Raw genomic sequence first — 121,896 nt, 5'->3', positions numbered from 1 at the left:
CTTTTCTCTTTCATGGTTGAAAGGGGTCCATGCAGTTTCTAGGCTAAAATGCACCCAGGGTGAGGGTGTAAAAATTGAGCCCCCCCACACACACACCGTGGAGCCAGGTATACATGCCCGCAGTATAGGTTAGCCAGGTCTGGTTGCACGCAGTATAGTGGCCAGCTATAGGTCCCCCCAGTATAGGTAGCCAAGCATAGGTGCCCCAGTATAATTTCCTCCAGTATAGGTAGCCAGTATAGTTGCCCCCAGTATAGGTTAGATAGGCAGGTGCCCCCAGTATAGATTAGATAGGTAGGTGCCCCCAGTGCAGGTTAGCTAGGCAGGTGCCCCCAGTATAGGTTGGAAAGGTAGGTGCCCCAGGTATAGACTAGATCGGTAGGAGCCCCAGGTACAGGTTAGATAGGTAGGTGCCACCAGTATATGTTAGATAGGTAGGTGCTTCCAGTATAAGTTGGATAGGTAGGTGCCCCCAGTATAGGTTAGATAGGTAGCTGCCCCCAATATATGTTAGATAGGTAGGTACCCCCAGTATAGGCTAGATACGTAGGTGCCCCCAGTACAGTTGTAAACCCCCCCCCCCCCCCCCCAAGAGGGATTCTATAATACTAAAGTATTAATATGTGTGTGGCTCCTTTAAGACTAAGTTTCAAGCTGCTAGAACCAAAACGGCGCATACGAAGCGAAAGAAAGGTCGCTTAATCAGTTGCTAGGCAACCGCAGTATGCAAAGTAGGGGAATTTGCTGGAACTTTCCAGAGCCTTGCACGGCATGTCAGAGAGACACAGCGCAGGTGCAGGGGGCAGGGTCTAGAAGGGTGTAACCGGAGGGAACTGGTGAGAGCCAGAGGAGAGTGGGAGAGAGCGTGGAGGAGAGAGGACTTGAAGCAGGAGCGAGCGGTGCGGAGCAGGGTGTGAGCCCAGACCAGCGCAGAGAAAGGCTGTAGCAGTCGCCCAGAAGCTAGGGGGACCCGGCGGCCATCCAGCCAATCAGCGGGGAGCAGGAAAGTGGGAGCTTTCTTCTCATTGGCAATGGTAAAAATAGAGCCAGGCTGACTGAGATAAGATTTATTACAGCAGAAATATGTCTGAATAGATTGGAGTGCTTGCACTGCAGGGTAAGGTTGCAGGCTGACTATTAAACACAGAGCAGTGGGTAAAAGGAGTTTAATTTTACGGCTGACAATACCTGACAATACCTCTTTAAGAGTAGTTAGATGTTTTCACAGTATGCAGTGAAGTGCAGGTAATGCAGGATCTGCACACTCAAGTGTGGATATATGGCTAAGAGACAGGGCCGTTTCTACGGGCGTGCAAATAGTGCAATCGCCCAGGGTGCCGGATTGAGCAGCAGGAGGGGGTGCAGTGGCGGGGGGATCGGGCATATCTTAGTTACAACTCACCTCACTCACCCGATCCCCTCAGCCTCTTTCTTCTTCCTGTCCCCGGCGTCCATCAGTGTCATCACAGCAGGGGGCTCTTACCAACGCGACAGACCCTGGAGACAGGAAGAAGATAGAGTGAGATGAGTTGTAACTAAGCTATGCCGCTGGAGGCACCTACCTATACTCGGGGCACCTACCAATCTAACCTATACTGGGGGCACCTACCTATCTAACCTATACCGGAGGCACCTACCTATGTAACCTATACTGGGGGCATCTACCTATCTAACCTATACTGCCGACACCTACCTATATAAGCTATACTGTGGGCACCTACCTATCTAAACTATACTGGGGGAACCTACCTATCTAACCTATACTGGGGGAACCTACCTATCTAACCTATACTGGGGGCACATACCTATCTAAACTATACTGGGGGCACCTACCTATCTAACCTATACCGGAGGCACCTACCTATCTAACCTATACTGGGGGCATCTACCAATCTAACCTATACTGGTGGCACCTACCTATCTAACCTATACTGGGGGCACCTACCTATCTAACCTATACTGGTGGCAACTATACAGGCTACCCTATACTGGAGGCAACTATGTCTGGCTACCTATACTACGGGCACCTATACCTAGCTCCAGGGGGGATGGGGATTTTTATGCCCTCGCCCTGGGTGCAATTTAGCCTAAAAACTGCCCTGCTAAGACAAATTATCCTAAAGGCAAAATAGCAACTTGCCATTGAGGTATATGAAGCCTTGCCTGCTTATATCTACAACCCATGCCATCCAGTGTGCTCCTCACAAAGATAATCGCAATCTACAGCTTTGGATGTCTGTCATACAAGAAGAAGTACGAAGTAATTAGGTACTTCAAATGTGGTCTCATTAGGTAATCATTAAGTTTCTTCCTCGATATAAGCAATCCTGCCATTGCACGCAAAGGACTAGTATAACATGGTGTTTGGTTTGTCTGGCTACAAAACTGGTACATAGAGATTAAAGGGACACTGAGTAATGCCAAAAAATAGAAATCCAGACTTACCTTGGGCTTCCTCCAGCATCCTCCCCCTCCCCCCGGCCCGCGAGGTCATCCTCTTGTTCCCTGGTTCCGCTGGTGGTTCCAGTAATCCGATGACGAAAGACACATGTGGCCCGGTGCCTCATCACGCCGGTCACCTTAAGTTCCCTAAGGACTGAACTTACTGCGCATGCGCAGGACACTTACGGCGACCAGCGTGATGGTGCGGCCAGGAGGTGCAGGCTCAGCCGAAGCTACCAGAGCTGCCAGCAGGATCACAAAAGGGACCAAGAGGATGCTGAGGGACTTTGTAGGCTACAGGGGAGGTGGGGCCGGCGGGCTGGAGGAAGCCCCAGGTAAGTACAGATTTCCGTTCAGGGTCCCTTAAAAGGCCCTGTAGTGATCAGTGCGATTTAGTATGCTTGAGGTTATGTGAGGACAACTAGATGGGTCCAAAGCACAAGAAAAGCAAATAGACGTATTTAAGCAGTATTTAACCTTTCACACGTGAGGTCATCTGGTTAATATTTAGAGGCTCTCAGATTTCATAATACTCCAGAAATACATTCTATATAAGTGGCCACTTTGGGCTTTGGCGTTCTGTGATTCTGGAACCTCGGGACTCTAGTGAGTAAAAACTCTGCTCCGTCTCTCTCTCTCTATCCTTTTCTCTCCGTTTCATTTTTCAACAGACTCTGATGTCTCGGGGGGCATCAGCAATGAGATTTCAAATTTACACAATCTGATCCCCTGCAAAGCCAAGTCACATCTCACTCTCTACTTCTTCACTTTTTATCCATTTGCTTAAAAGACAACTGAAGTGAGAGGCAGGGGCGTTGCTAGCCCCAAAGATCAGTGACATGTGCTCCGGATCTATCCTGGTATGTGCCGGATGTCCCCCAGGCAGAGTCAGGCAGCAGGCGGCAGTACCCATCTCTGGCCACTCGGTCTCCAGATTCTGCAGACATCTCTTCTGGGCTTCTCCCCAAAGGGCCCGTTTCCACTTGTTGCCGCACGCGTCAGTGAGACGCGCGGCGGCACTTCCGGGTGTGCGGGACCGCAGGCGAATCCCAGAAGCCGTACCATGCACGGCTATGGGATTTGCAGCCTCCCGCACTAAATCTGTGGCCAGTGCCGGCCGAATCGCTAGGGTAAGCGATTCGGCCGGCGGCGGCATAGTTTCCTGTGGCAGAGTTTCCCCGTGAGATTTGCCTGCGGGGAAACTCTGCGGATTCGGAGCGGTTTCTTAGTGCCCTTAGTGTCTGAGAAGGAATTAGATATTAGAGCTCCTAGGGCCATATGCAATTCACTTTTTCATCTGAGTTTTCTCTTAAGAGATAATTTTTAGTTTTCAATTTAAAACAACTTTCCAGCATTTTTCAACTAAAAAAGTATCAAAAAGTAGGTAAAAAAGGTACTATCAAAATTATGTTGAGCATTTTCTTGCTTTCTGGTAGCTTAAAAGGCATTTTATTGACAAGTTTAAAAATATGACCAAGGAGAAAACCCTGGAGAAAAATGTAATTGCATATGGGCCCTAGTATCTGATTCTCGTATACCAGGGGGAGAATCGCCATCTACAGAGGATGCTTTACTGTACCTACTGTATGCCACGGTAACGCAGTGTTAAGGTGTGTTAGCACCTTTTTTTGCTTTTGCATTGTAATGCTGCGTTGTGACTTGAACGTCGCATTACAACCCACTGTGAATGCAGCCTAAAGAAAAATACTACTCTATGCTGTCTCTCGGTCTGCTTTATCTTTTTCTACTTCTAATCATGATATCTCTCTTTGGGGTTGATTCACTAAACCATGCTAATGCATAACGCTATAGCGCTAAATGCTTTACGTGTGTTACAGTGCGCGTAAAAACTTTCCGCACGCTAAAATGTTACAGCGAGCGTGAAAAATACACATCACGCATTATAACTCCATAGTGTGCGTCAGGGATACACAGCGCGCTTTATGAATGTACAGTGCACGCTTTGACGATCATGTGCGTTATAATTACTGGTGTAATAAAAGATGCACACATCTTTCACAACGCCCTTTATCATCTTACTACCAAACTTTATCTAGATAACGCACGCTTTGCCGTAATCACCGTTAACTTGCGCGTTGCATTAGGCGTTACGCGTGTAAAGAAATAACACGCGTGTTAACAAATAATTTCTTAACACGCGTTATGCATTAGCACGGTTTAGTGAATCAACCCCATTGTTTATCTCATGAATTATTTATCTGTCTAAGTCCCCAGTCACACTTAGAAACGCAAAATGCCGGCGATTTTTGCTGGCGTTTTGCAGGAGTGATTTTTCTGTGATTTCACGTGGAGAAATCACTGAACACTGCGGCGATTTTTCCGCGATCGCGTTTAGCGCTTCTATAGCACTGAACCGCGATCGCCGGGAAATTGCCTGAAAATGGTGCAGGCGACGCATTTGCGTACGCGTTTTTGGGCGATTTGCAGCGATTAGCGCAAATCGCCCATGTAAGAACGGGCCCATAGGGTTTCAATACACTAGCGCTTTTAAAAAGCGCTAGCGTTGGAGCGTTTTGCCAAAATGGCGGGAAAACGCTCTAGTGTGAATGGGCCCTTGATAAGACTGATAAGACGTCAATCCAACTGTTGGATTGACTTTTTATCAGTCTTATCAGCTTTTTGAACAATAGCAAAAGACTTTTCTTTAGTTGTTTCAACTTGTTTCACAACAAAACTTTCTTGACAATTGTGCTGCATAAAAGCCCTCTGTTGAGGCGTACGAGTGGATTCGCCTCCGGGAGACTTGGGTGCAGGATACAGCCAGTATGGCTGATCCTGCTGCTGCACAAGTTCCCGGCGACGTTAAATACTATTCCCCCTCCAGGTCCACGTGGATAGTGGGCAATGAAAGAATTCAGCCTCCAGCTATTGCTGGCGGCCGAATTACAGTGTTTTATAAGTAACTTTAGCTCCGTCTTCTGACGGCACTGAAGTTACTCCCTGTGCACCGCTGTAGCCGTAATTCCTATTACAGTCTATGGTGGCGCCGTCTGCTCCCAAGTCTCCTGCGCCGGATTGCCAGTGTTCGCTGTTCAGTGTGTGTATGGGGCTTTAACCCACAATATACCTCTCTCATCTGTTTTTTTTTCTCCTTTTCTGGCTTAACTCATGCCTTATCTCTACTGATTTGTTTTATTTCATGAATTAATTACCTCTTCTTAAAACAAAACAAAAAAAAACCTTACGATATAATGAATTGTATGTGTAGTATGGATGATGAATAGATCATAAGTAGCAGTAGTAATATTAGTAGCAAAGAAGCTGTTTTGCCTAGATAACAACTGAAGTTTTTAAACTCTTCCTGTATTAGAAAACAATATGAGACTCTTTTCTTTGCTCCTAATGTTCTATTCATTATACACATACAACTCATTATCTCATGCATGCTACATAAACAATGTATCGATGGTCAGTACGTTTGGTGGATTGGCACAGCTGAGCACTGGCCGAGGACAGGAATTTTTTTCCCCCTTGAACCACTACAGTTGAAAAATAAGAAAGCTGAAATAATCCATGAGATAAGTTTTGAGAATTGTGCCCTGAAAGCGAAGCTCCACTTCTGAATGGAAATTATTAATCCTTTCAGCTCAACTCCTATTTCTAGGATTAATGCCAAGCATAACTATATAACTTCCCAGCACACTATCACCCATCAACTGGAGCATGGCTTTTTGGCGCTGCTAGATCTGGGCGCAGCCATAGACTATAATAGGAATCACAACTGAGCAGTGCTCAGTGAGTAACGTCGGCGCCGTCAGAAGACGGAGCCGAGGTTGCTTAAAAAACGCAATAATTTGGCCTCCAGCAATCGCTGGGAGCCGAATTATATTATTCCCCCTCTATCCATGGCGACCTGGAGGGGGAATAGTATTTAATACGGCACGGACTTGTGCAGAAGCAGGATCAGCCATATACCGGCTGTATCCTGAGCCTAAGTCTACCGGCGGCGATTTCAAATGTATGCCCCTCAACCCCACCAACTTTCAACACCTTCCTCTGCATAAAAAATAAGTACAGCTATGCTTTTATTCCTTTTTGATCTTGATACTTGATCTTGATACTTGAAGGTAACTCTCAATTCTATCTACCTTTTTTTGTTTAGGAAGATGAGGGCTGTCCTGTATCTGGGTTTCATCGTAGCTGTGCTGGTCTCCTTGGTCATCGCAGACCACCATGGTGACCATGGGAAGAAAGGTGAGCACAAAGATGATCACAGCAAGAAAGGGGATCACCACCATCCCCAACACCATTCCACTGAAACATTGGCATGCCACAAAATAGCTCCAGGAAACACTAAGCTCGCTTTTAACCTCTTCAGACAGATGACAACAGACCATCCATCAGAGAACATTGTCATCTCCCCGTTAAGTATATCAACGGCATTGGCTCTACTCTCGCTCGGTGCCAAGGCCAACACGCATGACCAGATCATACACGGCATGAGTTTCAACTTGTCTGAGACTTCTGAAAAGGAAATCCACGATGGCTTCCACCACCTCCTGGATATGCTAAATGATGCTGACAGTGAACTGCACCTCGACAGTGGGAACGCCCTCTTCATAAGCCAAAACTGGAAGATCCTTGACCAGTTCCTTGATGATGCCAAGAACCAGTACAGATCAGAAGCTTTCTCTGTAGACTTCCACCAAAATGAAGAGGCCAAGAAACAAATTAATAGCTATGTGGAGAAGAAGACCAACAGCAAAATCCCTGAAGCAGTGAGCAGTGTGGACAAGGATGCAGCTATGCTTTTATTGAATTTCATTTATTTCAGAGGTAGGTAACTAAGCTACTTTGGTGAATAAGAGGCAAGCTAGCCTAGTTGGTCTTACAGGTTTGCGGAATGAAAAATGAGATCCTGATGAGGGGGAAACCTCTGGAATGCCCAGAAGCTTCTCCCATCTTTTTCACCAAGTCGTTTCAGAGCAGGGTCCCCTGAAGTGTGGCCACACTGCACCTGCATAGTATGATGAACTCATTCAGGCTCCAGCGGAAATAGCTGAGCCTGATTGGGCCTGTGCTACTGCGCAAGTGTAGATGGCTCGCGCATGCGCAGTAACATGGACTCGATCAGTAGTGATGAGCACAAATTTTTCACAATCGTAATTTTGCATCGTAATTTGCACTTATGGAGCAAAATTTTTATGCAAATTTTCGAGAAAATTAATAATTAATTTTGCATGTAAATGTAATTCATTTAAAATTCTGTGTAATTACGCAAAAATGTGCATAATTTTGTGCCGACTTTGGCGGTTAATACCAAAGCCTCCATACATGCTAGCATCACCAAGATTGCAGCATACAGTAAAAAAATGGCGCCGGGAAAAAATGGCACACGGAGCCGCCGCTAAAGTGTTCAAAATGCTATTTTGCGTTTTAATGTTAAAACGTTAAATAGAGTTTTAATGTTAAAACGCTATTTAATGTTTTAACATTAAAACGCAAAATAGCGTTTTGAACACTGTAGCGGCGGCTCCGTGTGCCATTTGTTATTTGTACATAAATGAAAAATAAAATAAGAAATGTTAATAAATATAAATAATGTGTGTGTGTATATATATATATATATATATATATATATATATATATATACGGTATATATATATAAATATATATATAAAATGTGTGCACGCATGTGTGTGTGTGTATATATATATATATGTGGATATACTAGCTGATGACCCGGCGTTGCCCGGGTATGTATTTGGCTGCTGTTGGCTCTGCATACTTTTTCTAACCCTAACACACAAACACTCAATGTCCAAATTTTGGAATGTTGGGGTCTTTGGCATCAATAAATTGTATATTCCCATAGAAATTAAACAATTCTGATTGGCTGTTTGTGGCTCCGCCCCTCTCCAGTATTTGAACCACAGTCGCCCAATGACCAACTGTAACAGGTCTGAGGCATCTGCTATTAACAGTGTAAAAATGGCAGCAATTTAAATATTCCCCTTGAAAATCAACAGGTGAATGTTGATTGGCTATTAAAGGCTCCACCCACTTCCCTGAATACTAATCTCAGTCACCCAGTGACCATCTGGGCAAAGTTTGAGAACCCTGACAGTGTAGGAATGGCTGCAGTTTATATTTTTCCCATGAATTTGTTTTTGGCTCCACCCACTTTTGTAACCTGGACACACTGTCACTCAATGACCAAGTTTGTGAGCTTTGGGGCCCTTGGCATCAAAAATTTGTATTTTCCCATTGAGATGAAACAAATCTGATTGGCTGTTTGTGGCTCTGTCCCCTTTTCTGAATTTGAACCCCAGTAACCCAGTGACCAACTGTACCAGGTTTGAGGAATTTTGCCATTAACAGTGCAAAAATGGCAGCAATTTTATTATTCCCCTTGAAAATCAACAGGTGAACTCAGATTGGCTTTTTTAGGCTCCACCCACTGTTCTGAATATTAATCCCAGTCACCCAGTAACCAACTGTACAAAGTTTGAGAACCCTGACATTAACAGTGAAGAAGAGCTGCAGTTTACATTTTCCCATGGAAACTGTTTTGACTCCACCCATTTTTCGTAATCTTGATACACAGTCACTCAATGACCAAGTTTGTGAGCTTTCGGGTTCCTGGCATCAAAATTGTGTGCAGTTTATCCAGCAAAGAAATCTGATTGGCTGTTTATGGCTCCACCCTTTTAGTGAATTTGAACTCCAGTCACTTAATGACCGACTTTAGCAGTTGTTTTGAGGCCTTTGCCATTAGCAGTGTAAGAATGGCAGCAGTTTCAATATTCCCCTTGATAATCAATGGGTGAATTTTGATTGGCTGTCGTAGGTTCCACCCACTTTTTTGAATATTAATCCCAGTCACCCAGTGAACAACTGTGTCAAGTTTGAGAACCCTGCCATTAACCACCTGAGCGGTCTGGACGAGCTCAGCTCGTCCAACACCGCCGGAGGCTGCCGCTCAGGCCCTGCTGGGCCGATTTTAATGAAATAAAAAGCAGCACACGCAGCCGGCACTTTGCCAGCCACGTGTGCTACCTGATCGCCGCTGCAGCGCGGCGATCCGCCGTGTGCAGCGGCGAAAGAGGGTCCCCCCAGCCGCCCGAGCCCAGCGTAGCCGGAACAAACAGTTCCGGCCAGCGCTAAGGGCTGGATCGGAGGCGGCTGATGTCAGGACGTCGGCTGACGTCCATGACGTCACTCCGCTCGTCGCCATGGCGACGAGGTAAGCGAAACACGGAAGGCTGCTCATTGCGGCCTTCCGTGTTACTTCTGGCCGCCGGAGGCGATCAGAAGAACGCATCCGGAGCGCCCTCTAGTGGGCTTTCATGCAGCCAACTTTCAGTTGGCTGCATGGAATAGTTTTTTTTTTATTTAAAAAAAACCCTCCCGCAGCCGCCCTGGCGATCTTATCAGAACGCCAGGGTGGTTAACAGTGTAAGAATGGCTGCAGTTTACATTTTCCTATGTAAAAGTTAGGTTTTGCTTCACTCACTATTTTTAACCTTTACATACAGTCACTCAATGACCAAGTTTATGAGCTCTGGGGTCCTTGGCATCAATAAGTTGCATTTCCCATTGAAATGAAACAAATCTGATTGGCTGTTTGTTGCCCGCCTGCCCCCTTTTCAAAATTTAAACCCTAGTCTCCCAGTGACTGAGTATATCAGATTTTAGGCCTCTGCCTTTAACAGCGTAAGAATGGTAGCAATGTAAAAATTCCAAATGAAAATCAATAAGTGGATTTTGATTGGCTGTTGTAAGCACCACCCACTTTCCTAAATATTAATTCCAGTCCCCAGTGACCAAGTGTGTCAAGTTTGAGAACCCTGCCATCAACAGTGTAAGAATGGCTGCAGTTTACATTTTCCCATGTAAAAAATGTATTTGTTGGCCCCGCCCACTTTTTCAAACCTTTAGGGCCCGTTTCCACTCTCGCGGAAACGGCCGCGAATCCGCAGAGTTTCCCCGCAGGCAAATCGCGCGGGGAAACTCTGCCATAGGGGACAACGGCGCCGCCGGCCGAATCGCTTGCAGTAGCGATTCGGCCGGAAACCCCCACAGAATTCGCGGCGGAGGCTGCGATTCCCATAGCCGTGCATGGCACGGCTGATGGGAATCGCCTGCGATCCCGCCCACCCGCTCAGTTCCGGCGTGCGTCTACGAGACGCACGCCGCACTAGTGGAAACGAGCCCTAACACACACAATCCCTGTATAACCAAGTTTATGAGCTTTGTGGTCCTTGGCATCAACAATTAAAATTTTCCCACTGAAATGAAACAAATATTATTGGCTGTTTGTGGATCCGCACCCTTTTCAGAATGTGAACCCCAGTCACCCAAAGACCGACTGTACCAAGTGTGAGGCCTCTGCCATTAAGAGTGTTAGAATAGCAGCAATGTAAATATTCCCCTTGAAAATCAATAAGGGAATTTTTATTGGCTATTGTAGACTCCACCCGCTTTACTGAATATTAATCCCAGTCACCCAGTGGCCAACTATGTCAAGTTTGAGAACTCTGCCATTAACAGTGTAAGAATGGCTGCAGTTTATATTTTCCCATGTAAAAAATGTAGTTGTTGGCTCCGCCCATTTTTTCTAACCTTGACATACAGTCTCTCAATGACCAAGTTTATGAGCTGTGGGGTCCTTGGTATCAATAATTTGTATATTCCCATTGAAATTAAACAAATCTGAGTGTTTGTGGCCCCGCCCCTTTTTGAGAATTTGAACGCCAGGCACCCAATGAGTGACTGTACCAGATTTGAGACCTCTGCCATTAACAGTGTAAGAATGGCAAATATTCCCCTTACAAATCAATAGGGGAATTTTGATTGGCTGTTGTAAGCTCCACTGACTTTCATGAATATTAATCCCTGTCACTCAGTGACCAACTGTCTGAAGTTTGAGAACCCTGTCATTAACAGTGTAAAAATGGGCGCAGTTTATATTTTCCCATTTTCCTACTTTTTCTGACCTTGACATGCAGTCTCTCAATGAAGTCTCTCAATGACCAAGTTTATGAGCTTTGGGGTCCTTGGTATCAATAATTTTTATATTTGCATAGAAATTAAACAAATCTGATTGGCTGTTTGTAGCTCCGCCCCTTTCCAGAATTTGAACCCTTGTCACCCAATGACCAACTGTAGCAGGTTTGAGGCTTCTGCCATTAAGAGTATAGGAATGGCAGCAATGTAAATATTCCCCTTGAAAATCAATAGGTGAATTTTGATTGGCTGTTGTAGGCTCCACCCACTTTCCTAAATATTAATCCCAGTCACCCAGTGACCAACTGTGCAATGTTTGAGAACCCTGCGATTAATAGTCTAAGAATGGCAGCAGTTAACATTTTCCCATTGAAAGTATGTGGCTGAAATTTGATTGGCTCTTTTATGCTCCGCCCACTTTCCCTGGATTTGTAACTTCGGTCACCAACTGTGCCAAGTGTGGGGACTCTGGCTTGATTAATGTCAGAATGGCAGCCTTTTACATTTTTCCCATTGACTTGAATGGGTGAAATCTGATTTGCTGTTTGTAGCTCCGCCCAGGTGTGCAGGGGGGACGCGAGACCCCCAGAACATATCATCCCAGGTAGTAAGGGATCTGTATACCAAGTTTCGTTCAAGTCGGTCAAGGCATTTTTGAGTGATCCGACACACGCACACACACATACGATTTTATATATATATCTATATATATAATAGACTAAGTGCCTCAACCTTCAAACAAGAAGAAGAAGTACTTTGCATGAGAAAATTTATGCGTGAGCAAACACCAAGGCCTCTTTTCCACGGACTGTTGAGCTGTGTGCTCAGCAAGCAGTTATCAGTCAGCAGTGAGCAGATACCAGGCAGCAGCAAGCAGTTACCAGGCAGCAGCAAGCAGTTACCAGGCAGCAGCAAGCAGTTACCAGGCAGCAGCAAGCAGTTACCAGGCAGCAGCGAGCAGTTATCAGGCAGCAGTGAGCAGTTACCAGGCAGCAGTGAGCAGTTGTGAGAGTTTGAGAGCCATTTCACTGCCTATTCACAGTCCATGGAAAAGAGGCCTTACCCTAGCAAGTCTGACATTGCAAATCTGGCCTAATTGGATATTCATGAGGCAATGCTCATGCAAATGAATGCACAAACCAATACCACAAAGCAGTCACCCTGCTACATGCTACATTAGCACTATCCGGCTTAGTGCACACCAGAGCGGTTCGGCAGCGTTTTGCGATCCACTTGCGGCTGCGGATACGCTTGGGTAATGTATTTCAATGGGCTGGTGCACACCAGAGCGGGAGGCGTTTTGCTGAAACGCATACTCCCGGGGTGAGGCATTTTTTTGGATTTCGGATGCGTTTCTGCCTCAATGTTAAGTATAGGAAAAACGCAAACCGCTCTGAAAAACGGCAGTTCAGAGCGGTTTTGCAGGCGTTTTTGTTACAGAAGCTGTTCAGTAACAGCTTTACTGTAACAATATATGAAATCTACTACACCAAAAATGCTTTACAAAACCGCAAAATGCTAGGTGAAATGCTACAGAAAAATAAGAAAAAGCGTTTCAAAATCTGCTAGCATTTTGCGGATCTGCTAGCAGTTTTTGGTGTGCTCCAGGCCTCCAGGAGCGCCACGGGGAGGATTCCCAATGCCCCCTTTTTATACAACTGGGGGGACCGCAGGGTCCCAGGCTCTCTCACTGCCTGGAAACCACAGCGGCACCCCGGAGGGGGAGGCTGGGTGGCGTGGACGACCCCCCCCAAGTTTGGCCAGCGCCGGGGAGAGCCGTCTGCACCCACCTCCCAATATTAAAAACAGGCACTTACCTTAACGTCCATTGCGTTCTGCTACATGCGCATTAATTTGGGGGCACCACATGAGAAAGGAGAGAAGCATGGGTCACCCCGAGCTTTAGAGCTCAGGGCTGGCTCACATACAGCACTCCAGAGGGGGGGGGGGGGAGGACAGGCGCACTCACTCCAGGGTTCACACCACCGGAGCAAGCCATCCACCACCTGCCTCCAAAGGATACAAACTGCACAAAATGCTTTCCATGAGAAAATTAATGCGCATGTAGCAGAACCCAATGGACGTTAAGGTAAGTGGCTGTTTTTAATATTAGGAGGTGGGTGCGGACGGCTCTCCCCAGCGCTGGCCACGCTTCGGGGGGGGGGGGGGGGGGGCAGCTGCGCCACCCAGCCTCCCACTCCGGGGTGCCGCTGTGGTTCCCAGGCAGCGAGAGAGCACTTTGCAGTATTGGTTTTTTGACCCTGCATAGTTTGGCATGCGAAAGCAAATGCATATTTGCATGAGCATTGCCTCATGAATAGCCAATTAGGCCGGATTTGCAAAGCCAGACTTGCTAGGGTTAAACTTGGTGTTTGAGCACGCATACATTTTCTCATGGAAAGCCTACTTCTTCTTGCTTCAAGGTTGAGGCACGTACTCTATTAGATAGATAGATGCGGCGTATGCTACGACGCGGGTTGGCTAGTATATATATATATATATATATATATATATATATATATATATATATATGTTAATACATGTATCTATACATGTATTAATATGTATATAAATGCCTTTTTTTTTTTGCTTATTGTTTGAAATAAAAAAAAAAACCGACATGGGGTCCCCTCTCGAGCTTCTTTAACCCCTTGTCCCCTATGCAGGCTGGGATAGCCAGAATGAGGAGCCCCGGCCGAGTGGGACTTCGCACCCTGAGCTATACCAGCTCGCATGGTCCATGGTATGGGGTGGCTCCGGGGGGAGGGGCGGCCAAGCCTCCCCCTCCCCCCAGGAGCCCTTGTCCAATCCACGGACAAGCAGCTCTTCCCCGCCTCCCTTGCCCCTGGTGTAGGCGGGGTGACGACTCCCTGGGGGTTTCATGGTGGCATCTGGGAGTCCCCTTTTAGAAGGGGACCCCTCAGATGCCTGCCCCCTCGCAGGAGAAATGAGTCTTACCCATTTCCACAAAGGGTTAAATAACATAAAAACACAACGACGAAAAAAAGTATTTTATTATTTCTAATTAACCAGAAATACTTACCTGTACCTTTAAAAAAATGTTCCCACGCCAATATCCTCAGAAATATACCACAACACTATCCTCTAATGTTGTGACCTTGATGGAAGATCTCCGCTGACTCGCGCCCCCGCCGCCACACACCGCCGCTCCCCTTCGCTGCTCTAGCTAAACTGAGTATAGCTAGAGGTAAAAAGTGTCTTTGAATTTGGCTCCAAGGAGCCCCATTGGTCTAATAACAGACAAATGGGGTTCCTTCTGATCCCCATTGGTCTGTTATTAGACCAATGGGGAGCCTTGGAGCCAAAATTTAAAGATGCTTTGTAGCTCTAGCTATACAGAGTATAGCTAGAGCCGCTCCGTCGTCCCTCCTGCGCGGCTTTCCACACTTCTCCCCGCATACTGAATCTATAGCGCTCACCTATGCTGTCACCCTGGAGCACCCATAGCATATATTGATTTCAGAGGCAGAGGAGAGGAGGAGAGGGGACTAAATTTACACACAGGCAAGCTGATAGCATCTCCAGCCCTCAGCCTGTGACAATGTGACAAACATGGCTGCCCTCATTGTATCACAGAAATAATCATAAACTTTTGAAGCTGTTTGCAGCTAGATATGCTGTGTAAACTATCTAAACTTTAGATAAGATATATAGACAAGTTACTTGTTATAGTTAGTTTTTCATCTCGGATCCGCTTTAAAACAGAAAGTATTTGTGATGATTCAGGTTGGAGTGAGCACCGAGATCTCTGATGAATATATGCAAATCAACCATTGTTGTCCTTGGAAGCTAAAAACACCACTGGAATGCAATGATGTGTCAGCGGGCTATTTGTACAGAGCCATAATAATCCAACATGCAACGCCAATCCGAAACAGTCTGTATACATGTTGGATTATTATGGCTCTGTACAAATAACAAGCTGACATCACAGCATTCCAGCGGATCTGGAGGTGTGTTTAGCTTCCCGGGACAACAATGTTTGATTTGCATATTTCAGCAGTGATGTATCATGGGAGCTCACTCCAACCTGAATTATCGCAAAGTTTGTTTTAAGATAGCAAACTTTTTGTTTTTCTGAGTTTTTAAAACTATTTTTCTTTTCATTTTTAAAATCGATTTTCTGAAAAGCTACAAAGTCTTTTAGATTTTTTTTTTTTTTTTTTTTACTTGCACCTACTATTGTCCTTAAACTGGAACAGTTGTGAAAATCTTAAAATTTAAAACACATACAAATAAGAAGTACATTTCTCCCGGAGTAAAATGAGCCACAAATTACTTTTCTCCTATGTTGCTGTCACTTACAGTAGGTAGAAGAAATCTGACAGAAGTGACAGGTTTTGGGCTAGTCCATCTCTTCATGGGGGATTCTTAGAATGGCCCTTATTCTTTATAAAGACATTTCCTGAAAATGATTAATACAAAGATGCTGGGCAGCCTCCCTGCTCACCATACACTTTTTTGTCAGTTGGACGGAGCAACTGCCATTCACTAAGTTCTTTTTAAAATAAAGAAAACCCTGAGAACACCCCTATGAAAAGAAGGGCTAGTCCAAAATCTGTCGGTAATGTCAGATTTCTACTACTTACTGTAAGTGACAGCAACATAGGAGAAAAGTAATTTGTGGCTCATTTTACTCTGGGAAAATGTACTTCCTATTTGTATGTGTTTTAAATTTTAAGATTTTCGTGACAGTTCCTCTTTAAAGGGAACCAGAGATGAATGTTTCACACAAAATAAACATATCAGTCGATAGCTTGTAAAGAATAAATGCTCTACCTGATAATTTCGCCGCTCTGGTGTGCCTTTTTTAGTGTTTTTTATCCATTATTACTCCAGGAAAAAACAAATATGGCCGCCGGCTCTTATCCCTTCTGCTTTCGGGTTATGAGTTGTTCTGGATGTGCTGTCTAGGCTATATGAGACTATGCTGATATCTAGGCTATATGAGAAAGGCTGCTGCAGCCTTTCATCTGTGTGCTTTCATTTTGGTATGATGTGCAGCTGCCTGTAGGAAGTGTCACTCATAGGAATTAAACTGCAGTCATCATTATCTATGCTGAGTGCACACAGAACACACAGATCATATTGCAGCCACACTTGTCTGTTTCAGAGCTTCTCTCTCAGCAGCAGCAGCCCCTCCTATGTCATCACAGCTCTCAGTATGCAAAGCAGGAAATCTGAGCCAGGAGGTGGCAGGCTTGGGCTTGAAAAGACTCCACAGAAGAGTGACTCAGCTATAATGATTCCAGGTCAAACCTAGACTAAACCAGTCGGGGATTCTTATCACAGCTGCTAATAGACTAATTAAGCAGATAAGAATAAAACTAAAAGTAGGGTAGGTGTTTACTGTCATGTTCCCACTGATAAAGGTAATAAAATACATGGGGGTGCTTCCTCTCTGGTTCTTTTTAACTTATGTAGCATTGGTGTCAATTGCTATTCACTGCTAAAGTTGGGCCGAAATTACGGGAAAATGTACGCAAAATTACAAATGATTATACAAAATCAATTGAATTCACAAATCCTAATTACGTATAGGCGTCACTGTGAAAATGTAGGCCAAATTTCACATAGTCATAATTAGCTGATTTCAATCATCACTACCGATCAGGCTCAGGTTTTTCCAGTGCTGAAGCCCGAGTGGGTCTGTGCTGCGCATAAGTGAGAGCTGTTGACAAGCCCTTAAACAGAACCAGAGATGAAGCACCCTCATGTATTTTACCATATATATCAATGGGAACATGACAGTAAACACCTACTCTGCTCTTTGTTTCATTCTTCTCTGCTAAATCTGCCTGTTATCAGCTCTGATAAGAATCCCCGACTGAGCACTCAGTCTAGCTTTGCCCCGGAATGATTATAGCTGAGTCACTCTTCTGTGATATAGTAAACTGAACAGAGGCGCCAAAAGGATAAAAACAGTATTTAAAATATTTAAAATTGCTTAGGAGGCAGTGGTGGACTTACCTCCTTCAAGCAGACACAAAAAACTGTGTAGTTCGACAACAATAAATTTATTAGTACACTCCAGGGTTTTATACAACGCGTTTCGCAGGTTTATACCCGCTTCATCAGGTAGTGGAGATAGGAGTACACAGCACAATGTCAGAGTCACACAAGGCGCCAGGTGTGATTCTGACATTGTGCTGTGTACTCCTATCTCCACTACCTGATGAAGTGGGTATAGACCTGCGAAACGCGTTGTATAAAACCCTGGAGTGTACTAATAAATTTATTGTTGTCGAACTACACAGTTTTTTGTGTCTGCTTGAAGGAGGTAAGTCCACCACTGCCTCCTAAGCAATTTTAAATACTGTTTTTACCTTTTTGGCGCCTCTGTTCAGTTTACTATATAGCATATATCCACCCTTGGTGGAGGGGGATACCCCTTTCCTTTCACGTCTACAGAGAGCGACTTTCTAATCCTGAGTGGGGACAGGTCAATCTCCTCACCTGCTTATACAGTGGTTGCCTGGAGGTAACCCTGGTTTGTGAGTATATAACTTACTCCTTTTCATTATAGCAATTGCCTTAACTTACTACACTATATTGGGCTCTTGGTTCTCCCTTTTTTTACACTCTTCTGTGATGTCTTTTCAAGCCCAAGTCTGCCCCCTTGTGGCTCTGCTTTCCTGTATTCTCATAGCAGGAATGCAGAGCCAGGAGGGTGCTGGCTTGGGTTTGAAAAGACATCACTGAAGACTTACTCAGCTATAATCATTTAGGGCAAAGGTAGACTGAATGCTCACTCGGAGATTCTTATCAGAGCTGATAACAGGCAGATTTAGCAGAGAAGACTGAAACAAAGAGCAGAGTAGATGTTTACTGTCATATGCCCATTAATATATATGGTAAAATACATGAGGGTGCTTCGTTTCTGGTTCTCTTTAATGCTGCGACACGGGTCGATTCTGGCGCTCGATTCTGCGCCTAATCGTTTTGCCCGCTCAATTCTCTTATCTTCTTTCAATTAACGTCAATGGTGAATCGAGCGGCTAAGCGATCGAACCGTGATCGGACATGTCGGAAATGATCTATCTAACTGACTTAATGGCTCAGAATCGAGCCATGTATTTCATCCCAGCATAAGTGTTTTAACTACCTGTGGACCGAGCGAGTGCGAATCTACGGCGGGCAGGGGGCGCTGCGGTTCTGACTGGATGTAAACTCTACGTCCCATTGACCGCGCACCCCTGCCCGTCTCCACCGCTCGGTCCGCTCTGCCCCCGCCGCTCGTTGCTGCCCTGCCGCCTCTATGACGGCAGAGCACTGTGAGCCGGGCAGGAGCCGTTTTCATTGGCTTACATGGAGTGACAGGGTCAGGAGCCAATAAAAGCGGCTCCTGACCGGCGCACAGCGCCCTGCCGTCATAGCGACGGCAGAGAGAGCAGCCTGCGGCGGGGACAGAGCGGCGTGTTCGTCGGGAGCAGCAGATTATTGCAGCGATTCGTCGGGAATCGGCAGTTTACGGGACCAGCACCCTCTGGTCCTTACGGGAGCGGAGGGTGCTGGTCCCGAAGTGGTTAAAATTGCCTCTGCAAAATACCCAGAAGCTCTAAAACTGAGACTGTTTTTTGTTGCCAATATCCTCTTTCTGTCTTGCCTTCACTGTATTTCTAATACCCTGTCCAGCACCCAGCTACCCATTCACTCACTCCCATGGTCATTCATTTCAGGAAAGTGGCAATCTCCATTTGAAGAGAAGTTTACTGTAGAAAAAGATTTTCACGTCGATGACCAGAAAACAGTGAAAGTGCCGTTCATGTCGAAAACAAGTTTCTACCAGGTGGCCTTCTTGGAAGATGCCACGATGGTTTCCATTCCCTACAAAGGAAACGGCTCTGCCTTGTTCATCTTACCCAAGGAAGGGAAAATGAAAGAAGTGGAAGCAGACTTATTGGGTGCAGTATACAAGTTTAAACAGCAGGCCGAAAAAGAGTAAGATAACATTTTATAATATATATTGAATGATCACCTCCATGGCTCTGTGTACTTCTCTTAGGGCTCGCTCACACTAGAGGTGTTTTTAGGAATTCTTAAGCGCAGACGATTTGTACAAATCTCCCTAAAAGCACTTACGCTATGCTTTCCAATGAGATAGTTCTAATTGGGGCGTTCCGCTTGCTTGCCGCTGACAAAAGTGCTGCATGTACCATTTTCAGGGCAATTTGCCCGGAATGGAAGGTATAGGGAAATCACAAAGCACTTGAAAAAGCGCTTTGTATAGCGATTCCCCCATTGTATTTATTCATCTCTGGGTCAAAGAGTTCACTTCTTGACTTGCGCCGGGGAGGGAATTAAAAAACCGCTCTGGAAAAGTGCTTAGAAAAGCGCCCTTAACAAAAACGCATCGCCCACTCAAGCGCCGGGAATCACAAAAAAATGCGTCAAAAAACACTAAACGTGAGCGCTAATGCGTTCAGAACGCAATGTGAACAAGGCCTCAATGAGGCTGGAATAATCCTATAGAAGTTGTGTTACTTCCTGAATCCAGTGCTTCTGTTTATCCCTTTCCCGATAACTGTCACACAACACTTCCAGGCCTGGAACCCGCTACAAATCGCTAGCATTTTTAAGTAGCATTTTGCAAGCGATTTTGGGAGCGATTTTAAAAAGTGCAAGCTTTTTGGCAGCGATTGTGTAGCGATTTGTGATTAGCGATTTTAATTTTGATTGCTCCTTTCAAAGTATTATCATTTTTTTTACAGTTTGCAGTCATTTAAAATCGCACACAAATAGCTATGTGTAGCGATTCATGAGCGATTTGCCAGAGATTCAATACATTACATTAAAGTGAGCCTTAAGTCAACAAAAAAAGCATCATAGAGGGCTGCTATAGCAGCATAGAGGGCGATATTGTGGCTGGGAACACGAAGAATCACTCGCGTTCCCAGCCTGTCGGCTCCTGATGGCGAAACCGCAAGTGGCTGCTAGTGTTGGGCGAACACCTGGATGTTCGGGTTCGCGAACGTTCGCCGAACATGGCCGCAATGTTCAGGTGTTCGCGCCGAACTCCGAACATAATGGAAGTCAATGGGGACCCTAACTTTCGTGCTTTGTAAAGCTTCCTTACATGCTACATACCCCAAATGTGCAGGGTATGTGCACCTTGGGAGTGGGTACAAGAGGAAAAAAAATATTTGAAAAAGAGCTTATAGTTTTTGAGAAAATTAATTGTAAAGTTTCAAAGGAAAAACTGTCTTTTAAATGCGGAAAATGTCATTTTTCTTTGCACAGGTAGCATGCATTTTGCCGCCATGCAGTCATAAATGTAATAAAGATAAGAGGTTCCATAAACAGGGACCGGCAACGCTAACCCAGCAGCAGCACACGTGATGGAACAGGAGGAGGCGCAGGAGGAGAAGGCCACGCTTTCAGACACAACAACCCAGGCCTTGTATGAGGACAAGAAGCGTGCGGATAGCATGCTTTTTGCCGCCATGCAGTCATAAATGTAATAAAGATAAGAGGTTCCATAAACAGGGACCGGCAACGCTAACCCAGCAGCAGCACACGTGATGGAACAGGAGGAGGCGCAGGAGGAGAAGGCCACGCTTTCAGACACAACAACCGAGGCCTTGCATGAGGACAAGAAGCGTGCGGATAGCATGCATTTTGCCGCCATGCAGTCATAAATGTAATAAAGATAAGAGGTTCCATAAACAGGGACCGGCAACGCTAACCCAGCAGCAGCACACGTGATGGAACAGGAGGAGGGCGGCGCAGGAGGATTTGTGAGGGTTGATTTCCTGGACAACATGGGCGGTATTGAGTGGGTTTTCTTCGGTGCTCCACTGTGGCCTGTACGTGAACCGTCAGGGGAAACACCTCTTCCCTTGCCCCTCCCTCTTTCACAGGATTTCTTCTTCATTTCACTTATCCTTAAAGTACACGCTGACTGGCAGCAGTACAGTGGCAGTACAGAAATGCTATACAGTGGCGGGTGAGCGGTGTACTACTATTCCCAGCAGAGACACAGAGCACAATGCTATACAGTGGTGGGTGAGCGGTGTACTACTATTCCCAGCAGCGACACAGAGCACAATGCTATACAGTGGTGGGTGAGCGGTGTACTACTGTTCCCAGCAGAGACACAGAGTGGCAGTAAACACAATGCTATATAGTGTGGCTGAGCGGTGTACTACTGTTCCCAGCAGCGACACAGAGTACAATGCTATACAGTGGTGGGTGAGCGGTGTACTACTGTTCCCAGCAGAGAAACAGAGTGGCAGTAAACACAATGCTATATAGTGTGGCTGAGCGGTGTACTACTGTTCCCAGCAGCGACACAGAGCACAATGCTATACAGTGGTGGGTGAGCGGTGTACTACGTTCCCAGCAGAGACACAGAGTGGCAGTAAACACAATGCTATATAGTGTGGGTGAGCGGTGTACTACTATTCCCAGCAGCGACACAGAGCACAATGCTATACAGGGTGAGCGGTGTACTACTGTTCCCAGCAGACACACAGAGTGGCAGTAATCACAATGCTATATAGTGTGGGTGAGCGGTGTACTACTATTCCCAGCAGCGACACAGAGCACAATGCTATACAGGGTGAGCGGTGTACTACTGTTCCCAGCAGACACACAGAGTGGCAGTAAACACAATGCTATGTAGTGTGGGTGAGCGGTGTACTACTATTCCCAGCAGCGACACAATGACTGGGGGGACCCTGGCTAGCCTGGCTGGAGAGAGAACTACCCTGCCTGCCTACCCAAAGCTAAACCCACAGACAAATGGCGGAGAAATGACGTGGATCGGGTATTTATTTACCCGAACCACGTGACCCGTTCAGCCAATCAGAGCGCATTCGGGTCCAAACCACGTGACCCGTTCGTCCAATCACAGCGCTAGCCGAACGTTCGGGTATCGTTCGGCCATGCGCTCTTAGTTCGGCCATATGGCCGAACAGTTTGGCCGAACACCATCAGGTGTTCGGCCGAACTCGTACAACACCCGAACAGGGTGATGCTCTGCAGAACCCGAACAGTGGCGAACACTGTTCGCCCAACACTAGTGGCTGCCGGCGGGGACAGGAGGATCGGAGGGACACGGCGAGGGCACCGGACAGCTATTGGAAGCCCCATGTGAGTAAAACTCATTTTTTTTTGGTTGACTTTACAAGACAAGACAAGACAAATAACATTTATATTGCGCTTTTCTCCTTGCGGACTCAAAGCGCCAGAGCAGAGCAGCAGCCACTAGGGCGCGCTCTATTGGCAGTAGCAGTGTAAGGGAGACTTGCCAAAGGTCTCCTACTGAATTAGTGCTGGCTTACTGAACAGACAGAGCCGAGATTCGAACCCTGGTCTCCTGTGTCAGAGGCAGAGCCCTTAACCTTTACACCATCAGCCAACTGCTTTAGGATCACTTTAAAGCACAAATGCTGCCAAAATGCTGCATGTCCCCCTGCAATTGCAATTTTGCTAATCGCAAACGCTACTGTGGAATTTGTTACATTGGCAGAGCATTTAAGAAAATCGCTAGCGATTTAAAGCGCTCCCTAAACGCTCAAAAAAAGCGCTCTAGTGGGTTCTAGGCCTCACCGTGGTCTATATTTATTTTATCTAATAGCTAGGGATGGTTAATTAGAGGCAAATTCTGAGTTCTTGCAAGCTGTATGGTGATTTTATGCAATTATATGCAATTGAAAATGCACCAATTGAATGCTGCAGGGGCTGTAACTGGTCATTTTCCCCTTATTTGCACTTTGAATGTAATTTTTTTTAAGTTGAAGTCTGCAGATGGTAAGCATGTCGTGAAATTCTGATCACTTGATCTAAAGCAGCAGTGTTGAAGGGGCCAGTAGAAGACTGTGGGTGAGGCTTCTGTTACTGCTGTGATTGCATCATTATTACACAGTTTAGCTTGCAAAGGGGGCAGGCAAAGACTTTACACATCACCATCCAGATGGCTTCTTTACAACATAAAGATACACAGCCTCAGTAAAAGCCTTTTTTTTTTGTCTGGGGGGTGGGGGAGGAGGGGGCAGCTGCCTCTTGCAATCCAAGGCTTCATTCAAGTAGTGAACAGAGCTGCGGATCTTCACCTTGGGGTAACGCCTGGTACACACAATGCAATTTCCCATTAGATTGACGGTCAAATCGATTATTTTCATTGATTTCTGAGCAATTTTGTATAGAAGTGATCAGGAAATTAATCAGAAAAACTATTGGAAATCAGATTGGACCTGTTGGAGATAATCGATTTGACCGTCAATCTGACGGGAAACTGCATCCTGTGTACCAGGCGTAATATGATAAAATCACTGATCACTACTATAAGGCTACATTCACAGTGGCACGTTGCGGCATAACAAACGTTTTGTAGCGCGAATTGCTGCATTGCAATTATTATTATTATTTATTGTATTTATAAAGCGCCAACATATTACGCAGTGCTGGACAATAAATATATACAATGATACAAGGATGACATACATAGGGTTATACACATAGAACAAAGTTATACATACAAATTGCACAAAATACATGATCATGCAATATGGGCTGGTTAGGTAGGCCCAGTAATACAAGTACAGGCTGTCATAGGACATGAGCACATGATCCTGTAGATTACACTAGGGAGTGGAGAACCCTGCCAGAGGCTTACAATCTAAAGGGAGGGGTGGAAACACTAGGTGGGGCTGTTAAATATTCCTTAGAGAGTTACTGTGTGGTAGGAGGTGGGTAGGCCATCATAAAGAGGTGGGTTTTGAGGGCTTGCTTGAATGTGTTGAAAGAGGGAGCAAGTCTGATGGGTGGTGGAAGGGCATTCCAGAGGGTGGGGGCAGCTCTTGAGAAATCCTGCAGGCGGGCATGGGAGTGTGAAATGCGTGGGGTGGTGAGGCAAAGGTCGTTGGAGGAACGGAGGGGGCGACCTGGTGTATACCTGTGAACAAGCTTCGAGATGTAGGTAGGGCAGGTTTTGTGCACAGATTTATACGCCAGGCATAGAATCTTGAAAGTTATCCTGAAACAAATAGGGAGCCAGTGCAGGGATTCTCAAAGGGGAGATGTGGATGCAGAGCGGTGCGAAGAATGGATGAGTCTTGCAGCCGCGTTCATCACTGATTAAAGGGGGGCAGTGCGTTTCAGGGGGAGGCCAGAAAGGAGGCCGTTACAGTAATCAAGGCGGGAGATGATGAGGACATGGATGAGCAGTTTGGTCGTGTCCGGGGTTAAGAAGGGGCGGATCTTGGAGATATTACGGAGGTGGAAATTGCAGGCTCTGGTGATGTTTTGGATGTGTGGGATGAAGGAGAGGTTAGAGTGGAAGAGTAACAGTTTGGCCTTGTAATCTAGGAAGTCAGAATTGAGATGTGATTTCCTCCATTTCCGTTCGGCTGCTCGAGTTTCTTTCCTGAGGTTACGTGTGTGGGTGTTGTGCCAAGGTTGGGGGTTGGGGGGCTTGATAGGGCGGAAGATTGAGGGGGCAGCTTGATCTAAAGCAGATGAGAGGGCAAGGTTATATTGTGCAGCCGCTTCATTGGGGCATGTTATGGTGGGTAGGTGGGAGGAGAGGGAGAGAAGGGGACTTGCTAGGACATTTGGGCTGAGATTACGTAGGTCTCTCTGCCATCGACCAGGCTGAGGGGTGGGGAGAGAAGTTGTTGGTGGGGAGATGGTGAAGGTGAGGAGGTGATGGTCAGAGATAGGGAAAGGTGCGATGTCCAGGTTGCTGAGGGAGGTGGACTTTGAGAATATGAGGTCAAGAGTATGACCAGCGCGGTGGGTGGCGGAATTTGTGTGCTGAGAGAGACCAAGGGATTTGGTGAGGGAGAGTAGCTGCTTGGCAGCAGTGGAGATAGGCTCATCGATAGGTAAGTTGAAATCCCCGAGTATGATGGTTGGGAGGCCAGATGACAGGATGTGGGGGAGCCAGGAGGCCAGGTTGTCCAGGAAGAGTGAAGAGTGAAGTTGGAGCAGATGGGGGGGTGATATAGGACCGCAATGATTGCAATGTATCACCTACGTTTACAGTGTGGCCAGTGCATTGCAGTATCAGAATGTACTGCATGCAGTGTGCTACCGTTAAAGAGTTGCAGTGAAGCATAGTTTTCATTGGCTGTAGTGCTTTACTGCATGTAATGCCAAACACTGATAACACTTGCCCGTTGTGTTGCGTTCCTGCTGTTACAAGGCATGCAATGTAATCCAAGCCCAAGAAAACATAATTGCAATCATAGAGGGACATTCCTTATTTTTAATGGGGGAAAAGGGAAAAATGGTGAGCTAGCAAAATGCCAAATAAATAGTCATTCATTAGTCTGGCAGCGTGTACTGTAACGGAAAGGGGAAGAGGTATTACTTCATACATATAAATGGAATATCTTATCTTACTGATATTATACTGTATATGTGAATGTTTGGATGTTTGTTACTCGATCACGCAACAATGGCTGAACGGATTTGAATGAAATTTGGCACACACATAGTACGTTACCTGGAATAAAGTATAGGATACTTTTTATTCCCATAACCAAAAAGTTGGAGGAGACAAATACAAATGTCACTGGAAAAATGTAAACAGCAGCCATTCTTACACTGTTATTGGCAGGGTTCTCAAACTTTGCACAGTTGGTCCCTGGGTGACTGGGACATATATATTCAAAAAGTGGGTGGAGCCTACAAAAGCCAATCAAAAATCACCAATTGATTTTCCAGGGGGATATTTAATTGCTTCTATGCTTGCACTGTTAGTGGCACAAGCCTCAAACCTGGTGCAGTTGGTCATTGGTTGACTGGGGTTCAAATTCAGAAAAGGGGGTGGAGCCACAACCAATCAGATTTTGTTTCATTTCAATGCAAATTATTGATGCCAAAGACCGCAAAGCTCACAAACTAGGTCATTGAGTAATTGAATAGTTGTGTGTTAGGGTTAGGAAAAGTGGGCGGAGCCAACACCCGCTAGATACAAACCCGGGCAATGCCGGGCCGTCAGCTAGTATTTTATATGTGAAAGTTTGGATGTTTGGAAGTTTGGATGTTTGTTACTCGATCACGCAACAATGGCTGAACGGATTTGAATGAAATTTAGCACACACATAATACCATACCTGGAATAACATATGGCCTCAATTCACTAAGCAGTTTAGACTAGTCTACTAATGGTTTTTAGTCTACTGATGTTTTGGTGTAAATCATTTTTATCAAGAGGACATTCACTAATAACTAACAAATGTTTTAGACCTGTTTTTAGACCTGGTCTAAACCATTTGGTAATTAGGTGGGTAAAGCAGGGGAAATGATCAAAAGATGCAATTCACAAACTAGTAGCTATGACTGACATCCTCCTCTGATGAGCTCTTCTCTGGATACAATTAAACTCCTGCATAATTAATTCAAAAGGCTCCATCCTCATGTCTAAAATACCTCACAGAATTACTTTACCAACAGAAATCAGCTGGTCTAATCTCTGTCAGAAACAGTGGGCGTGGTTACTACTTGTTTGCCTTTGTGAATTGCATCTTTTGGTCATTTCCCCTGCTTTACCGACCTAATTACAGAGTGTTTTAGACCAGGTCTAAAACATTACACCAAACCATCAGTAGACTAGTCTAAACTGCTTATTGAATTGAGGCCATTAGGATAATTTGTATCCCCATAACCAAAAAGTTGGAGGAGACAAATACAAATTTCAATGGGAAAATATAAACTGCAGCCATTCTTACAGTGTTAATGGCAGGGTTCTCAAACTTTGCACAGTTGGTCACTGGGTGACTGAGATTAATATGATGGGAAGTGGGTGGAGCCTACAAAAGTCAATCAAAATTGACCTATTGATTTTCAAGGGGAATATTTCATTGCCATTCTTGCTCTGTTAATGGTACAAGCCTCAAACCTGGTACAGTTGGTCATTGGGTGACTGAGGTTCAAATTAAGAAAAGGCGGTGGAGCCACAGCCAATCAGATTTTGTTTCATTTCAGTGCAAATTATTGATGCCAAAGACCGCAAAGCTCACAAACTAGGTCATTGAGTAATTGGGTAATTGTGTGTTAGGGTTAGGAAAAGTGGGCACAGCCAACACCAGCCAAATACATACCCGGGCAATGTTGGGCCATCAGCTAGTAACCAATATATGGTCGGGCAAATCACCAGAAGGATGACAAAAAAGTGACTAAGTGCAAAAAGTTGATTGCAACACTAATATTGTACAATTTCAGTTCATAGTGGGTTTTTATATATATTGTACGGCCAGAACCCGAAGTTTGGCCACTTCGGGTTCTGGCCGGTCAATGTGCGAAGTGGCCGCTGCGCTGCGGCCAATGTGCGAAATGAGCCGAATCCAGGCGGCTCCGATCATTTTTCCCGGTGCTGGCTCTGCCCCCTGCCTCCCTGCTATCGGCTTCTGACAGCCGGGGGACACATGCGTCCCCCCCAGAGTCGTTCGTGGCTGCAGTAAGGCAGGAAAGCAGGAATTCGTTCGTCCCTGCAAAGTGGGTGCTGACAGAAGCAATGTCTGCAGCGCTCCCCGCTCTGCTTTCCTGCAGCCACGAACGACTCGGGGGAGGTGTGTGAAAATCGATGTGCAGTGTGTGGTAGGAATTGATTCCTTCCTGAATCGATTCCTTGCAGAAAGGAGTGAATCGTTTTGTCACATTGGTTGGCAATCTGTACGGCCAGCATTACTGTTAAAGTGTTCTACCAGTTATTTTTTACTAACACCACTTATCATCCAACAGCCTTCTGCGCCTTCAGTTGCCGAAGTTTTCTGCCTCTGGGTCTGTTGACCTGAAGGAAGCATTATCTAAACTTGGAATAACTGACATGTTTTCTGACGCTGCTGATTTGTCCGGCATCACTGGGGCTCCTAATCTCAAAATTTCAAAGGTGAGGATATTTCATGTATAGTGTTTTCTTTTGTACTTAGTATTTGACAGGAATTTTAAAGAGAACCCGAGGTGGGTTTGAAGAATATTATCTGCATACAGAGGCTGGATCTGCCTATACAGCCCAGCCTCTGTTGCTATCCCAAACCCCCCTAAGGTCCCCCTGCACTCTGCAATCCCTCATAAATCACAGCCACGCTGCTGACAAACAGCTTGTCAGAGCTGGCTGTGTTTATCTCTATAGTGTCAGTCTGCTGCTCTCCCCGCCTCCTGCAGAACTCCAGTCCCCGCCTGCATCCCTTCCCTCCCTGCTGATTGGAGGACGGGGGCAGGGGGCAGGGACCGGAGCTATGCAGGAGGCGGGGGAGCAGCTGAGACTGGCACTACAGATGTAAACACAGCCTCACAGCATGGCTGTGATTTATGAGGGATTGCAGAGTGCAGGGGGACCTTATTGGGGTTTGGGATAGCAACAGAGGCTGGGCTGTACAGGCAGATCCAGCCTCTGTATGCAGATAACATTCTTTAAACACACCTCGGGTTCTCTTTAAAGGGGAAACTCTTTTATTGAAAATAAAAAATAAAAATTGCTTTGACAAGTGATGAGTGAAAGTGTCGATATTCTTTTTGCATTAATTTTCACCCCCAAAAAATGTAAAATTCGACTTGCAAGCAAAATTGACATCGAAAATCATTTTGTAATACGTCTGTGAGCTTTCGCTTCTTTGCAATAAAAAGAAGCACGTTTTGTGCTTTTGGCAAATGATTCTTCACGTTTGACCCGCAAATTTTCACATCGGAAAGAAAAACTTGTTTCCTTTGACCATATCTTGAACATAAAATGTATTTTCGTGAATACTTTCTCGAAATCGAAAAATGGGATTTTCAATGTGAATATTACTTTGGCAAAAATTTGCAAGCAATTTTGGCTATGACCATAGACCGTTGCTACACAAGCTAAAAGCTAGGTACACACATGCAATTTTGATTGGCCAATCACTGACCAATTTTACCACCTCCTACTAGTACGAGGGTCGACAGATATTGAAAATTAAGAACAGATTGTGTAGGTAATCCCTCATACTACATGGAGGTGGTAAAATTGGTCACTGATTGGCCAATCAAACTTAAAGGGGTGTACCAGGCTTAAAGGGAACCTTAAGGCCCCTTTCACAGTAGGACGTTGTGGTTTGATGCGACGTTAAAGTCGCAACGCAAATTACAACGCAATGTCCCAAAAAGTCGCACCGCTCCTCAATGCCCCATTATCGTCACATACAGTAGGCATACAGGCAATGAAAAGTATGCTTCCAGGTCATTACTGAGCATGTGCAAACAGTCCAACACAGCTAATAACGTGTATAACGCACAGCATGCAGCACTTTCTAATAACGCTACACGTTACACACGAACGCAACGTGTGCACTGTGAATGTCGCACAGACTTAGTATTGCTGTGCGTTAGTCTGTGTTGAAACATTTTTTAACATGCCACTTTAACATTGCACCGTGAAAGAGGCCTTACTCTAAACAGAAAAAAATTAGTTTCACTTACCCGGGGCATCGACCAGCACCCTGCAGCCACCCCGTGCCCTCACAGTCACTCACGGTTCCTCAGGTCCCCCGCCAGCTAGTTTCTTTTTGGCGACTTGGGGTCGGTGGGCCGCCACACGTACCTTTGCAAGCATTCCCGCTGGTGCAGGAAGCTATCGCGGACATGCACCTGCAACGCGTTAAAATGTATGTGTTGATGTCTGCGATAGCTTCCTGCACCAGCGGGAATGCATGGAAAGGTACGCATCGGCAAAAACGAAAAACTAGCTGGCGGCGGGGGACCAGAGGAGCCATGAGTGACTGTGCGGGCACAGGATGGCTGGTAAGTGAAACTTATAGAATGAATGCTCCCTTTAGGCCTCTTTCACAGTGCGACGTTAAAGTCGCAAGTTAGAAAATGTTATAGCGCAGACTAACGCACAGCAATACAAAGTCTGGGCGACATTCACAGTGCACACGTTGCGTTGTGTGTAACGTGTAGCAATATTTAGAAAGTGCTGCATGCTGTGCGTTTAGCAATACATTTGCTGCGTTATGTGTGTTGCACATGCTCAGTAATGTTTTTTTTCTGTTTTTTTTTAAATGTAGCACATGCGCCGTTTTCGTTCCATCACTGTGCGACGAAAACGGTGCACCAAACGCAGGGCTAAAGAATGTACTATAACGTCCAAGTTGTAGTCTTTCAATGCGTTGTATTAGAGGCATGTTATGCGACCTTAATGTCGCATCAAATGCAACGTCCCACTGTGAAAGAGGCCTAAAGGCAGGAAGCCATGAATTTTCTTGCGTGTGCATTTCTGCAAATTCTCTTTGCATTTTTTGTTTGTTTGCTTGTTTTTTATGCTATTACCTTTTTAATACGATTTCACGTGCTTGCATTTATTTTTTAATAATCTCCCTTCTTCAGTGGAGAAAAGTACAGTAACATATTTATTTTGTGAAAAATGCCTGCAAAACGCATGCACTTCCCTCCCCCCAGAGGAATGCATTGTATGCAAATCACATGCAACAACAACAAATCCTTTTCTAAAGCGCTTTTCTCCCTTAGGACCCAAATCACAGAAACTCGTCTCAGATCAGTACATAGTGATGTATACAGGGGAAAAAGTTATGTGATCATAAATGGCAAACGAAACAGGCCTCTTTTCAGTTTTGATGCGATTCACCTACTGTCCATAGGCCTCAATTCACTAAGCATTGCCACATTCGGTTATGCAGAGAACAGCTGATATTACCAATCACCAAATGCCAATTCACTGAACCTATTATCGTTCTCAAAAGTAAAATGATCGATTAGTGAGGTAAATGACCGACTTGTGCGGTAAATACTTCAAGACATTGCAACTCACAAAGATTAAAGCATTTGGTAGATCAAGTAAAATAATAATAATCTGAACATTTGTGTAGCGCTTTTCTCCTGTCCAACTCAAAGTGCTCAAGAGCTGCAGCCACTGGGACGCGCTCAAGAGGCCACCCTGCAGTGTTAGGGAGTCTTGCCTTGAACTCCTTACTGAATAGGTACTGGCCCTAGCCAGGATTCAAACCCTGGTCCCCGATCTCAAAGGCAGTTCCCTTAAAGGGAACCAGAGCTAATGGAAACAAAAGCTATTATACATACCTGGGGCTTCCTCCAGCCCCATACGCTCCGATCGCTCCCACGCCGCCATCCAGCGCTGCCCGCATCTAGGAGAACCGGCTCCCGTCGCTGACGTCATCGGAGCCGCGCTACGCAGGAGAAGTGCACCCTCTACGTATCTCTCCATACACTGCTGCAGAGATACGCAAAGAGAGCACCTCTGCTACGCTAGACTGGCTCCGACTGGAGGCAGAGCGGGGTCCCAGTTCTCCTAGATGCGGGCAGCGCTGGACGGCGGCGTGGAAGCGATCGGTGCGTATGGGGCTGTAGGAAGCCCCAGGTACTTATAATAGCTTTTGTTAGCTCTGGTTCTCTTTATCCAGTACACTATCCAGCCACTAAGTAAAAGTTTTGGTTCATTATTTATCTCCAGCTCTGACCAGCCAATAACTTACAATCTCCATGTGGTAAATGGTTACAGATGTAGCAGACACCCAATAGGTACAGATGGCCCGAACAGTTCGATGGCAAACAGTTCCCGGTGAACTTCAGCTGTTCGTGTTCGCGGCAAACAGCGAACATATGGTGTGTTCGACCCGCCCTCTAGACATCATCATGGAGCCAAACTTTGACCCCCTTATTTCACAGTCAGCAGGCGTATGGCAGATAATCAGCTAACACCCCCTCCTGGATTCTCTACCCCCCTAATAAAAAAGAAGTTGCGGTGGCCATATTGGATTCAGTCTCTGCTGGCTGCTGACCAGGGCCAGATTTGTATTGTTTACTTTCCTAGGCCATTGTCATCAGCCACCCCCCTTAATTATAGGTAGCGAGATGACCCACTCCCCTCTTCCCTCTAGTATAGGTAGCCTGATGACACCCCCAGTATAGGTAGGCAGATGACTCCTCCCATTTCCTTCCAGTATAGGTAGCCAGATGACCCCTCCCCCTTCCCTCTAGTATATGTAGCCAGATGACCCCTCCCCCTTACCCTCCAGTATAGGTAGCCAGATGACAGAAGCGCTTATCGTGACCTTGAGACTGTACTGCATGTACTTCTATTTGTTATTGCCTGAGGAAACAGGAATATACCTGCGAAACGCGTTGCATGGTTGTCTGGAGTATATAAATAAACCTGTTGTTGTTAAAAAGCTGACAGTATCTTGTCTACTTCAAGGAGGCGAGTCCACCACCACCTCCTGAGGAATTTTACACTTTTTAGTACCTTTTATCCTGCTGGCGCCTCTGTTCACTCTTATATTACCAATATCCACCTCTGGTGGAGGGGTCAATCCCCATCTCTATTTTCCTGATCTACAGAGAGCGACTTTTAATCCTGAGTGAGGACAGGCCTAATCTCCTCACCGGCCTGTACAGTGGTTACCTAGGAGGTTACCCACTTTTGTGAGTATTTACACTATACACTTTTCAATTCCAACCTATTGTTTTGCTTACTACACTATATTGGGCTCTCGGTGTCCCCACTTTTGTTTACAGAGAAAAAGGTGGCTGCTGCACAGGCCGCTGGCAGCAGAGTACCGTGGTCAGGCGCTCGCCGGATCTCTCTGCATTGCAGTATTTGCAAGCTTGCAAATGCTGCACCAGTTTAGCCTGCTGCTCTGGTGCCCTTGCTCCTGTGGTGCCCTAGGCCATGGCCTAAATTCGGCCCTGCTGCTGACTGTTAGTGAGAGCAGGGTCATACTTGCTGCAGATACTGTAGGTAAGGAAAGCATTAGCTAGCATACCTCCCAACATTGTAAGTGTCGAAAGCGGGACACTTAGGCCACGCCCCTGGCCACGCCCCCAACCCCCTAGCCACGCCCACTAATTTATTTATATATATTTTTAATTTATTGTTTATTAAAAAAATGTAATTAATTACTCCCGAAAGGGAGGGTGCCAGTGGAAGGGGGAGGAGGGTGGTGAGGGTGGCCGAGGGGGGGGAAAAGAAAACCCGATCGAGGCACCAGCCCGGGGATGCGTATGCGGCATGGATGCCGCATGGACGCTATTAAGCTTCTCCCTCCCTCCCTCCTAATGTGCCCCCAGTGTCCCCTTATGTGATTAATTAGGGGGGTTGTCAGTGGAGGGGGGGAGAATGCCCGTCACTGTGGGTGGGGAGGAGGGTGCCACTTTTAGGTGTGGGGGGGGGGGGGGGCGCCTGGGCAGAGAATGGAGGCGGAAAAACTGATCGAGGCTCTAGCCACGGTACTGAGGGATGCAGGAGCCCGGCTTCATTACTTCCTCCCTCCCTCCCTCTGTGAATGCCCCCAAATGTATGTCCGTGTGCCCCCCTCTCCTCCCCTCCCTATAGGCAGAGTGAGCGCAGCGGAGCGGGCAGTCGGGTCCTCTTACCGCTGGCTGATGCACGCGTACTGTCTCTGGCATCCGACCTCCATGTGCTTCCTGTTTACTATGACGTCACAGGAAGCACATGGAGGTCGGATGCCAGAGACAGTACGCGTGCATCAGCCAGCGGTAAGAGGACCCGACTGCCCGCTCCGCTGCGCTCACTCTGCCTATAGGGAGGGGAGGAGAGGGGGGCACACGGACATACATTAGGGGGCATTCAGAGAGAGAGAGGGAGGGAGGAAGTATTGAAGCCGGGCTCCCGCATCCCTCAGTACCGCGGCTAGAGCCTCGATCAGTTTTTCCGCCTCTATTCTCTGCCAGCCGTCGGGATTCGAGAGGGGGGGCCCGGGATAGCGGAAATCGGGAGAATCCCGACGAAAACGGGACGGTTGGGGGGTATGAGCTAGGCCTGTGTTCTTGTTCCTCATTTGCTGTGAAAGCACCCCAAATAGCCCTTTTTGAGGGCTAGCACATCGGTCTCCTGTGTCTTTTTTTTTGTGTGTGTGACATTCCACAGCCCACTGACACCCAGAGCTGTGCACACTACTGCTGTTGCCTCATTAAGTTGCAGGCACAGAACCACTCCAGTGCATTATTATGTCACTGTATTCTGATAGTACTATTGCATTTCACAGTGTGTGACATTCCACAGCCCACTGACACCCAGAGCTGTGCACAGCACTCCTGCTATTGTTGCTACATTGCAGGTACATTACCACTCCAGTGCATTATTTGTGTCAACCCCAGAATTTTTGGTGGGGCTTTTGGCATGGATCCCCCTCTGCCATGCCCCCCTCCAGGTGTTAGACTCCTTGAAACAAATCTTCCATCACTTTTGTGGCCAGAAACAGTCTTTGTAGGTTTTAAAAATTCGCCTACCCATTGAAGTCTCTGGCATTTCGTCGGATTGAAGTCTCTGGCGGTTTGTCGGGTTCACATGTTCGCGAACATTTGCGTTTGTGATCGCTGTTCGCGGATGGAAAATTTGATGTTCACAACATCTCTACCAATAGGGAGAGCCAGACAGCCAATAGGGAGAGCCAGACAGCCTTGCTTTTCACCCCATTTATCCGATACTTCGGCAGGCGGGACTTCAGAACAGCAGAGCAGGAGAAGATGACATTTAAAAAGGCTTTTCTGTATCCCTTTAGAGGTGCATACCTGTATACTGATACACGCACAGAAGAGCTCTCTCTAGTTAGCACAAATGCATCTAAAGGGATGCCGGAAATGCACTGGACAGAAAAAAGACCGGCTCACGCACAGGCTTGTGAGAGAAGACTGATAGTTTGCTGCCTGACCGGCTCCTCAGCTGGTGAGACTACAGAACAGTAAATTGAAGTGTCAGGGATGGTGGAATTACCTTCCACGCAGATGGCGACGTGTCCGCCGCTTCCACGTCTGACTCACTGCTACGGCGTCTTCGGGCCTCCCTGCAGTCTCTGGGAGGTCCGGGCTGTCTGAGGCGCATAGAGGGCGGCTGGCTCGCACGCGCGCGTGCGCAGCGCCACCATCCTTATGGGCTGCGGAGACATGTCAGCTGACCCAGAGGTCGGCTGACAGCAGCCTGTCTTCTAAGTGGCTGGGCCTTCTGGGCGGCTCTGTGGAATTGCCATTTGTATTTAAGGATGTGCGGGTCATTTGCTCTTTGTCTGTTGTTGCTGAAACTTTGCAGTGAAATCTCTCAGACCTTAGTCAGATCCAAGTGTGCTTGATCCGGCAGGACCCCGGGGATTCACACTTAGCTCGGGAAAAATATATTATTACTGTTATTGAATATTTTGTGTATGACCTTTTGCCTGTTCTTCTGACTATTTTCTGCTCTACGATTGTGTACTTCTGCCAATCTGATCTGTTGCCGACTATTGCCTGAATACTGACTTTGATATTGCCTCTCGACTTTGTACCTATACTGACCGATCTGTTAACGACATTGCCTGTACGACCACGCTCTCAGTTAGTGATAGCCCCTGTCACTAAGGGCTATCACTTATACGTATTCTGGAATATTACTGTGCACCAAATCACATGTGATCACACTTAATAAAGTACTGACTATTGTGCTGTTAGAGCTCGTTCTGTTTATCAGATACATCACTGATCATTACATGAAGCCTGTTTTATCGATATTTTACTTAACTTCTACCGCATGTGGGGAAATCAGTGAATTTGGAAAAAAAAGATTGTTGCATACCTGATATTTTACCTAACTGCCCTTAGTGAATTGAGGCCATTATGGGGAAAGATCCAAAATGCTGCAAGTTTTTGAAACATTACGTTACAAAGTGCAGATAGCTGCAATTCAGCCCGTAGACTATCATTATATGCGATGTCCCGTTCATTTCCTGCGCCTCCCAGGAAACACATGCGATTAAAACAAGTGTGTTCCTAGCCTCTAAGCCACTGACTGGCAGCAAACAGAGAGGCAAGCAGGGATGGTCGTAGTCAGCCAACTTCGCTACGCTGGAACTACGCGTATTTTTGCGCAAATACGCTTCGCAATCTACGGCTCTGAAATCAGCCACTTCGCTACGTTAGCATACCGTAGACTACGCGTTAAAATACGCAAGCTTCACGTAGTGCGTAGCGTAGGTGATGCGACCGCTTATGCCCTTATGCGGAAAAATTTCCGCAATAATCTGCTAACTATGCGCATACATAAACTAATATAAGCATACATTCCACCATCCAATGTGGAATTGTATGCGTATAAAGGTCAATAAAATTTCTGCGCATGCGCAATGACCCATATAAATGCAGTTACCGCACGCGTAGTTGACTTCGCAATACATACGTCAACTACACGTAGTGGGCAAAGCTACGCATAGCGGGACTACGACTACGCGGAAATGCATATGTGTAGTTCTTAAACGTCGCCTACGAACTACAATGCGTAGTTGCGTACTACGATGAGTAGATTCGCGCTGGCGTAGTTTACGAGCAACCCTGGAGGCAAGGTGAAAAAAAAAGAAAGCATGCCAGTTTACTATACGCGTTTCCAGGGTCGTCACTGGGCCCCCCTGCGAAACTTTGGATGTGGCCCTCCCGCCTCCCTTGCTTTCTGCACAGGAAAACTGAGGACCAATGTTATTCAATTGGCTAGGGCACATTTGAAATGTGTCTTCCCCACTCACAACAATGACATGCTGAACATAAGATATAGTGTTTACTGTAACTTTGGCAAAACATTCAGAATGTCACTGATTGATACTCTTATTACAGGATAGTGGACTTTGTATGAGACACAAGCTCTCAATGAGGCAGCGACAGTCAGACATCAATCTTACCCACTCCACTGTGTCCGTAATCAGACACCATAAGGTCACTAGCCTGTGTGTGATAAGAATCTAGGAATCTCTTCTGAGGAATTGCTGAATAAGGGCCAGTCTACAACTTTTTTTCAATCTGTGACTCCTTTGTTTGTAACGTTGTACATGAAGTCATCAGAACAATGCTGCAGGCTGAGACAGATATTTTTTTTGCGAACCCTAGGGAGCAGGGACAGTGTACAAATTCCAAAGTGTGTATGATTCCTAATCTGTGTGGTGGACACATGCGGTCTATATAGCAATTGTACAGAGAGCAGAAAGTGTTTTCTCTTCATGTCCTTAGTTGTCAGTCTCTCAAACTTTTCCCCCCACGGGCCCCCTTTGGCTTCTGGGCCCCCCTGCGGATGCATCCCATTCAGGGTCTATTGTTACGCCACTGCGCGTTTCTGAATTTGCGTTTTTGTATTTGTGCATTTTTGTGTCGTAAGTTTTGCAATTTTCAAATGCATTTGTATGTGAAAATCACATCACATTTGTAATTTTAAATAGAGTATACATTTCCTGTGCTGCTGGCACGCACACAGAGAGCATGACAGGAAAAGGAAAGTGATGTGATAAACAATTGTATCTATCCTTCTCCTAAAAATTACTTTTTAGATATTACACGGTTTTATTTTATTTTGAAATCTACTTTTAAGTTTTTACTGTTTGATTGGATGCTACTCACAATCATTTTCCGCATGCGGAAATGCAATTGCGGTAAATTCCAGACTGAAATAAGACCATATTGACATTCACAAAATTTGCCACATGGTTATTTACATAATTGTACGCATTGTTTTCTCGCATGCATAAAAAGTGCGGTGAAAGTCCGCACAATTCGGTAATTCCCGCAAAAAAAAAAAATCAAAATTCAAAAAAGAAAAAGTGGTGAATTAGTTCTGACTTAATCAGCGTATCACCTACAAGTAATTGGTGATATATTTCGCTTCCCATTGACTTAAATGGGGTCTTCAGCCTTGAGCGCTGTGTTTGCTGGACTTTAAAAAAAAATTTGTTTCCGGATGTTTACTACATAATTATGCATGTTTGCCCAGTTTTTTAACGCATTGTTCTCACATGCGGAACATTTTTAGTGAATGTGGATACCCCCCAACACGAATTTGAGTAAATCTGGCCACGGCAAAATCAAAATCCGGATATGCCGTGATTGGGATCCGGATTTTAATTGGAGCTCCGAATTCTCGGAGCTCCCTATTCAGCTCTCTGGTGTCTCTGGCAGATTCTCCATTTTGCTGTCACAAACTTTTTGCAAAATGTTGTATTTTTTCTGCAACAGTATTACACAATGAGATGGACATCAGGACAAAGGTCATGATAAGCCTCTTCATGTTATGGAGGAGGGTCTGTATTTAGAATAGGCATAGCAGGAATGTGATTCCCACACAGCAGTGATTCCCACATGCAGGACATTTTCTTCATGCACCTAAGGGCCTGTACACACTGCTGTGCTTGCTCTCCGCTTTTAAAATCACATGCAGTTTTTAATCGCAAGATCTTTTGAAACATCATGAAAATCGCAAAGACCTGTACACACTGGTGCAAGGCGATTTTTCTATTTTCATGAAGGCTTTGCGATTTAAAGGAAACCAGAGATGTCCCATTGCTGAAAAAATGAAGAAGATTCTATACATACATGGAGCTTCCTGCAGCCCCTATACGCGCTGATCGATCCCACGCCGCCGTCTTCCACTACGAGAACAGGCTCCCGTCAGTGACGTCATCGGAGCCAGCTACGCAGGAGAAATGCGCCCTCTACATATCTCTCCATACACTGCTGCAGAGTGCACCTCTGCTACGCTTAGACTGGCTCCGACTGATGGCAGAGTGGGGAGCCGGTTCTCGTAGCTGCGGGAAGAGGAGGATGGCGGCGTGGGATCGATCAGCGCGTATGGGGCTGGAGGAAGCCCCAAGTATGTATAAAATCTTTATTTTTTGATCTCTGGTTCCCTTTAAAAATCACATGCGATTATAAAAATGTAGCGCAAGCGCAGTAGTGTGTACAGGCCCTAAAAACGCATACCAAATGCTGGTTTTTTTTGTGTGTGTGCATCTCATAGATTAACATTATGAGCGTTTTCACATGGATTTTGCCATACTCTAATAAGTGTGACACGACTTAGAAATGCTATAGAATGCTTATTGCTTTATTTGTAACTAAAAATTATGTTAAGAAGGTGGACAAAATAACTGACAAACTGAGAGCACCGTTCTGATCAATCACTTCTTAAAACGTTCTCTCTGCTCTAAACGATAAGCAACAGCATAATAACCTTTAAAGAAAACCTTATTTTTTTAAAGCTGATACAAATCCTGCAATAAATATGCATTGTGTCTACTTCCTACTTTCATGGAAGAAGACATAGGTTTAAAGGGTTTCTGTGGGTTGTAACAAAAATAAAAGCCAAAAAGTGTCACTTACCTGTGGCTTCTACCGGCCCCCTGCAGCTATTAACCACCCTGGCGTTCTATTAAGATCGCCAGGGCGGCTGCGGGAGGGTTTTTTTTTAATTAAAAAAAAAACTATTCCATGCAGCCATGCAGCCAACTGAAAGTTGGCTGCATGAAAGCCCACTAGAGGGCGCTCCGGACGGGTCATTCTGATCGCCTCTGGCGATCAGAATTAACAAGGAAGGCCGCAATGAGCGGCCTTCCTTGTTTTGCTTACCTCGTCGCCATGGCGACGAGCGGAGTGACGTCATGGACGTCAACCGACGTCCTGACGTCAGCCGCCTCCGATCCAGCCCTGTTTGTTCCGGCTACGCTGGGCTCGGGCGACTGGGGGGACCCTCTTTCGCCTCTGCACGCGGCGATCAGGTAGCACACGCGGCTGGCAAAGTGCCGGCTGCGTGTGCTGCTTTTTATTTGATCAAAATCGGCCCAGCAGGGCCTGAGCGGCACCCTCCAGCGGTAATGGACGAGCTGAGCTCGTCCATACCGCTAAGGAGGTTAAGTCCCACATCGTCACTGAAGCCTCCTCCGTTCGTTGCCGCCGGTCACCAGCTAATTATTCGTCTAACTAGACGAATAGCACTGCGGCTGCGCGGCCCTGGCCGTGTTCATCCTCGCTACCACGTGCATCATCAGGTGCTTACTGCGCAGGCAAAGTACGAAGTTTTCTTGTACTGCACCTGCACAGTACGCTCCGATGATGTGCGGGAGTGTGCTATTCGTTTAGTTAGAGGAATAATTAGCAGGTCACCGGCGGCGACAAACAGCGGAGGCTTCAGTGACGGCGTGAGACTTAATAGCTGCAGAGGGCCGATAGAAGCCCCAGGGAAGTGACACGTTTATGTTTTTTTTAGACCTTTAACATCCTGTGTTTACAAATTAGCTGCTCTGCCATGGCAGAGGTGATTCCTGAACTGACACAGCTGAGAGATCAAATTACAACTTGTGATTAGACAAAAATGAGGGGGAAATAGACAGGCTAAACTCTCTAAATACACACAAGGTGCATTTCTCTCTGTTTTTCTTCTGTCCTGTGCAAGAGTTCAGGTCCACTATAAAAAAAAACAACTTTTAAAATGTGATCATTTAGAACGGATGAGTATTTCATCTACTTGTTTTCATACATAACGATTGGAATTATCTGATCTAAAGATGATTTTCTTTTTTCTTTAAAAATTGTACCCTTATTGAACAACTTTTCTAACTCTTCCCCTGCATTTCAAAAAGATAATGTAAGTATGATCTTTCTTTTCAACAGGCTCTTCACAAAGCAAAATTAAGCATCGATGAGAAGGGAACAGAGGCAGCCGCGGTTACGGTCATGGAGGCCATTCCAATGAGGCTTCCTCCTTCAGTGGTGTTTGACCACCCATTCATTGGTATCATCTACAGCCACCTCACCAGAACCTCGATCTTCATGTTTAAAGTTGTGAACCCCACCATATAGCCCTCCGCACCCCTCACCGCTGCACCAGGAATAAAGAGGAAACATTAATATCTCTGGACTGGTCTTGATTTTATTTTGTTGGTAAACCTTTCAGATCATCTCACTATGTATTTTTTACGCATCGTAGTTTGTAGGCGAAGTTTCAAAACTACACTTACGCATTTACGTGAAGTACAGCTATGCATAGTTTACGCATGCTACGCGTAGTTGACATGTGAATTGTGAAGTAAACTACGAATGCAATACACTACGAATGCGATCAAATTTCCGCTTGTGCATACCCAAAAATATTATTGCTCATTTTATGCATATAAAGGGAATGTACGCATACAAGAGTTTCAGTTATGAACATTTAAAGTAGAATTAATGCAAAAATGTTTCCGCATAGGGGCATAAGCATCCGCATACACTACGATTCTCACTTCACTTGTTATACGTACATCAAAAAAGGAGCATGGAATTTTGGGTGCCCAGAAATCCCGATAGTATAACCTATTTTAGTTCCTGGACGTAGAAACTACGTCCAAGAACCATGCGCGCTCCCGCGGCCGATCGCACGCGTGCACGCGCGCTTCCGGCCCGCGGTTCGTTAGCCGGGCAATCAGTGAATCGGGCTATGGTGCCCGATCACTGATTCCTCTCCCCCGCTGAAAAAGCTTCTCTCGGAAGCTGCGCCTTTTCTGGCTGTTACCTCCCCCATGCGTCTCTCTAAGCGTATGTTACGTTTAGAGTGATGTCATGTAAACAAACTCATGGCCGCCATCTTGTGGCCAAAAAGTAATACTACAACTAAAAGTAAAAAAAAATAAAAATCAACACACATTTACATTATAAACCTATTGTTTACATCCCACCCGCCCAAAACTACCCAAATAAAATGTTTAATATAAAAAAAACAAAAACATTACAATAAAAAAAAAACATGTAAATATTTACCTAAGGGTCTAAACTTTTTAAATATCAATGTAAAGATGAAATATTTCTATATTTTTTTTATTTTAAACTTGTAAATAGTGATAGATGCAAAACGGAAAAAATGCACCTTTATTTCCAAATAAAATATTGTCGCCATACATTGTGATAGGGACATCATTTTAACGGTGTAATAACCGGGACATATGGACAAATACAATACGTGAGTTTTAATTACGGAGGCATGTATTATTTTAAAACTATAATGGCTGAAAACTGAGAAATAATGAATTTTTTCCGTTTTTTTCTTATTCTTCCTGTTAAAATGCATTTACAGTAAAGTGGCTCTTAGCAAAATGTACCCCCAAAGAAAGCTTAATTGGTGGCGGAAAAAACAAGATATAGATCAGTTCATTGTGATAAGTAGTGATAAAGTTATAGGCTAATGAATGGGAGGTGAACATTTCTCAAGTGAAAACGACGGAACGTGAATGGGATTATATTGGATTTAAAACTGATTTTTTTCCTATAAGGCGAATCCGATTCTGATTCCGCTTTTTCATCATTTTTTACATCTGATTCAGATTCTGATTTTTAATCTTTACTACATGCTGCATTTTTTGATCCGTTTTTCTGTTGAATGTATTCAGGGAAAATCGAATTGAAAATCGGAATCGGAAAATGGATTTGCAGTGTGCAGGGAACCTTAAAGCGTAAAATATCAGTATTAAATATTGATATTGTACCATGGCTAAACCCAAACCTACTCTCAAACAGAACCCTCTCCCCCATGCCCAACCCCCCCCCCCCCCCCGAAATACTTCCTACCTAATGCCTAATTCTCCCCCCCCCCCCCCCCCCCTCATACAAAACTCCTGCCTCCTCAAATATGGCCGCCGGAGGAGGCCGCGGCTGCGCAGTCCGCACAGACACGAATGCGGCTGCGCAGCTCTAGGACCACCCCCCCCCCCCCGATCCATGCTACAGGAGATAGCCTGTAGCGTGGATCGGGGAGGGAGGCCCTAGAGCTGCGCAGCCGCACTCGCGTCTGTGAAGACTGCGCAGCCGCGGCCTCCTCCGGCGGCCATATTTGAGGAGGCAGGAGAGGTCAGGATCCTGCCGGGGGGAGAATAAGCAGCAGGGACCCGGCGGAACTGAAAGGAGGGCGCAGATGGCATCCTCCGTGCCTTCAAAATTCATGCAGGTACAGACCCTTTTTTTGTGATTTGGGCTCGTAAGTTCTCTAAGCCCCGTCACAAGAAAAAGAAAACGTAATTTTTCTCTCTGCCAGGGCACCTGATAAATAGCAGATGCTGTAACAGCAACCACGGTTTATTGCCGCAGGCACCCAAATTACCCCTCAATGCCGATATTTCAATAGGTGCTGTGAAGTTTAGAGGGGGTCGCAGCCAGCACGCAGTACACAGATGTATAAACAAAGTCCGTTTATTGTGCAGCAGAACATAAACAGCTTAGCTTCAGCAGTAATTAGGAAAATAAAAAGTAAGTTTACATCAGCTTTTGTAGTAAAAAGTCCAGTATGTTCAAATCAAGTATAGTTCCAACAGGCCAAAACCACACTCACAGCAGTCCACAGTGTGGTTTGGCTTCCAGCAAGTGATCACCAATCCTCCTTCACAGGAGATCCAGTAAATAACATCCTACTCCTCCAAACACCTCTCTCTGACTGCCTGTGAGGCTGCTCCTTATACACAATTAGCATCTCATTATCATAACCTTAGTGAGGCTTTCTCAGCCCCACTGACAACCAGGTGTGTACCTAGGTGAGATGGGAAGGCCCGTCCTTCCTTCCCTCCCATCCCAGGAGTCCGGCCCTGAAAAGAAAAAAAAACACACAAGCAGCAACTGCTTGCTGCCACCAAAATCCGGACTCCTTTCCTCGGACCACACAAGGTTTTAAAGGGACCAAAGTCCAAATACTGGAGATATATACCTCCCATCCAGCACCCAGCACCGAAGACCTCTACAGTGCCTATGGTGGCACCCAAACTTCTGCCGCTAGCAGGCGCCCAAATTGCCTGCTTTGCCTTGTAACACTCTCACCTTAGTATCTGACTGGAGGATCCTGTACTTTTAGAGCCAATTACTTGGGTGATGCGAAACAGAAATTTGCTTGCTTAAAACAGAATGTACCGTATATTCCGGCGTATAAGACGACTGAGCTTATAAGACGACCCCCCCAACTTTTCCAGTTAAAATATAGAGTTTGGGATATATTCGCCATATAAGACTACCCCTCTTCCAACGCACACCAAATTAAAATTAAAAAAATCATATACTGGTGCTATGTATGAACAGATACTGGTGATGTACTGTATGTGTTACCCAGTATATAACAGTATATAGTCAATTGACTTGTTGCATTGGTCAACTCTCCTTAAAGGAATACTATCGATACCCAAGTGTTCTAAAATGACAGTGTACAAATAATGTCTAAGTAGCTGTGTAAACATTTTCCTACTTTTCATGTTAAATATCAGAGGCAAAAGCTGTAATTTATTGAGGGTAGGATTTAGCTATATTGGGACAAATCAATTTCAGAAGGGGTGTCTGCTTCAATGCACAGCCAGAGTTGCATATCAGACTACAGAAAGCAAATATCAAACATATCAAACTCTGAAAGGAAAAACAGTATGAAAAGCTGTGACAATTAGTTACATTTCATCTGCTCTCTTCAGACACGTCAGTCAGAAACACAGGACACAGGAGCTGCAGCTGTTGGGAGCTCTCTTCTCTGTCACACACAGAGCTACACATAGAGTTAACTGATCAAGTGTGAGGGGGATTTCCCCTCTCCTCATGGCTCAGTCAGCCGTCAGTTTTGGCGTCAGTAAACTTTGAATGTATATTGATAACAGTAAACAAAGAAGTTGCTACTAAAATGTATACACCAGTACTTAGCAGCACTTCCCAAACAATTCCTGTGTCAATTGAAAAAAATATGTGAATCGATAGTATTCTTTTAAGTAGACTGCTCAGCTCTCCTTGTCTACCTGTTTATCAGAGCGGTATGGAAGAATAGATTTCGCTCCCTCAGCAGCGAGATCTGAGAGGCGGTAACAGGATAGGGCGAATCACCCGGCATCAATAACACCCGGCGTATAAGATGACCCCTGACGTTTCAGAAGATTTTCAAGGGTTAAAAAGTAGTCTTATACGCAGGAATATACAGTATTTGTGATTATTCAGATTGGAGCGAACATATGATGTCTCCCACAATCCATCACTGCTGAATATGCCAATCCTCCTTTGTTGTCCCTGTAAGCTAGCCACACCTCCAGAACCACTGGAATGCAATGATGAGTCAGCTTGTTAATATTACAGAGCCACAGTAATCCAACATGCTGTTTTGGACTGGACGATGCTCATCAGTGCATGACATGGATTAATGTGGCTCTATGACTAGGTGGTAGGACTTCAGTCCGAGCGCTGTAATTTCAGCGCAGCAGACTTGGGCGCAGCCGGCGCCACCATAGGCTGTAATAGGAATTACGGCTATGGCTGGGCACAGGGAGTAACTTTGGTGTCAGAAGATGGAGCTGAAGTTACTTATAAAACACTATAATTCAGCCTCCAGCAATAGTTGGAAGCCGAATTACGTCATTTCCCACCATCCATGGCGGCCTGGAGGGGGAATAGTAATTAACGCCGCCGGGAACTTGTGCAGCAGCAGCATAAGCCATACCGGCTGTATCCTGTGCCCAAGTCTCCCGGCAGCCAATTCCTATGTATCCCTTGAGTCACCAGAGTTACAGACTACCCAGCAAGCTCATGGTCAATCAGAACTCCTAGCAGTGTTTAAGGACCACAAAAACAAAACAGAAACTTGCCTAGGAGTTCTGCTGCTTGGTGATATCACTGAACACACACTAGCCGAATGGTTACCAGGGTAAAAATATCAGACACTATGTCTAAAAAGACAAACCCTATAGGTATAAATAGGAGGTTAAATAGACTCCAAAATAAAAACACCAAGTGGTGCTAAAAAATGGGTCACCCTGCGGTGCGGGGCCCAAACGGTGTGTTCATAGCGACTGCCGTTTTAGTATTGTTTTTTGGGGGATACAATGCTGGAAAAAGGACAGAAGGGGTGGGAATTTTGACCGTAAACTCACACAGATTGAATCTGAGTGGATTTTCCGTCTGGATACCATCGCTCCCCGTGGCCTCAATGAGGATTTCAATCTGGCATGTTTTCTGTGAACCTCTTACCATTCTCCATATCTATGTGTGTAACATCCAGTTGGTATTGCATTCATTTTATAACATATTATGGGGTTGAGCGATCAACATTTATGGGTTTGGGTGTTCCACCTAGTGTCATTATTCTGCATTGCTTAACATTGCTTAACATTGGTTAACACGGTTGCATTACAGCATTTATATTTATTTTATTTTATTGATGCCTCCATTTGGCCTCCCATCTGATGTCCACTGCGCCTGGTGTAGCGGGAGGGATTCCTTCCGAATCCACGTCTGCCCCCCCCCCCCCCTCTAAACCCCCCTTGTGGCCAGCTCCATGTGTATATAATCAGCCCATGCATCGTTTTATGTCTATATATGCTGTCAATTGTGCCACAGGCAACCTCCTCTGGTTTCTGGGATATGTATAATGGCAAGAGGTGGTTGGCATGGTAACCCAGCACACACTCCTCATCACCCTGTCAGATGCGAGTGGGAGTGCCGCTGCTCAGTGCACGACACCCCACACGCCCACTGGTAGGGGGCGTTGTTGCCATGACCATCTCTGACGGCTGATGATGCAGGGACGCGCTGTATGTGACAGCGAGCGTCCGTTGCTATGGCTACCCGCACGTACGATGATGCAGGGACGCGCTGTATGTGACAGCGAGCGCCCGTTGCTATGGCTACCCGCACGTACGTTGGGCGTGCGAGCAAGTGGGCGGATGCGCTGTGACGTCACAGCGGCATTCGACACACATTCAGCTTCAGTGCGGCTGTGGCCTCTAGACTATTGGTCCAGCCGCGCTGCGTCACATGGGGGTGTCTCCTATTGCCATGGTAACACCTGCACGCATTTGGCTACACGGGGGGCGAAAGTGATATACCGAGCAGCCGCCGCTATACACATTTACAGCCACTGTACATCTATTGCATGGATCGGCCAGGATACAAATTGGCCAGATAACTACAGTGGGCTGCTGCAGGATGTGCCATTTGGCCTATTACGCAGATGAGGGCTGGCCTCCATTACACCTTTGGGGGAGTTGTTTAGGAGGGAGTGGCTACCCCCTTTCCACCCACCGGGTGTGGCTACCCCCTTCCCACCCACCGGGTGTGACCCATTTCCTGCTGGACCAGGTATTTAAGCAGTGGCTTGTCAGTACACAGGTAGCTTTGACTTAAGCTACTGGGGCTGTGATTGGGGGTTCTTTGTATATATTGTGTATAGCATTGTATATATTGTATAGCACCTTCTGAGGAAGCCTGTTAGGGTGAAATATGTTCATATTAGGGTGATTCACATTTGTATAGCACTGTGCACTTTCTACCCTCCATTACTGCCCCACTCTGGGATTGGCAGTGCCGGCAGTACTCTGGGTACCCCGCTGGCCACTATTGATGCACAGTTGGCCAGGGGTGATATCCCATATCCTGCACTGCGATATCCAGTGTGTAAGCACCAGCCATCTATGAGATAGCTACACCCCGCTTTCTTTTAACGGGGGGGATCAGCAAAGACCCTCTATATTGGCATTGGTGCGCCCCTGCTACGCTAATAGGGTACACACCGTTTGGGCCCCGCACCGCAGGGTGACCCATTTTTTAGCACCACTTGGTGTTTTTATTTTGGAGTCTATTTAACCTCCTATTTATACCTATAGGGTTTGTCTTTTTAGACATAGTGTCTGGTGATATCACTGAGAAGGAATATTGAAAAAGAAGGGACACCGAGAGCCCAATATAGTGTAGTAAGTTGGGTGGTGAGTAAATGGAAAAGTATATGATAGATATACTCACAAGTCAGGGTTACCAATTAGGCAACCACTGTGTAGGCAGGTGAGGAGATTAGGCCTGTCCTCACTCAGGATTAAGATGTCGCTCTCTGTAGATTAGGAGAAAAAAGGGAATTCAACCCCTCCACCAGGGGCGGATGCTGATATTGTAAGGAGAACAGAGGCGCCAACAGAATAAAAGCATATATCTAAAAACTTTACAATTCCTCAGGAGACGGTGGTGGGCTAATCTCCCCGAAGCAGACATGATACTGTCGGTTTTAGTACAAACAAATGTATTTATATACTCCAACATACAGTGCAACGCGTTTCGCGGGTATATCCTCGCTTCTTCAGGCAATAACGGAAAGGAGTACACACAGTGCAGTCTTAAGGTCACGATAAGCGCCTCTGTCATTTGGTTGCCAAATTATTACTGATTTATAAAGAGCCAACATATTCCGTGGTGCTGTACAAAGTAAGGAAAAAATATGGTGTACATAATAATGCAGACAATGGTATACACCAATATACAAAATACGGAACTGGTGACAAAATACAGAATCAATATAAAATACAGAATTGGCAATGACAGTGACAAAAGTAACATGATGAATAATGTGTGTAATGAATTTCAAGACACAAAAGGGGGAGAGAGCCAGGGCCGTTTCTTGAGCAGTTTAGGCAGGGCGACCGCCCTGGGTACAGACCAGTAAGTAGAAGAAGGGGGCGCAGGCAGAAGGTCATAATCGCTAGGGAGCTGGTGATGCGCAGTGCAGCCAAATGGAAGAAGAAAGAAGATTACCAGCTTGATCACCTTCATTGACTCCTCCTGGGCTGCCTGTGTCAGAAGTCATCATCATGTCACCACCGCGTGATGACACCTGATGTCCTGTAGTGGTACTGCAGGCTGTCACCACCGTGTGATGACACCTGATGTCCTGTAGCGGTACTGCAGGCTGTCAGTGCACGGCGCCCATGGAGGAGTCGGCTTTCCGGGCTCTCTTCGCCTGTGTGTTTTCCTGGTTCCTGCTTCCTCCTGGATGAGCGTCTGGTCACTAGTAAGTAGGCAGATCTAATTGTGACCTGTGGCTGTGTGACTGTCCCTAAAGAGTAAGGGTTCGCAAGCCCACGGGGGTGGGGGGTTGGGGCGTAGCAATAGGGGTTGCAGAGGTTGTGACCGCATCGGGGCCCTTGGGCAAAAGGGGCCCCGAAGGGCCCTCCCTCAACTGTAGTATTAGCTTTTTATTGGTCCTGTGCTCATAATATAGATGCTTTGAATAGTGGTAATCATTAACAAGCTGTTCCCCATCCCCTTATTGCACCTCTGACACTGCAGTCGTCCTTGGCAGGTTTTGGTGCTCTGTACAAATTGTTATTTATAGAGTGCTTGGGGGACCCCATTGTAAAACTTGCATCGGGGCCCACAGCTCCTTAGCTACGCCACTGGTGGGGGCGAAAATTTTACACCCTCACCCTGTCTGCACCTAGAAACTGCCCTGGAGAGTGCCCTGCCCTTGTGAGCTTACAATCTAAATGAATGGGGGGGTGGGGGCAAGAGGTGGGGTAGTATACTACATACATACCTAGAGGCGGTGTGTTTTTCAGATACTGTATCTAGTAACGAGTGCAGCTTGGCCAGAGATCGACTTTTTGAGCGTTATGGTTTAGCAAGGCCTCATCAACATACACATGTGTAGGATGGTGCTTTCATCCAATCATTTGCTACCATGTAGTACTACTTTCCTGTGGGCACCAGATTTGGCAAATCATTCAGAAGTACATGTAGTGCGACATTCCTGCATCTGTTGCCCAGTTTTGCTTAGAAAATCTGCAATCTGGATTTTATTATTCCCTGATTGAAGATTTGGTAAATAAGGCCCATAGCATCCCCCTCTTCTGCGTATCCCTCTTGCATCATCCCCAGAACTGTGTGCCCTTCAGGAGGTCAGCAGTTCTCTGTGTTCCTGACATTGCTTCAGAACAGAGAAATTATCAGCACAGGCAGAGCAGAGTTCAGCTGCCACCAACCTTATGTAATCCATTGCATATCATTATGGCAAATTGTGCAATGAGTATAAGCCAGTGAGAGGGACAGCCAGTGAGAGGGACGCTATTATATCCGCTACCAGAAATACATTTATTATGCAAAAAGCAGAACACTCTAGAACTTAATAATAAGACATTGACCACCTATTCAATTAGCTTTTTCACCTGTTTTCTCCTAGGAGTACAGTGATGGGAGTCTATCCACTTCGCCTCCTGTAGGGTCTAATGCACGGCATACTTCCTGTACGTCATGTGACATACAGGAACCAGGAAGTATGCCGTGCACAAGAGCCAGCAGACGGCGGTAGAGGATGGACAGCGTTGGACTCGTTCAGAAGGTATGACCAACGCTGCTGGCGCCGGGATTTGGGGGAAGTTTGAAGCGGCTTCTTCAAACTTTCCCATGTGGAAATGACATCTTCGCAAAAATCGCCCCTTTTACAATTCTGAAATCGTGATCTTGGTGATCGAGATTTCGATTCAAATTTGATTTATCGTTCAGGCCTATTATGAACTTTTATGCACATAGTGGAGTGGCCGGAATTTAATCTGAGGACCCAACACTGTAAAGCAAGATTGCTACCAACTACATTGCCATGCAGCCCTTAGTTTAGATTAAAAAAAAAATTCTTACACACAAAAATCTTTTTTTCTTCTTGAGTGCCGGTGCCGAGGAAATGTTGTGACTTGGCCCCCAGCATTCTCTTCCCCTCTGAGGATGCATGTGGACCTTATCCTCCTCTTATATATAGGCTGCCTTCAGAGCCGGGACAAGGTCCTCCAGCACCCAAGGCTGAGACAGCAAAGTGCGCCCCTCCATCCCTTACACCCCAGCCGTCACACACAGATTGCTATTACACTAAGAGGCCCCCCCCCTCCATCCCTCCCACCCCAGCCATCACACACTGATTGCTCTTACACTAAGAGGCCCCTCCATCCCTCCCACCCCAGCCGTCACACACTGATTGCTATTACACTAAGAGGCCCCTCCCTCCATCCCTCCCACCCCAGCCATCACACACTGATTGCTATTACACTAAGAGGCCCCTCCATCCCTCCCACCCCAGCCGTCACACACTGATTGCTATTAGACTAAGAGGCCCCTCCCTCATCCCTCCCACCCCAGCCATCACACACTGATTGCTATTAGACTAAGAGGTGCCCCAGGGTATCCAACCCCAGCCGTCACACACTGATTGCTATTACACTAAGAGGCCCCTCCCCATCCCTCCCACCCCAGCCGTCACACACTGATTGCTATTACACTAAGAGGCCCCTCCCCATCCCTCCCACCCCAGCCGTCACACACTGATTGCTATTACACTAAGAGGCCCCTCCCCCATCCCTCCCACCCCAGCCGTCACACACTGATTGCTATTACACTAAGAGGCCCCTCCCCATCCCTCCCACCCCAGCCGTCACACACTGATTGCTATTACACTAAGAGGCCCCTCCCCATCCCTCCCACCCCAGCCGTCACACACTGATTGCTATTACACTAAGAGGCCCCTCCTCCATCCCTCCCACCCCAGCCGTCACACACTGATTGCTATTACACTAAGAGGCCCCTACCCATCGCTCCCACCCCAGCCATCACACACTGATTGCTATTACACTAAGAGACTCCTCCTCCATCCCTGCCACCCCAGCCGTCACACACTGATTGCTATTACACTAAGAGGCCCCTACCCATCGCTCCCACCCCAGCCGTCACACACTGATTGCTATTAGACTAAGAGGCCCCTCCCCATCCCTCCCACCCCAGCCGTCACACACTGATTGCTATTACACTAAGAGGCACCCCAGGGTCCCCAACACCTTAATCTCTAGTTATCTGGCTTGCAGTCACTGCCATGTATCCCCTTTTCTTATTTCTCTCAGCTTCAAACACAATAGGGGAATGATAGCTGAGTGAGTTGTGCTCCCCTCCAACACTGCGCCCTGAGGCTGGAGCCTCTCTCGCCTCTGCCTCGGCCCCGCCCTGCGCCCGTTCTACACTGCGTCCTGAGGCTGAAGCCTTTCTTGCCTCTGCCTCAGCCCGACACTGTGCCCCCTCCTACACTGTGCCTTGAGGCTGGAGCCTCTCTCCCCTCTGCCTCGGAACGGACCTGGCTGCCTTGCACTTGGATTGGGGCAGAGGGTAGAACAGAAGTGCTAGACCAGTACACTACAGGAGTGATCCTCACCTAGCAGTTATTCCACGTGAAAATTGCTCTCTGTGTGCAGAGCCAGATCATCCGTAAGACAACATAGGCAGATGCCTGGGGCCTAGTGGATGTCGAGGGGCTTGACAATCATCATCTGCTTTATTTTCTCCACCACTCTTCTCCTATTCCATTAGGTCCTGATAGGTCAGCCTAAGCTGTTACCTTGCCTAGGGCTCCATTTTACTGCAATCCAGCTTTACCTGTGTGAATGAAGTGCTGCACTGCATCTCCCCCTAGTGACACACACTGAGAACTGCCCGATACAAGTCTTACAGGTCAAGTATCCAACCCTGTGGACTTACCATTATGCGGGTCCTTAACCTCCCTGGCGGTAAGCCCGAGCTGAGCTCGGGCTATGCCGCGCAGGAGGATTTCTCCGGCTCTATTGGAGCGATTTGCCCCATTCAATGTGCTGTGCGTGCAGCCAGCACTTTGCTAGCCGTGCGCACAGCTTGATCGCCGCCGCTCTGCGGCGATCGCCCACACGCAGCGGTGAAAGAGGGCCCCCCCCCCGCCAGAGCCCTGAGCTGCCAATGAGTTCCGGGCAGCGCTATGGGCTGGATCGGGTGCGCCTGACGTCAGGACGTCAGCTGACGTCAGGACGTCAGCTGACGTCCATGACGTCATCCCGATTGTCGCCATGGCGACAGGAGAAGCCAAACAGGGGAACACGTTATATACGCGCTCCCCTGTTTGCTATTAGTGCCGGCGACGATCGCACTAGAGGGACACATGCGCCCTCTAGTGGTGTTTCATGTAGCTACCACTCTGGTAGCTTTACATGAAACAAAAACAAAAATTTTAAAAAAAAGGATTTTTGCCCATTTTGCAAAAAAAATTAACCGCCAGGGAGGTTAAAGGACCACACTCCAGCAAAAAAAGTAATCTGATAAAATCTGACAGAACCAACGGGTTTTGAACTAGTTCACCTCCTCATGAGGATTCTTAGAGTTTGCTTTGTATTCAAAAGCGTTTCTGAACAGCAGTTGCAAAGTCTAAATGACAAAACAGTGTGCAAGTGAGTATGGAGGCTGGCTGGTATCTTACTATTTTGGCTTAGGATTTATACTTACCTGAGGGTTCCTCTCCTCATGGGGGATTCTCAGGGTTTTCTTTGTTTTCAAAAGCATTTCCTGCTGTTCAGGAAATGCTGTTGAAAACAAAAGAAAACCCTGAGAATCCCCCATGAGGAGAGGAACCCTCAGGTAAGTATAAATAGACCCATGAAGCCCATCTCAAATTCCCTGTAAGGTGGCCATTCGCTGGTTGATATTGCGTTGACTTTTCTGGCAGACCACTGGTCATGTATTGAGCCCCGCAAGCCAATCGATTAACTTCCGACTGATTTTGAACAGAATATGTCATGAGAAATAGTAACCAGCTGTAATCATTCAGGTGGAGCATCGGCGTAGCAATCACCCCTGCGACCTCCGCCATCGCAGGGGGGCCCAGAGGCCTTGGGGGACCCTCCACCGCCCTTTCCCTATCCACAAATGCAGCCAATTAGCAAAGATCCCTCCCTGTTTGCTCACAAAAACCATGTGCAGGAGCCAGTGTAATATTCTCCTGCCTCCAGAGGCCGCTTCACAGCAGAACACTCTCTGCTGCCATAAAGTGGATGGGGTGTGTGAGCACCCTGGAGCAAAAGATACAAGAGAGAAAACGGGAGCCTTATGGTGCAGTGTGTCAAAGTTACACAATGGCCTCAATACACTAAGTTTATTTCCTGTCTTTAATAACGTTTCTAGAGTGATCACCATGGTGATGAGGCATGTAGTATACAGGAAACATTTTACCTCAGGCAAACCTAAAGTTACCTCTTCTGTCTTTAAGTTTAACTCTTCAATCCTTAATCACTCCGGGACCGGCCGCCTAACCCCCCCCTTAGGGACCAGGGCATTTTGCGGTGGAGGGGGGTGTGTGCGTTTGGGGTGGTCGGGCGGCCGGATCCCGTCTGTGGCTGGCTGTACTGTCTCCCCCCTGTGTGGCCAGGTGTCCCCCCTGTGCGCAGCAGCCATCACTTACCTTCCAGGCTCCAGCGATGAGCCTCAGTAGCCCCCTTCTTCTCCGGCCGGCATCTCCGCTCCAAATGACGCTCAGGTCGGGTCGCGGCTTGATGACGTCATCAAGCTGGGACCCGGCCCTGACGTCAGACGGAGCAGAGATACCGGCCAGAGCAGAGGGGGGCGCCGATCGTCGCTGGAACGGCAGGGAGGTGAGTGGATCCTCTTCTTTTCCCCCCTGCCGCCGCCGCTGTCAAAGTGATCACTACGATCCGACGGCGATCGTAGTGATCACGTGATCAGCAGCCATACGCGATGGCTGCTGATCACTGAGGGGAGATGCCAGCTGTCATGTGACAGCTTAATCTCCCCCTCCGGGTGCGCACGATCGCGTCGGGAGCGGTTCTTTAGCGCGGACGTTGAATCAACGTCCGGTCTGAACTGTACAACCCCCTGCCGGACGTTGATTCAACCTGCGGCGGTCCCCAATAGGTTAAAATAACTCCAGAATTCTAGACAGGCTGTTAATTAACTGCGTGTGAAAATAACTACAAAGGAGGTAACTTATTATCTCCAGCTTGATCTTAGTGAATTGATGCCAATATGTGGAAAGAATTAAGCAAAAGGTCCACTCACAAAGGTGGGTTGCTAGGGGCAACCGACCAATGGCAGCAGGTGGAGACAATGAACCCGACTCCATTCGGGGTGGTCCGTCAGGACCTCGGCTGGTCGCTCTCCTTGACAAAGCTCGTGTAAAAACACCGTGGCTAATGCTTATACCCCTTCAACGGGGGATGTTGAGGGGTAGATTTAGCACATATAGGGGATAAAGAGGCGCCCTGGTTGTGTAAAATAAATTAAAAACAACCAAAAAGGAACAAGTGAGGTGGCTTACCTCAGAGGCAAAATTCTTAGACAATGAATTTTTAATAACAAAGCACAGGCAACGCGTTTCACGGGTCTGGGCCCGCTTCCTCAGGCCAATAAAAGTACCAACAGTGTCTAGACCGCTAACTTAGGGAGCCTCTCTTAATCCACACACTAACCGAGAGGGTGTACCAGGGAATAATTAGCAAACACTAAATCTAAACAGACAGGCCCTATAGGTACGAATAACTGCAAATGTATAACTTGCAGACAGTAATATATTCATGAATTAAAAACAAGTAATCAACAAGAGGAATACAATAGTAAGAAAGTGCTATTTACAATAGTGATGTAATATGTTGCTCTTTATTTACTATTGTAAATAGCACTTTCTTACTATTGCATTCCTCTTGTTGATTACACTGTTCACTGTACTAAAATGTATGACAGCTCTGAGTCAGGCTACTTAGACATTTAGGAGCGGGTCTTAGTACACCCGGTCCAGTTTGGTAAGGAACTCTAAGTCCACTGTGTGGAATAGTCACACCACGTCCATTACGGATTTTATGGGCTGTGGGGGATAGGCAAAGACCTCCACATAACCAGTTGTCAAAGCTGTATTTTATAGCACCTTACTGTAGGAGCCATTTACCAATGTATCCTTGTTTTTAATTAATGAATATATTACTGTCTGCAAGTTATACATTTGCAGTTATTCGTACCTATAGGGCCTGTCTGTTTAGACTTAGTGTTTGTTAGCCTCTCTTAATCTCCTATATGTGCTGCCATTCTTCGGCTCCTGATCACGTGACCCGCATGGGGTTAGGGGACCAAGGGAGCCCCATGCTATCATTTTTGCAGGTGGACTCTATTAAGTCTATGTAACGATCGGTGTCAGCACGCAGAGAGAATTTGATTCTTGGCGATCTGCAATACCACCAAGAATGCAGATATACGCCTGATTATCGATGATCTGCAGAATCAGCGATAATACAGATGTATTACTAACCTCTGGACACCAGAATAGTGAGAGTGTTTGGTGTAACAGTATCAACTCTGAGTAGAGACCACCAGAGGAGCTGGCGGCCTAATGGCCCGTACTCACGGGCTGCAAAACTCGCCTGTCGCCAGCACACGTGAGCGTGTGGGCGACAGGCCGGCGACAGCTTCTCGCCAGGTCCCTCCGCGTACACATGCGGAAGAGGGACCAGCGGCAAGGCGGAAGCTGTCGCTGACGTTCCTCCTCCCCCCGCCGGAAGCTCACCGGAAGGTCTGTGAACCTCAATGGAGGTTGCTGTCGCTAGTCCGCGTACTCACGCGGACTAGCGACAGTTGCGGCGGGGGGGCCAGCGGCGACTGTCGCCATGCGATTGAAAGTTTCAATCGCATGGCGACATAGCGACGGGCGACAGTTCGGGGGCGCGCGCGCGTGCGACGGCCCATACTCACGGGCGACCTGTCGCCGCAACACGCGCGCGCCGCGTGTTGAGGCGACAAAAGTCCCTCGTGAGTATGGGCCATTAGACTCCTGAGGAATTCACCCCTGACTGTGGGTGATATTCCTGTAGCCTGTGGACCACTGGGCGAGGGACCAAGGCTGGATTGCAGGGAGCCCTGCTGCTAATATGAAAGGTTTTGCCCTGAACTGGGCTAACGTAACACAGTAACAGTACAATCCTAGTCTGGGGTGTGAGGTCCGTAGTCACAACACCCTGGAACTAGTCTGGAGCATAACATAAATGATAATACAATTTCCTAGTCTTGGGTGTGAGGTCCGTGATGATCAACACCCTGGAACTAGTCTGGAGTATAACATAAATGATAATACAATTCCCTAGTCTTGGGTGTGAGGTCCGTGATCATCAACACCCTGGAACTAGTCTGGAATATAACACAAAGACAATACAGTTCCCTAGTCTTGGGTGTGAGGGCCGTGATCATCAACACCCTGGAACTAGTCTGGAATATAACACAAAGACAATACAGTTCCCTAGTCTTGGGTGTGAGGGCTTTGATCTCAACACCCTGGAACTATGCTAGAGAATACACAGAAGATACACAGTATTCCTAGTCTGGGGTGTGAAGGCCTTGATCTCAACACCCTGGAACTGGTCTAACAAATAAACAGTACAAGGTAATCTAACTCGGTGTGAATTCCCAAGTCCTCTTGGTTCAAACACACTGTAAGGATCTGACTATGGTCTGAATGCTTCCACAAAGTGTTAGCAATGGCAGACAACCAGCAACTGACAAGCAAGCAGAATATATAGTAGCTGAACTCTGCTGCCCCGCCCAATCCACTCAGCCAATCATGAGTCCAGCAGGAATCAGCTGATCGTCCTGATCAGCTGACACTTCCCCTGCTGGTATAAAGGTCCTGAGTTCAGGCCCGCGTGCGCGTAGCTCTTCATCCATCTATGTGGACTAACAGACCCAGCCACTCCAAAGGCACGCTGCTGCGTAAAAACCGCCACTTTGGACGCGGAAACAGCCGCTTTGCTGTTAGAACATGCGGCGGCTTTTCCGCGTTCTGCCACGCTACCAGACGTGTGCCTACGCGTGCAAACCGCTGCGTTGGACGCGGAATCAGCCGCCTTGCTTTCAGCACACGCGGCGGCTTTTCCGCGTTTTCTCACAGTCTAGTTACGCCCCTGAGGTGGAGGGAAGTAAAGTCATTTTAAACATCACCGGGGTGTAGTGGTTAGCACTCTCGCCTTGCAGCGCTGGGTCCCCTGTTTGAATCCCAACCAGGGAACTATCTGCATGGCGTTTGTATGTTCTCCCCGTGTCTGTGTGGGTTTCCTCCGGGCACTCTGGTTAACTCCCACATCCCAAAGCATACAGAAAAGTTAATTGGCTTCCCCCTATAGGCAAAAAATGGCCCTAGACATTACAATGGACACATAACTATGGCAGGATTAGATTGTGAATTCCTCTGAGTCTGAGGACAGTCAGTGACATGACTATGTACTCTGTAAAGTGCTACAGAAGACGTCAGTGCTAATTTCAATTTCATAATAATAATAATATGGTAGGACATTAGTCTATGACTATGGAAGGATTAGATTGTGAGCTCCTCTGAGGACAGTCAGTGACATGACTATGTACTCTGTAAAGTGCTGCAGGAGATGTCACTGCTATATAAATACATAATTATAATATGGTAGGGCATTAGACTATGACTATGGTAGGATTAGAGTGTGAGCTCCTCTGAGAACAGTCAGTGACATGACTATGTACTCTGTAATGTGCTGCAGAAGATGTCAGTGCTATATAAATACATAATAATAATAGTATGGTAGGACATTAGACTATGACTTTGGTAGGATTAGTTTGAGAGCTCCTCTGAGGATAGGCAGTGACATGACTATGTACTCTGTAAAGTGCTGCGGTAGATGTCAGTGCTATATAAATATTAAATAATAATATAGGAAAGAGGTCTCTCTCTCTGTGTTTAACAATGATTTCATATGGTTCTTGGGAATTGTGCAGTACAGAACAGATAGAATCATTTTACATTAAAGAGGAACTGTCGCGAAAATCTTAAAATTGAAATCACATACAAATAAGAAGTACATTTCTCCCAGAGTAAAATGAGCCATAAATTACTTTTCTCCTATGTTGCTGTTACTTACAGCAGGTAGTAAAAATCTGATATTACCAACAGGTTCTGGTTTAGTCCATCTCTTCATGGGGGATTCTCAGCACGGCCTTTATTCTTTAGACAATCCCTGAAAAAGATTAATACAAAGATACTGGCCAGCCTCGCTGCACACTTTTTTGGCTGTTGGACGGAGCAACTGCCATTCACTAAGTGCTTTTAAAAATAAAGAAAACTCTGAGAATCTCCTATGAAAAGATGGGCTAGTCCAAAATCTGTCAGTAATGTCAGATTTCTACTACCTACTGTAAGTGACAGCAACTAGTGTTGGGCGAACATCTAGATGTTCGGGTTCGGGCCGAACAGGCCGAACATGGCCGCGATGTTCGGGTGTTCGACCCGAACTCCGAACATAATGGAAGTCAATGGGGACCCGAACTTTTGTGCTTTGTAAAGCCTCCTTACATGCTACATACCCCAAATTTACAGGGTATGTGCACCTTGGGAGTGGGTACAAGAGGAAAATTTTTTTAGCAAAAAGAGCTTATAGTTTTTGAGAAAATCAATTTTAAAGTTTCAAAGGGAAAACTGTCTTTTAAATACGGGAAATGTCTGTTTTCTTTGCACAGGTAACATGCTTTTTGTCGGCATGCAGTCATAAATGTAATACATATAAGAGGTTCCAGGAAAAGGGACCGGTAACGCTAACCCAGCAGCAGCACACGTGATGGAACAGGAGGAGGGTGGCGCAGGAGGAGAAGGCCACGCTTTGAGACACAACAACCCAGGCCTTGCATGAGGACAAGTCCACAAAAAAAAGTTGCGATCACAATCCAGAGCTCTGAGCGTGGCCTAGGATTTCCCTGTAAAAGATATCCAATATAGTGCAATATTGCTTTCAATGAACACACCCGGTGACACACTTCAGGGGGTTGTGTAAAAGCAGCCTCCACCGACTTATAGAAGAAAAACACAGGGGGATATTCTCACCCCCTTAGTGAGTCTCACTCACCAGATTGTTTCTTTAATATCAAGCTTATAAACCCTCCATCCTGGGTATTCACAATTCCAGACCTTCAAATATATAAAAGTGGGACTCGCATAGTGTAAAAACCTTTTTCCATTTAATAAAAGCTGCATAAAAACATGCGTACCGGATTTCCAGAGCTTAAGCGCTTGTATGTGCGTGTCAGCACCGCCGCGGTCGGATCTCCGCTGCACGCCACAGTCCCCGCTTAGCTTCCTCCTTCCGTCCCACGTGACTCCTTAGCTCCGCTCTGGGCGGAGCTAAGGAGTCACGTGGGACGGAAGGAGGAAGCTAAGCGGGGACTGTGGCGTGCAGCGGAGATCCGACCGCGGCGGTGCTGACACGCACATACAAGCGCTTAAGCTCTGGAAATCCGGTACGCATGTTTTTATGCAGCTTTTATTAAATGGAAAAAGGTTTTTACACTATGCGAGTCCCACTTTTATATATTTGAAGGTCTGGAATTGTGAATACCCAGGATGGAGGGTTTATAAGCTTGATATTAAAGAAACAATCTGGTGAGTGAGACTCACTAAGGGGGTGAGAATATCCCCCTGTGTTTTTCTTCTATAAGTCGGTGGAGGCTGCTTTTACACAACCCCCTGAAGTGTGTCACCGGGTGTGTTCATTGAAAGCAATATTGCACTATATTGGATATCTTTTACAGGGAAATCCTAGGCCACGCTCAGAGCTCTGGATTGTGATCGCAACTTTTTTTTGTGGACTTATCGGGAGTGGAGAGTGTGTGTACTCTGACAAAGTCTGCGGATCCCCTACATTGGTGCTACAGTGGTATTTTATATTAACAGTCTTGTGTCTAGTGCTGTGGAGCGCAGTTCTTTTTATGCTCTCTGCGGCATTGGTTACTAATCTTGCATGAGGACAAGAAGCGTGCGGATAGCATGCTTTGTACCGCCATGCAGTCATAAATGTAATAAAGATAAGTGGTTCAATAAACAGGGACCATGCGGCAACGCTAACCCAGCAGCAGCAGACGTGATGGAACAGGAGGAGGCGCAAGAGGAGAAGGCCACGCTTTGTGAGACACAACAACCCAGGCCTTGCATGAGGACAAGAAGCGTGCGGATAGCATGCTTTGTACCGCCATGCAGTCATAAATGTAATAAAGATAAGTGGTTCAATAAACAGGGACCACGCGGCAACGCTAACCCAGCAGCAGCAGACGTGATGGAACAGGAGGAGGAGGCGCAGGACGAGAAGGCCATGCTTTTTGAGACACAACAACCCAGGCCTTGCATGAGGACAAGAAGCGTGCGGATAGCATGCTTTGTACCGCCATGCAGTCATAAATGTAATAAAGATAAGAGGTTCCATAAACAGGGACCGACAACGCTAACCCAGCAGCAGCAGCACGCGTGATGGAACAGGAGGAGGCGCAGGAGGAGAAGGCCACGCTTTGTGAGACACAACAACCCAGGCCTTGCATGAGGACAAAAAGCGTGCGGATAGCATGCTTTTTACCGCCATGCATGCAGTCATAAATGTAATAAAGATAAGAGGTTCAATAAACAGGGACCGGGCGGCAACGCTAACCCAGCAGCAGCAGCACACGTGATGGAACAGGAGCAGGCGCAGGAGGAGAAGAAGGCCATGCTTTTTGAGACACAACAGCCCAGGCCTTGCATGAGGACAAAAAGCGTGCAGATATAGCAGCAATGCTTTTTGCCGCCATGCAGTCATAAATGTAATACAGATGAGAGGTTCAATAAACAGGGACCGGAAACGCTAAACCATCCCAGATGTTCATTGGTCATGTTACTTGGTTGGGGTCCTGGAGTGTTGCGTAGTCGTTTCCAATCCAGGATTGATTCATTTTAATTTGAGTCAGACGGTCTGCATTTTCTGTGGAGAGGCGGATACGCCGATCTGTGACGATGCCTCCGGCAGCACTGAAACAGTGTTCCGACATAACGCTGGCTGCCGGGCAAGCCAGCACCTCTATTGCGTACATTGCCAGTTCGTGCCAGGTGTCTAGCTTCATGCCCGGTTTCAGGCCCAGCGGTGCCAGCCACAAATCCGTCTGTTCCTTTATTCCCCTCCAAATTTCCTCCCCTGTGTGCTGCTTATCCCCAAGGCAGATCAGCTTCAGCAACGCTTGCTGACGCATGCCAACAGCTGTGCTGCACTGCTTCCACGATCCTACTGCTGCTGATGCTGGGTTAGCGTTTCCGGATGAGGTACAGCTTTGAGATGCGTTGGAGGAGAAGGAGTCAGAGAGGTAGGTGCTGCTGTTGTTATCCAGTGGGAGGGACGGCGGTGCAGCTGTTTGCGGCGTGGGCAACACCCGCGCCGTAGCAGGTGAGGAATCGCTGCCAGGCTCCACAAGGTTCACCCAGTGCGCGGTAAGGGAGATGTATCGACCCTGGCCGAACGCACTCGTCCAGGTGTCAGTGGTGAGGTGAACCTTGCAGGCAACGGCATTCTTCAAGCTTCGGGTTATTTAGCTGACCACGTGCTCATGCAACTCAGGCACTGCAGAGCGCGCAAAGTGGTAGCGGCTGGGAACCACGTAACGTGGGATGGCCACTGACATCATGCCCTTGAAGCTGTTTGTCTCCACCACTCGATATGGCAGCATTTCGCAGGCCAGAACCTTGGCTATGCTGGCTGGCTGTTACTGCCACGGCCCGGGGGTCATTTGCTGGCAATTTCCTCTTGCGCTCAAACATCTCAGAGACAGACAACTCAACCGTAGGGCTGCACACCGAAGGGCTGTTGGTTGTTGTGTTTGATGAACACTGGGAGACCTCAAGAGCACTAGTCCGGAAAGTGACAGTGTCAGCATCGTCTGATGTTTGTGAATGTTGTGAACCGCGCAATGGCTGGGCTACTGCTGCTGCTGAGGCGGGTCTGGTGGTGAGTCTGGTGAACCCAAGGGAGGCAGTGTTGCTGGTGGTACCCTGTCCTGCCGCGTTTGCCCACAGAGTGGGATGTTTGGATAGAATGTGGCGGCTCATGCTGGTGGTGGAGAGGTTGTTAATACTTTTCCCCCTGCTCAGGCGGGTCTTGTACACCTTGCAAATCGCCATGGTAACATCCTCAGTGCAGTCTTCAAAGAAAGCCCAGACTTTGGAGCACCTGCCTTGCTGGCGATTTCTGTTTGCGCCTCTTTTGCCTCTCACTTGAACTTCCATGCTTGCGGTGCCTGAAATTGCGCGCCGCCTACCTTGTGGCACAAGGCGAACTCGTGCAGCAGTGGGTTCCTCAACAGACTCATCTGTGCTGCTGCTACGACGGCGATGTTCTCGTTCACAAACAATATCTGGGTCTCTGTCCACATTGTCCATACCCTTCTCTTCCATCTCCTCAAACTCGTCATATGTCATTGTGGGGGGCCGCCGCCGTGGAGTAGAGCTCCCCAGAACAACCTCTGCGCAGCTCACTCCAAAGTCGTCTGGTTATCTGGCAGTTGTGTGCGTGGTGTCGCTGCCGGTTGTGTCAGCTTTGTGCCCACTGGCTCCTTGTAACTGGCTGAGGACTCGGACCTCGTGCGTGATGTGCTGGTGCTGCTTAACCCACTGCTGGACGCTTGAGAGGTCATCCAAGTAATTATCTGGTCCTGTTCTTTTGGATCTGTGAGGGTTGTTGTCCTGAACAACATGGGCGGTATTGAGTGGGTTTTCTTGGGTGCTCCCCTGTGGCCTGTACGTGAACCGTCAGGGGAAACACCTCTTCCCTTGCCCCTCCCTCTTTCACCGGATTTTTTCCTCATTTCACTTATCCTTAAAGTACACGCTGACTGGCAGCAGTACAGTGGCAGTACAGAAATGCTATACAATGGTGGGTGAGCAGTGTACCACTATTGTCAGCAGCGACACAGAGCACAATGCTATACAGTGGCAGGTGAGCGGTGTACTACTGTTCCCAGGCCCAGCAGACACAGAGTGGAAGTAAACACAATGCTATATAGTCTGGCTGAGCGGTGTACACAGAGTGGCAGTACACACAATGCTATATAGTCTGGCTGAGCGGTGTACACAGAGTGGCAGTACACACAATGCTATATAGTCTGGCTGAGCCGTGTACACAGAGTGTCAGTAAACAATGCTATATATAGCGTGGCTGAGCGAGGTACACAGTGGCAGTACACACAATGCTATATAGTCTGGCTGAGCGGTGTACACACAGTGTCAGTAAACAATGGTATATAGTCTGGCTGAGCGGTGTACACAGAGTGTCAGTAAACAATGGTATATAGTCTGGCTGAGCGGTGTACACAGAGTGGCAGTAAACAATGGTATATAGTCTGGCTGAGCGGTGTACACAGAGTGGCAGTACACACAATGCTATATAGTCTGGCTGAGCGGTGTACACAGAGTGTCAGTACACACAATGCTATATAGTCTGGCAGAGCGGTGTACACAGAGTGGCAGTACACACAATGCTATATAGTCTGGCTGAGCGGTGTACACAGAGTGGCAGTACACACAATGCTATATAGTCTGGCTGAGCGGTGTACACAGAGTGGCAGTACACACAATGATATATAGTCTGGCTGAGCCGTGTACACAGAGTGGCAGTACACACAATGCTATATAGTCTGGCTGACCCGTGTACACAGAGTGTCAGTAAACAATGCTATATATAGCGTGGCTGAGCGAGGTACACAGTGGCAGTAAACAATGCTATATATATAGTGTGGCTGAGCGAGCGGTGTACTACTGTTCCCAGCAGCGACACACAATGACTGGGGGGGACCCTGGCTAGCGTGGCTGGAGAGCGAACTACCCTGCCTGCCTACCCAAAGCTAAACCCACAGAGAAATGGCGGAGATATGACGTGGTTCGGGTATTTATTTACCCGAACCACGTGACCGTTCGGCCAATCAGAGCGCGTTCGGGCCCGAACCACGTGACCCGTTCGGCCAATCACAGCGCTAGCCGAACGTTCGGGGAACGTTCGGCCATGCGCTCTTAGTTCGGCCATGTGGCCGAACGGTTTGGCCGAGCACCGTCAGGTGTTCGACCGAACTCGAACATCACCCGAACAGGGTGATGTTCTGCAGAACCCGAACAGTGGCGAACACTGTTCGCCCAACACTAACAGCAACATAGGAGAAAAGTGATTTATGACTTATTTTACTCTGGAAGAAATGTACTTCTTATGTGTGTATGTTTACATTACATATATTTTAAATTTTAAGATTTTTGCGACAGAGGTCCTTGAAAGAGACAATGAAGCGAGAATAAATCTCGCTTCAGAGCTCATAGTTAGCGGGGGCATGTGTACCCCTGCTAAACCGCCGCTATCCCACGGCTAAACGGTGGTCCCTTCACCCCAGCCCCCCCCCCCCCCCCGCAAAATCAATGACCAAATTGGTCGTAGATTTTGCTGCTCCCAGAGGCAGGGCTAACGGCTGCAGCCCTGCCTCTAGTCACGTCTATCAGCGGCGCATCGCCGCCTCTCCCCCGCCCCTCTCAGTGAAGGAAGACTGAGAGGGGCGGGGGAGAGGCGGAGATACGTGCTGACGGACGCGCGTGGAGCAGGGCTGCGGCGGTTAGCCCTGCCTCAACCAGGAAGAGATCCCTGGCTGCACGGAGGGGATTTCCGGGGTACGGGACCCCCCTTTAGCTGTGGGATAGCTGCGTTTTAGCAGGGGCACACATGCCCCTGCTAACTATGAGCTCTGAAGCGAGATTTATTCTCGCTCCAGAGTCTCTTTAAGTTGTACTTTGGAAACATTGTACAATCTGATGAGCCAAGCACAGTATAGTAAACACTTAAGGTGGCCATACACTGGTCGATTTGCCATCAGATTCGACCAACAGATAGATCCCCCTCTGATCGAATCTGATCAGAGAGGGATCGTATGGCTACCTTTACAGCAAACAGATTGTGAACCGATTTCAGGGTGAAATCGTTCACAATCTGTTGTGGTGGTACTGCTGCTGCTGCCCCCGCCCGCCCGCATACATTACCTGCTCCGCCGGCGCGACTGCAGTCTCCCGGTCACCGCTGCTCTGTCTGCGCTCTGGTCTCCAGGTCCGGCATGCCTCACTTCTTCTAGCCCGGCAGGAAGTTTAAACAGTAGAGGGCGCTCTACTGCCGGGCTAGAAGAAGTGAGGCATGCCGGACCTGGAGACCAGAGCGCAGACAGAGCAGCGGTGACCGGGAGACTGCAGTCGCGCCGGCGGAGCAGGTAATGTATGCGGGCTCTATTGCGTTGGTCGTCGGGCACTCGAACGCCGCTAGCGATGCGCTCTTTACCCGCGGGCGATCGACGGTTATTTTCCGCACGGCACGATCGACGGGATCGGACGAAATGGATCGAAATTCGGCGTGTAGCGTGAACGATTGGCAGCAGATTCGATCCCAGTGATCGAATCTGCTGTCGAAACGGGCGCAAATCGGGCCAGTGTATGGCCTGCTTTACACCCACTCCATGGCAAATGAAAAACAAATACAGCACAGGAAGAGCATAAAACTCCACGCAGATAACATTCCTACATCTCAGATGACCTCTGAACACAAAGGACATTTTGCTGACCTCTCAGCAATTGTGCTGCCCACTCACTTATCCATAGTTGCATTTACTGATCAGATTCAGTTCAAATATGTTTTGACTAGAGTCAAGGTTTTAGCAAACTCATGCAGACGTAAGGACCGGGTTGCATAAGAGACATGTAAGCCCATACGCAATTATCTTTATCTGCTAGGTGATATGTCCACACCTTTTTAATAAAATACCTATGAAACCACCAGCAAGCAAGAACATACTCAAAATAACTTTGATAGTACTTATTTGCCCACTTTTTGGTACTTTTTCAATTACAAAGTGCTGAAAAGTTATTTTAAAGCGAAAATAAAGAATTCTCACCTCGTAAAATACTCAGGTGAAGAAGTTAAAGGATACCACAACTTAAATGTGACATAATGAGATAGACATGTGTATGTACAGTGCCTAGCACACAGATAACTATGCTCTGTTCCTTTTTTTCTTTCTCTGCCTGAAAGAGTTAAATATCAGGTATGGAAGTGGCTGACTCAGTCCTGACTCAGACAGGAAGTGACTACAGTGTGACCCTTACTGATAAGAAATTCCAACTATAAAACACTTTCCTAGCAGAAAATGGCTTCTGAGAGCAAGAAAGAGGTAAAAAAGGGGAATTTCTTATCAGTGAGGGTCACACTGTAGTCACTTCCTGTCTGAGTCAGGACTGAGTCAGCCACTTACATACCTGATATTTAACTCTTTCAGGCACAGAAAGAAAAAAAGGAACACAGCATAGTTATCTGTGTGCTAGGCACTGTACATACCCATGTCTATCTCATCATGTCACATTTCAGTTGGGGTATCCTTTAATGGCATATGGGCTATAGGATTTGATCGAATTCCCTTTTTCTCCCAGGTGTTATTTTAACATTATAAATTAAATCCCTTTTAAACCACAGGCAGGCAAGAAAATAATTTTGAAGACAAATTTTGAAAGTATTTGCTGAGTGCAAAAGTGATTTGAATTAAAGATGATAAATTATCTCCTAGGAGAAAACTTAGGAGAAAAAGTGCCCATAGGCCTCTATGCAATTCACTTTTTCTTCTGAGTTTTGGCCTGGAAGTTAATTCTTCATCTTCTTTTTAAAATAACTTTAAGCATTCTGCAAGAAAAAAAAAAAATAAGTAAGTGAAAAAAGTACTATTACAATTATTTTGAGTATTTTCCTGCTTGTGGAAGGTTGAAAAGGTGATACTTGTATCAGAAATGCAAAGGTGCCAAAAGGATAAAACAATGTTTGAATAAAAAATAGGGGAAGAGGTACCAGAGGTGTATCTATAGGGGTGCAGGCATGGCTAATGTCATGGGTGCCACAGCACCTTGAGCGCCATTCCTGCCCCCGAGTTGTGCCCTATGCCTGCCCCTGTGCTGCAGCGCCATGTCTGCCCCTGTGCTGCATCACCACGCCTGCTCATGAGATTAATTCTGTTATCTGGGGAACATGGCTACTTAATTTCTGTATTAATTTATGTATGTAGCGCTTATGTGGCTTTGTGTTAGAAAAGACAACAGAGAGGAAATAAGAAGAGATTGTTCCAAAAAAAGTAACTTCAGCAATATCCCGAGCCAAAAAACACAGCCAACCGTAACAAAAGATACTGTTTTTAGAGGGTAGGAGGGCTCTGACTGGGGGGAGGGGGCACAATTTTAGTGTTTGCCATAGGCTCTATATTGCCCAGATACGCCCCAGAGAGGTACTCACCTCCCCATAGAAATTACAACAAGAAGATATATATGTTTCAAAAGTACTAGCATACGCCGCATCTATCTATCTAATAGATACCACCCGAGCTTTAGAGCTCAGGGCTGGCTCACACATAACACTCCAGATGGGGGGGGGGGGGAGGACAGGCGCAGACAACTCACTCCAGGGCTCACACCACCGGAGCAAGCCATCCACCACCTGCCTCCAAAGGATACAACTGCAAATACTGCTTTCCATGAGAAAATTAATGCGCATGTAGCAGAACGCAATGGACGTTAAGGTAAGTGCCTGTTTTTAATATTGGGAGGTGGGTGCAGAAGGCTCTCCCCGGCGCTGGCCACGCTGGGGGGGGGTCGGCTGCGCCACCCAGCCTCCCCCTCTGGGGTGCCGCTGTGGTTCCCAGGCAGTGAGAGAGCCTGGGACCCCGCAGTCCCCCCGGTTGTATGGGGGCATTGGGAATCTTCCCCGTAGCGCTCCTGGATAGTGCTAATGTAGCATGAACTAATTCCCGCAGGGCGACTGCTTTGCGGTATTGGTTTTTTGACCCTGCATAGTTTAGCATGCGAAAGCAAATGCATATTTGCATGAGCATTGCCTAATGAATAGCCAGTTAGGCCAGATTTGCAAAGCCAGACTTGCTAGGGTTAAACATGGTGTTTTGAGCACGCATACATTTTCTCATACAAAGTACTTCTTCTTCTTGCTTGAAGGTTGAGGCACTTACTCTATTATATATATATATAGATTCTTAATACATTTTTACAGAACTACTGCGCCTGCACAGTACACTGCAGATTACGTCGGTGCACCCGTGAGCGGCTCTCACACAGGTGCAAGTCGGCATCTGCACCGGAGGGGACCCCCGGGCCACCGGCTGAGAGAGGAGCTGTGGCGAGGGAGGAGGACAGCTGCAAGGGGCTGGAGGAAGCCCCAAGTAAGTAGAATTTTGTTTTTTATTCACCTCGGACATTCCCTTAAAGTGGATCCGAGATGAACTTTTACTCATTGCATAATTGTGCTCCTTTCCTATAGTTTATAGGGCATTCCTCAAGCCAAATACTTTTTTGTTTTAATACTCTAATTCCCTATAAACTAAATAAGCCCCACCCACAGTTTTCAGAGAGCCTTGGCAGTAGCAAGGGCTCATGGGAGCTCAGTCTGGGCAGGAGGAGGGGAACAACCTGAAGCGAGAACTGAGCCGCAAAGAGGGAGTACGCAGAAAGGATAAGATGCAACCTGCGATCAAATGATACACGAGCTGTCTGGAAGGGGCTTAAAGTCACCACAAACTATAAGCCTCCCCCACAACACGCAATACCCAGTACTGAGCTAGCCAATGACCTTAGCAACTTTTACTGCAGGTTTGAGGACCTGGAGGCACTGGGGGAGCCAGTAACAGCACCAGCACACCCCTCACCTTGTGCAGATTATCTCTCAGTCTCGAGCCCTCCACCTCCAGCTGTGAGTGAGGCCGATGTCCTTTTCCACCTGTCCTCGCTAAACCCAAGGAAAGCCTCTGGCCCGGACGGCGTGTCACCAGCCTGTCTGAAAACCTGCTCACACCAGCTGGCACCCATCCTCACTACCATATTCTCCAAATTCATCCAGGTCGGCAAAGTCCCGGCATGTTTCAAAAAGTCTACCATTATCCCTGTCCCCAAAAAACATGGTAACTCTGACCTCAATAACTACAGACCAGTGGCCCTGACATCTAACATCATGAAAACCTTTGAGAGAGTCGTCTTGTCACACATCAAGCTTGTTACCTCCCCCCAAATGGATCCGTTCCTGTTTTCATACAGGGCGAACAGATCCACTGATGATGCTGTCAACATCTGCCTTGAGCTCACATACGACCACCTGGACAAACCTAACACATACGCCAGGATTCTACTACTGGACTTCAGCTCAGCCTTCAACACCATCTGCCCCCGCATACTGCAGGACAATCTTACAGAGCTGAATGTCCCTCCCACTCTCCGTGGGTGGATCACAGACTTCCTGACTAACAGAACTCAAGTCATTAAGCTTGGGGAGGTCACCTCTCAGCCGTGGACAACAAACACGGGGGCCCCACAAGGCTGCGTCCTGTCACCGATCCTGTTCTCTCTCTACACGACAACTGCAGATCCAAGGATAACTCTGTCAAGGTCATCAAATTTGCAGATGACACCACCATCGTTGGGCTAGTAACAAACAATGATGAGCAGGCCTACCGCCAGGAGGTTGACAGAGTTTGCCAATGGTGTAGGGAGAACAGGCTGGTCCTCAACTCATCCAAAACTGTAGAGCTGATTGTGGATTTCAGGAAGCATGCCCCTCCCCCCCCCACACCAATCTTTATCAATGGCACCGAGGTTGAGAGAGTAACCAGCGTTCGCCTTCTGGGCACCACCATCTCCAAAGACCTGAGCTGGAAGGAAAACACAGCCGTGACCCAGAAGAAAGCCCAGCAAAGGCTTTTCTTCCTCCGCCAACTGAAGAAGTTCGGCATGGCTCAAGAGCTACTGATGTGCTTCTACACCACCACCATCGAGTCCGTCCTCTGCTCCTCCATCCTAGTATGGTTCGCTGGCTCCTCCACCAGAAACAGATACAAACTTCATTAGATCGGCACAGAGAATCATCGGCAGACCTCTACCTTCGCTTGACCTCCCCCACAACTCCAGGCTACGCTCAAGAGCACGGAGGATTGCCGGCGACCACTCTCACCCTGGCCAGCGGTTCTTCAGCAGACTTCCGTTAGGCCGTAGGTTTCGAGCCATCGCCACCAAAACCTCAAGGCACAGGAACTCTTTCTTCCCCTCAGCTGTCACCCTCCTGAACTCACTAACCTGCATTCCTGACTCGCTCTGAGCCCAGCACCGGAGCAACACTGTGTTCCAGAACTGCACCCTGTTCATGAACTAATTATTAATCAGGACTTCTGTTTTTAGCCGTTTTTGGTTATGTGTTTTTCTTTGTTTTATCTATGACTCCCTGTTTATTGTATGTCCTCTGTTATCTAGACTTCCTATCTTTTATCTGTTAATTGTACGTGCCAAACCCAATTCCGAGCATGACCTTGTCGTGCCTGGCGAATAAAAAAATGATTCTGATTATTACTAGCCAGAGATTTCAGAGGCAGAAGTGAGGAGGAGGGGGGATTAGGATTTTTCAGTCTGAGTGCTGATGGTGCAGATAAGCCTGCCTCTGTGTAATGAGGCTTCCCCCTGTGATCTGAAGCCCCCCATTGCACAGTGCGGCCCCCCTTCAGATCGGGGCCGCACAGTTCTCCATCCTGTAGTGGGCCACGCAGTAGACTCGTGAGCCAACCTACACATGCACAGTACCACGGAGCCCACAGCTCTGGCTTACTGCACATGTGGGAGCAGGCTCGGTCAGCTATTCCACTCTGGAGGAAGAACTGCACGGCCCTGATATGATTATCGATAATGCCTTGTCGCTAATCTTCCAGGGGGCTGCGCTCAATGATGGAGGACTTCAGAGCACCAAGGGAAGCCTCGATAGGATCCTGAGGCTTTCTTCTCTTTAGGTAAGTATCTCTTTTTGTACTCGAGCTTTGGTTCCGTTACTACCAGCAAGCAAGAAAATGCTTAAAATAATTTTGATAGTACTTTTTCACCTACTTTTTTAGTACTTTTTCCATTTCAGAGGGCTGAAAAGCTGTTTCAAAGAGTAGAGGAAAATTTATCTCTCCTAGGAGAGAACTAAGGAGAAAAAGTTACAATAATAGAATAGGAGACTTGGCCCATAGATGGTGAAATGGTTAAGGGCTCTGACATGGGAGATCAGGGTTCGAATCTCGGCTCTGCCTGTTCAGTAAGCCAGCACCTATTCAGTAGGAGACTTTAGGCAAGTCTCCCTAACACTGCTACTGCCTATAGAGCGTGCTCTTGTGGCTGCTGCTCTGGCGCTTTGAGTCCGCCAGGAGAAAAGCGCGATATAAATGTTATTTGTCTTGTTTATTTGTCTAACTTTTCTCTTGATTTTTTTCTCCAAAGGAGACATTTTCAAACCTTATCAATAAAATATATTTAACCAACCAAGCAAGAAATTACTCAAAGCTAGTTTAATTCTTTAACAGACAAATACAGTAAAACTTTATTTGGCTGCATGGCCGAATTTTTCCTGCCGCTGGAAAAGTGTGCCTTCCCCATCGTGGCAGGCTGGCAGGGTATGCAGAGCGGGTGGCAGGAAACTTTTATAGTTACCTGTCTGGACGGCTGGGTCAGCTTCTTCTTCCTCCACCATGCCGGTGATGTAACTCTGACATGTCTTCTCTTCTCGTTTCCGATCACATGGCGTTACAGCGCCACTCGGTGGTGGAAGACAGATGATGGAAGAGCCCTTCTATCTCTCCTATCACCCCTCTTCCACATCCGGCTGGCACTGGGTCTCCTGGATCCAGATCACATGTCATATCATGTGATCGGGACCCAGAAGACCTGTCGGAAGTTCAGAGCTACGGGTGGAGGAAGAGAAGAAGCCGTCTGGAGCAGATAAATATAACTGCTCCCTGCCACGTGCTCATTTGGCTGCACTAGACAGCCAAAAAAGATATGCCAACAGAGGAGTACATTGCACAGCAGTCTTTAAACGAGAAATTTCATTTGAAGCTGCTAATGGGTTATAGTGTACCAGAGACGAGAATAATAATAATAAAAGTTTTATACATACCCGGGGCTTCCTCCAGCCCCATCCGCACTAACGCGCCACTGTCCTCAGTCTTCTCCAGCTCCGATACCGGGTCCCGTAACTTCAGGCCAGTCTGCGCAGACTGGCCGCGACAGGCCAAGGTTACAGGACCCAGTAACGGCAATGCAGAAGGCTGAGGATGGCGGCGTGGGAGTGATCCATGAGCATGGGGCTGGAGGAAGCCCCAGGTATGTATAAAACTTTTATCACATCTGGTCTCAGGTTTCCTTTAATATTACTTTGTTTAACCTACTTCTTAGTAATTTTTCAATTGTTAAGTGCTACAAAGTCATTTTTTTAAATTAAAGTTTATCTAGTGAGAGAAAAGATGAAAAAAGTTAATTGGAGAAGGGCCTAGGATAAGGTCCAAGGTATAAAAAGTTATTACACCTCCTAAAACTTTTCACATTTGATTTCTGTAGTTTTTCTTGAAATTCCCTAAAGCAGTATCCTTTGGCCTAATACAAAGGCAAATAAATGCATTCTTCAGTGTTTACTCTCTCCCATGTGAACTTATGACTGTGGAGGTTATCTGGTTAATATTTAGAGGGCTCATTGAGTTCAGAACAGCTCGTACACATATGCTATATAAGTGACCAGTCTGGTCTTAGACGTCTGGTGATTCTGGGAGCTCTGGAGCCTGCGGTGAGTATAGGCACATTGTTCATTATTGAGTTTTTCTCCTAGGAGCAATGCTTTCCAGTATATATTTGTTCAGAAATTAATTTTAACTTTTCTTTAAGTAGGGTTCCCTTTTCAGAGATAAAGCAGACTTTATTTAGTTTATTTATTGACTTGAGTCTAAAATTCTAACCAATAGATATATATCCCGGTGGAATCTCCCTTCGAAAGTCTCAAGATCTTGGTCACGTCAAACAGTTTTGCTTCTGTTGATGTGTAGAGATGTTTAATGAAGTGGAGATGACACTAAAGTTTCAGAGGTGCCAACATTTTGCCTTGTAAAAAGAGATCATTTGCATGTTTAGCAGTGATGCATCATGGGAAACCACAGTTGCTCACTTAACCACTTCAGCCTACAGCTTCGAAAATCTTATGCATCCAAGCAATGTTCACCTCCCATTCATTCGCTAATAACTTTATCGCTACTTATCAAAATTAATTGATCTATATCTCGTTTTTTCCGCCACTAATTAGGCTTTCTTTAGGTAGTACATTTTGCTAAGAACCACTTTACTGTAAATACATTTTAACAGGAAGATTAATATAGAAATGGAAAAAAAACATTATTTCTCAGTTTTTGGCCATTATAGTTTAAAATTAATACATGCTACAGTAATTAAAACCCATGCATTTTATGTGCCCATTTGTCCCGCTTATTACACCATTTAAATTACGTCCCTATCACAATTTATGGCGCCGATATTTTATTTAAAAATAAAGGTGCATTTTTTCAATTTGCGTCGATCACTATTTACAAGCTTATAATTTTAAAAAATGTAATAAGATACTCTCTTGACATGTATATTTAAAAAGTTCAGACCCTTAGGTAACTATTTATGTAGTTTTTTTTTTTTTAATTGTAATTTTTTTTATTATTTTTTTTTAATACAAAAATGTATTTGGGTAATTTTAGTTTGGGAGGTAAATAGCCAATTTTAGATGTAAAATAATGTATTTTTTATTCAATACAGGTATGTGGGTGCAGTTTACTATTTGGCCACAAGATGGCCACATTCAAAAAGTTCCTAGATGCGAACGATGTCGCATCTAGGAACTAAAATGAAGAGAAGTTGTTTCCTGGGGGCAGAAATACCACGCTCTCTGATGAGAAAGCGTCGGTATTTCTGCCGGGGACTTGGATCGGTGAATGGGAATTATATTCCTATTCACTGATCGGGGGGGCAGCGGGAGGCAGCGGGGGCGCGCGCGGGCACGCGCCCGATCGCGCGCACCACACGGCTGCAGCACCACTGCCTATCTGGACGGATATATGCGTCCAGATATGGCGAAGTGGTTAATTAAGAAGGCAATTTGCAATAAATAATAGCTTTAATAGTCCGAAAAACAATTCCAATAGAATGAAAGACATTTCTCGGGACTAGGTTCCGGCTTCATCGGGCAAATATCGAGAGCAAAATCCCCAAAAGACCTGTAAGCCCATCACTGAGGTGCTACGGCCTGCTTACAAAACTTTTTGAGATCTTGCTCTTGATATTTACCTGATGAAGCTGGAAGCTAGTCCCGAGAAATGCATTTCATTGCATGGTGCGCATTACCCTGCTAACACGAGTTGCACTAAGGCCTAGTGCACACCGGAGCGTTTCCGCTGCGGTTTGCGATCTGCTTGCGGGTGCGGATCCGCTAGGGTAATGTATTTCAATGGGCTGGTGCACACCAGAGCGGGAGGCGTTTTGCAGAAACGCATACTCCCGGGCTGCTGCAGATTTTGGATTGCGGATGCGTTTCTGCCTCAATGTTAAGTATAGGAAAACCGCAAACCGCTCTGAAAAACGGCACTTCAGAGCGGTTTGCCAGGCGTTTTTTGTTACAGTAGCTGTTCAGTAACAGCTTTACTGTAACAATACATGAAATCTACTATACCAATACCGCTACACAAAACCGCAAAACGCTAGCTGAAACGCTACAGAAAAAGAAGAAAAAGCGTTTCAAAATCTGCTAGCGTTTTGCAGATCTGCTAGCGGGTTTTGGTGTGCACCAGGCCTAATAGTGTAATGCGTTCTGCTTCCCCTGGCATTAATACCGGTAACATTACTATGAATTGCTTGCGTACGATAAATTTATCAGGTGCACAGTTACATTGTAAGTTTGGTTGAAACAGAACACCCTGCCATCAGGTTACGGTTAGGCATTGGGAAGGAGAGTATGATAGGCTGCGTGGTTAAGGTTACGCATTAGAAGGTAAATATGTGAGGTTGGAAGGTTACAGTAAGGCTAGGTAGGTTTCCACTTGTTCATTTTGTTAAAGATTTTTCGCTTAGAATATTCACATTAGTTAAAGGACATCCGAGGTGAAAATTAACTGATGAGAAAAATAATTGTATCTATCCTCCTTCACCTAAAAATAACTTTTTTTAGATATCCCACAGTTTTATTTTATATTTAAATCTAGTTTTTACGTTTTCACTGTTTCATTGTTTCTGCTCAATTACACCTTCACTGAAGTATGAGCTCAAATCTATGAATTATTGACCCTTTTTATGTCTTTCCTGCTCTCAGAAGCCATTTACTTACAGGAAAATATTTTATTGCTATACAGGTAGTCCTTGGTTAACGAACGAGATAGGGACTGCCCGCTCGTTCTTAACCTGAATCTGCCCTTAAGTCAGGACAGCCACTTTTGCCCTGTTTAAAATGCAGAGTTATGGCAGCGGAAGGTAGAGTACATCTCACCTGATCCTCGGCGGTAGAAGGTCCCCTCGTGGTGCCCGGAAGCTTCGCAGCCCGTCCTCTCACTCCATCCACTGTTCCCCAGCAGCTTCTGGCTTCACATGCAGCGCATAATGATGCAATCAGGAAGAGCCCCCTAGTGACGGCGCTTCCTAATTGCGTCATTATGCGCTGCATGTGAAGCCAGAAGCCGCGGGGAACAGTGGGTGGGCTGTGCAGCTTCCGGGCACCACGAGGGGACCTTCTACCGCCGAGGATCAGGTGAGATGTCCTCTATTTACATTCCGCTGCCGTTACTCTGCATTTTAAACTAGGGCAGAACAGGTAGTCCCCGGCGGGCGTGATGTCATGTGATGAGGCGGAGCTATGGTCGCGGCGTTCGTATCGGTGGGTCGTTCGTAAGTCGGGCGTTCGTAACCCGGGGACTACCTGTAATTACTTATCAGTGAGGGTTATGCTGTAGTCTGACCCAGCCCGACCCGGACAGAAACTGTCACTTGCATACCTAATGTTTAACTCTTTCAGGCAAATAAAGAAAAAAGGAACACAGCCTAGTTATTTGTGTGCTAGGCACTGTACATACCCATGTCTATCTCATAATGTCACATGTAATCTCAGTTGTCCTTTAACCTTCCTGGCAGTAGGAGGATTTCTCAGGCCCTGCCGATTTGCATAATTTTTTTTTTGCTACATGCAGCTAGCACTTTGCTAACTGCGTGTGCACACCGATCGCCGCAACCCGCTGCGCCGCCCCCCCAACCCCTTGTGCAGCCTGGCCTATCAGCACCAGGCAGCGCTGAGGGGTGGATCGGGACTCCCGATGACGTCACAATGTCGATGACGTCATCACGACCGTCGCTATGGCGATGGGAAAAGCCCTCCAGGAAATCCCGTTCTTTGAACGGGATTTCCTGATTGCAGATCGCCGGAGGCGATCGGAGAGGGTGGGGGGATGCACAACGGCTTGCTACATGATTTAAAAAAATAAAAAAAAATGCATACACACATCCAATTTTAGTTGGCCAGTGATTGACCAATGTTACCTCTTCCATGGAGTATGAGTGCTCACCTGCGCAATCTGTTCATGGTATTCAAAAAAATCTGTGGGCCCTCCTACTAAAGGGAAGAGGTAAAGTCAGCACACCAGGCTTAAATTATGATTGGCCAATCACTGACCAATTTTACCACCCTCATATAGTATTAAGCTATTTACACACTTGAGATAAAAGTCTTTGGAAAATGAAAGATCACAGACCAATTTTACCACCCCCATATAGTTTGAGAGCTTACCAGAGCCGGCGCTACCATAGAGGCAAAGGGGGCAATTGCCCCAGGGCCTCTGACCTCTGCTGAGCCCCCCAGGTGGTCTTTCTGGTTGCTCCCATATGCCTGCATGTTCTGCTCAGCTGCAGTGGCAGGCAGGCCCACAATTTCCAGGGGTGAAGGGGGGCAATCTCCCCCCAGGCTGCCTTTCATTCAGTGATTTAGGGCTGGTCCAGTGCCTGGTGTATTCAGGTTTGTTGTTGTAAGGCAATGTGAAACACCAGGCTAGCTGATAAAAGTGCAATTAGAGGGCAGGCAAGCTGGTAAATATACACAACATGATGCAGAGCTTGCCTGGAGGGTCTGAGGGCAAAAATCTGTCTGGTCTCTCCCCATTGTTATAATGACTGCATGTGTGGATAAGGTGTTAAACAAGTTGAAAAGTTTTTGACAGTCCCTAGACTCCCGTGCTGCTTTCTTACTTGTGTGAGAGACTGGCAGGGACAGGTGTCCTATTAAAGGCAAGTAGCCTCTGTGTGATGTGGGACTGCAATTACAGATGAGCTCTCTGCTCCATCTCCGGCTATTCTCAGTCTCTCTCCACTCCTCCTCTCTCTGGGCTAGTGCACAACAAAATTGCAATAGCAATGGCTAGCAATTTGCGAGTGCGATTTTGTGAAACGATTTTCAGAGCGATTTTTTAATGAATCGCTCCAAAAAATGCAACATGCTGTGTGTTTGTGATTTTGAACAAATCACAACGCTGCTGTGAGAACACCCTCATAGGGTAACTTTAGCCAAGTGCGTTCCAAATCACTGTCGATTTGAAAAACGCTCAGAAGCCCTCTTGGTTGGAACCAGTCCTCCCTCATTCACCTTTGTTTCCCTCTTACCCTAGTGCTGGTTGTGTCTTCTTGTCATACAGGAAAGCTAAATAAAAGTGCAATCCTGGTGATTTTTTTTTAAATGTCTGAATAGCGTGTTGGAACATGGCATACGTAGCTTTGTTGGACATTCTTGGGTGACACTCTTAATTTCTTTACTGATTGATTCTGCTGGTTTGTCTCTGTTCTGGTCCAAGGGGGGTGTCCACCAACAAATCTCTGCAGAGGGGACTGATGTAGTTACACCCCTACCCATCTGCCTTGTAATAACTCACCTGTTCCTGCAGCAGCTCCATCCCGTGCTCCCTCTTCAGCCACGCTGCCTGCCTCTATGACCCTGTGCATGTTATTTACACGTAACATGTGCCGGATGGAGGAGTAGGGTTGAGCCAAAATTTTCGAAATTTCGCGTTACTATAATTACGCATGCGAAATTTGCTATTACGATGCGAAATTATGGTAGCGTAATTGCCATTAAAATCGTAATTGAAAATACCGTAAGCGTAATTTTCAACGCGTAATTTCGCGTTTCGTTCATAACGTAATTTCGCGTTAAACCATAACGTAATTTCGCATTAAACCATAACGTAATTTCGCATTTGTTCGTAATTTCGCAAATTTCGCAATTACTTGTTAGCTATAAAAAAATTACTTGTTCGCATTAGCCAATCAGAAGCGAATCAGCGGTAGTCAGACGAACGCTAACAAATTTTCGCATATAAACGCTTTTTCGCGTTAAATAATGTAAAAACTAAGCATGCGCAGTTCAAGGGTGTAAACTACGCTTACAAACGTTTGCATGCAAGGCAAACGTAATTTCGCGATACCCACCGTAACGCGAAAACGACGCGAAAATTAACGCTTACAGTAATATGAACTATCGCGAAATTACGTTATGTAACTACGCTTACAAACGGTTGCATGCAAAGCAAACGTAATTTCACGATACCCACTGTAATGCGAAAATTACGCTTACGCGGAATTTCGCGAAATCCTTCTTCATTACGATTATGTACTTACGGCCATAATCGTAATTACGCGAAATTTCGCGAAATCGTAATGAAGTCATTACGCTCATCTCTATGGAGGAGACACAGGCAGCAGGGCTGAAGGCAAAGCACAGGATGGAGCAGCTGATACAGGTGAGTTATTACAAGGCAGTTGAGCTACACAATGTGTGGAGGAGCCATGGGAGGATTCTATGCGAGACCACAAGGGGCAGCAGTCAGTTCGAAGGCTGACTTACCTGGGAGGGGGGATGTAGGGGGCCACAAGTTACTTTTGCCCCAGGGGCCCCGTGTGACTTAACCACTTGAGGACCGTGTGGTTTTCCTATGATCTGTGCTGGGTGGGCTCTTCAGCCCGCAGCACAGATCAGATTTCAGCCAGGGTGACCAGACTTCCCCTCTTTTTTTCCCCACTAGGGGGATGTCCTGCTGGAAGGGTCTGATCACCGCCGGCTGTTTGAGGGTAGCCGGGGGGGGGGGTTCTCAAAGCCCCCCTCCACAGCCCTATTCCCCCCTCCCTCTCCTTCCCTTGCTCCTGTCCTCTCTATGGGCGGTACAGGATGGCGATCCGTCCTGTACCGCCTCTGATAGGCTTCAGACGGCGGCGATCACCGGCCAATCAGAGACCGGGGATCGCTGATCTCCTTTATGGCGCTGCTGTGGATTTCTTCCCCCCGTGTTTACATTTCGCCTGCGAGCCGCGATCGGAGGCTCGCAGGCTGTTCAAAGAGACACCCTCCGTGAACTGACATGGAACGGCCCCATGTAAATCCACTTACGACCAGCCTCCGCCTATCGGCGTTAGGCGGTCGTTAAGTGGTTAAACCGGCCCTGGAGCTTACACAATGGCCTCAATTCACTAAACTTTATCAAACACTTTATCAAACGTTTGATAATTTACCTCATGGGTAAAATCTAATTTTGAATTCACTAAGGTGTTACAGATTTATTATCTGTAACACCTTACGTTATATCGAAAAACATTCGATAAATATATAACACCTTAGTGAATTCAAAATTAGATTTTACCCACGAGGTAAATTATCAAACGTTTGATAAAGTGTTTGATAAAGCTTAGTGAATTGAGGCCAATATGGTCATAGTATCCAATATCTGTTGACCCTCATACTATGTAAAAGGTGGTAAAATTGGTCAGTGATTGGGCCAATCGTAATTGAAAGTGTGTATCAGGCTTTAGTGTTCGTTCAATTCAGGTTTGCTGGATTATTCATCTCTGCAGATGGCTTTGTAAGTGCGTTTTTGCTGATAACCAGGCAACTGGTATTGCTTAAAAGGAAATAAATATGGCAGCCTCCAAATCCCTCTTGTTACAGTTGCCCTTTAAGTTTTAGTGAAGTCTTAACCTCCTTAGCGGTAACCCCGTGCTGGACACGGGGTAAGCCGCCGGAGGGTGCCGCTCAGGCCCTGCTGGGCCGATTTTCATAATTTTTTTTTTGCTGGACGCAGCTAGCACTTTGCTAGCTGCGCCAGCACTCTGATCGCCGCCGGCCCGCGCCCGATCGCCGCTATGTGTTGCGGCGCGTGCCCCCCCCCCAGACCCCGTGCGCTGACGTCGGTGACGTCATCCCGACGTCGCTGACGTCGGTGACGTCATCCCGCCCCGTTGTCATCCCGCCCCGTCGCCATGGCGACGGGGGAAGCCCTCCAGGAAATCCCGTTCTTTGAACGGGATTTCCTGATCGGTGATCGCCGAAGGTGATCGAAGCGGGCGGGGGGATGCCGCTGAGCAGCGGCTATCATGTAGCGAGCCCTGGGCTCGCTACATGATTTAAAAAAAAAAAAAAACTGCTGCGCTGCCCCCTGGCGGAATCTTTCATACCGCCAGGGGGGTTAAAGCACCACAATCATGAAAAATTGGAAAATATCAAATGCATATGTGGATATGCTTATAGGAAGCACATGTTCACAAGAGTAAAATGCACTATAAATTACTTTTCTCCTATGTTGATGTGGTAAAAATCTGACTGGTTTTGGAATAGTCCAAATCCTCATGGAGGTTCTCATTTTATTTCCTTTGTTCTTTACAAAAACTCAGCCTCCCTATTCACTTGCATATCATTTTGGCAGTTGGACTGGGCAACTGCTGTCCGGTAAGGGCCCGTTTCCACTAGAGCGAATCCGCATGCGTTGTCTGCATGCGGATTCGCATAACCAATACAAGTGGATGGCCCTGTTTCCACTTGTCAGTTTTTTCCTGCGTTTTTCTGTGCAAGATTTTTCTGCACGGTAGGGCCTGCAGAATTCGCCTGCGTGTGGAATGCAGGCGATTCGCAGGCTATGTATTTAATAGGGAAAACGCGCATGCGTTTTTTGCCGCGATTTCGCGTGCGAATTCGCATGAAAACTAATGTAAATTGAACCAGGCAGTGACATGGTTAAATTCACATGTACCCTGCCTATGCGAAATTGCATGCGAAATCGCGGCAAAAAACGCACGCGGAATCGCATCTGCATGCGATTTCGTCAGCGGTGGAATCCCGGTGATTCGCACCGCACTAGTGGAAACGAGCCCTAAGTGCTTTTAAAAAATACAGAAAACCCTGAGTCACCCATGAGGAGATGCTGTAGAGTGTTGAAGAAAAAACACAGGAAGATCCGGGGGCCCAATCTGGTGCAATATCGTTCAAACACCAGGAAAAGAGTAAAAATGATAGGAGATATAATCACAAAAGTAGGTTGCAATGTGAAGCAACAACTCGTCGCATGTGGGAAGATACCGTCCCAACTCAGCCTTTGATCGATGTGATGGTGGTCGCTGCTCCAAAAAATAGGATTTCTGGGGTCAAGGGGTGAACCCTTAGCCAATCTCCCCTATGAACTAGGGGTAAACACTAGGTAGTATACCAGAACTGGAGGTGCCCGTAGTATGAAAAAATAAATAACGTTATTTTAAAGAAAAAGGTTGTCCTGCCTTACAGAGAAACTCTGGCCAAGAATTGAACTTTATCCCAATCAGTAGCTGATACCCCCTTTTACATGAGAAATCTATTCCTTTTCACAAACAGACCATTAGGGGGCACTGTATGACTGATATTGTGGTGAAACCCCTCCCACAAGAAGCTCTGAGCACCGTGGTACTTCTGGCAGTTTCCTGTCTGTGAACCTTGTTGCATTGTGGGAAATAGCTGTTTACAGCTGTTTCCAACTGGCAAAAAAGCAGCTACATCACCTGCCAGCAGTAAAATTGTCACCATGTGATAAATGTCCGAATGTAAATCAGGGATTTAAAAGATTTTACATTGGGCTAACACTGACTAAATCATTTATAAATAACATAAACATATTTTTTAATACATTTTTTTCACCGGAGTTCCTCTTTAAGGATGTCTCAACAAAATCAAATTACACTTTGTGGTTCAGGATAAATTTCAAAAAACGTTTATTAATGCGCTTGACAACGCATTTCACGGTCAGAGCCACTTCCTCAGGTCAGTATTTGTGCCTGACTGTAAGATTGCTTAGCTTCCGGGCGCCGTGTAGACACAGATTTTTTAATGAGACATCCTTAAAACCTCCATAGCGGTAACCCCGAGTCAGGCTCGGGACGGAAATCCACAGCTCAGGGCAGTAATCCCGAGCTGGATCTATCGGAGGTGTGGAATGTGCAGGGCTGCCCCAGATCTATCAAGCGGTATGATTTTTAGGGCCTGAAAGCTTGTGAAAAAATTTCACCGCTTTTGGAAAAAAAATCTGGAAATAATTACACAGCCAGGGAGGCTGGACAACCTTTTTCTTTAAAATAATGTTAGATGGTGACACTACCTTATAGAGTATAATTTTTATTTTTTCATACTACGGGCCCCTCCAGTTCTGATATAGTACCATGAGGCGATGGACTACTCCAAAACCTGTCAGATCTCTCAGATTTTGACTTCCTACTGTAAGTGACAGCGACATAGGAAAACAATTCATTTATGGTGCATTTTACTGTGGAACAGGTGTACATTTTGTACATATGCATTTTTAAATGCCGTTTAAGCAACATTTAAAAAAATGCATTTTAGGCTTGTCAAATTATGTTGTATATTAATGTCATTGTTCCTTGCCTTTTCAAAATGTTTTTTTGAGTAAAGTGGGGGTGTACTTATAATACGTTTTGACCAGCTTTAGCCAAAAAAAAAATAACCATTACTTCTTTTTTAGGAAGATGAGGGTCCTCCTGTATCTGGGTTTGAGCACAGCTCTACTTCTCTCCTTAGTCTTTGCTGACCATCATGGTGACCATGGTGAACAAGGTGGTCACAAAGATTGTCATGGGAAGAAAGGAGAGAAAGGTGATCGGCACCACCATGACCATCACCATGGTCATCATCACCATGACCATCACCACCATCACCATGGACATCACCACCACCACCACCACCACCACCATTCCAATGAAAACTTGGACATCTACAAAATAGCTCCAGGAAATGCCAAATTTGCCTTTGACCTTTTTAGAGAGGTAGCAGCAGAACATCCATCAGAAAACATTGCCTTCTCCCCGTTAAGTATCTCGGTGGCCTTTGCCCTCCTCTCCCTGGGTGCCAGGGCCAAGACCTGTGACCAGATATTAGAGGGCATAGGTTTCAACATATCTCAAATTTCAGAGAAAGAAATCCACGATGGCTTCCACCATCTCCTGGAAGAGCTGAATGATGATGATAGTGAGCTGAGTCTAGACACCGGAAACGGTCTCTTTATAAGCAAGGCATGGAAGATCCTTGACCAGTTCCTCAACGATACCAAGGAGCTTTTCGATTCTGAAGCCTTCTCCGTAGACTACCAGGATAATGAAGCGGTCAAGAAATTAATTAACGAGTATGTCAATAAAAACACCAACGGCATGATCCCCGAGGTGCTGGACAGCGTAGAAAAAGAAACAGCCTTAATACTCGTCAACTATATTTATTTCAAAGGTATGTCATTTAGCTGTTTAGATAAACATTGCATAACAAGGGTCATGTAATGTAAATCTACAGTTTTTGGTGATAGTTCAGAATATGATGAGAGGTACCTGCATTCAGTTTTATTTTTCTGTCAATCAGGTAGATTCACTAAAGATATCACACACAAGCAGCGCAGGTTAATAATTTGACTCAGATTTTATCCGTGATTGCCTGTAAAATCCGTGATCACGGGTTTGTGATGCGGATTTGTCTTTAACGTTAATAGCAAAGCTCCCATAAATGCTACAATCACCAAAATTGCATGGATTATAAAGGTGGTCAGTGGTTACAACTTAACAAAAATTTAAAAAGGCCTTATAGTTTTTGAGAAAATCGAAATTAAAGTGAACCAGAGACGAAGCTTTTCCATGTATTTTACCATATACATCAGTGGGAACATTAGAGAAAACACCTACCCTGCTCTCTGTTTCATCCTTCACTGCTCAGCCTGCTTGTTATCAGCCCTGATAAAATCCCTGACTGAGCATTCAGTCTGGCTTTGCTCTGGAATCATTATAGCTGAGTCTGTCTTCTCTGATGTATTTTCAAGCCCAAGCCTGCCCCCTTCTGGCTCTGCTATAATGACTCAGCTATGATGATTCCTGAGCAAAGCCAGACTGAATGCTCAGTCTGGGAATTTATCAGGGCTGATAACAAGCAGGCTGAGCAGTGAAGGATGAAACAGAGAGCAGGGTAGGTGTTTTCTCTAATGTTCCCACTGATATAAATGGTAAAATACATGAGGGGGCTTTGTCTCTGGTTCACTTTAAAGTTTCTACGCCAATGAAAAAGTATTGGTGATTAAATACCGCCAAAACCCGCCGACTTTAGCAGTTAATAGCACATCCCCCTTACATGCTATAAACACCAAATTTGCAGGCTAGGTTAAGTAGAACAGTGGGAACAAGGGGATTTTTTTTTTCAAAAAGACCTAATAGTTTTTGAGATCATAGATTTTAAAGTTTCAAAGAAAAATAGTATACACTTAAATGCGATAAATGACAGTTAATGTATTTATCGCATTTACATGTATACTTTTTCCTTTAAAATTTCCTTTGAACCTTTAAAATCGATTATCTCAAAAACTACAAAGTCTTTTTGAAAAAAAAAATTCTCCCTTGTTCCCACTTTTCTACTTAACATATCCTGCAAATTTGGTATTTATATCATGTAAGGGGGCTTTGCCATTAACCGCTAGAGTCGGTGGCTTTTAAGCTTATAATCACAGATATATTTTCCGTGATCACGGTTCTGAAGCATTTTTAAAAACGCTAGCAGTTTAAAAACCGCTTGGGTAATGTACAGGTAGTCCCCGGTTAACGATCAAGATAGGGATTGTAGGTTCCTTCTTAACCTGAATCTGTTCTTAAGTCGGAGCACTGTGCCATCTCTGTCCCCTGTACCTCCTCTGTGCCCCCTTGTGCCTCCAGTGTCCCCCTCTGTGTCACATCTGCCCTCTGTAAATGCTTATACAAGTTTAAAAGCCATTTTTTCTTTGAATTTTTTTGAAATCGATTTTCTCAAAAACTACAAGTCCAATTTGAAAAAAAAAAAATTTGGCTTGTTCCCATGAAAACACAGAATCCATGCCGTTTGTATTAGCGAGTCGTTCGTAAGTCGAGAGTTCGTATGTTGGGGACTACCTGTATTTCAAACCTCTGTACTTCAGAGGTTTGCGTGCGATCACGTGCGCTTTTCACGTGAAAAGCGCACGTGATCGCGCGCAAACCTCTGCTTATCACATGAAGTCGTGCTGTTCGCGTGTAAATCTTTGCCAAGACCCATGCATCCACTCATACAATCCATCTTTTTTTTCAGGAAAGTGGGAAGTTCCTTTCCAGGAGCAACGGACCCAGTCGGGAGATTTTCACGTCAGTGACACAGAAACCGTGAAGGTGCCATTTATGTCCAAAACTGGCTCTTACAAGGTGGCGTACTTGGATGATGCCACGTTGGTTTCGCTCCCTTACAAAGGAAACGCCTCTGCCTTGTTCATCTTGCCCACTGTAGGAAAACTACAAGACGTAGAAGCAAACCTAAAAGATATAGTGAAGAGGTTTAAAAAGAAGAATGAGAACACGTAAGATAACCTTTATATGAGATTTCATTACTAAAAAAATTCCTGACGCGTGATAGCTACCCTTTGTGACTCCGGAGTCCGCCAACCACCATTATTTTTAGAGAGACTCTGAAGTCTCTTTTTTACCTGATTTTCTTCTTTAGTCCTGTTCATCAGTCCTGTTCATCATTCAATTCTAAGAGGATTTGCTGCATTCCGGCGGCAGAACGAGTGATTTGTAGCAAAGAAATAGACCACGACTTTGCAGGTCGCAGATTTTGCTGCCTTAGGTAGGCAGAGCTTTGCGCAGTAGCTCTGCCTCCTATCCAGTCAATCTCTGCTGATCTCTATCTCTCCCTGCCGCTCTCAGCAAAATAAGACTAAGAGGGGCAGGGGAGAGGCAGAGATTGCCCGGAGAGAACTCAGAGCTACTGCATACAGTTCTGCCTCTACCCTGCGAGCCCAGGAACTTTGCTGGGCTATTTCTCTGCTATAAATCAGGTAAAAAAGAGACTTCAGAGACTCTTTAAAGATTGTCCCCTTTATGATGGTAAATTAGCAAGGAGAACATTATCAAACTTTTGTAGCTTGATAACAAGTTGGCTGGACCACTTATGATCACTGTTTTTGAACTCTGGAAAGCCAATTGGCTCCTGATCATGTGATCACTATAATCGCTGGTGATCAAGTGATAGTGGAGGTAAACAAGTGCCTGCAGGTTCTCCCACCGATCGATATGCACATTTGTCCTCATCGGCAGCCAGCCTATACTGAAGCATGTACCGGCCTGGCTTGATGATGTCATCAAGCCAGGACCCTAGTACATGCTTCAGTATGGGTCTGGCTGCCGTGATGCCTGTTCATCGCTAGAGAAAAGTGAGTAATATTCAACCAACATCACTTCCTGCTGTAGATCTCTCTGTATGGGTGGAGGGAGGGGGACCTTAGACTACCAGGGAATGTTTCAGGAAGGGGGGAGGGATACTAGATCCCCAGGGACATGGATCCCCTGGTCCTTAAGGTAGGAAAACAAACCAGCTGACCTGTGCCCACGCCGTGACATACCAATCCTCCATTCCCCCGCCGCAGCTCACTTTTCTTCACTTCTCAGTCGACCTCCATTGCGCCCTGACCACACATATCCCCATACGCGTTCCCAAGGCCAGGAGCATCCTGTGATGGGATGGGACGCAGATGGGAACGTGAACGAAGATGCGCGTGGCCAGGACGGCTGCAGGGGGCTGGCATTAGTGAAGATCGAAATCAACAAATTACGATTTTGTGAAATTACGCGTACATTTTTGCAACTAGGCTTATACGTAATTACGATTTGCAATTACGTATAGTCATTCGTAATTTCGCATACAATTTTGCGACATTTCGCCTAATTTCTTCTTGCTGACTTTAGCAGTGAATAGCAAAGCCCTTATACATGCTATTGACACCAAAATTGCTACATATATTAAGGCGTCCAAAAAAGTCAAAAAATAATTTTGCAGGAAAAAAAACTTATAGTTTTTGAGAAACTCGATTTTAAAAATGCAAGTAAAAAATGTTTTTTAAACTTAGAAAAATGACAGTTTAAAATCGAGTTTTGAAAATTTCTTCTTGTGACTTATACCCACTATTCTGCTTAGCATATGTGGCAATTTTGGTAGCAATAGCATGTATGGGGTCTTTGCTATTAACCTCCAAAGTCGGCACAAAATGATGCGAAATTTCAAAATACTACTATTACATACGAAATTAACTATGATTTTCTCTGAAATTTCGCATTCCGATTATGATGCGTAATAGCGAATTTTGATGCGAAATTTCGCATATGCAAAATTTTGGCCCACCACTGGCTGGCAGAAGCCCCAGGTAAGTAAAACGTTTTCTTTTTTTGTTTTTTTTTTACCTTTTAGTTCTGCTTCAAAAGTTCCCCTCCCCTGAAAAGCACAGCCATTTCAAGCATGCATAAAAGGCTGGACTGTATTTCCATCATAAACTATTCAGATCCGAGATGAAAAACTAACTATGACAAGTAACTTGTCTATATATCTTATCTAAAGTTTAGATAGATTAGCAAATCTAGCTGCAAACAGTTTTAATAGAATATGATTATTTATTTCTGTGATACAATGACAGCAGCCATGTTGTTTGTAAACTTTACACAGAGGCAGGCTTATCTGTATCTTGAGCCATCAGCCTAATCTCCTCTCCTCCTCCCTCCTCCCCCCCTCTGCCTCTGAAATCAATGGCTAGTAACACCTCCCCCTCCTCCTGCCCAGACTGAGCTCCCATGAGCCCTTGCTACTGCCAAGGCTCTCTGAAAACCTATGGGCGTGGCTTTTTTAGTTTATAGGGAATTAGAGTATTAAAACAAAAACAAAAAGGTATTTGGCTTGAGGAATGCCCTATAAACAAATGGAAAGGAACACAATTATGCAATGTGTAAAAGTTCACCTTGGATCCACATTAAAGGGGAACTGAAGTAAGAGGTATACGGAGGCTGCCATATTTATTTCCTTTTAATCAATACCAGTTGCCTGGCAGCCCTGCTGGTCTATTTCTCTGCAGTAGTATCGGAATAACACTAGAAACACCAGTCTGAAACACCTGATCTGCTGCATGCTTGTTCAGGGGCTATGGCTAATAGTATTAGAGGCAGAGGATCAGCAGGACAGCCAGGTAACTGGTATTGAGTAAAAGGAAATAAACATGACAGCCTCTATATACCTCTCTCTTCAGTTCCCCTTTAACAATAATTTTTGTATTTAACACTACTTTAAGCTAGTGAAATTATTTTGACTGAGGAAAAATGTTATTAGACTATAAACAGTACTTTATTTTAAAACACATTGTAGATTGTGTGTTCCCCAGGTACGATGAGCACCATAAACGCAAATACACGAGTTTAATTTCAGTTTATTTTTATAGTCAATTTTCTATTTTTATTTAAAGAATGGTCCATTAGATTGTGTTTTAACACTCCCTTATCTCTTTTTTATTATCTGTCAGATTTTTAAGATTGAACATCCCCAAGTTTTCCGTTGAAGGTTCCCTTGACCTGAAAAGCATATTACCTAAATTTGGCATAAATGACCTATTTTCCAACAATGCTGATCTGTCCGGCATCACTGGAGCTCCTGATCTGAAAATTTCAAAGGTGAGTGGTGTTTTGTATTACTTTTATTTTCCTCTCCACCCTTCTGTTATGTCTTAGTGATAACTTTTGTGCCTGGCAGTCCTGCTGATCTCTTTGGCTGCAGTAGTGTCTGAATCATAAACCTGACACAAGCATGCAGCTAATCCAGTCTGACTTCAGTCAGAGCACCTGATCTGCATGCTTGTTCAGGGGCTGTGGCTAAAAGTATTACAGATGCAGGATCAGCAGGAGAGTCAGGCAACTGGTATTATTTTAAAAGGAAAAATCCATATCCTTCTCAGTTTAGGTTCCCTTTAAAGTGGACCAGAGGTGAAGCAACCTGATCTAATTAATACTTTATACTATGCTAGTAGAGACATGAGAACAGACACTTACCCTGCTGTCTGTTTCATTCTGATCTGCCCTGTTAACTTGTAATTCCCACTGTAAAAATTACGGACTGAGCTCTCAGTGGGCTACTTTATCAGAAAGCTCTATAGCAGTGAGAGCAGTCTGCTTAAGCCTGCCCCCCCCCCCCCCCTCTGCCAGTGTTCTGCCTATCTGCGAGAGCAGTCTGCTCAAGCCCGCCCCCTCTCTGCCAGTGTTCTCCCTATCTGTGAGATCAGTCTGCTCAAGCCCGCCCCCTCTCTGCCTGTGTTCTCCCTATCTGTGAGAGCAGTCTGCTCAAGCCTGCCCCCTCTCTGCCTGTGTTCTCTCTATCTGTGAGAGCAGTCTGCTCAAGCCCTGCCCCCTTTCTGCCTGTGTTCTGCTCAAGCCCGCCCCCTCTCTGCCTGTGTTCTCCCTATCTTTGAGAGCAGTCTGCTCAAGCCCCGCCCCCTCTCTGCCTGTGTTCTCCCTATCTGTGCACAGAACAGCATCACAGAAAGCAGTGCCTGTGATGGGAAAAACAGCTCAGTAAATATAGATTTATTTATCTACCCAGCTAATTAGTGTCTGGGCTGGAGTTACACACTTATCTCTCCCTATTTGAGCCAGGAACATACAGGGACACTGCTCTATAATGATGATGATTGTACAGATCAAATGCAGCAGCAGCCGTGCTTGTCTTTGGTTTTACAAGTCATTGTGCCTGTGTGTATATGTCTGCAGGTTTTTTCCTAATATATATATGTCCCAGCATACATTATTTGATGGAGAACTTTACACACAGTGACACTGACCCAGAAGCTGTTGGCGGCCATCTTGGATTTTAGACGGGAATAAAAATGAAAAATTAAGAATGAAATGAGCACAGGAGAGCAACAAAAATTACAGGAATAGCCTGTATTTGGCATACACGTTCAGGGGGTCTGTTTATTTTAAAGTTACCTGTTTAGCTCAGGTTTCCTTTAAATGATTAATTGAAAGTTTCTGGTGGATCATGGAAAACGCCATACTGCCCCGACACCACAACGCTACATAAAGGAGCACGCCCTTCCTGGTACACTCAATGGACCATATGCAATTCACTTTTTCTCCTAGGTGATATTTTTACACCTTGCTGCCAATAAAATGCCTTTCAAGCCACCAGCAAGCAAAAAAAAAATACTCAAAAAAATGTCGATAGTACTTTTTCACCAACTTTTTGGTACTTTTTTTAATTAGAAAATGCTGAAAGTTATTTTAAAAAGAAGTTAAAAAAATATCACCTGGGAGAAAACTCAGGTGAAAAAGTTGAAAGTTGAATTGCATATGGGCCAATCACCGTAATAGCCTTGGCTGTGTTGTCCCGGGCTTCCTTCCCAGGGACAAAGCCAGACTGATCTTCTTTTCCCACTAGCTGAGGAATAGCTTGGATCAGATGGTTGACCAACACGTTACTAAAAAGCTTTGTGGATACATTTAGGCTGGTTTCACAGTGGGACGTTACAGGCGCACGTTAGAGCAGCCTGTAACGCACCCCACCGCACAGCAATGAAAAATCAATGGGCTGTTCACAGTGCCCACGTTGCGTTACTTAGTAACGCTGCGCCATAAGACAACGTACTGCATGCAGTACTTTATAAGCGGCAGAGCCGCGTTAGACTGCTTGCACATGCTCAGTAACGTTGGGGAGGAGCGGAGAGCGGCCAGGCACATGGCTAATTAATATTCACTGCACTCAGTGACGTGCAGTGTTTACTTCCTGGAGCAGCTGCTCTGTGCGACGATTGGCTGGCGGGACCACGTGATGCCGCATGCGTCCAAGAGTGCGCATCACGGCATCACGGACGCCAGAGTGAGCTGCACAACGCGGCTCACTCTGACGTCCACACCAGAGAGCACCAGGCGTTGCGTTAGGGGCACGTTATGCGACCATAACGTCCCCTAAAACGCAACATCCTGGTGTGAAACAAGCCTTAGCAGATATCGGCACACACAGTTTCACACATTCCTCTTGATGTCATTCTACAGGTTTTCAACAGGGTTTAACTTTTAACTTAAAGAGACTCTGTAACAAAATGGTCAGCCTTATTTCTTCTATCCTATAAGTTCCTATACCTGTTCTAATGTGGTCTGTCTTACTGCAGCCTTTCCTAGTTGCACAATGGCTGTATTATCTCTGTTATATCATCTAATCTTGTTTCCTTTGTCAGCTTTGTCGGCTCAGGCAGGAATGCATTCCCTCTGCTGTGATAGGTAGAAGCTATGCACACCCCCTCAACACCCCCTGCAGGCTCTGTATAAGTCACAGACTGAGCTTCTCTCAGCCTATCACATGCTGGTTAGCAGCCATGTCATTTGTTTGTAAACAGTGCCTAAAATTGACAATTACAAGCCAGGATTGCAGCAGGGAGTGGCAGAAACAACAAAGAGGGGCCCAGGAGAACATTATTAATAGAATGGTATGCTTTTTTTTATTGTAAGAATTTTTAGAGTACAGATTCTCTTTAAGATTGGGTTGGCCAAGGTTGTGCCTTTTCTTTTCCTCACTCAAAACCTTTCTTTTCACCATTTTGGCATGGTCATTGGTCGGTAGTTATTGTTAAATTCCCAAATTATCTTATTTCTAGCCGAAACAGTGGAACACGGTGCAGGGAAATTTGGGCACACCATGTGCCGCCATAGGCCATAATGATTACGGCTAGAGCGGCACTCAGACAATAATTTGGGTACTGTCAAAAGAAGGAGCCCAAATTACTGTATATACTTGAGTATAAGCATAATTTTTGGGCCAAAAAAAGTGGCCTAGAAGTGGGGGGTCTTGGCTTATACTCGAGTCATTACTGTTTGAGTATCCCCCAAAGTGCCCCTACTATATGCACAGTGGTGCATCATCTGAGGGAGACCAGCTAACCTCATCTCGAGTTGTAGCCTTGGAAGGCATACAGGGACAGCGTCTACTGAGTGGTGAGAATTCTTGCATTGCTATATCAAGTTTTAGATACATGACTATGTGGCTCTGCATTCCTTGCTTTATCTTTATGCCAGCTTAAAATTTGCAACAGGAGTTCTTTGCATGTCCATCTCCATTGTAAGCTTATGTTCTGGCTTATTATTGCAATCTGCTGAATTTATGCTGCTTTTGTAATATATGGTTGTGGCTAGCCATGGCTTTGAGTGGTGTTGTATTTGTGGCTTTGGCCACCCCTGGTTTATACGTGGGTCAAACATTTTTTCCTGTTTTTTAAGGTAGAAGTTGAGGGGTCGGCTTATACTTGAGTATATACGGTACTTTGAAACCAGCGTAATCCGGCCGCCAGCAATAACTGACAGAGTCATCTCTTTCCCCTGAGTCCATGGCGGCCTGGTGGGGGAATATAATTAATGTCGACTGGACTTTTGCAGAAGCAGGGTGAGATGTTTCTTCAGCTTCACCCTGCACCCAAACTTCCTGGCGCCATTTTTGCATTTATGCATTTCTAGCAGTATTTTCCCATTCAACAGGTTAGATTGCAACAGCAAAAGTGTTGATTACAATAGTGTTTGCTTTATAGTTTTCCTCATTTAGTAAAAATTGATTCAGGTGATCTTATAAGTAGTAACTAGCATGCAATGGTTGTCATACTCTTAGAGATGCCGAATTAAAACAACATTGCAGTAGTATCTTTTTCCCCAGAGCCTTACATTTGCCTAATAAAAAAATATTTTTTGTTCTTTGAATGCTACCAAAAGAAAGTCCTTTTTGTCTTGGCTCCATTGAAAGTATTCTGAAATTTCAGAATCTTTCTGACATGATCATTTTCACTTTACATCATGTACGCTTGCCACATTTATTTAAAAAAAATGAGTGTGTAAGGGGTTAAAAGAGACAGAACAACCCTCTTACTAAGATGATATAAAAACAAAACACAAGTTTGCCTTCTTAAAACAGAAAGCATTTACAATTATTCAGGTGGTAGTGAGCTCTAAGATATCTCCATGATGCATCACTGCTGAACAGGGCTGCTCAAATCCGATCTGGGAGACACCTGGATAGTTCTATCCGGATATCTCCCAGTAAACCTGTGCGTGGTGAACGAGGGGGTCAATATTACCTGTCTGACGTCTTCTTCGGTCCGTCCCTCAGCTCCTCCCATGATGCGGTCCAAGTAGCACTCACGTCATTACAAACACTTCCTCCTTCCGGGTTGAAGGAGGAAGTGTTTGTAATCATGTGACGGGCGTGGAGCGCATCGTGGGAGGCACCGAGGGACAGACAAAGAAGACGTCAGACAGGCAAGATTGACCCCCCCGCCCACCCCGCACAGGTTTACTGGGAGATATCCGGATAGCAACTACTCGGATGTCTCCCGGATCGGATTTGAGCAGCCCTACTGCTGAATATGCAAATCATCTCGTTGATGTCTCTGAAAGCTAGCCACACCTCCAGAACCGCTGGAATGCAATGATGTGTCAGCTTATTAATATTACAGAGCCACAATAATCCAACATGCATACAGACTGTTTTGGATTCATTGATCCTCATCAGTACATGACATGGATTAATGTGTCTCTATGGGGTAGGAGTTCAAGAAAAAAATCATTTTTCTCAAAAATCAATTTTTCTCCTAGGAGGATTTGTTTTATATACTTAATTTAAAATATCTTTTTAACACTCTGCAATTGAAAAAGCACCAAACAGTAGGTGAAAAAGTACAGTCAAAATCATTCTGAGTATTCTCTTGCTTTTTCAAGGCTTAAAATGCATTTTATTGATAAGGTGTAACTTATCACCTAGGAGAAAGCGTAAAAGAAAAAGTGAATTGAATAAGGCCCATTCTGTGGCGATTTTGGTAGCGATTATCAAAAGCTTTTTCCCAAAGATTGTGTAGCGATTTGTGATTAGCATTTTTAATTCTGATTAGTCCTTTCAATTAATTAATTTTTTTTTTTACAGTGTGCAGTAACTTAAATCACTAGCAAATCGTGCTGAATAGCGATTCATGAGCGACTGCGCCAGCGTTTACATACTTTACATTGCAGAAACACTGTTAAGCTTGGGGGTGTAATCTCCACAGTCAGCATACAACACATAAGCTGACGTGAAGGAGGTACACACACCAGCACAAGGGATCAGGATATCCCCAGTTTAGTGGAGGAGAGGACTGACTCCAATAGGAGATTGTGGTGCACAGAGCCGGTGCAGATCTGAACAGCCACAAACACTTTCGTAATAACGTCTCAGCGCAAAGTAGCGCTGAGCGCATAAACCAGGACTGAGGAGATCAGGACAGGTAGACAGAATGAACGCTTGCTAGCTAGCGATTACTTAGCGACAGCAAGCGTCCAAAACCAGACAGACTGGAATGAGGCAGCCAATGCGTTGCGGCGATGGCGTGCCTCACAAAGACAGGACAGGAGAGACAGGAAATAGCAGGATCGAGATAGATGAACGTAACACAGATAAATATACAATAAGTATGTTTTCCTAGCGTATTACAATTACAGCTATCAATGAAACTATTCGTAACGTCTGACTAACATATGTATATATTGGCAATGAACCGATATATGGCATAAGCAGGAACTCTGACTAAGACTGAAGTAATACAGGGAACAGGACTCAGAAGGATTCGCTATCTCTTCGCAGAGATGAACGCAATCCACAAACAGGACCAGGAACAGGATTCAGAAGGATTCGTTATCTCTTCGCAGAGATGAACGCAATCCACAAACAGGACCAGGAACAGGATAACTAGCTCAGCACGGGTGTTCACGATACGCGCAAACTACCAAAACGTGCTGGAAACTGACTAACTGAACACAGGAAATAAACAGTTCGTGTACGTATATATCAGCGACACTGATATATTAACGTAACACGAATACAAGGAAAATAACAAAATGCGCAAGTATGCGTATATATTGGCGATGAACCAATATATGACACAAGACAAGCAAGTAGCAACTTCTAGAACAAGAGCAGAACTAGGAGGACTCGCTGACCCCTTCGCAGGAGTCAGCGCAGTCCACACGGACCAGGAACGAGGTGGGGCACGAGCAGAGTAACAGATAGAGTCTGAAACTATGATAGCCCATGAGGCATTGCAGGAAGCAGTTCTTTATACTGAGGTCATCCAATGGGAGCAGACCTGCAGATTCCCACACAAGTGAATGGTAATTAATCACAGGCTGATAGCAGGAAAAGGCAGACAATGATATGCAGCCTGCAGGAAAGGGACCGCCCCTCCACTGCAGCAGACAATGTTTGTTTACACAAAAGCATATTAAACTGTCATAAACTTCAGAGCGACTGCAGATGGAATCAGCAACTAGTTTAAGTGCAAACCAAACTATGCAAGCAAATGCATGTAATGACATTAGAACTGCTTGGTTTGCAATACCAGTGCAGTCAGCAGTAAACGCTGCAGAAGCGATCATAACAGTACCCCCTCCCTTAAACGCGGCCTCTGGACGCCTATGAAAACTGACATATTTCTCCTGAACCACCCAAACCAAAAAATCAGAAGTGGGAAATCCAGCAAACTGATCTGACTGAAAATTCATGAAGGTCGGATCCGTCCGACAAAACCAAATTCCCGAATCAGTCTCACCAAAACTAGACCAATTGGAACCAGAACCTACCGAACCATGCCCGTCAGCACTACAAGCCTCAGTGTGACACCCATCAGAACCACGACTTCCAGAAAACAACCCCAAGAAACTCTCTGCGCGATACCCACCGCCTTCCAAGGACTGTCCAAAAACGCCAAAGCCTTTGCAATGCCCACCGGAACTGTCCCTACCAACACAAAACCCACCGTTGAACCAGTCCAAGGTACCAGGACAAGTTTCCTCAGAGATCTCCCAGAACACTTGGAAGCTCCAAAGAGATCCCCACAGGTCAGAACGCCCCTTAGGCTCACATGGAGAACTATCAAGAACCCCTATGGAACCCAGGGCAACTCCAGAGTCAGGGTCACAAGGACAAACATCAAGATCAGGGTTTTTAGGGACCAGAACCATCTCCGGGCATGCAGGCCAACCGGCAACATCAGAACATGTCTCCACTAGGGAAGCACGTGAGCACGCTAACACAGACACATCTGGGCAGTCTGGCATACGAAGCACATCTGGGCACACCGGCACAAGAGAAACCTCTGGGCATGTCAAGGAACTGCGAACCTCAAAGTCAGTCAAGACAGGACCGAAACCAGAACTGGGCAAAAAAAATTCATCATGACTAGACTTCATAGTTACTGGATTCTCACTAAAAACTGCAGGATCAGACTTAGATGTCGCTGATTCCAGCAGGGTTATTAACAAATCATGTTCAGGGGCATTTACAAGACAGGGCAAATCTTCTGATGTATGCACTGAACTAGACAGGGTTCCCATAGCTTCTTCTGGACTAGACAGAGACTCATCAAATACACTGGACTGGAGCTCATGAAGGGCTGCAAAACAAGTCAATATTGCAGCAATCCCCACTGAACTAGGCAAAACTGAGTAACTCACTGGACAGGAAGGGGGCTCTGGAACTTCTGCCACACCGGCCAGAGAACCAGAATTTTCCAGGATACAGGGCTGGGTTTCAGAAACACTCATTAACCCGGACTGAAATTCTGAGATTTCTATTATTTTTTCCAGCGAGTCAGAATTATCCATGTTACAGGGCAAGACTTTTGAAACATTCAGAGGACAGGGCTGGAGTTCCTCGGCTGTTACAACACTGGAGAGGGACTCAACAACATTGGTTAAATCAGACTGTGTACAGGGCAAGGTATCTAACACACTTGCTGACGAGGACAATATTTCAATGGCTTCTGCTTCGCTGGGCAGAAATTCATCAAGTTTTATTAGAGCAGACTGTAATTCCAAAACAGCTGCTAGACAAGTGAATATTACTGCAACACCAACTGAGGTAAGCAGTGCTTCAGCCTCCTCTGCTAAAGGGTTTAAAGTATCCAAAGTACTGGGTGAAGCATAAGACTCTGCGACCACAGCTTCACTGGACAGGATCACTGAACAGTCCATATTGCAGGGCAAAACCATGGAAGCACCTGCTGGACAGCATAATGATTCTGTGACCTGAGTTTCATTGGAGAGATCTACTGCACAATTCATGGTACAGGGCAAATTTATTGGAAAATTTTCTGAACAAGGTAATAATTCTGCGATTTCAGGTTCACATAGCAGATGCTCTGAGCTATTCACGAAACTAGAGCGAGGTGTAGAAACAGGAAGATCAAGACACAATGTTTGCGCATCTGAATCACCATTCATTTGTAAAATTGGAAAATTCAGATGCTGGGGTTCTGAGTTTACTAGACAGGATTGCTGGAACTCGGAAACTGATGTAGTGCATCTATTGGCATCTGCTGGATCAGACAGGAGTTGAACTTTATTAACACAGGTAATTTCTGCAGAAGTGTTTGCAGAGACAGGCAAGATTTTTCTGGTGTCTGTTTCACTAAACAAAGAGTCATGAGTACTGGCTAGGCTGGACTCGAAAGTCAGCAGGACCTCTGGGTCCTCTGCTGAGAAATTTGTGCAGGGCAAGATTAAGGAAGTATTAGTAATTTCTGTCTTACTTGGAAGTAACACTGAGTTATCCATGGTACAGGGTGGAATTACAGGAACTTCAATTTCACACAAAAGGAGCTCAGAATCACTCGCTGAATCAGCCAAAGGTGCTGAAGCAGGCGAGTCCTCAGGAACTGAGGAAGTGGAACAATCTCCACTTGACAGTGTGTCTTCCCTAGTATCAACTGATTGAATTGCATAAAAATCGTCCAGAATCATTCTCCACACATCGATCAATGGAGCCACAAAGTCATACCCACACACACCAGTTTTTATTAGGTTATAAGCAGACTTAATGCATGCATTCAATACTAATTCACTTTTTGCACTGTAAAACTGACAAAATGAACTTGCATCTTTCTTCCATTCATAGACCAGAGCTTCCATCTCTCCTTTCTCAAATGGAGGATCCCATGCATATTTAACAGCTGAGCATTCCGGCTGATCATAGTTTGCAAATGTGTTAGTGGCAGAAACATACATTGGGTTATTTAGCAGGTGATTGGCCGATTTCTTATTCCTAAGGATCTCCAATACCTGTAGCAAGTATTGAACTGTAGTGTATGCAAATTTCCCTTGCTGCACGAATAAATTGATCTGTTCAATACTCTGTAATATATCTTCATAATCATATTCAGATAATTCATTTAAACAAGAACCTTTATTTTCCCTGGCTAGCAATGAAAGTTCATTAGTAGTTTCATAGGTCCATTTGACTCCCCTGAATGGTGACTGAATTTCATTATCTGCTAATGGTGGAGTCTCGTTACAGATCTGATGCGCAGTCGCCAAGGGCAACGACTCCGCTGATTGTAACGCTTTTCTTTTGGAGCGTTTACGTTTGGCTTTAGACCCTGCTGCCTTAGCAGAAGAAAAGTTATCAGAACAATTATCTGCCTGCTGATTATTTTTGTAGGCAGTAGAAGGAGCAGCTGATTGACAAGCTGCCAGGAGCTTATCAAAAGGGCTAGGCAAATCGGTTTTGCGCAGCCAGTTATGGATCACAAACGCTAGAAATTCCAGTGGTCTTTCTTTTAAATTGGTATGATCCAAGACATCGTAGGCCCACTGAAACAATCTTCCCTTAAATAAAACATAAACTAGCTGGGGGGCCCACGTTGAAACAGGAGTAGCCTGGAGCTCAGGATTGGCCAGGAACCTGGCACATTCAGAAAAAAACTCATTTTCTGTTTCAGAATTGAGCTTCTCAAATTTCTTAAAGGAACAGGAACCATAACAAACAGTGTCATTTTTGCTGGGAACCCCCCCCACAATGGGGATTGGTAATGGGGCTATCATAATGTTAAGCTTGGGGGTGTAATCTCCACAGTCAGCATACAACACATAAGCTGACGTGAAGGAGGTACACACACCAGCACAAGGGATCAGGATATCCCCAGTTTAGTGGAGGAGAGGACTGACTCCAATAGGAGATTGTGGTGCACAGAGCCGGTGCAGATCTGAACAGCCACAAACACTTTCGTAATAACGTCTCAGCGCAAAGTAGCGCTGAGCGCATAAACCAGGACTGAGGAGATCAGGACAGGTAGACAGAATGAACGCTTGCTAGCTAGCGATTACTTAGCGACAGCAAGCGTCCAAAACCAGACAGACTGGAATGAGGCAGCCAATGCGTTGCGGCGATGGCGTGCCTCACAAAGACAGGACAGGAGAGACAGGAAATAGCAGGATCGAGATAGATGAACGTAACACAGATAAATATACAATAAGTATGTTTTCCTAGCGTATTACAATTACAGCTATCAATGAAACTATTCGTAACGTCTGACTAACATATGTATATATTGGCAATGAACCGATATATGGCATAAGCAGGAACTCTGACTAAGACTGAAGTAATACAGGGAACAGGACTCAGAAGGATTCGCTATCTCTTCGCAGAGATGAACGCAATCCACAAACAGGACCAGGAACAGGATTCAGAAGGATTCGTTATCTCTTCGCAGAGATGAACGCAATCCACAAACAGGACCAGGAACAGGATAACTAGCTCAGCACGGGTGTTCACGATACGCGCAAACTACCAAAACGTGCTGGAAACTGACTAACTGAACACAGGAAATAAACAGTTCGTGTACGTATATATCAGCGACACTGATATATTAACGTAACACGAATACAAGGAAAATAACAAAATGCGCAAGTATGCGTATATATTGGCGATGAACCAATATATGACACAAGACAAGCAAGTAGCAACTTCTAGAACAAGAGCAGAACTAGGAGGACTCGCTGACCCCTTCGCAGGAGTCAGCGCAGTCCACACGGACCAGGAACGAGGTGGGGCACGAGCAGAGTAACAGATAGAGTCTGAAACTATGATAGCCCATGAGGCATTGCAGGAAGCAGTTCTTTATACTGAGGTCATCCAATGGGAGCAGACCTGCAGATTCCCACACAAGTGAATGGTAATTAATCACAGGCTGATAGCAGGAAAAGGCAGACAATGATATGCAGCCTGCAGGAAAGGGACCGCCCCTCCACTGCAGCAGACAATGTTTGTTTACACAAAAGCATATTAAACTGTCATAAACTTCAGAGCGACTGCAGATGGAATCAGCAACTAGTTTAAGTGCAAACCAAACTATGCAAGCAAATGCATGTAATGACATTAGAACTGCTTGGTTTGCAATACCAGTGCAGTCAGCAGTAAACGCTGCAGAAGCGATCATAACAAACACTATGTCAAATGCTAACGCCACTAAAATGCTACACGTCCTGCAATATCGATTTTGCTAATCGCAATCGCTTCAGTGGAATTTGGCCCATCGATTAACATTAGCTGAGCATTTAGGGAAAATGCTAAACGCTCAAAAAATGGGTTCCAGCCCTAAGGCATGGAACCCACTACAAATTGCAAATCGCTAGTGCAATCGCAAGCGTTTTTAAGTAATATTTTGTGAGCGATTTCATGAGTGGTTTCGGGCGATTTTGGTAGAGATTTTAAAACGTGTGAGCTTTTTGGCAGCTATTGTGATAGTGATTTGCGATTAGCGATTTTAATTCTGATTGGTCCTTTTAAATTATTATCTTTTTTTTTTTACACTTTGCAGTAATTTAAAATCGCACACAAATTGCTATGTGTAGCGATTCATGAGCGATTTGCCAGCGCTTCGATACTTTACATTGAAGCACAAACACCCCCAAAATGCTGCACGTCCTGCGATGGCGATTTTGCTATTGTAGAATCTGTTACATTTATTTACATTGGCAGAGCGTTTAGGGAAATCACTAGTGATTTCAAGCGCCCCCTAAACGTTCAGAAAAAACGCTCTAGTGGGTTCCAGGCCTTACTCCTAAGTTTTCTCCTAGGAGAAGATGGGTTGTTGGCCAGGCACTTTAAAATAAGGTTTGACGCTAATTGTCTGCATGACAGCAGGAAAATGTTATGCCTAGGGTTTAGCTAGGGATACTGTAGAGGAGTCGGGGGAAAATGAGTTGAACTTACCCGGGGCTTCTAATGGTCCCCCACAGACCTCCTGTGCCCGCGCAGCCACTCCCCAATGCTCCGGCCCCGCCTCTGGTTCACTTCTGGATTTTCAGACTTTAAAGTCTGAAAACCACTGCGCCTGCGTTGCCGTGTCCTCACTCCCGCTGATGTCACCAGGAGTGTATAGCACAAGCCCAGTATGGTCTGTGCCTGCACAGTACGCTTCTGGTGACATCAGTGAGATTGAGGACATGACAACGCAGGCGCAGTGGTTTTCAGACTTTAAAGTCTGAAAATCCAGAAGTGAACCAGAGGCGGGGCCGGAGCATCAGGGAGTGGCTGCGCGGGCACAGGATGTCTGCAGGGGACCATTAGAAGCCCGGGTAAGTTCAACTCATTTTCCCCCGACCCCCCTACAGTATCCCTTTAAGTGAAAAGAGTATGATAAGATAACCTGTGTATTAATAGGATGGTATTCTTCTTCACAGGCTATTCACAAAGCCAAAATACAGGTCGATGAGTCTGGAACGGAGGCCGCAGGAACGACCGTGATAGAAGCTGTACGATTTAGCATGGTTCTTCGCAGCCTAACATTCGATCGTCCTTTCATTTTTGCTATTTACAGCCACAGCACCAGAAGCACCCTTTTCCTTGCAAAAATTGCAAACCCCGCAAAATGATTCAATCCTGTTTTCACTGTTTCTTCTTAAATAAAGGCATGACCTTATTATAATACTTTTGGATGATTTATGTTTTATTTTATTGGCCATCTCTAAGGGTAGAACTATTTAATACAGTAAAAAGGTAGAAACACACTAATTATGCTACATACTAAAAGCGGGATTGTCAGATGCAAAACCAAACTCTATTTAAACACTGCAATGTGTTTAAAATGCTGCTAGAAAGCTCACCCTGCAGTACAAGCTCTCCAATCTATTCAGGAATCTCTCTGCAGTTATTATATTCTCTCAGTTCCCCAGGCTCTTTTCTGTGCCATCGCCGAGGACAGTGAGAAAAGGGAGGCGTGTTATCTCCCCTCCCACCTTCCTGCTTCTCACTGATTGGCTAAGTGGACTGCTGTCTAGCTGAAACATGATCCTCTGCTCACTCATGTTTTACAAGCAAGGCTGAGGTGACTCAGCATTGGAGGAGAAAAGAAAAAAAAGTTAAGGGAAGAATGACATCAGGATTTAGCCTCAAACTGTGGGGAAAAGACACGGGACCATATGCAATTCACTTTTTCACCTTAGTTATCTCCTAGGTGATATTTTCACAGCTTGTAAACAAAATGCCTTTTAAACCACCAGCAAGCAAACAAATACTCAAAATAATTTTGACATAACCCGTTCAGCTACTTTTTGATACCTTCTCCATTGAAAAGTGCTAAAAAGTTAATTCAAATTGAATATGAAAAATTATCTCTTAGGAGAAAACTCAGGAGAAAAAGTGAATTGAATATGGCCCACGGTCCCCACAAGGAACAGAATTCTTTTCATCTATATATATAAAATCGGATGTATGTATGTATGTATATATGTAAGTGTGTATGTATGTGCCACGATCACTCAAAAAACGGCTGGACCGATTTGAACGAAACTTGGTATACAGATCCCTTACTACCTGGGATGATATGTTCTGGGGGTCTCGCGGCCCCCCTGCACACGTGGGCGGAGATACAAACAGCAAATCAGATTCCACCCATTCATGTCAATGAAAAAAAATGTAAAAGGCTGCCATTCTCACGGTAATCAAGTCAGAGTCCCCACACTTGGCACAGGTGATCACTTGATGACCGAGGTTATAAATCCAGGAAAAGTTGGCCAAGCATAAAACAGCCAATCAAATTTCAGCCATTCATTTTTAATGGGAAAATGCAAGCTGCAGCCATTCTTAGATGGTGAATCGCAGGGTTCTCAAACTTGGCACACTTGGTCACTGGGTGAATGAGATTAAGATTCAGGAAAGTTGGTGGAGCCTACAACAGCTAATCAAAATTCATCTATTGATTTTCAAGGTGAATATTTAAACTGCTGGCATCTTTACACTGTTAATGGCAGAGGCTTTAAACTTAAACTAAGCTACAGTTGCTCATTGTGTGACTGGGGTTCAAATTCACTAACGGGGCGGGGCCACAAACAGCCAATCAGATTTCTTTGGTGGATAAAATGCTTCCATTCACAATTTTTGATGCCAGGAACCTGAAAGCTTACAAACATGGTCATTGAGTGACTGTGTGTCAAAGTTACAAAAGTGGGCGGAGCCAAAAACAAATTTCACTAGTCAAGTATAAACTGCAGCCATTCTTACACTGTTAATGGCAGGGTTCTCAAACTTTGCTCAGTTTATCACTGGGTGACTGAGATTAATATTCAGGGAAGTGGGTGGAGCCTATCATAGCTAATCAAAATTCACATGTTGATTTTCAAGAGGAATATTTAAATTGCTGCCATTTTTACACTGTTAATAGCAGGTGCCTTAAATCTGCTATAGTTGGTCATTGGGTGACTGGGGTCCAAACGCTAGAGAAGGGTGGAGTCACAAACCGTTCATTTGATTTATTTAATTTTTATGGGAATATACAAATCATTGATGCCAAAGCTCACAAACTTGGTCATTGAGTGTTTGTGAGTTAGGGTTAGAAAAAGTGGGTGGAGCCGACACCAGCCAAATACAAACCCGGGCAACGCCGGATCATCAGCTAGTTTACTATATAAAATTCACTGAAATCAAAATGTGGACAGTATTACATCTGTTATGTAAGTAGGTCAGGTATTTATCTATGTGTGTTTTTTTCACTGGCAAAGTATGGCTAATCCTCCTGCTTTAAAAGAATCCATGGTAAACATACAAGGTGGTAGCCAACGAAAATATTGTGAGAGATAAGTAAATAAAGTGAATGCAAAACTACACTGCAAAATAAATTGGTGGATCACCTATCTCCAGCCTGAGTCGGAAGGAAATGGATAGAAAACCACCATAAATGTTTACTAATGGGATTCTGAAAAAGGTAGGTTACCTAAATAAGGTTCCCAACATATTGGGCCTGATTCACAAAGCGGTGCAAAGTGTTTGCACGCCAGTGAAAAGCCCTTTATCACAAGAAGAAACTCGCGCGATTTTTACGCGCGCAAAACCTTAACCCCTATGGGCGCTGCGTGTGGAGTTGCGCAATTGTGCGTGCAAAACTTTGCGCGCGGGACTTTGCACGCGATAAAGAGCACAAATCGGTGCTAACTCAGCGGTGCAAAGCTTATCATGCCTAAAGTCTTTTAGGCGTGATAACTGAGTTATCACCGCTTTGTGAATCAGGCCCATTGTGTTATGTATAATTAATACACCACCCTCCTTTCAAGTAGGAAAAGTGTACATTTGTCTCAGAGTAAATTGTACTATACATTCTTTTTTTCTATGCCACTGATACTTTACAGTAAGCCATAAAAATCGGATTGGTTGTTAACTAATCCATCTCCTAATGGGGGATTCTCAGGATTTTTTTTTCTTCAAAGGCACTTGCTGAATTGCAGTTGCTCAGTGCTACTGCCAAAATAGTGTGAGTAGAGAAAGTGGCTGGCAGCATTGTATAGATCCTCTCCATGGATTGCTTTTGTAAACAATAAAGAAAATGCTGAGAGTCCCTCATGAGGGCATGAACTAGTCCAAAACCAGTCAGATTTGTACTACCTACTAAAGTGACGGCATAATTTATTGAGCATTTTACTTTGGAAGAACTGTATATCTTATACGGCCGGCGTGACGGTACTGCGCATATGCGCTTTAAACGCGCATGCGCCGTACTGTTACGCCGGCCGCCGTGGTGACGCAAGGCGGCCGGCGTGTGACGACAGCAGTGACGGATGAGGAAGCAGGAGCCCGACACTCGGGCCCAGTGTCGCACGGAGCCGCTCGGGCAGCCATTTCTGAGGGAAGGCCTAGGAGAAGATCCAGGACGCCATCATGGGACCAGCCGACCTACAGTGGGCTGCAGAAAGCCCAAGGTGAGTACCAATTTCATTTTTAATTTGAGCTCGGAGTCCCTTTACAGGGACACTTAAGTCAAAAAGGAGTTTTACTCACCTGGGGCTTCCAATAGCCCCCTGCAGCTGTCCGGTGCCCTTGCCATCTCCCTCCGATCCTACTGGCCCCGCCGGCAGCCACTTCCTGTTTCGGTGACAGGAGCTGACAGGCTGGGGACGTGAGTGATTCTTCGCAATCCTGGCCACGATAGCGGCATCTATGCTGCTATAGCATATATCATATACCATATAGCAGCATAGAGGGTGCTCATGTGTCTGGGAACGCAAAGAATCACTCGCGTCCCCAGCCTGTCAGCTCCTGTCACCGAAACAGGAAGTGGCTGCCGGCGGGGACAGGAGGATCGGAGGGAGACTGCGAGGGCACCGGACAGCTGCAGGGGGCTATTGGAAGCCCTAGGTGAGTAAAACTCATTTTTTTTGTTTGACCTAAGTGTCCCTTTAAGCTATCTAAGCAAATTCATACACATGGGCTAAACAAATTGGCTTGAGCATTATCATCTGGTACGCAGGTGCAACAGATAGCAACAGGTACAAACTCCAAACCCTGCCATCATTGGACTTCCTCCACACTTCGAGAATGTTGACCAGGACCACCAGGATTTCACACAACCCCTTCCACCCCGGCAGTCGTTACTTCAAGCTTCTCCCATCAGACCGCCGTTACAAACACACACCCTTCAAAACTGCCAGGAGCCACCGAAGCTTCTTCCCCCAAGCAGTTTTCCTACTGAACTCTAGCACTATTAAAGTGGACCCAAATTAAAAATACAAGATTTCAGAAATAAAATCTATTTTCTAAATTATAATAATAAATAGCAGCCTTTTTTCAGCTGCATGATGACAAATATAAAATATTTTACATTTATTGGAGGAACCCCTCCCTTCCTTTCAAATTGCCGGGATTTTTCCGGCAAACTGATGGAGTAGATGGTGTCCAGCAATGGAGGAATTGCTAATGGCTGCCCCCAGTATAACCCTAGCTATGAAAAGAGAAGGGTGAAAAGCATGCACTGAAATGATCATAGGTTTGAAGGAGTGTTTATTTATCTTTGTATGTGTCAGAGTGGTGCAACTGAATATTTTTAATTAAAAAAATGTTTGGTTTGGGTCCGCTTTAAATAAGTTGGACCAACTTAAAGCGGATCCGAGATGAAAAACTAACTATAACAAGTAACTTGTCTATATATCTTATCTAAAGTTTACATAGTTTACACAGCAAATCTAGCTGCAAACAGCTTCAATAGAATTTGATTATTAATTCCTGTGATACAATGAGGGCAGCCATGTTCTTTTTGTCACATTGTCACAGGCTGAGGGCTGGAGATGCTATCAGCTTGCCTGTGTGTAAATTCAGTCCCCTCTCCTCCTCCCTCCTCCCCTCTGGAGCTTGCCGACGTCACAACGCGTTCCCTAGGTTACCAGCTGGGTGGAACGCGGAAGCCGGCTCATTGGTACCACCCGGCTAGTCGCACGCATAGTGACGTCATCACGCGAATGATGCGGATGATTCTGATTGGAGGAAAATACTCCTGGATGTATCCACCCCGAAAGGGGCGGAGCTTGTATGCAGTGCGCGCCGGGAGGCTCGGGACGTTCTATCAGCAATGGTACACGCTCGGTAATGAGCCGGTCTGCTGAGCGGTGAGTGGATCCTCCCTTTCTCTTTTCTCCTCCCTCTCTCACATGCAATGGCTATGTTTGATTATGTACAGTGCTGTGAAAAACTATTTGCCCCCTTCCTGATTTCTTATTCTTTTGCATGTTTGTCACACTTAAATGTTTCCGCTCATCAAAAACCCTTAACTATTAGTCAAAGATAACATAATTGAACTCAAAATGCAGTTTTAAATGATGGTTTTTATTATTTAGTGAGAAAAAAAACTCAAAACCTACATGGCCCTGTGTGAAAAAGAAATTGCCCCCTGAACGTAATAACTGGTTGGGCCTCCCTTAGCAGCAATAACTGCAACCAAGCGTTTGCGATAACTTGCAACGAGTCTTTTACAGCGCTCTGGAGGAATTTTGGCCCACTCATCTTTGCAGAATTGTTGTAATTCAGCTTTATTTGAGGGTTTTCTAGCATGAACCGCCTTTTTAAGGTCATGCCACAACATCTCAATAGGATTCAGGTCAGGACTTTGACTAGGCCACTCCAAAGTCTTCGTTTTGTTTTTCTTCAGCCATTCAGAGGTGGATTTGCTGGTGTGTTTTGGGTCATTGTCCTGCTGCAGCACCCAAGATCGCTTCAGCTTGAGTTGACGAACAGATGGCCGGACATTCTCCTTCAGGATTTTTTGGTAGACAGTAGAATTCATGGTTCCATCTATCACAGCAAGCCTTCCAGGTCCTGAAGCAGCAAAACAACCCCAGACCATCACACTACCACCACCATATTTTATTGTTGGTATGATGTTCTTTTGCTGAAATGCTGTGTTACTTCTACACCAGATGTAACGGGACACGCACCTTCCAAAAAGTTCAACTTTTGTCTCGTCGGTCCACAAGGTATTTTCCCCAAAAGTCTTGGCAATGATTGAGATGTTTTTTAGCAAAATTGAGAAGAGCCTTAATGTTCATTTTGCTTAAAAGTGGTTTGCGCCTTGGATATCTGCCATGCAGGCCGTTTTTGCCCAGTCTCTTTCTTATGGTGGAGTCGTGAACACTGACCTTAATTGAGGCAAGTGAGGCCTGCAGTTCTTTAGATGTTGTCCTGGGGTCTTTTGTGGCCTCTCGGATGAGTTTTCTCTGCGCTCTTGGGGTAATATTGGTCAGCCGGCCACTCCTGGGAAGGTTCATCACTGTTCCATGTTTTTGCCATTTGTGGATAGTGGCTGTCACTGTGGTTCGCTGGAGTCCCAAAGCTTTAGAAATGGCTTTATAACCTTTACCAGACTGATAGATCTCAATTACTTTTGTTCTCATTTGTTCCTGAATTTCTTTGGATCTTGGCATGATGTCTAGCTTTTGAGGTGCTTTTGGTCTACTTCTCTGTGTCAGATAGTTCCTATTTAAGTGATTTCTTGATTGAAACAGGTGTGGCAGTAATCAGGCCTGGGGGTGACTACAGAAATTGAACTCAGGTGTGATAAACTACAGTTAAGTTATTTTTTAACAAGGGGGGCAATCACTTTTTCACACAGGGCCATGTAGATTTTGAGTTTTTTTTCCTCACTAAATTATAAAAACCATCATTTAAAACTGCATTTTGTATTCAATTATGTTATCTTTGACTAATAGCTAACGGTTTTTGATGAGCAGAAACATTTAAGTGTGACAAACATGCAAAAGAATAAGAAATCAGGAAGGGGGCAAATAGTTTTTCACAGCACTGTATACAATGTGTCATTGTACTTGGGCTCTTTGTCTCTGAGGAAGCAAGCATTTTTTGGCTTGTGAAACGGCTGTTAGACCAGCCCTGTGCACCTGTACCTGTCTTTTTGTGGGGATGAAATAAATGTGGATTTTGCAGTTTTTTGGTGCCTGGATTCTACCTTTCTGAATCATTGCTGTTTATGCCTGCTGTTATCCGGAGGCACACTAAACCATATGCCACATACCCTCACTAAGGTTGCCAATAGCAACTAGTGCCACCTCCTTCTCTCTACACTGACCAACATAGTCACTGAATGTGCTGGGCCTGGCAGTGGCACACACAGTATGAATTATCAAGGCTGTCTATGCAACACAAGAGTCAGTGAGTGACACACAGAAAAAAAATAGATCACAAGAACAAGATTAGCTCCCAAAAGAGCTGTTGTGGGGTGCTATTTTAGGAATAAGAATCAGCAAGGAGCAAGCTAACAAGCCTACAAGAGCCTAACTAAGCTTACCCTATGAGAGTCTGCAGCAGCAGCAGCTGTCCCTTCTCTATTTACTGCAGGCACAGGAGTGAGTATAATGTCCGGCGATGCCTGCCTTTTATAAGGGGGGGAGTGGCTCCAGGAGGGAGTGTTGCCTGATTGGCTACAATGTGCCTGCTGACTGTGATGTAGAGGGTCAAAGTTGACCCTAATGATGCATTATCTTCCGGTAAAGTTCGCGGTTCTCCGTGATCCCGACCCCCGGAAGTTCGCCGGGAACCGTTCGGGCCATCTCTACAAAAATTGTAGCTTAACTTCTAGCACTAAAGTGAGCAACCACAATAACTGAACATTTCAAAACCAGATATCCATCTATCCACAGGGTTTTAGTTACATCCACAAAGATGATAAAAGAGAAAAAAGACTCAGGTCTGCTACGCTATGCAAGGCCTGGAACCCACTAGTAGTGATGGCCCAAACAGTTCTGTGAACTTCAGCTGTTTGCATTTGCCACGAACAGTGAACATTTGGCGTGTTCGACCCGCTCCTTATACATCTTCATTGAGCTAAACTTGATCCCTTACCTCACAGTCAGTAGACACATGGCATCCAATCATCTAGCATCCCCTCCTAGGCCCCCCACCCCCTTATAAAAAAGCAGTTGCGGTGGCCATATTGGATTCATTCTCTGCTGGCTGCTGACTGTTAGTGAGAGCAGGGCCAGACTTGCTGCAGATAGGTAGGGAAAGCATTAGCTAGGCCTGTGTTCTTGTTCCTGATCCTTACTTGATGTGAAATCATCCCAAACAGCCCTATTGAGGGCTAGCACATTAGTCTCCTGTGTTTGTGTGTGTGACACCCCACAGCCCACTGACACCCAGAGCTGTGTGCACACTACTGCTGTTGCTACATTAAGTTGCAGGCACAGAACCACTCCTGTGCATTATTATGTCACTGTATTCTGATAGCACTATTGCATTTCTCTGTGAGACACTCCACAGCCCACTGACACCCAGAGCTGTGCATAATGTGATTTCTGCCCTTTAGGGATTAAAACCAGACTTGGCGTCAACTCTGTAATTTTTGGTGGGACTTTTGGCATGGATCCCCCTCCTGCATGCCACAGTCCAGGGGTTAGACCCTTTGAAACAACTTTTCCATCACTTTTGTGGCCAGAAACAGTCTTTTTAGGTTTTAAAATTCGCCTACCCATTGAAGTCTATGGCAGTTCACCAGATTCGCATGGTCACGAGCATTTGCGGAAGTTCTCGTTCACCATTCGCAAACGGAAAATGTTATGTTTGCGACATCGGCCCTTTTCTAAGCCTTTTGTAAGCATTTGCAATTTGAAAAGCTCTTGTTAATGTAATGCTATGTGTGTGATCCCTCTTGAGGAGCGTGATTTTTTTTCTTTTAATCTTCCATAGAGTTCCATTAGCAAGAGGCAGAGCTTTTCAATTCACAAGGGCTTAGAAAAGAGCTGCTAGTGGGTTTCAGGCCTAAGGGCTCGTTTCCACTGTTGCGACGCGATTTCGCCGGCATTCCGACGCTTGTAAAAACGCATGCGGATGCGTTTCCGCATGCGTTTTTACCCGCGATTTCGCGTGCGATTTCGCATGGCAGGGTGCCATGCGAAATTAACCATGACACTGCCAGGGCAAAATAACATTGAAAAAGGTGCGAAATCGCGGGTAAAAACGCATGTAACAAACGCATGCGTTTTTACTATTAAATACATTAGCGGCGATTCGCACGGATTCCCGACGCAGGCAAATTCTGTGGGTCCCATCGTGCAGATTTGGCCCGCCGCCAAATCGCTCCCGCACGCCGCACATGTGGAAACAGCCCCGGCCACTTCACTTTAACAAGCGAATCCGCATCTCGTCGCCGCATGCGGATTCGCTATGGTGGAAACGAGCCCTAAAAGTCAATATTTGCTACAATATCACCAAACAAAAATAGTCCAAAAAATTACAAATAATATTACAAATATATATTATATATATATTATATATATGCAAAAAGCCTGAAAAACATCAAGTTAAAAACAAATATACAAGGTAGAATATGCCACCTAGCTGTATGAGTCTCAAAAAACATAAGGGAACACACAAGGAAAAGAATGGCCAAAAACACTGCTGCACCTGCTAAATTTCCCAACAATATATCATTACTACATCAAAGACAGTAAAACCATTTAAAAACAAGGTAATAGACATCTTCCGCAATTTATAGCCAATATCCTAATAAATTACCCTATCGATGGCAGTCAGAGCCATTTCAATGTTGAACCCGGGCTTACAAAATTGGATAAAGTACAAAAAGCTATTAAAATAAGGTAATTAATGTACACAAACACAGAGTGCCTAGTGCAGTTAGTGCAAATGGTGAGACAAAATAAGTACAGACAATACATAAATATTAATTCATAACAAAACCACAGTCACATCTAAATTCAACTATTGTGCAAATAAACCCAATGGAGCAGCATACAGGTGCTAATGGAGTGCAAGAGTTGTGCATACTACCAAAAGCGTAGCTAGGCTTTTCAGCGCCCAGGGACAAAAACAGTTTTTGCACCCCCCCCCCTGGACAAATTGGGCATGGCCACGCGCCAGAATGTGGGTGTGGTCATGGGTGGAGCCAAATGTACAAATGCTGTTTAGTTAGCCAAATGTGCCCCCGTTTAGAGAGCCAGATGTACCCCCTATAGTTAGCCAGATGTGACCCCCTTGTTCTGCTGCTGCTAACACTTCTGCACCCCTCTGCAGAGGGAGGGAGAGAAGCAGGGACACTTTGCACAGCCAGCGAGCCGCCTCTCACTCACTTGGGGGTGCGTTGGCCATTCTCTGCTACCCCTTTACAGTGCTGCGCCGGGGGACATGTGTTTCTCCTTGCCCACCCATAGCTACGCCTCTGCATACTATGCCAGGTTAAAGCTAGAGATGGCCCAAACTGTTCACCTGGTGCGTGTTCGCATCTGTTTGCGAACATGTAGCGTGTGCTCGATTCGCCCCTATGGAGCCAAAAATTTACCCCTCACCCCAGACCCTGCTCTCACTAACAGTCAGCAGCCAGCAGAGAATGAATCCAATATGGCCACCACAACTGCTTTTTAATAGGGGGTTGGGGGATCCAGGAAGTGGAGCTAGCGGATTGGTTGCCATGTGTCTGCTGACTGTGAGGTAAGGGGTTCAAAGTTTAGCTCCATGATGATGTATAGGGGTGGGTCGAACATGCCAAATGTTATCTGTTTGCCGCAGACGCAAACAGTGGAAATTCGCCGGGAAGTGTCCGATGGTGAACAGTTTGGGCCATCTCTACTCCCTGCCTCCGCTTTGCATGGCTGCATTTGCATTATTACATCCAGAGCAGGGGCAAACCCAGGATTTCCAACGGGGCGATTTCTCAAAGGTCTCCCTTAGCCTCACACAATACAGTATATTAATATGGTAGGACATCATGCCGGGTAAACATAATGCAATTTCCCGTCCGACTGACAGGATCTGACAATTATTTCCTTAACCACTTTACCCCCGCGCGTACGTATTTCTCCGCCCCTTTTTCCATCCTTTAACAACCAGGGACGGAGAAATACGTACTTTCCGCGTTCCCGACGCTGTCCGCGCTCCCGCTCGTAAACACGCCGCCCGCCGCTAGTAAACACGCCGCCGCCCGCTCACCCAGAGATCAATGAACGGGAAAATCCATTCCCGTTCGTTGATCTAAGCCCCGCAATGATCCGCTGCTCTCCTATGGGCAGCGCGATCATTGTGAGAAAAAACTCACGTGTCCAGCCTCCTCCGGAAGGAAGCTTGGAGGTCGCATTAACCTTCCTGGCGGTAAGCCCGAGCTGAGCTCGGGCTATGCCGCCGGAAGGCACCGCTCAGGCCCCGCTGGGCCGATTTGCATAATTTTTTTTTTCCTGCACGCAGCTAGCACTTTGCTAGCTGCGTGCAGTGCCCGATCGCCGCCGCTACCCGCCGATCCGCCGCTATCCGTCGCGCCGCAGCCGCCCCCCCCCCCCCCCAGACCCCGTGCGCTGCCTGGCCAATCAGTGCCAGGCAGCTCTATGGGGTGGATCGGAATCCCCTATGACGTCACGACGTCGGTGACGTCATCCCGCCCCGTCGCCATGGCGATGGGGGAAGCCCTCCAGGAGATCCCGTTCTTTGAACGGGATCTCCTGATCGCCGATCGCCGGCGGCGATCGGAGGGGCTGGGGGGATGCCGCTGAGCAGCGGCTATCATGTAGCGAGACTTTGTCTCGCTACATGAAAAAAAAAAATAAAAATAAAAGATTTGCTGCCCCCTGGCGATTTTTTTGCAAACCGCCAGGAGGGTTAAAACAAAAAGTTACTGTGGCCATCTTGTGGCCAAATAGTAAACTACACCCTACACATTTTTCACATACAAATAAATGACTTTTACACATAAAATTAACTCATTACCTCCCACACTCCCCATTTTTTTTTTTTTGTAATTAAAAAAAAATTAAAACATTTACAATTAAAAAAAATACATAAATAGTTACCTTAGGGACTGAACTTTTTAAATATTTATGTCAAGAGGGTAGAACACTGTTACTTTATAAACTATGGGCTTGTAATTAGGGATGGACGCAAAAATGAAAAAAATGCACCTTTATTTCCAAATAAAATATTGGCGCCAAACATTGTGATAGGGACATAATTTAAATGGTTTTATAACCGGGACAAAAGGGCAAATACATTTCATGGGTTTTAATTACAGTAGCATGCATTATTTAAAAACTATAATGGCCGAAAACTGAAAAATAATTATTTTTTTCCCCACATTTTTCCTATTTTCCCATTAAAACACATTTAGAAAAAAATAATTCTTGGCATAATGTCCCACCTAAAGAAAGCCTAATTGGTGGCGGAAAAAACAAGATATAGTTCATTTCATTGCGATAAGTAATGATAAAGTTATAGACGAATGAATGGAAGGAGCGCTGAAAGGTGAAAATTGCTCTGGTGCTCAGGGGGTAAAACCCCTCAGTGGTGAAGTGGTTAATATCCGATCTGCTCACGATCAACAATAGCATCGATCAGGAGCAGTTTGGATATAGATGATGAGGACAGCTGACATTGGTAATGAAGGGAAAAGTGAAGCATTCACAAAGCAAGGCACAAGGCTGTGCTCATACCTGGCTATGTACTCTGTTAAGTTCCCCAGAGCTGCTACATGCTCTGTACACACACTGCTGCTCCATTCTCTGTACACACAATGCTGCTTCTTGCTCTGGACACATGCTGCTGCTCCATGCTCTGTACACACATTGCTGCTCCATGCTCTGTACACACGCTGCTGCTCCATGCTCTGTATACACGCTGCTGCTCCATGCTCTGTACACACGCTGCTGCTCCATGCTCTGTATACACGCTGCTGCTCCATGCTCTGTATACATGCTGCTGCTGCTCCATGCTCTGTACACACGCTGCTGCTCCATGCTTTGTACACACGCTGCTGCTCCATGCTCTTTACACGCTGCTGCTCCATGCTCTGTACACACACTGCTGCACCATGCTCTGTACACACACTGCTGCACCATGTTCTGTACACACGCTGCTGCTCCATGCTCTGTACACACGCTGCTGCTCCATGCTCTGTACACACGCTGCTGCTCCATGCTCTGTATACATGCTGCTGCTCCATGCTCTGTACACACGCTGCTGCTCCATGCTTTGTACACACGCTGCTGCTCCATGCTCTGTACACGCTGCTGCTCCATGCTCTGTACACACACTGCTGCTCCATGCTTTGTACACACACTGCTGCACCATGTTCTGTACACACGCTGCTGCTCCATGCTCTGTACACACGCTGCTGCTCCATGCTCTGTACACACGCTGCTGCAACATGCTCTGTACACACGCTGCTGCATCATGCTCCGTACACACACTGCTGCTCCATGCTCTGTACACACGCTGCTGCTCCATGCTCTGTACACACGCTGCTGCTCCATGCTCTGTATACATGCTGCTGCTCCATGCTCTGTACACACGCTGCTGCTCCATGCTTTGTACACACGCTGCTGCTCCATGCTCTGTACACATGCTGCTGCTCCATGCTCTGTACACACACTGCTGCACCATGCTCTGTACACACACTGCTGCACCATGTTCTGTACACACGCTGCTGCTCCATGCTCTGTACACACGCTGCTGCTCCATGCTCTGTACACACGCTGCTGCTCCATGCTCTGTATACATGCTGCTGCTCCATGCTCTGTACACACACTGCTGCACCATGCTCTGTACACACGCTGCTGCTCCATGCTCTGTACACACGCTGCTCCATGCTCTGTACACACACTGCTGCTTCATGTTCTGTATAAATGCTGCTGCTCCATCCAAAGTTAACTGAAGCAGGGAAAGAAAGGGGGCAGTGCTGTGAGCTGAAGGATACCTGCAGATATTCTAGTGTCAACATGAGGCCTGTCCCCTGACACTGCAATTGCCCTGGTCTGAGGGGAATTTGGTCTGTTATCCCCCACCCCCCTGCGTTTGCCTATGCAGAGGGTGTATATTTTATAGTTTATTTCATGTGGCTGAGAGATGTTGTGCAGTACTTTACAAAATACATGCAACCATTCACAATAGACTTTATCCTCAAAATATCATACAACTTGATAATGCAACCACAATGATGCAAGCAGGTACGCCCACTCTAGGGCAAATATTTGGGTAGTAGAGAATTGCACATGTAAAAACCACTGGAGCACAGGAAGTACAAAGTATATCCAGATAACCTGGAGAACCCTGAACTGTAAGATTATGTAACTGAACCCTTTAGCAACTGTGCTGCCCACCTACTATATCTGTGCACTAAATGACCTGATCCATGTCAAACATGTTTTCAGCTTTTCGCTGATGTCAAGGTTTTTGCAAACTCATGCAGTTACTGCTTGGTAAGTTACTCTAGAGACATTCACAATCATTTCCCGCATGCGGCAATCCACTTGCTGTAAATCTGTGACCAAAATAAAACCATTCTGAGGTTCACAAAATTTTCTGCATGTTTTTTTTCCGCCGCAATTCTTCTAATTTATATATTTTTTCATGTGTTTTTGGTAAGCATCATCTGAGATTGGCCCTAAATGATGTAATAGATATACGCTTTGTGAAACTTATGACTATAGCACCTGTTATGGGAGGGGCGTTGTTCACTTACAACATTTAGGGACATTTTAAGGGCTTGTTCACACTATGAGCGGTTTCAATTTTTTTAAGCGCTGGCAATTGCAAAAAAACCGCCTTAAAAGCGCCTGTGCAATGTTGCTCTATGTGAGTGTTCTCACATGAGCAATGAGCTTTCTATCCAATCGCAAATGCACTACCTGCACCATTTTCTGAGAACAGAGTTTTCTCTTCAATACAAGGTATAGGGAAATTGTAAAGCACTTGAAAAAGCAATTTGAATGGCAATTTCCCGAGAGCTTTTAAAGAGACTCCGTAACAAAAATTGCATCCTGTTTTTTTATCATCCTACAAGTTCCAAAAGCTATTCTAATGTGTTCTTGCTTACTGCAGCACTTTGTACTATCACAGTCTCTGTAATAAATCAACTTATCTCTCTCTTGTCAGACTTGTCAGCCTGTGTCTGGAAGGCTGCCAAGTTCTTCAGTGTTGTGGTTCTGTGATGCATCTCCCCCCTCCAGGCCCCACTGCACAATGCCTGTGTGTTATTTAGATTATGGCAGGTTCTCTCTGCTCTATTATCTTTTACAAGCTGGATAAATCCTCCTCTGAGCTGGCTGGGCTTTCACATACTGAGGAATTACATACAGGCGCAGCTGTCTGCACTCTGCAGGAAGAAATAGCCTGACACTTCAGTGGAAGATAGCTGCAGGGGGAAAGAAACACACAAATGATCTCTTGAGATTAAAAAGGAAGGCTGTATACAGCCTGCTTGTGTATGGATGTATTTTCTATGTGTGAACATACTGTACATCAATCTACTTCCTGTTTTGGTGGCCATTTTGTTTGTTTATAAACAAACTTTTTAAAACTGTTTTTAACCACTTTTAATGCGGCGAGGAGCGGCGAAATTGTGACAGAGGGTAATAGGAGATGTCCCCTAACGCACTGGTATGTTTACTTTTGTGCAATTTTAACAATACAGATTCTCTTCAAGAATAAATACATTGTATTTATTAATTTCCTGGTACAAGAGTTCACTTCTTGACTGACGTCCAGAAGTGTAAAAATTATTCGCTCAGCAAAAGCGTTTAGAAAAGCACTGAAATCGCTCAGCGCTTGCGATAGCGCTGGCAATTTATAATGTGAACAAGGCCTAACTGATTTTAATGGACACGTCCGCAAATATTTGATGTAATTTGATTACTTCCCCCATTCCTTTAGATCAGGGGTCCCCAAACGTTTTGGGTCGAGGGCCGGGTCAACGTACTTCAGACTGCTGGGGGGCCGGAGGATACATAACATGATGTGGAAGTCATTGCGGGCCAGACAGTGAAGCATAACCAGGTGACAACCTGCGGTACAATTGGACAGCAGTGTCACCTGATGTGGAATTTGATTGGAAACCAGCAAATTACTGCTTTCTGGCTTCCATGTGGCAGGGTGGTGCCAGCACTGCTTTTATATATGCGGACCAACACTATTTAAAGAGACTCCGTAACAAAAATTGCATCCTGTTTTTTATCATCCTACAAGTTCCAAAAGCTATTCTAATGTGTTCTGGCTTACTGCAGCACTTTGTACTATCACAGTCTCTGTAATAAATCAATGTATCTTTCCCTTGTCAGCCTGTGTCTGGAAGGCTGCCAAGTTCTTCAGTGTTGTGGTTCTGCTATGAACTCACCCTTTCTGGCCCCTCTATGCACACTGCCTGTGTGTTATTTAGATAAGAGAGAAGAGAGAAGCTGCTCTAATCAGCTGGATAAATCGTCCTCTGAGCTGGCTGGGCTTTCACACACTGAGGAATTACAAACAAGGGGAAAGCTATTTGCAGGAAGAAAAGAGCAGCCTGAAACTTCAGTGCATGGGGGAAAGAAACACAAATGATCTCTTGAGATTCAAAAGGAATGCTGTATACAGCCTGCTTGTGTATGGATGTATTTTCTATGTGTGGACATACTGTACATCAACCTACTTCCTGTTTTGGTGGCCATTTTGTTTGTTTATAAACAAACTTTTTAAAACTGTTTTTAACCACTTTTAATGCGGCGAGGAGCGGCGAAATTGTGACAGAGGGGAATAGGAGATGTCCCCTAACGCACTGGTGTGTTTACTTTTGTGAGATTTTAACAATACAGATTCTCTTTAAAGATGTAGTTGACCGCATCTATAAGTAATACATTTTGTGGGGAGGGGGACCGGTAAAAAAAGCCTCAAGGGGCCACATTTGGCCCGTGGGCTTTAGTTTGAGGACCACTGCTTTAGATTGTAAGCTCACAAGGGCAGGGCTCTCAGGGGCAAACCCAGGATTTTCAAGGGGGGAATTCCTGAAAGGTCTCCCTCAGCCACGCACTATACAGTATAATAATATGGTAGGACATCATGCTGGGTACACATAATGCAATTTCCCGACCGACAGAATCTAACAATTATTTCCTAAATGTCCGATCTGCTCCCGATCGACAACAGGATCGATCAGGAGCAGTTTGGATACAGATAATAATGAGGACAGCTGACATTGGTAATGAAGGAGAAAGTGAAGCATTCACACAGCAGGGCACCGGGCTGTGCTCATACCTGACTCTGTTAAGTTCCCCAGAGCTGCTCCATGCTCTGTACACACACTGCTGCTCCATGCTCTGTACACACCTGCAGATATTCTGGTGTCTCAACACTTGTGCCTGTCCCCAGACACAGCACCGGCCCAGGTCTGAGGGGGATTCTGGGCACCTGTAATCTCCCCCTCGGTTTGCCTATGGCTCTCTCCCCCTTTTTGTGTCTTGGAAATCATCATTATACATTTTATTCATCGTGTTACTTTTATCACTGTCATTACCAGTTCTGTATTTTGTATCATGTTTGTAATCTGTAACTAATTATGAATCTTGTATATTGGTGTACACCATTGTGTGTATTATTATGTACCCTATGTTTTTTTTTTACTTTGTACAGCGCCACGGAATATGTTGGCGCTTTATAAATCAATAATAATAATACATTTTGCATGGACTATAAATAGGTTTACTAGACCTGGTTACAGCGCACTCCGCTGGACTGTGTAGTTTTTAACTGCAGTGCTTTGATATAATTTTAAATCAGGGAGAAGAAAGATTTTACAACGGGCACACACTGACTAAATCATTTACACATAATTATTGTAAAAATGAAGCACATTTTTTATTACATTATTTTCACTGGAGTTCCTCTTTAAGGCCCCCTGGTGCCTAATCTTAAAGAGAATCTGTATTCAGGGGTGCTCTGATACCCCTTTTTAAAATCCGAATTGATTCAGATCCGGATACCCAGATATCCAGATCCAAATCGGATATCCGAATCTGAACTTTTGGGTATCCTAGTAGAATCGGATATCCGAACCCAATATCTGGGCGGATTCGGATATCCAAATAGAAAACCGGAAGTGGCCTTTAAAATGCTTCCAAAACGTTCTGGAAGGTAAATCTCTCTCTCTCTCTGTCTCTCTCTCTCGGACTGAATGCGTCCAAAAGGGATTTCATCCATTGAAGGCCTCTGCTCGGATAAACTAATCTAAATCCGCCCAGATTTCGGATTATCACAGGGAAATCCGAGTTTGCTCAGATAGTGCTATTCGGATTTACACAGGTATCTGGAATCCAATCCAAAGTTCGGATAGTGGAAAAAAGTTTGGATCATCTGGGTAGTTTGGATACCCGAATATTGGATGAGCACCACTGTCTGTATTGTAAAAATCACACAAAAGTAAACATACCTGTGTGTTAGGGGACATCTCCTATTACCCTCTGACACAATTTCGCCGCTCCCCGCCGCATTAAAAGTGGTTAAAAACAGTTTTAAAAAGTTTGTTTATAAACAAACAAAATGGCCACCAAAACAGGAAGTAGGTTGATGTACAGTATGTCCACACATAGAAAATACATCCATACACAAGCAGGCTGTATACAGCCTTCCTTTTGAATCTCAAGAGATCATTTGTGTGTTTACCTTCTGTCCCCTGCAGCTCTCATCCACTGAAGAGTGACAGGCTGATTGTTTCTTCCTGCAGACAGCTCTGTGTCTGTAATTCCTCAGTATGTGACAGCCCAGCCAGCTCAGTGGACGATTTATGCAGCTTGTAAAAGGCAGGCAGCTTTCTTCTCTCACTGACAAGAGAGCAGAGACACTGCCTAATGTAAATAACACAAACGGGAGTGTGCATACAGGGGGCGTGGAGGGGGGGGGGGCATGCATTACAGATCAACAACACTGAAGAATTGGCAACCTTCCAGACACAGGGCGACAAATCCGACAGGGGAAAGATAAGTTCATTTATTACAGAGACGGTGATAGTAGAAAGTGCTGCAGTAAGCCAGAGCACATTAGAATAGGTTTAGGAACTTGTAGGATAGAAAAAAGGATGACATTTTTGTTACAGTCTCTTTAAAGTGAACCTCAGGTGAAAATAAACTGATGAGATTAACAATTGTATCCTTCTATTCCGAAAAATGACTTTTTTAGATATCTGATAGTTTTATTTCATATTTAAATATATTAAATACCTGTATTTACAGAGTAGATTGAATGTTTTGTTGTCTCTGCTCAATGGCAGCCTATTAAGTGTCTGTAAGTTAAAATACATGAACTATTGACCTTTTTCTATCTCTCCCTGCCCTCAGAAGTTTTATTCTGCCAGGAAAAATTTTATGGCTGTAATTTGCTTATCAGTGATGTTTACTGTACTCCCGACAAGGTTCCCACAAGACAGAAGCTATCACTTGCATGCCTGAAAATTAACTCTTTCAGGCAGAAAAATAAAACAAGTAAAATAGTCTTGTTATTAATGTTTTGCCCTCCACATACACCTATTTATCTCATCATGTCACATGTTATCTCCAGTACACTTTAAAGCCCCCCTGGTGCCTAACCTTTACGCCCCCTGCGCCTAACCTTAATGTTCCCTGGTGCCTAACCTTAAAGCCCCCTGGTGCCTAACCTTAACGCCACCTGGTGCTTAACCCTAACGCCACCTCGTGCCTAACCTTTATGCCCCCTGGTGCCTAACCTTTACACCCCCTAAGCCTAACCTTAATGTTCCCTGGTGCCTAACCTTAAAGCCTCCCTGGTGCCTAACCTTAACACGCTCTGGTGCCTAACCTTAAAGCCCCCTGGTGCCTAACCTTAATGGCACCTGGTGCCTAACCTTAACCACTTGCTGACCGCCCACTACTAATAGGCGGCGGCAAAGTTGCACCCCCAGGACCGCGTAACGCCGATCGGCGGCGGCAGCTGGGGGACTGGTTAGCCGGGGATCGCGCATCTGCCAGCATTAGGCTCTGCCCAC

The 121,896-nt window shown here is 45.7% G+C and overlaps 2 protein-coding genes across 4 annotated transcripts; both read left to right on the top strand.

The window, feature by feature from the left end:
• Positions 1-2,971: 2,971 nt before the first annotated feature.
• On the top strand, positions 2,972-41,030 carry LOC137533361 (alpha-1-antiproteinase-like). The gene is made up of 5 exons (XM_068254731.1): positions 2,972-3,048; positions 6,566-7,239; positions 19,113-19,374; positions 28,126-28,273; positions 40,792-41,030. The coding sequence occupies exons 2-5, from the start codon at positions 6,570-6,572 to the stop codon at positions 40,978-40,980; spliced, it is 1,269 nt and encodes a 422-aa protein (XP_068110832.1). The 5' UTR covers positions 2,972-3,048; positions 6,566-6,569; the 3' UTR covers positions 40,981-41,030.
• Positions 41,031-47,180: 6,150 nt separating this feature from the next.
• Positions 47,181-102,317, top strand: LOC137532174 (alpha-1-antitrypsin-like). 3 transcript variants are annotated; one of them, XM_068252395.1, is made up of 5 exons: positions 47,181-47,235; positions 83,230-83,984; positions 85,833-86,094; positions 89,077-89,224; positions 102,071-102,317. In XM_068252395.1, the coding sequence occupies exons 2-5, from the start codon at positions 83,234-83,236 to the stop codon at positions 102,260-102,262; spliced, it is 1,353 nt and encodes a 450-aa protein (XP_068108496.1). In that variant the 5' UTR covers positions 47,181-47,235; positions 83,230-83,233; the 3' UTR covers positions 102,263-102,317. The 3 variants fall into 3 exon arrangements, with proteins under 3 accessions (XP_068108496.1, XP_068108497.1, XP_068108498.1); XM_068252396.1 differs by lacking the exon at positions 47,181-47,235 and adding an exon at positions 82,483-82,514; XM_068252397.1 differs by lacking the exon at positions 47,181-47,235 and adding an exon at positions 82,894-82,966.
• Positions 102,318-121,896: the final 19,579 nt, after the last annotated feature.

The sequence above is a fragment of the Hyperolius riggenbachi genome, chromosome 9 (genome assembly GCF_040937935.1).
Source record: "Hyperolius riggenbachi isolate aHypRig1 chromosome 9, aHypRig1.pri, whole genome shotgun sequence".
In the NCBI taxonomy this organism is placed as follows: domain Eukaryota; kingdom Metazoa; phylum Chordata; class Amphibia; order Anura; family Hyperoliidae; genus Hyperolius; species Hyperolius riggenbachi.
This window is presented reverse-complemented; position numbering and strand designations above follow the sequence as displayed.

Excerpts from the sequence above, each read along its gene's own strand:
- LOC137533361 (XM_068254731.1), top strand. The coding sequence starts at position 6,570 with ATGAGGGCTGTCCTGTATCTGGGTTTCATCGTAGCTGTGCTGGTCTCC. Across the intron at positions 7,240-19,112 it reads GAATTTCATTTATTTCAGAG|GAAAGTGGCAATCTCCATTT; the intron begins GTAGGTAACTAA and ends CATTCATTTCAG. Across the intron at positions 28,274-40,791 it reads CTAATCTCAAAATTTCAAAG|GCTCTTCACAAAGCAAAATT; the intron begins GTGAGGATATTT and ends TCTTTTCAACAG.
- LOC137532174 (XM_068252395.1), top strand. The coding sequence starts at position 83,234 with ATGAGGGTCCTCCTGTATCTGGGTTTGAGCACAGCTCTACTTCTCTCC. Across the intron at positions 83,985-85,832 it reads CAACTATATTTATTTCAAAG|GAAAGTGGGAAGTTCCTTTC; the intron begins GTATGTCATTTA and ends CTTTTTTTTCAG. Across the intron at positions 89,225-102,070 it reads CTGATCTGAAAATTTCAAAG|GCTATTCACAAAGCCAAAAT; the intron begins GTGAGTGGTGTT and ends TCTTCTTCACAG.